Genomic DNA, 144,179 nt, shown 5'->3' on the forward strand with positions numbered 1-144,179 from the left:
TATTAAAGCTCAAAGCACACATTGCACCTAACACAATAATTGTGGGTGACTTCAACACTGCACTTTCCTTAATGGACCGATCAGGAAAACAGAAACTAAAAAGGGACACAATGAAACTAATTGAAGCTTTGGACCAATTAGAGTTAACAGATATATATAGAACATTCTATCCTAAAGCAAAAGAATATACCTTTTTCACAGCACCTCATGGTACCTTCTCCAAAATCGACCATATAATTGCTCACAAGACAGACCTCAACAAATATAAGAAGATCGAACTAATCCCATGCCTCCTAGCAGATCACTATGGAGTAAAAGTGGTCTTCAATAGCAACAAAAACAACAGAAAATGGACATACACGTGGAAACTGAACAATATTCTACTCAATGATACTTTGGTCAAGGAAAAAATAAAGAAAGAAATTAAAGACTTTTTAGAACACAATGAAAATGAAGACACAACATACCCAAATCTATGGGACACAATGAAAGCAGTGCTAAGAGGAAAACTCATAGCCCTGAGTGCCTCCACAAAGAAAATGGAGAGAGCATACATTACCAGCTTAATGACACACCTGAAAGCCCTGGAACAAAAAGAAGCTATTTCACCCAGGAGGAATAGAAGGCAGGAAATCATCAAACTCAGGGCTGAAATCAATCAAGTAGAAACAAAGAGAACCATACAAAGAATCAACAAAACCAGGAGCTGGTTCTTTGAGAAAATCAACAAGATAGATAAACCCTTAGCCAGACTGACCAAAGGGCACAGAGACAGTATCCAAATTAACAAACTTAGAAATGAAAAGGCAGATATAACAACGGAAACTGAGGAAATCCAAAAAATCATCAGATCCTACTACAAGAGCCTGTACTCAACACTACTGGAGAATCTGGAGGAAAAGGACAATTTCCTTAATAGATACCAAATACCAAAATTAAATCAGGACCAAATAGATTATCTAAACAGTCCCATAACGCCTAAAGAAATAGAAGGAGTCATAGAAAGTCTTCCAACCAAAAAAAGCACAGTACCAGATGGTTTCGGTGCAGAATTCTATCAGACCTTCAAAGAAGAGTTAACACCAATACTCTTCAAACTATTCCACAAAATGGAAACAGAAGGAACACTACCCAATTGTTCTACGAAGCCACAATTACGTTGATACCAAAACCACACAAAGATCCAACAAAGAAAGAGAACTTCAGACCAATTTCTCTTATGAACATTGATGCAAAAATACTCAATAAAATTCTTGCCAACCCAATTCAAGAACACATCAAAACGATCATCCACCATGATCAAGTAGGCTTTATCCCGGGAATGCAGGGTTGGTTCAATATACGGAAATCCATCAATGCAGTCCACTACATAAACAAACTCAAAGAAAAAAAGACATGGTCATTTGATTGGATGCTGAAAAAGCATTTGACAAAATTCAGCATCCTTTCATGTCTTGGAAAGAACAGGAATTCAAGGCCCATACCTAAACATAGTAAAAGCAATATACAGCAAACCGGTAGCCAGCATCAAACTAAATGGAGAGAAACTTGAAGCAATCCCACTAAAATCAGGGACTAGACAGGGCTGCCCCCTTTCTCCTTATCTTTTCAATATTGTACTTGAGGTACTAGCTCGGGCAATTCGACAACATAAGGAGGTCAAAGGGATACAAATTGGAAAGGAAAAAGTCAAACTATCATTATTTGCAGATGACATGAGTGACCTAAAAACTCCACTAGAGAACTCCTACAGCTGATAAACAACTTCAGCAAAGTGGCAGGTTATAAAGTCAACTCAAGCAAATCAGTGGCCTTCCTATACTCAAAGGATAAGCAGGCTGAGAAAGAAATTAGTGAAATGACCCCCTTCACAATAGCCACAAACAGTATAAAGTATCTTGGGGTGACTCTTACCAAACATGTGAAAGATCTGTATGACAAGAACTTCAAGACTCTGAAGAAAGAAATGGAAGAAGACCTCAAAAAATGGGAAAACCTCCCATGCTCATGGATCGGTAGAATCAATATAGTTACAATGGCCCTTTTGCCAAAAGCAATATACAGATTCAATGCAATACCCATCAAAATCCCAACTCAATTCTTCACAGAGTTAGAAAGAGCAATTATCAAATTCATCTGGAATGACAAAAACTCAGGATAGCTAAAACTATTCTCAGCAACAAAAGTAGTCTGGGGGAATCAGTATCCCTGACCTCAAGCAATACTACAGAGCAATAGGGTTAAAAACTGCAAGGTATTGGTACAGTGACAGGCAGGAGGATCAATGGAATAGGACTGAAGACCCAGAAATGAACCCACACACTTATGGCCACTTGATCCTCGACAAAGAGGCTGAAAACATCCAATGGAAAAAAGATAGCCTTTTCAACAAATGGTGCTGGTTCAACTGGAGGTCAGCATGCAGAAGAATGTGAATTCATCCATCCTTGTCTCCTTGTACTAAACTCAAATCCAAATGGATCAAGGACCTCCACATAAAGCCAGACACTCTGAAGCTAATAGAAAAGAAACTGGGGAAGACCCTTGAGGACATTGGTACAGGGAGAGAGTTTCTGAACAGAACACCAATAGCGTATGTTCTAAGATCAAGAATTGACAAATGGGACCTCATAAAATTACAAAGTTTCTGTACGGCAAAGGACACCATGAAGAGGACAAATCGGCAACCAACAAATTGGGAAAAGATCTTCACCAATCCTACAACAGATAGAGGGCTAATATCCAATATATATAACGAGCTCAAGAAGTTAGCCTCCAGAAAACCAAACAACCCTATTAAAAAATGGGGTACAGAGTTAAACAAAGAATTCTCACCTGAAGAACTTCTTAAAAAATGCTCAACTTCATTAGTCATTAGGGAAATGCAAATGAAAACAACCCTGAGATTTCACCTTACACCAGTCAGACTGGCTAAGATTAAAAATTCAGGAGACAGCAGGTGTTGGAGAGGGTGTGGAGAAAGAGGAACACTCCTCCACTGCTGGTGGGGTTGCAAATTGGTACAACCACTCTGGAAATCAGTCTGGTGGTTCCTCCGAAAACTGGGCACCTCACTTCCCGAAGATCCTGCTATACCACTCCTGGGCATATACCCAGAGGATTCCCCACCATGTAATAATGATACATGCTCTACTATGTTCAAAGCAGCCCTATTTATAATTGCCAGATTCTGGAAAGAACCCAGGTATCCCTCAACAGAAGAGTGGATGCAAAAAATGTGGTATATATACACAATGGAGTACTATTCAGCCATTAGAAACAATGAATTCATGAAATTCTTAGGCAAATGGATGGAGCTAGAGAACATCATACTAAGTGAGGTAACCCAGACTCAAAGGGTGAATCATGGTATGCACTCACTAATAAGTGGATATTAACCTAGAAAACTGGAATACCCCAAACATAATCCACACATCAAATGAGGTACAAGAAGAAAGGAGGAGTGGCCCCTTGTTCTGGAAAGACTCAGTGAAGCAGTATTCGGCAAAACCAAAACGGGGAAGTGGGAAGGGGTGGGTGGGAGGACAGGGGGAGAGAACGGGGCTTACGGGACTTTCGGGGAGTGGGTGCTAGAAAAGGGGAAATCATTTGAAATGTAAATAAAAAATATATCGAATAAAAAAAAACTCAGGTGACAGCAGGTTTTGGCAAGGATATGGAGAAAGAGGAACACTCCTCCACTGCTGGTGGGGTTGCAAATTGGTACAACCACTCTGGCAGTTCTTCAGAAAACTGGGCACCTCACTTCCCGAAGATCCTGCTATACCACTCCTGGGCATATACCCAAAAGATTCCCCAGCATGTAATAAGGATACATGTTCCACTATGTTCATAGCAGCCCTATTTATAATTGCCAGAAGCTGGAAAGAACCCAGGTATCCCTCAACAGAAGAGTGGATGCAAAAAATGTGGTATATCTACACAATGGAGTACTATTCAGCCATTAGAAACAATGAATTCATGAAATTCTTAGGCAAATGGATGGAGCTGGAGAACATCATACTAAGTGAGGTAACCCAGACTCAGAAGATGAATCATGGTATGTACTCACTAATAAGTGGATATTAACCTAGAAAACTGGAATACCCAAAACATAATCCACACATCAAATGAGGTACAAGAAGAAAGGAGGAGTGGCCCCTTGTTCTGGAAAGACTCAGTGAAGCAGTATAGGGCAAAACCAGAATGGGGAAGTGGGAAGGGGTGGGTGGGAGGGCAGGGGGAGAGAAGTGGGCTTATGGGACTTTCAGGGAGTGGGGGCTAGAAAAGGGGTAATCATTTTGCATTTTGCATTTTCTTCGACTGTTGAATCAATGCTTCCTATATTATCTTCAGCACCTGATATTCTTTCTTCTATTTTGTTGTTGTTTGCATCTATGACTCCTGATATCTTTCCAAGGTTTTCTATCTCCAAATTTGTCTCCCTTTGTGATTTCTTAGTTGTTTTACCTCCATTTTTAGATCCTGGATGGTTTTTTTCAGTTCCTTCACTTGTTTGCATTTTCCTGTAATTCTTTAAGGGATTTTTGTGTTTCCTCTTTAAGGGCTTCTGCCTGTTGACCTGTGCTCTCCTGTATTTCTTTAAGTGTTTTTTTGTGTTTCCTCTTTATGGGCGTCTATCTGTTGTCCCATGCTCTCCTGTTTTTTTTTTTTTTTTTTTTTTTTTTTTTTTTTTTAAGGGATTTTTGTGTTTCCTTTTGAAGGGCTTCTACCTGTTGACTCATGTTCTCCTGTATTTCTTTAAGGGAGTTATTTATGTCCTTCTTTAAATCCTCTAACAGCATCATGACATGTGATTCTAAGTCCAGGTTTTGCTTTTCTGGTGTGTTGCGGTATCCAGGACTTGCTGTTGCTGAAATTGGTTCAGATGAAGCCATGTTGACTTGGTTTCTGTTGATGTTATTGCGTTTGCCTTTTACCAACTGGTTATCATCTGGTGTTGCTGTCTCTGTGGCTTCTCTGTGGTCCTGGGAGACCCATTCTCTTTGTGTATGCTGGTATATAAGCACTTCTGCGAGACCTGCTCTCTTGTAATTGTATTTGGCTATGTAGCTCTGTGGCTCCGATCAACTCTGGGTGCAAGTGGTAATTGGGAGGCTCCTGACCCAGGCTGTTCCTAGGCTATTGTGTCTTCACGGTTTCTGCCTGTTTCCTCTGAGCAACAGAGGTGGTTCTATTATACTGCCAGGCTTCTCTGCATTCCTGAGTGGTTAGCTACCTCCGTGTGTCACCTGGATATGGTACAGGGTGGCAGAGGGTGGTCCCAAGCTTGAAAATGATATTGGTTTCTGCTACAGGGTTCAGGACAGGATCCTCTGAGCTGCAGGGCAGGTCTCATTTGTGCTGTCTGCTCTGCTCTGCTGGCTGGGTGGATAGCTCGCTTCGTGCTCCACTTGGAGATGGAGCATTGTGGCAGAGGATGGCCCCAAGCTCTGAACACGGACCTCCCTCTAACCACAGGACTCCCTGCAGTTCAGATGTTCCCTGGCAGGATAGGTGCCCAGACAGCTGTGGGGCTGCCCAGCTCCTGGGTTCAGGTGGAGCCCTGGTGGGCAGTGTTGTGAGCGATTTTTCACTCTGGTGTCCCCTGCCTACCTAGCTGACCTGGCTGCTTGGTTACAGGAGCAAAGATGGTGGTGGACTCACCTCTGAACGGGGGATTCCCTCTAACCGCGGGACTCCCTGCAAGTCAAATGTTCCCTGGCAGCACAGGTGCCCAGATAGCTGTGGAACTGCCCAGCTCCTGGGTTCAGGTGAAGTCCTGGTGGGCAGTGTTGTGAGCAATCTTTCACTCTGGTGTTCCCTGCCAACTGGCTGACCTGTCTGCTTCATCACAGGAGCAAAGATCTGGAGACAACTTTCTCAACAGAAGTCTGATATCACAGGCACCTAAGATCAACCATTAATAAATGGTACTTTGTGAAACTGAAGTTTCCGTAAGGCAAAGGATGCTGGTAATGAAGAAGTAGCCTATGGAGTGGCATTTTTCTTTTAAATCAAGTCTACATCCAAAAGAGGTGTAATATAAAAATATGGGGGAAAAACTAAAAAAAAAAAAAAAAACCAAATAATTCAATTAAAAAATGGGGAACAGAGCTAAACAGAGAATATTCAACAGACGAGTCTCAAGTAGCTAAGAAATGTACGAACACAGAACTAAAGCCACAGGATCTCCAAGACATAGGGCAACAGAATATCCAGCAGGAGTACTGGTGAGCATACAGTATTGATAATGTAGTCAAAGCCAGAATCCTCCAACCAGACCAATGACTCATTGCAATGAACAATGGACAAAAGAGGTATATAATGTGTGACACACCACAACTTCCATAGAGATGCAAATTACATTTCAATGAAATGATCACTACAAAAAGCAGAATCTAGTTGATGTGCATTATTCCTGTTTAATATTTTGCCTTATGATTTTCCCTTCTTGTTCCTACAGTTTTCTGGATCGAACTTCTAGGTAATTTTCTTTTTTTACACTCCATATTTTATCCCTCCCTCGCCCCTGTTAACCTGCCTGCTCCACACCCCATACCTCCTCCCCACCTACCCCAACCCCTGTCTCCACGTGGATGTCCCCACCCACCACCCTACCTGACCTATAGACTCCTTGGTGCCTCCAGTCTCTTGAGAATTAGGTGCGTCATCTCTGAATGAACACAGACCTGGCAGTCCTCTACTGTGTGTTGGGGGGCTCCTATCTATCAGCTGCTGTATGCTACCTGTTTGGTTGTCCAGTGTTTGAGGGATCTCATGGGTCCAAATTGAAAGTGCTGGTCCTCCTACAGGGTCACCCTTCTTCGCTTCTTTCAGCCTTCCCTTGTTCAACAACAGGGGTCAGCTGCTTCTGTCCATTGGTTGCGGGCAAATATCTGCATTTGACTCTTTGAGCTTCTTGTTGGGTCTTTTGAAGTGTGGTCACGCTAGGTCCCTTTTTCTGAGCCCTCCATAGCTTCAGTAATAGTGTCAGGCCATGGACCTCCCCTTGAGCTGGATCCCACTTTGGGCCTGTGGCTGGATCTTCTTTTCCTCAGGCTCCCCTCCATTTCCATCGCTGTAATTCTTTCAGACAGGAACAATTATGGGTCAGAGTTGTGACTGTTGAATGGTCCTCCTCTCCCTCATTTGATGCCCTGACAGGAAAGGGAACTTACCTGCAGTAGGAAAATAGGCTATTTCTTAATAGTTTAACTTGATATTCTTGCCAGTCAGTTCCAGCTGTTCACTAGACTCTCAGACTATCCCAAATCAAAGATTAACCATAGAAAATGGATGCTTTTAAAGAAAAAAAACATAGTTTGAGAAGTCATACATGTGACTACAGTCCAGATTTACCTTTCTGGTAATCTATGCAACACATGTATGTACATATACCATAAAAAGTAAAGAAGCTGCTAAGTAACATAGAAAATATAATGAGCAGCGTGAAGGAAGTATTGGTGTGAAATAGAGGCTCACTTGTTGTTTAAGATTTCTTCTCTTTAAGAGGAACACTCCTCCACTGCTGGTGGGGTTGCAAATTGGTACAACCACTCTGGAAAGCAGTCTGGCGGTTCCTCCGAAAACTGGGCACCTCACTTCCAGAAGATCCTGCTATACCACTCCTGGGCATATACCCAGAGGATTCCCCACCATGTAATAAGGATACATGCTCTACTATGTTCATAGCAGCCCTATTTATAATTGCCAGATGCTGGAAAGAACCCAGGTATCCCTCAACAGAAGAGTGGATACAAAAAATGTGGTATATCTACACAATGGAGTACTATTCAGCCATTAGAAACAATGAATTCATGAAATTCTTAGGCAAATGGATGGAGCTAGAGAACATCATACTAAGTGAGGTAACCCAGACTCAAAAGGTGAATCATGGTATGCACTCACTAATAAGTGGTTATTAACCTAGAAAACTGGAATACCCAAAACATAATCCACACATCAAATGAGATACAAGAAGAAAGCAGGAGTGGTCCCTGGTTCTGGAAAGACTCAGTGAAACAGTATTTGGCAAAACCAGAACGGGGAACTGGGAAGGGGTGGGAGGGAGGACAGGGGAAGAGAAGGGGGCTTACGGGACTTTCGGGGAGTGGGGGGGGCTAGAAAAGGGGAAATCATTTGAAATGTAAATAAATTATATCAAATAAAAAAAAAGACAAAAAAAAAAAAAAAAAAAAAAAAAGATTTCTTCTCTTTTGTGGTGTATGTGCATGTGTGTAGTGCTGTACCTGTACAGGTTAGAGTCTCGAGTATTTGTGCTCATCTATGCATTTTAATTTATCAGGAGTTACCTATTTCTCGGATATAATTTAAAAATAGTGTATGTGTGTGAGAGAGGAGAGAGGAGAAAGGAGAGAGGAGAGAGGAGAGAGGAGAGGGGAAGAGGGGGAGAGGGGGAGAGGGAGAGAGGGGGAGAGGGGGAGAGGGGGAGAGGGGGAGAGAGAGAGAGAGAGAGAGAGAGAGAGAGAGAGAGAGAGAGAGAGAGAGAGAGAGAGAGAGAGAACCATATGTATGTAGATGCTAGAGGTTAGAAGGCAGCATTTGGTCTTCTGGAGTCCTAGTTACAGGTGTTTATGAGGTACCACATGTGGGGGCTGATAACTGAACTCAGGTGTTCTGGAAAAACTGCAAGTGCTCTTAACTGCTGAGTAATATCTCCATAAATTACATCCTTGTAAGACAATTTGTAAGCCAAAAATAAAGAAATATCACCAAATAGCCTAAATTTCAAAACTTTCATTAGGAATACAATATTGTAGACATGCAAAAAATATGCCTGTCACATTGAAAAATATTTGAATACATTTATTATAATAGATTTTATTGAAGAAATAAAAATAACAATATCAAAGAGATCATATCGTTTTTATGGGTAAGAAGACCAAGACAGTCCACATATAAACTCAATGGTAAAGTTATGCTTCTAGTTAACTTCGTATCTTGGATTGCAGAATTTTAGTACACAATATTCTTAGGGTAAGACCTGAGGAATTTAGTTGAAAACTAACAGAAACCTTGTACAAAATGCTCAAATTTGGAGAATTACATTTCACAGAAAAATACCCAAACTTTTCTTCCAAAACAAGTAAGTCAAAATACTTCATGTAGGTTACTGACAAGTCATGACTCAATCCTTTTTGGAACTCAAGTTTCAAATACAAAGACACTTTCAGAGTGTCTTTACAAGTAACAGAGTAGTCCTTTATAATTTGCAGTTGCTTTTGTTATTAGTTTCCCATCATACACAGCTAAGTATAGATGAGAAACGCCAGAGCGAATGAATTTGTAACCTTTAAATTATCTTTCTGAGTAGCGTGACAATTTCAGTGTTCTGTTGAAGATGCCAATTATCCTCTTCATTCAGTATATTTATAGTGAATATAACTTGCCTGTTATTTATCTAAGTAGACGTTTAGTTGTTAACAAGTGTCATGACTTTACAGTGGTGTTATACAAGATTTGGTATTATCTCCAGTTTCAGGCATCCACTGGGGATCCATGACAGGTAGGAGGGAACTACTGTAGTAATATTAAGTCTTTAACCCATAGACATTTTATTGTTTTTGGTGCATCTTCTTACGCAATTCTTCAAGAGCTGCTTCTTTTTCTCTTAGAATTTGCTTAAGTCTTCTTATTTTTTCATCTCTGATGGTTTCTTCTAGTTCTGGTGGTGTCACTGGAAAAATATCTTCAGTATAATTTGTATTAAAATAAGTACTTTGTTCAAAAGATGTGCTTGAACTTAATATGCCTTTTTCCTGTTTCTCATGAGAACACTGTTCTGTCTCATTTCTCTTGTCTTCCCTGGTTGTATTATGGCTTGTGACAATATTATGTTGTGATATGTCTGATGTTGGTAAAATACTATTAAGGAGCTGGGAACTAGCAACATCAGTTCCATTCATGACTGTGTCATCAGCATTCTCAATTTTTCTCCTTTTTGTGTAATCCATCTTCTTCATGGCTGTTGCTTTTCTTTTCTTAGAGAAACTCTGTTACAATGTGAATAAGGAAAAAATATGTTATTACTATGCCATATGCTCCCCAAAGTTTGCATACAATAGCAATTATATTTGACTCCACAAATATCAGTGGGGACAACTATAGTAAAAACTGAATTCTACTGAATGGTAGCAAAAATGAGTAGGTACAGTCATAGTCCTGGAGAACAAGCTGGTTTATTTACACTTTCTGGCTTAAATTGGGTATTAGAAGCCATGCTGACCCATCATTGAAATGAAACTAAGGAGTACCAAGATTTATTTCATTTGCAAAGTAGGCACATAAGAACGTTTACCTGGAAAGGATGAAGATCAGAATACTAGATTATACTGTTTATAGGCATAACTATAGTGATGCACATTAATGACTATATATGCTGCTTAAAATGTGTTAATACTCTAATGTATCAACATGCTGAATCTTTTCCCCTATACTTAATCTCCTTTAAGTAATTCTTTAAAATAGGATAACTATTTGTAAGGCTTTTAACTATTTTCTTACATTACAAACAGAAAAAAAAAGTGACATTATTAGAACTCAAATAAACCAGGAATATGTTTTAATCTGTGCATAAGATTTGCCATTATTTAATGTGAGATCTGAAAATTTGGCAAAAATCATGGGTCAGCATGGCTTCTAATACCCAATTTAAGCCAGAAAGTGTAAAAAAAATCATCACTCAACGCAAAGTACATTGAAAACCAAATAAAAGATAATTATACTTGTATGTTTGTCACACCTAGAAAAATGCCATATACTTTAAAAACTGTTACCTCTTTTTTTTCTTCTTCCTTCACCACAACGTTTGCATCTTTGTAAGAACTACTTTCCACCAAACTGTTAAAGGAATCAAAACCTTTTTGAGAGCCCAGATGGTGAGGAATTCGAGTAAGACATACTCTCAAATCTTTAGTGAGACCAAATATCTTTTTAAATTCAGCATCATTCTTCAGATATGATGCCTTAGTATGACTTCCTTGAGAATATTTCTTGTCACTTCTTTCTTGAATTTCTTTTTTTATTATTGATGCCATCTCATACTGGGTCTGAAAACGAGAAAAAGAGACCACAATATTGCTAATTCCTTGGGTTACTTTATAGGACTAGCAAATAAGCAATTTTCTACTCTTCCACAAGAGACCAGTTCATGCTTTAAACAATTGCATTACAATTATATTTACCATGCATTCAAATAACTGAATTTAAATACAAACTTAAAATATACACAAAATTAATCTTTAATTTATTGTACAGATTAGTAACAAAAGATCTTTTCTCAAGTAAATGAGGTGCTGCTATGTATGACAATAACTTCAAAATAATCTCGGCCAGGCATGGTACCCTGTAAACAAGGCACTGTAAACATAGGCAGATGCAGGATGCTGGTAAATTCAAGGACAGCCTCAGCTACACATTGAGACACTAAAAAAACAAATGTAAAGCAAAAGAAAACAAAACAAAATTACAGTAAAATCTGTACAGAAAGACTGTAGTTTTCTGGAAAAGTCTGCTGTCTTCAACCCATCTTGGTTGTATTACAATTTACCTCCTTGTATTTAAAATTCAATAATTCCTGTACTGAAGACGACAGCCACTAACATTAAGTTGTTATTTAAGTAAGCAAGGGCAGTGGCTACACATGTATTTTAAGAAGAGAATGGTAGCTGATACATGTTATTCAATTAGAGTCAACAGAAAGAAAGGTTGAAAGAAACACACTTATCTTAAACAAAACTCCTGCTACGTCTTAGGTTTAAGGCACAGATACTCAAAGTTATGGATAAAATCTTATTTGACTTTTATAGGTTCTGATGTCTTCTACTTCACCCTTTTCATGGCACTTAGAAAAATTGATTTTTTCTCATGACCATCACCAAAAACAAAGCAAGAACATATTTTGAACCTTGTCTCTTATATACATAAAACTACATATTTTCATATACAAATATGTGTATATACAGTATACACATGTACTCATAGTCACATAATTTTACTCATCTTTGAAGACCTATCACTCTCCAAATCTTCTGAACTTTGCTCTGTGATTGACTTTGTCTTATGGATTTGGCGAGCTAAATAATGAAAGAGAAAGATATTGCTTAGGCTCTACCACGTGTATTCCTCAAATATTTATTCAGATGAAAATTTTAAGCAAGTATGTGTGATGAGATGTGTGTGTAGGAGACAGGTATCAGATAATTTCGAGAATTATAGTTTCCACACATATATATAAAAAGAGCACCCTGACATGGGAAAATTACCTGTGATTCTTGGTCTCTGAAAACACACTGTTGAGAAGTAACAGTTGCTGCATCAACAGAGGAACATATTTTCTCTATGTTCTGGACGAGATTTCCTTTTCTGGGGGCATTTTGTCCTGTCCTAAATCCATCTGGAAAAACTGGGTTTGTAAATACAGTCTTACTCTGTTTAAGGCAGTGAGTGGACTGGTTCATAGTATGTGGATTTGTGACAAAAAAAGATGGTCTCTCCACTTTTTCATTCTTCTCTGCTCTTAGATTGGCCATAGAAGCAAGCTGGGAATTTGAAAGCGATTTTGTCTTCAACTGAAAAGATTTACTTTTAACCAAAACACTATTTAAAACCTCTCTGGATACATCTGTGACCAGACTTGAACTTACTACCTGTGATGAATCTTTTAGTGGAATATCAGAAGAAACAGAATTCTGCTGGTCAACTTTTGATGGCAGACCATATGTCCCCTTTTCATTCAACCAGACTTTCCCATTAAACATTATCAAAGCATTATCGTTACTAGGCACACTTATGGACTGTGTCCTGCTAGAATTGTTGGTACTCAACAGAGGAGTATCTATTGTATTATCTCCCAGATTTTTCCTACCTACAAAAGTGTTTAAAACCTTTGTAGCCACATTATTTGAAGACTTAACAGGAACAAGACATGGAATTCGAGGCTGTAGATACTCTTCAAAAATCGAGTTCACTGGAGCGGCTTGAGGATGCTTACCACCTTTTAGCTGTGTTTCTGTAGCAACATTTGGTGGAATTTGCGAGGTATTGAATGTCATCGGTTTGGGGTAAATATTTTGAGTTTTCTTGTCAACAATAATTTTCACTGAATTTACAGGAGGCACATAAATAACTGTTGGCATTTGGGAGGCCTCAACTGTTCCTGAGGTATTTGTGGTTGCAGTTCCAAGTATCTTTTGCTGAACCAAAGGAGGCAAGGATGACGCAAGTACAGATTTCACTTCAGCATGGGCTGGAATCTTTAGTTGATTCCCAGAAGCCAAAATTGAAGAATTTGCTGGGAGACTTGGGGGATTGACTATAAAACAAGGTGAATTATTTTGTGTTGAGGAAGGAATAGTAAATGCTTGCCTGGCAAGTTTATGAATTTTCACACCATGATTCTGAATGTTAGAAATTGGTGGTGTAAAATTTCCAGTGCCCACAGAAGTAACTCTATCTTTTTCTGATGTATCTACTGCTCCTGTAAGAAAATATTTTGTAGTATTGGCTGGCTGAAAAACAGGCAATTGAACCGATCCACTTGTGGAAGAGCTGGAAATCTGAGTTTGAAAAGTAACTTGAACTGGATTTTCAGTATTCCCTTTCAAACCATGAGACATGACTGGAGATTTAACTCCCGGGATAAGATTTCCAGAAGATTTAGGAATTGGAAGTAATTGCAGAAGTTTTTTTCCATCGGTGCCAATCGTAGAAACTACTTGGTACATGTACCCTGAAATACTTAAAAGAACATTTTAAGTAAATAAACACAACATACTACAAGTTCTATACATTTTATTTTAAAACAAGTATTTTCAATTATTTTAGATAGTAACATTTAATAACAGTATGTATAAGATACCATGGAATAGACTTTGAAGGGAAGAGAAAATTATAACTTTAATTCAGATCTTACAAGAAGGTTATGAAATCTTAACATTTATTCGAAAATGAAAAGGTTTCTAACTTTTTTATTCAAACACAATGCTATTAAAAAAGACTCTGTATACTATAATCATTCTTCTCCTTTAATTCTTTCTATTCTGTTCCTTTGCTTTTAATGAGGACTTTGATTCCAACTCTAATTATGCTACTTCTATTACTCTCCCCACCAATTTGTTCTATTTTCTTTCCTTGACAAATTTTTTTGCCAACTTCTTTCTCCTGTTTGAGATCTCTCATGTGGTGATACTTCAATTTCCCATATTTTTATATTGTAGACCTAAGGGACACATTCATGTATCAAAAATTTCCTTTTTATTACTTCCATGTACATTAGCTTTCATGTTTAACATTGACTATAGCAATTGTTTCTAATAATTTACTATCAAGCAATTCATACTTAATACAAAGGAAATTTTAGTTGAGAGGTTTTTCCATAAAGGTGGAGCATACTGGAGAGAGAGTTTAAAACTAGTCCACTGCAATGGCCATTATATGCACTATGTTTTAAATATGAATTGTCAGTTTTATAAAAAAATTATATAAATTTCTGCATAATACACTTTTAGTATCTTACTTTGTAGAAACTTACCAAATTGTTTATAGTTAAAACCACTTTTCAGATCCTAAAAATATAGTGCCCTCAAGGAATGCAAGACAGTCACATCACTCTACCTGTGTGTTCCTCTCCTATACAACTCTATGTGGAGCTTCAGTCTCAACATAAATGATACTTCATAAGAGATATATTTTCTAGCCAATGTAACTATTTTTGTCCTTCAGAATAAAATGCCATTTATTTCCTCCACGCCAAATATTATTATTATATATCGATATTTACGTGTCTCTAGACTCTTTCATGCTAATGGCTAAAACTATAACTGTGGAGTACATATTCAGACTAATCCTTAGATGATGAAGAATAAATGAAGAAATACTCAAAAAGACAAATATTAATTTTCAAAAGGGTAGAGTTCTGTTTTAAAACCTACAGGTATGATTTTATTTTTGTTTGTTTGATTTTTGTTTTTTGTTTTTGTTTTCGAGACAGGGTTTTTCTGTGTAGCCCTGGCTGTCCTGGAACTCACTCTGTAGACCAGGCTTGCCTCGAACTCAGAAATCCACCTGCCTCTGCCTCCCTAGTGCTGGGATTAAAGGTGTGTGCCACCACTGCCCGGTTCAGGTGTGATTTTAAAATCAAGTATAAGTGAAAAAAATCCATACCCAACATTCTATGCATCCTCACTACAACCCAAATAACATGGTATCTTCAGAAAGTTTTGAAATAGCCATCTATGTATAAAAATGCATACTAATTTTTAGTAATGTTAAAGAGAAATATGGGGGGGGGGGGAGAGTCTTAATTCTTGATTGTGGAGTTTGAAGACCTGCCTGCATTAACCTCTGCACAAAGTACACTGTAAACTCAATGTCAATTTATTCAGCAATAAGTGAAAACATACTCAGTGTGTGTCAAGCATGGTGGCTCATGCTTGTAATCTTAGCACTTGGGGATAGAAGCAACTGGAGTTGAACCTGAGCAACAGTACAATACCAAGTCTTGAAACTTAGTATTCAACCAACCAACCAACCAACCAAACTGAGTTTTATGGTTCTAACACTAAGCTCTGTTAGGGGAAAGGGTCAATGAACTATATAACCTGTATGCTAAACCTAAGCTATTCTGGTTTTATGTTAACACACACCTTTGTATAGTTTTCATATTTTAAAAGGATGAAAAACATTTCAAAAAGGAATTCTATACCATAAAAAGTCATGAGATTAAATTACAGTATCCAAAACTAAAATTTTATTATTATATACAGTGGCTGCTAGCTATAGCAACAGAGTTGAATATTTACAAGAGAAAGAATGGCTATCAAAGTCCAAATATTTGCTATCAGAATCCATAAATAATATACTTGCTAAATTGTTCACTAAAACTAGGTACATAAACACAAAAAAGTTAATTATCATGAAGATAAATGATGTATTTGAAGAGATAGTTACAACTGCACCTTTTCCTTAAATATACTCATTCCAAGACTTTTTTTAACTATTTTGACAACTGGTCCTAGCTAAAATAAGAGATATTTTTATTCTGTATTTTTCATCAAATTGTCTCAAGTATTAATTGATTTTATTTCATCAATAAACTACTTCTGTATCTTTTTTGGGATACAAGATGTATATGCAACCTCTCCTTTGCCATTTTATTCAAATATTGTGAGCTCTTAAAACTCAACATGGCCAGAATGTCTTCCCTTCCATACTCTCAAAATTCCTTGGAATTTCATCTTAGGTGCCTGTACCAGAGTATATGAATTCTGTTTTCTTACCTTGCTATTTTAACCTATTCAAAATATCCTGTGGACCTTACCTAAATTTTTTTCCACATTGCTTTTCACCTTTCTGGTTCAAGGAAAACATTATCTTTGTCTTAGCCTACAGTAGTACTTTATAATTGATCTTTTCTTCCCCTTTAGGGGTGTGTGTGTGTGTGTGTGTGTGTGTGTGTGTGTGTATTCTTTGCCTTTCAGTTGTCTTACTGAAAGGGTATACTAGTCTTAATATGTCTAAGCCATTTCAGTGATTTCTAACTATTCTTTAAACAACTGAAAGAAAATAATTATTTTTGATGCAATGGAAGCCAAACAAAGGGTTTGAACAAAATTATATTTAAAGTTTATTGAAGTCAAACTAGATTAAGACTAAACATCTACAGTAGAAATAATGGTATCGGTTAAACCAAAACCATTTTAGTTACATATTTTTTTACTCCTAACCCCACATTTAATCCCCACTTTATATATTTGGGATCTTTTGACAAATAGTCTAATTTAAATACCATGATTTAAAATTCAACAAGTTAAAATTAATCTTTATTAAAACTAGTACTATACTCTACTTTCCAATCATGTAATGGCATTGATTTCTAGCTCACATAGATTAATCACTCAATTAGCTTTGACTTATACTTATTTTTGAATTCATTTACAGAGCAAAAAAGTCATGCCCATAAAAGGTACACAGCTAAGAAATATAAGTGAACAAATAAGAGACTTTTTAATACCTTATATGCTATATGTGAAAAGGTTTCCCTATTTTTGCTTGACAAAAAAAATACTATACATAGTACAATCTCTCTCTCTTTTCCTCTCTCTCTCTAAAACTGCCACTTACCCACCAAATGTGGCTTTCTCAAGCCTACATATTATTAGAGATTCCTCAAGCCTACATATTATTAGAGATTCATATAATCTATGACAGACCATACATCCTTTAAGGTTAGCGTATTCTATTCATATCTCCTGTGTTTCTAATAGAGCAAATTAAATGGAGTTCCAAAGAGAAAAATGATAAAATCAGAATAAAATTCATACATACTCTTTCAACCAATATACACATTTTCCAGATTTAGAAGGAATCTTTTGACTTAACAATTTAACCAAAACCAAAAAAACTTACTAAATGATTCCACTTTCTTCAAGATATTCCTTTTTCTTAGAAATCACATGCTGTACTCTAATGTCATCAATAGGTCACTTAGAATTATTAGCCAGTTTGGTCACTTAGAATGATTAGCTCACTAATTATTCATTAAGCTATTTGTCTTGAGAAATGACACTTAAAAAGAAAAAAACCCTAAATTTTAAGACTTAAAAAGAGAAAGAGGGAAATATAGAGATTCCAGGCTTCTAATTCTGGCTCTTAGACATACTGGCTAACTAACTTTGGAACCTACTTAACCACAGTGGCATATATTTATAGTTCCAGGTACTTAGAAATTCAAATAGGAGTGGGAGGATCACTGAGTCTCAGTTCAAGATAGCTTGATCAATGCAGTCATAGCACAGCTCAAAGTTAAATGTCCTGATAAATGTGCTAACAAAACTATAATTTCTGAGGTTTCTGGTTTTGTTTTTTTTTTTACTACTTTTTATGGATATTCATCACTCATGCATTAGAAATGAAATAATGAACATGCTGAAAGATAATGAAATTTTATAGTTTTGAAAATAATGTATTTTCATCCATTATGAGAACAAACTTTCCCTTTTTACTATTTATAAACATAAGAAAAAAGTTGTATGTTATAATCCATAGAATAAATACTATACATTATTTATATAATATTGCCATTAATTATAATCTAGCTGAAAAGAAATACATGGGTTTAAAATATTTTCAATACCTTATACAGAATTACATGCTTTCCTTAAGGACTCTTACTCATACTTTATGCACAAAGCAAGGTTCAACAATTCAATTGCATATGCAAGTAAATTAGTGACAGAGTCCAGTTACCAGGTTATATGGTGTTAATGTCTGTCCTAGTCTACTCTGAAGTTGTGAAGATAAAACTTCATAACCAAAGACTTCAACCAGTCATGGAACATTTTCTTCCCAAGTAAATGAAGCCACATGCTGAGAACAGTAAATTTAACTGGACATTTTTATTTGTCTCATTTAATTTACAAATATTGACAAGAAAAGTGGCATAACAAAGTAATTTCCTAAACAGGTATGTGTATTTTTCATTCCATTTCTTTAAATCTAATCCATATTCTCTACCATCTCATCCAAGCCCTCAGATTTCTGAAGTCATCTGAATCATTTACAATCCTCATTCTAAATCAGCACTGACATTAGTTATTCAAACTATACACCTAATGTTGTTGATCCTAGTCCAAAAATTTTCAGAGCAATCAATCTCCAATAGCTGAATAGTTACCTGACTAAAGTAACCTTTAGAGCTATTATGCTACCTGTGGTATACAAGTGAGTGAGAATTCAATGCAAATCTTAATAAATTAAACAAATACTATACTACAAATACAGATTTTTGCACTGCTCCTATAAAACTGAGTTTCCTATTTTTATGCCTGATTAAAACAGATAAATTTAGTAATAAATATTCTTTATCACAATACTGCTCTATGTTATGATATCAGAACATTTAAGAAAAAAACCATGAAAGTATAACAAGGCACCAAAACATAAACCAATGAATCAATGATGTTCAAAGTTCTTATGACAGTAACCAAAACATAACTGAATTTAAAATATTTTTTCAGAAATTCAAAATTTGTCCAAATTGTTAGAAAGTGTTTAAAAGAGAGTCTAAGGGCACAATATACAAACTTTAATGTATCACTTAAATCTTCTAGGATTGGAAATGAATAGGATCTTAAACACAAAAGTTATTTCATCTATAATATACCATAAATATACAGATAAAATATATAAAATAATTTATTAATAAGCATTTCTTCTACTTTAGCTTCTCTGTATAGGATACAATTTGTTTTTAAATCTCCACAAAATACATACTACCAAAGAGCTTTCTCTAATGATACAGGATATAATGGTATCAACAGTTCACTATTTATGGTTAATGACTTTTTTTTAATGGTACTTGCATAGTAGCAGCTTCCTATCCAGCTACTGGGAAGGCTGACACAGGATAGATGTTTTTGTTAGAGCAGGGTTTTAAGGGAAAATGTATTTTTAAAAGAATCACCCCCCCTTTTTTTTTTATTGCAATTAGGGTTTGAATATACTTGTAACTAAAAGAAACCTACTTCGGCTAAAAACAAGACACAAATTTGTGTTCTTAAACTTGGTGCAAATATTTAAATAATCCTTTCTTAAATCATTTCTTTTCTGTTGTTATAAAAATACTCCCAGGTACCATTATTTTAATCAGAAAGTAAAGCATTAGTCTTATAAATAGTAACAAAGCTACGATAAATACCAGGTAGATTTTCTTTTTTTCAACCACAATCCCCCTTTCACGAGGTTTGCTCTTAAATTTCATGCTGTTCATTTGTCTTCTACTGACTTACTAATCTTTGCATCTAAGCAAACATACTCATTAACTTTGGGAAGCATAATTTAATGAATATTAATTTCCTTAATGAATATTTTGTTGTTCTTGCTTTTATTTCATCTGGATTAACACAAAATTAAAAATGCTACTGGTGATACATTTTCTAACGAAAGAAGACTCACAACCCTTTATAATCTTAATACTAGGTAAACCCAGGCTGGATTGTGGGCAGCCTTGGCTATATAGTAAGTTTCCCATCCAGCCAGAGCCATAGTGTTCAAACTGTTCCTTTGTAAAGACAACCAATGAGATGTACTCTCTTTAGACTCGTTTCAAATGTGCTACCTGGAAAAACTCACTTCACATTTCAAGTTTTTACTTTTCTCCGTATTAGTTGAAATTTTCAAATACTAAATTCCCTGGTTCTAGAACACATTTTCTTAGTACATTAAAATGGGACTATTTTCACTTGAAGGTCTGGCGCCAGGACTACACTTGCTAATCCACGGTGGGAGTTTTGGGAAGTGTTTGCGATTCTTGGAGCATCACCAAGTTGATTTTTCTTCCATGGGTATCTACTTGGTCCGCCTATGAAATTTGAGCGGATGTCCTCAGACACACTGGGGCCAGGAGATGCTAACTGCGTTGTTTGTAATCGCGGGATGTTTTATATTTCGGGGAAGACTGGGAGGCAGGAACTTTGGAGCCCGCGGCGTGGGGAGGGGTAGGAGGGGTGGGTGGGAGGTGTGCCGTGATGGCGGCGAGCTCCCACATCCCCGCGGCTAGCTCCTGGAGCGCGGCTGAACGTCAGCTGACGAGGCCAGGACAACCTAAGTCACAGGGTGTGGGCGGGCGCCTGAAGGACTGGGAACTGGTACTTACCAGTGCGAGCCTGACTTTTCCTCTGCGGTTTTCAGAAAGGCGCTCGGGAGACTATTAGACATTTTGGATAGGTGAGAGGGGACAGGGCAGTGAGTAGCACGGGGACAGGGTCCCCAGGTAGGCAAGAACCAGAGCGCGGGTGTGGAGCAGAAGTGACTGAGGGGAGCGAACAGAAGTATGTGACGGAAGATAGTCGAGAGGGCGGATTCCCCGGCTTCCGTGGGAAGTGGCTGTAGAAGCCGGAAGATGCAAGACCGCGACCATACCCTCCAAACTCAGACAAGCTCACTGTTTTCCGGTGAGTCTGTGGCTACGTGACGCATCACAGCCAGCCAGTCAGAAAGATGTGGGGCGTGGCATCAATGGCACCGCCCTCAACAGGGCCTGATCAGGGACCACTAAAAAACGAGGTCCTAGAGCCAGCAAGCCTACTTACAGCTACTTCACGTACACATATGGTTACCAAGGCGAATGGAATGCCGTGGCCCCGCCCTTATGACGTGGTCCAATCTACAGCGAAGGTTGGTGTCTCTTCTTCCGGATCAAAGGAGGAACCAAAAGAGAAAGTGCTTTCACTGCCTACACGAAGTGAAATACTTCCGGTGTCAGGTTTAAATTGTTTGCACTTGTACATAAGCTTTTACAAGCCAATGTAATAATGTCTTTTTTTTAGCACTTTGATTCAGTAGACACGGGCAGACTTTTGGTAGTTGCCATAAATTGTTGAAAACCTTTATATCCCTTCTTGTGGCTATAACTGATTTTTTTCTGTTTCTTGAAGTTTTGCCTCTACATTAATCGATGAACCATTTTCTCCATTCCCACACTAATACCTCAGTTAAAACTATATCCTATTGTTATGTATTCAATTCCTTGTGTCTCTGACCATTAAATCCCCTGTATAAACTTTTTGATACTCTTTAAATTTCCAGAAACCAGCTCTCAGAATTCTCTAGACTCCTGCAGTTAAGTGATTATTTGAGAATTGGGATTATACTGTTTAATGGGTAGAAGGAATTCTAGTTTAATTAGGTGTAGAATATTATGAAAGTGGTTTCAAAGATACAATTTTATTTAGCATAGGCAATCTTGTATGCTCCACTGTTTAAATTCAGAACACTGATAAGGTAGACAATTTGAAGGTTTACATGGTTATTTAAAAATGGAATTACTTACCAGGCTTGGTGACACACATATGTAATCCTAGCACTTGGAAAACACAAGCAGGAGGATGGGGACTTTTAAGGTCACCCTTGGCTACACAAGTAGAAGGCCACCAAGTACTCTATGAAAACTTGTCTCACAAAAAGGAAGAAAAGGTTTACTCATCCCCTAACTGCTAAACATAAAAGATTTTTAAGAACTTAAGGTCTTGATATGTTAAGAGAAAGTGACTTTTTTATTTCTGTAGAACACATTTTTAAATAAAGTCTCTCTCTCTCTCTCTCTCTCTCTCTCTCTCTCTCTCACACACACACATACACACACGCACACCATACTAATGACATCAGGGAAAATAGGCAGCCCTGAACGCTTTCAAGCTTTCTGGTATCTTTTGTTATGAAGTCAAAGTTACTAGGGAAAAAAAAAAAAAACCAAAACCAAAATAAAGAACCAAATGCCTTTAGCCACACCTTGTGGTGCTTGCCTTTTATTGCAGAACTCCAGAAGAGGCAGGTGAGTTCCAGGTTAGCCAGGGTAATACAATGAGATCCTGTGTGTGTGTGTGTGTGTGTGTGAGTGTGTGACAGTTGGGAGGCTACCTACCTTGTTTGCTATCTTATCAATTGCCATTTATTGATTATATTTTCAAGACTGGCTTTTCTTATTCATCAGGACTAAGGCTTCAAGACTAATTGTCACAGGTTGGGTTATTCAGATGTTGGGAGGAAGTTTATTAGATATCAGCTTCTGTGAAAGGAAAGGGAGAAAATTTGGCAGAGAGAGAAGTTAGCCTGAGATACTACATTTAAAAAAAAATCTTCTCTGCCTCAGTCCAATTCTGCAATAACCTTCAAAGTTTTTCCTGTAGAGGAAAAATACATGAGGGTTTATGCTTAATAATAGTCACTGCATCCATGCTCTGACTAAAAGAAAAATGGAGTTTCATGTCCATGTTTAAGAATTCTATAGTCAAGGCAATTATGGAAAGAGGCTGATATCTGAGGCATGTCTGCTGGCAAGAGTCCAAGTGCTATAATAATAAGACCATGGCCACATCAGAAGAAAATCCTGGGAGCTGGATCACAGCATCCTACATGCTCATAAACAACTCATGCAGCTCTATATTATAATTAATGCAGTTTATCTCACACTTAAAGTATGTAGTCACAACACCATTAGTCTCTCACTCTTAAAGAAATGGCAATATACTTTACTGCATTCTTAACTTTTGATCTACTTGGTGTGCTCTAAGAGTCCATTTCTCTTTATAAATAAATGAGTTTTCATTCCTTGTTCTCTTATTTTCTCATACCATTTCTCTCCAGCTGATTATATCCTTGCCCGTGATTTTAATTACTACCTCTTACCTATTATTACTTTACAAAATGTATACATGAAAGCATATTCTAGGCACCAATAAGTTGTTTATAAATAGACCCTCATTTGCTACAAAAAAAAATAGTGAAATCATTATACAGAAATTAAGAAACTAGCCACAGAAAAAGCAAATAACTCTCTGGAAGTCACATAGTTGGTCATTGGTGGAGCTAACCTCTAAATTTAGGTTGTTTGAAGATTCTATGTATCTCACTCTCAATTCATAGATATATCTTCAGCAATTCTTAATAGATTTGTATGTACTGGGTTTTCATGTGCATTGTTGAGATCTATTGAGTGTTTTACAAATAATTTTCAAATGAAATATGTTCAAAAATAGCCAGAAGCTATCCCATATGTCCCTCAACCAGTGAATGGATAGAGAAAAATGTGGTTCATTTACACAATGTAATACTATTCAGCTTTTAAAAAATTAAGACATCATGAATTTTTTTAGGCAAATGGATATAACTAGAAAACATTACCATGAGTGAGATAACTCAGACCAAAAGGATATGTATTCTATGTACTAACTGATAAGTGGATAGTAGCCAAAAAGTACAGAATACCTAGGATACAAATTACAGACCATAAGAAGTGTAGCAAGCAGAAATGCCCAAGTGAGGAGGCTTCAACACCACTTTAAAAGGGAAGGGATCTGGGTGGGAAATGGGAGGGGGAAAAGGGGAACATAATTAGATATTGAGGGGGAAGGGGACAGGAGAGAAGCCCAGAGGGCCAAGAGAATAAATGGAAATAAGTGACCTCAGGGAGTGGGAGGTGGTGGACCCTCTAGAGAGTACCTGTACCACAGACCTGGGGAGGTGAAACAGTCTCAGGACTCATTGGGGGTGACCTCAAACAAAATGCCCAACATTGGGGAAAGGAAACTTGAAGAACCTACCTCAAATAGAGAGACACAGCCTCAAGTGGAGGGACAGGTTCACTAATAATAACTAACCCACAGTCAAAATTCCTGACCCAGAATTGTTCCTGTCTAAAATAACTGCAGGGACCAAAATGAAGAGTAAAGTAGGTCCAATGACCAGCCCAACTTGGGATCCATCTCATTGGGTGTGTGTGTGGTGGGGGAACCAAGGCCTGACATTACTATGCTATGATGTACTTACAGACAGAAACCTAGCATGGCTGCCCTCAGAGAAGTCCTACCAGCAGCTGACTGAGACAGAAGCAGATACTTACACTCAACCATTGGACTGAAGTCAGAGACTCATATGGTTGAAATAGGGGAAAGATTGAAGAAGCTGAAATGTAAAGTGACCCCATAGGAAGACAAGCAGTCTCAACTAACCCTGACCCCTGGGAGCTTCCAGAGACTGAACCACCACCAGGAGCATACACTGGCTGGTTCAAGGCCCTGGCACATATGTAGCAGAGGACTACCTGGTCTGACTTTAGCCAGAGAAGATCCACTTAATCCTGGAGAGCTCTGAGGCCCCAAGGAAGGGGGAGGCCTCATGGGTGGGGTGCCTCTTAGAGGCAAGGGGGAGGAGGAATGGGATGAGGAACTGTGGGAGGGGGACTGAGGGTAGCAACATTGGAATGTAAATAAATAAAATAATTTAAATTAAAAAAGGAAATAACACAAGGAATGAAACATGTTTTACTAAATTTTCCATTTTTTTGTGTCATCTTAGAAGAAATAACTGAAAAACAGTGAAATAAAATATAATAATGTTTAATATTTGAATATAGCACACATACTTCTGTATCTAAGAATCACAACTTAACATCAAGGATAGATGGAAAAAAGATATTCCAAGCAAATGGACCCAAGAAGCAAGCTGGTGTAGCCATTTTTAATACCTTACACAACAACTTTAAACCAAAATTAATCAGAAGAGATAGGGAAAAAGAAAAAAATCCACCAAGAAGATACTGCAATTCTAAACAATTATGCACCAAACACAAGAGCACCCGAGTACATAAAAGAAATACCACTATAGCTAAAATCATTTATTGGTCCTTACACAGTGTCAGGGATGATTTAATAATGCACTTATACCAACAGACAGGTCATCCAGACAAAAACTAAACAAAGAAATACTGAAGCTAAATGAGATCATTAATCAAATGGACCTAATAGTTATACAACATTTCACCTAAACACAAAGACACCTTCTCCTCAGTAGTTCAGGGAACTTTGTTTGAAATTTAAACACATATTTGGACACAATTCAAGTCTAAACAAATATAAGATTGAAATAATCAACTACATCCTATCTGACTACAACAAATTAAATTAAATTACATTAAATAACAAACTCACAGAAACAGAAAATTCACTACTGAATTTAAAAAACGGATTAAGACAGAAGAAAGAAATTTAAAAAGCATTAGAACTGAATGAAAATGAAAACACAACATGCACAAGCCTATGGGACACAATGAAAGTGGTTCTAAAAGCACAATGTCTACATAAAACAAAAATTCTGGAGAGATCTCAATAAGTAAATTAACAGCACAGCTGAAAGTGCTAGAACAACAAGAACCAAACCAAACCCAAAAAAAAAAAAAAAAAAAAAAAAGCCCCACAAAAATCAACTAACCAAACAAACTAACAAACAAGGAAGAAAGGAAGAAAGAAATTACATCCAAAATGAATAGCTAGCAAGAAATAACCCAATTTGTATTGGAATCAGTAAACTAGGTACACACAAACAAAACTACAAAGAATTAATCGAATTAAAAGATATCTTTGACAAAAATTAGTAAGATTGGTAAACTCTTAGCCAAACTTAAAAGACACAGAAAGAAGATCCAAATTAATAAAAATGAAGACAAACTGGGAAACATCACAACAGACACCAAGAAAATATACAGAATCATAAGAAACATTTAAAAAATCTGCACTCCATCAAATATAAATCAAGATCAAATAAACATGAAAAGATGTAGAACTCTGCCTAAACTTGGCTGTCCTGGAACATGCTCTATAGATTGACCTTGAACTCAGAGATTTGCAATGTTGGGGTTAAAGACGTGTACCAACCATGCCTGGATTTAAGCTATTTGTTTGTTTGTTTGTTTGTTTTTAAGCAAGTACCTAGGCTGGCCTTGCACTAAGAGATCTGTTTGGCTTTGTCTCTTAGGATAAAAGCTTGTATTATCATGCCTGGACGCAAATTTAGTTGGGTAGCATCTTGCCCCAAGACCATTACTCCCTTAATTCAATTTAATATCCATGAACACAGGATATAAAATTAAATGGAGTATATATCAGCTCCATTTCACTTCCTGGTGCCCCTTTTATACTCAAACTGTATGTCTTATATTTCCCCTTTCTCATCTTGTTATGCTTGTTTAAAATGATCTTCATGAGGCTTAACTAGAGAACAAAGTCTATGATGGGCATTTCTGATACTTCCTTTGTCAATGTAATTAATCTAAGTATCTTCACATAGCCTCAGGAAGACTCTTTAGACAAGGACAAAAACTAGCTATGTTCTTCACCAAAATACCACAAAAAATCTCTAAGCCACATATTGAAATTCTCCACTGAAACCTCTTGGGCCAGGTCCTCACAATTCAAATCACTCTCAGTAACAAAGACTTCCATATTCCTACTAGGATAGCCCATTAAGCCCATTTAAAGGTTTCCATGGCTTTCCAAATCCAAAGTCCAAAAATCCACATTTTTCCAAATAAAAGCATTGTCAGGCCTATCACAGCAATATCCCAGTCCCTGGTATCAACTTCTGTCTTAGGGTGTTTTACTGTTGTGAACAGACATTATGACCAGGGCAAGTCTTATAAAAGACAACATTTAATTGGGGCTGGCTTACAGGTTCAGAGGTTCAATCTGTTATTATCAAAGCAGGAACATAGCAGCATCCAGACAGGCATGGTGCAAGAGAAGCTGAGAGTTCTATATCTTCATCAGAAGGCTGCTAGTGGAAGACTTGACTTCAAGGCAGCTAGGGTGAGGCTCTTAAGCCCTCACCCACAGTGATACCCCTACTCCAACAAAGCCATACTTCCTATTAGTGCTACTCCCTGGGCCAAGCATATACAAACTATTATAGCTATCATCATCATTGATCTCAAATTGTATTATAGAGCAAGGTATAGATATTAAAACAGATATATTAATAAACAAAATTGAACTGAAAAGCAAAACACAAGTCCACATATATTTGAACACCTGCTTTGTGTGTGTGTGTGTGCATGTGTGTGTAATTACACACTTATTGTATACAAATATACATATACATATACAAATATACACATGTGTATATATGTATATACATATGCAAATATAATATGCATATATATGAATATAATACAGTGTTGATATATATATTGACAAATAATGCTAGTAAAACTTGATGGCTTCATGTAGAAGAATGCAAAAAGAACCAGATTTATCAAACAAAAATAACTGTTGAAAAAAGATCTATACTTTCAAGCCTGAGGCTTTTGCCTGGGCAGACCATCAGCATGTATGGTCTTTGGAAGATCCCACAGTCTGGAGGTACCCAAGGACCAGGGCCACAGGTAAGAGATTTTCCCAAATGACTTCAGCAGATTGCAACCCTGAAGAGCATAGCAGACTCAGGACTCATCTCCACCCCATTCCCACCCCCTGCACAAACTCTGCCAGTGTCTTCCACCTGGGAAGACCATCAGTGAGTCTGCTCCTCTTAAGATTCGACAGTCTGAAAGCCTCCTAGGAAGTCTACTACAGCGAGGGCCACAAGCCTCCCAGAAGTCTTGCAGCAATTTAGGGGACACAGGAGGCAGGTTTTAGACAGAGACACCCAGACCAGTTAACACCAGATGGCAAGAGGCAAGCACAGAACCATAAAAAAGAGAAGCCAATATATTCTGGCACCACCAGAATCCAGTTTTCCTAACTAAGCAATCCCTGGATACACTAACCCACCTGAAAATCAGGATGCTGACCTAAAATGCTATGTCATGAAGGTAAGAGAATTCTCTAAGGAGAATATAAATAACTCACTGAAAGAAACTCAGGAAAAAAATAGGCAAACAGGTAGAAGCCCTTAAAGAGGAAACACATAAACCCCTTGAAGAAATAAAGGAAAACACAAACAGTTGAAGGAATTGAACAGAGAAGTCCAAGACCTAAAAATGGAAGTAGAAACAATAAAGTAAACACAAATGGAGGCAACCCTAGAGATGGAAAACCTAGGAAAGATATCAGGAAATACAGATGCAAACATCAACAACAGAAAACAAGACATAGAAGAGAGAATCTCAGGCATAGAAGATACCTTAATATCATAATTACACCAGACTTCTCAACAGATATACTAAAACTCAGAAATGCCTAGACAAAGATCATGCAGAGCCTTAGAGATCACAAATGCTAGCCCCAGCTACTAAACCCTGCAAAACTCTCAATCATCATAGATGGAGAAAACAAAATATTCCATGACAAAACCAAATTTAAACAATATCTATCTACCAATCCAGGCCTACAGAGGATTCTACAAGAAAAATTCCAATACAAGGAAGGTACCTACACAAAGGAAAAACAAGATATTAATCAACTCACAATAAAATCAAAAGGAGAGGATCACATGCACATAATTCCACTTACAACAACAAAGATTACAGGAACTAACAACCATCTGTCTCTAGCATCTCTCAATATAAATGAACGAAATTCCCAAATAAAAAGACATATGTTAGACTGGATATGCAAGCAGGATTTGGTATTTTGCTGCATACAAGAAACACACCTCAATGACAAAAACAGACATTACCTCAGTGTTAAACACTGGAAAAAAGTCTTCCAAGCAAATGGTCTCAAGAACCAAGCTGGTGTTGCCATCCCAATAACCAATAAAATAGACTTTCACCCAAAAGTTGTCAAGTTATTGGGGAAGAACACTTCATATTCACCAAAGAAAATTTCCACCAAGAGAAAGTCTCAATTCTGAACCTCTATGAGCCAAATGCAAGAGTAACCACATTCATAAAAGAAACATTACCAAAGCTCAAAACACACATTGAACCTCACACAATAATAGTGGGAGACTTCAACACACCATTTTTACCAATGGATGGGTCATTGAAACAGAACCTAAACAGAGAAACAGTGAAACTAATAGAAGTTATAAACCATATGGATTCAGCAGATACACACAGAACATTTCACCGTAAAACAAAAGAATATACCTTTTCAGCACCTCATGGTACCTCTTCCAAAATTGATTGCATAACAGGACAAAACAGACGCCTCAGCAGATACAAGAAGATAGAAATAATCTTATGCATCCTACCAGATCACCATGGATTAAGGATAGACTTTAACAACAACAACAGCAGCAGCAACAACAACAACCAAACCCCCACATACCCATGGAAACTGAAAAACTCTTTACTCAATGATAATTGGGCCAGGGAAGAAATAAAGCAAGAAATTAAAGACTTCCTGGAATTCAGTACAAATGATAACAGCATACCTAAACTTATGGGACACAATGAAAGCGGTGCTAAGGGTTACCTCACTCAGGATTAATATAGCAAAAGTGGCCATTTTGCCAATAGCAATCTACAGATTCAATTCAATCCCCATCAAAATTCCAATTCAATTCTTCATAGAGTTAGAAAAAACAATTTTCAAATTCATTTGGAATAACAAAAAACCCAGGATAGTTAAAACTATTCTCAATAATAAAAGAACTTATAGGGGAATCAGTATTCTGGACCTCAAGCAGTACTACTGAGCAACAGTGATAAAAATTGCATGGTATTGGTACAGAGACAGGGAGGTAGATCAATGGAATAGAATTGAAGACCCAGAAATGAACCTATAGACCTATGGTTACTTGATCTTTGACAAAGGAGCGAAAAACATCCAGTGGGGTAAAAAGATAACCTTTTCAACAAATAGTTGAAACTGCTGGTTCAACTGGCAGTTAGCATGCAGAAGAATCAAATAGATTCATTATCATCTTGTGCAAAGTTCAAGTTCAAGTGGATCAAGGACCTCCACATAAAACCAGACACACTGAAACTAATAGAAAAGAAACTGGGGAAGAGCCCGGAGCATATGGGCACAGGGGAAATTTTTCTGAATAGAACACCAATAGTTTATGCTCTAAGATCAAGAATTGACAAATGGGACCTCATAAAATTACAAAGTTTCTGTAAGGCAAAGGACACTGTCAGTAGGACAAAATGGCAACCAACAAATTGGAAAAAGATCTTTACCAATCCAACATCAGATAGAGGGCTAATATCCAATGTATGCAAAGAACTCAAGAAGTTAGACTCCAGAGAACCAAATAACCCTATAAAAATGGAGTACAGAGATAAACAGAATTCTGAACTGAGGAATACCAAATAGCTAAGAAGCACCTAAAGAGGCTTGCAGCTCTGTAGGAGGAACAATAATATGTACCAACCAGTACCCCAAGAGGTCCCATCAACCAAGGAGTACACATGGAGGGACCCATGGCTCCAGCTACATATGTAGCAAAAGATGACCATTTCAAACAGCAATGAGAGGAGAGGCCACTGGTCCTGTGAAGGCTTGATTCCCCAGAATAGGGGAGTACAAGTCAGTAAATTGGGGGAGGGGGTAAACAGGGGAAGGGGGATAGGATAGGGGGCTTTGGAGCAGTAACAAGGAAAGGGGATACCATTTGAAATGTAAATAATGCAAATATAGCAACAACAACAACAACAATAATAAATAGTAAATGTTCAACATCCTTAGTCATCAGGGACTTGCAAATAAAAACAACCCTGAGATCCCATCTCACACCAGTCAGAATGTTACGGATCAAAAACTCAGGTGACAGCAGATACTGGCGAGGATGTAGAGAAAGATGAACACTTCTCCACTGCTGGTGTGATTGTAGGCTTGTATAACCAGTCTGGAAATCTGTTTGGTGGTTCCTCAGAAAATTGGACATAGTACTATCGGATGACCCAGCTATACCACTCCTGGGCATAAATTCACAGAAGATTGTCTAACATGTAATGAGGACACATGCTCCACTATGTTCACAGCAGCCTTATTTATAATAGCTAGAAGCTGGAAAGAACCCAGACTTTCTTCAACAGAGGAATGGACACAGAAAATGTAAGACATCTACGCAATGGAGTACTGCTCAGCTTAATAAAAACAATGACTTTATTAAATTCTTAGGCAAAATGGATAGAACTAAAAAATATGATCCAGAGTGAGATAATCCAATCACAAATGAACACACATGGTTTGTACTCACTGATAAGTGGATATTAGCCCAAAGGTTGAGAATACCCAAGATACAACTCACAGATCACATGAAGCACAAGAAGGAAGTCTAAAGTGTTGATGCTTCAATCCTTCTAAGAAGGGGAAAAAAGCCACAGGAGGAGATACATAGACAAAGTACGGAGCAGAGATTGAAGGAAAGGCCATCCAGAGACTACCCCACCTGGGGATCCACCCCTTATACTGTCACCAAACCCAGACACAAATGTGGATGACAACTGGGCGTTGCTAACAGGAGCCTGATATAGCTGTCTCCTGAGAGGTTCTGCCAGTACCTGGCAAATACAGAAGTGGGTGCTCCCAGGCAACCATTTGGACTGGGCACAAGTTCCTCAATTGAGAAGAAAGAGAAAGGACTCAAAGAGCTGAAGGACATGTCAGTCCCATAGGAGGAACAACATTATGAACCAAGCAGTACCAGCAGAGCTCCCAGGGACTAAACTACCAACCAAAGAGTACATATGGAGGGATCCATGGCTCCAGCTAGATATGTAGCAGAGGATGGCCTTGTTGGACATCAAAGGGAGGAGAGCCCCTTGGTCCTGAGAAGGCTGGATGCCCCAGTATAGGGAAATACTGGGATAGGGAAGCAGGAGTGGGTGGGCTGGTGGGAAGATGAGATAGGGTGTATTTGGAGGGGAAATCAGAAAAGGGATAACATTTGAAATGTAAATAAAGAAAATAGCTAATAAAAATGACATCATGAATTTTGCAGGCAAATGAATGGAACTAGTAAATATCCTGAGTGAAGTAACAAATACCCAAAAGGACATGCATGGTATGTACTCACTGATAAGTGGATATTAGCCAAAAAGTACAGAATACAAATGACCATAAGAAGTTTAACAAGAAGTAAGTCCCATGTGAGGAAGCTTCAATCCCAGTTAGAAGGGGGAACACAATATTCGTGGTGCTAGAGAGAGTGAGGAACCTGGTTGGGAAAGGGGAATAAGAGGGGGAGGGGAAAAGAGGTACAGGTTCACTTATGGAGGAAGACAGGAGAGAATGAAAAGAACTATCCGACTGCTGGAGATGGGGAATGAGGGTGGAGCAACCTCTAAAAAGTCCCAGAGATCTGAGAAGTGAGAGGTTCCCAGGACTAAATGGGGGTGACCACATCCAAAATGTCCAGCATTGGAGAGATAGAACCTGAAGAGATCACCTCCAGTAGTATCATTGTGTCCCTAGTGGAGGGATGGGAATCACCAAACTAACTTCAAAATTTTTGACACATAATTATTTCTGTCTGAAAGAAATGTGTGAAGAAAAATAGAGAAGAGACTGAAGGAACGGCAGTCCAGTGAGTAGTCAAACTTAGGATCCATTCCATGGGCAGGCAGTAAATGCTGACACTATTATTAATATTATGCGGTACTTGCATAGAGGATGACTGCCTTGTTTGGCTTGAGTGAGAGATGTGCTTAATCCTATAAAGACTTGATGTCCCAGGGAACAGGGATGTTGGGGGTGGGCATCCTCTTAGTGTTGAAGGGGAGGGAGGATGGAGTAGAGAACTTGGGAGGCAAGACTAGACTGTAAGGGGGCAACATTTTGGAATGTATATAAATATAGTTAATTTTTAAAAGGGAGATGTGGAAGGATACTTCATACTCATCAAAGAAAAATCCACCAAGATGACATCTCCATTCTGAATATATATGCCCCAAACACAAGCCGCTTACATTCATAAAACATTACTAAAGCTTAAACTGTACATTGAATCCCATATATTATTAGTGGGTGACTTCAACATCCAATTCTCAAGAGCTGACAGGTCATCAAGACAGAAACCTTTAAAAAATGAAACTAACAGAGGTTGTGAATCAAATGGACCTAACATATATCTACAGAACATTTCACCCCAAAACAAAAGAACATAATTTATCAGCACCTTATGGAATGGAACTTTCTTCAAATTTGAACATATACTCAGTCAAAAAGGAAGTCTCAACAGATATAAGAAAACTTAAGGCGGCGGCGGCAGCAGCAACAGCAGCAGCAGCAGCGGCTGGTCCAGAGGAAGGGCCATCAGCAGTAGAACCAAGCTGACAGGGTCCAGGCAGATCCTGCGCCCACGACCACTGGCCATCGCTGGCCAGCCAGGCTGCAAGCAGCGGCGGATTTACAGTGCCTTTCACCATGCAGAAGCCACCTCAGAACTCTGCCTCCGGCCAGTCAGTTAAGAGAGACTGGCCTCCATCTTGGTTCTCGGACGCCAGAGAGATCAGACAGACTGAGGTACGCAAATACAACCCGAGACCAACATTGTGGGGGTCTGAGCCCGACGGGCATTGGCCTGCACCCAGACCATGGGCTGGTTGGGGGTGGGGTGGGGTGGGGGAGGCACCGGTGTGCAAACCCGGCAAGGAGGTTGTTTGCCTGGCCAGCGCGCCCGCCCATGCTGGCGCCACCGCCATTTTGCCTATGGGAAGCCAGAGAGTTCTGGCAGGCAAAACCTGCTAAAAGGCTAGCCCGAGGCTGACATAGCTGGGGTCTAAGACAGTCAGGCCCTGGACTGCCCCCAGGCCCTGGGCTGCTCAGTGGGCCATCTGTGTGCCAACCCGGCCAGGAGGTTGTTAGCCCAGCAGACTCTCCCAGCACTCTCAGGGAGCACGCACACGCTGCAATCCTGGCCACCTGACAGACCCAATTAACACTCACAGCTGAAGGGAACTTTGCTCGGACATTGGCCTGCCAGGCTTTTGCCTAGACTCAGGGCCTGAGCAGCGAGGCTAGCCTTGTGTGCACCAACCCGGTTGGGAGTTCCGCTGGCCAGCAGAGTGATCAGCACGCAGAAAAGGTCCCTGCAGCATACACCCTCAGCACTCCCTGAAGGAGCAAACAGGCACCATCTGGTTCACAGACACAATCTGGGGCAAAGCACAATAGGGCTGCAAGGGCACCAAAGAGGAGGACAGCACATCAGCAATCTGCGACAGGGGAAACCCTGGCATCCCGTGTTGCAGAAATAGCCCTAGAGCCTGTCAGGAGGCTGAAACACCAGCCAGAGACAAGACCAACTAGCTCCAGAGAACAAGATGGCAAAGGGCAAATGCAGGAACACTACTAGCAGAAATCTAGGCAATATGGCAGCATCTGAACCAAACTCTCCAACATCAGCAAGTCCTGGTTATGCCAACACACCAGAGAAAAAAGATATGGAATTAAAATCACTGTTCATGATGCTGCTAGAAGAACACAAAAAGGACATAAATGAATCTCTTAAAGAAATACAGGGGAACATGAATAAGCTAGAAACCCTAATAATGGAAACACAAAAATCACTTAAAGAAATGCAGGAGAATAAGGCCCAAGAGATAGAAGCCAATAAAGAAGAAAGGCAAAAAAACCTTAAAGAAATGCAGGAGAACTTGCGTCAACAAGCAGAAGTCATGAAAGTAGAAACACAAAAATCTCTTAAAGAATTACAGGAAAACACAAACAAACAAATGATGGAACTGAGCAAAACCATCCTGGATCTAAAAACAGAAGTAGAAACAACTAAGAAATCACAAAGGGAGACAATGTTGATAGAGGGCTAATATCCAATATATATAAAGAACTCAAGAAGTTAGACTCCAGAAAACCAAACAACCCTATTAAAAAATGGGGTACAGAGTTAAACAAAGAATTCTCACCTGAAGAACTTCAGATGGCGGAGAAGCATCTTAAAAAATGCTCAACTTCATTAGTCATTAGGGAAATGCAAATCAAAACAACCCTAAGATTTCATCTTACACCAGTCAGAATGGCTAAGATTAAAAATTCAGGAGACAGCAGGTGTTGGAGAGGGTGCGGAGAAAGAGGAACACTCCTCCACTGCTGGTGGGGTTGCAAATTGGTACAACCACTCTGGAAATCAGTCTGGCGGTTCCTCAGAAAACTGGGCACCTCACTTCCAGAAGATCCTGCTATACCACTCCTGGGCATATACCCAGAGGATTCCCCACCATGTAATAAGGATACATGCTCTACTATGTTCATAGCAGCCCTATTTATAATTGCCAGATGCTGGAAAGAACCCAGGTATCCCTCAACAGAAGAGTGGATACAAAAAATGTGGTATATCTACACAATGGAGTACTATTCAGCCATTAGAAACAATGAATTCATGAAATTCTTAGGCAAATGGATGGAGCTAGAGAACATCATACTAAGTGAGGTAACCCAGACTCAAAAGGTGAATCATGGTATGCACTCACTAATAAGTGGTTATTAACCTAGAAAACTGGAATACCCAAAACATAATCCACACATCAAATGAGATACAAGAAGAAAGCAGGAGTGGTCCCTGGTTCTGGAAAGACTCAGTGAAACAGTATTTGGCAAAACCAGAACGGGGAAGTGGGAAGGGGTGGGAGGGAGGACAGGGGAAGAGAAGGGGGCTTACGGGACTTTCGGCGAGTGGGGGGGGCTAGAAAAGGGGAAATCATTTGAAATGTAAATAAAGTATATCGAATAAAAAAAAAAGAATGAAGAAAAAAAAAAAGGGAGACAATGTTGGAGATAGAAAACCTTGAGAAGAAATCAGGGGCCATAGATGCAAATATAAACAACAGAATACAAGAGATGGAAGAAAGAATCTCAGATGCTGAAGATACCATAGAAACCATTGACTCAACTGTCAAAGAAAATGCAAAATGCAAAAAGCTTGTATCCCAGAACATCCATGAAATCCAGGATACAATGAGAAAACCAAACCTAAGGATTATAGGTATAGACGAGAGTGAAGATTTACAACAGAAAGGGCCAGCAAATATCTTCAACAAAATTATGGAAGAAAACTTTCCCAACTTAAAGAGAGAGATGCCTATGAATATACAAGAAGCCTACAGAACTCCAAACAGACTGGACCTGAGCAGAAATACCTCCCGTCACGTAATAATCAAAACCCCAAATGCACTAAACAAAGAAAGAATATTAAAGGCAGTAAGAGAAAAAGGCCAAGTAACATATAAAGGAAGACCTATCAGAATCATACCAGAGGGCTGGAGAGATGGCTCAGTGGTTAAGAGCACTGACTTAACCACTCTGAAGGTCTTGAGTTCAAATCCTAGCAACCACATGGTGGCTCACAACCATCCCTAATGAAATCTGACTCCCTCTTCTGGAGTGTCTGAAGACAGCTACAGTGTACTTACATATAATAAATAAATCTTAAAAAAAAAAAAAAAGAATCATACCAGACTTCTCACCAGAGACCATGAAAGCTAGAAGATCCTGGGCAGATCTCATGCAGACTCTAAGAGAACACAAATGTCAGCCAAGACTACTATACCCAGCAAAACTCTCATTCACCATAGATGGAGAAACCAAGATATTCCATGACAAAACCAAATTTACACAATATCTTTCCACAAACCCAGCTCTTCAAAGAATAATAGGAGGAAAACTCCAATACAAGAAGGTAAACTACACCCTGGAAAAAGCATGATAGTTACCTTCCTTCATCAAACCAAAAAGAAGATAACCACTCAAACATAAAAAGAACATCAAAAATGACAGGAAGTAATAATCACTATTCCTTAATATCTCTTAACATCAATGGTCTCAATCCCCCAATAAAAAGACATAGACTAACAGACTGGATAAGGAAACAGGACCCTACAATTTGCTGCATACAGGAGACACACCTCAGTGTCAAAGATAAAAACTACCTTAGAGTAAAAGGCTGGAAGACAATCTTACAAGCGAATGGACATAGGAGACGAGCAGGAGTAGCCATTCTAATATCAGATAAAATTGACTTTCAACCTAAAGTCATCAAAAGAGACACAGAAGGACACTTCTTGCTGGTCAAAGAAAAAATCCACCAAGAAGAACTTTCACTTCTGAACATCTATGCTCCAAATGCAAGGGCACCCTCATTCGTAAAAGAAACTTTACTAAAGCTCAAAGCACACATTGCACCTAACACAATAATTGTGGGGGACTTCAACACTCCACTCTCCTCAATGGACCAATCGGGAAAACAGAAACTAAACAGGGACACAGTAGAACTAATTGAAGCTTTGGACCAATTGGATTTGACTGATATTTACAGAACATTTCACCCTAAAGCAAAAGAATATACCTTTTTCTCAGGACCTCATGGCACCTTCTCCAAAATCGAACATATAATTGGACACAAGGCAGAACTCAACAAATATAAGACGATCAAACTAATCCCATGCCTCCTATCAGATCACTATGGTGTAAGAGTGGTTTTCAATAGCAACAAAAACAACAGAAAGCCCACATACACATGGAGGCTGAATACTACTCTACTCAATGACACCTTGGCCAAAGAAGAAATAAAGAAAGAAATCAGAGACTTTTTAGAATTTAATGAAAATGAAGGCACAACATACCCAAATCTTTGGGACACAATGAAAGCAGTGCTAAGAGGAAAACTCATAGCCCTGAGTGCCTCCAAAAAGAAAATGGAGAGAGCATACACTAACAGCTTAATGACACACCTGAAAGTCCTGGAGCAAAAAGAAGCCAATTCACCCAGGAGGGGTAGAAGACAGGAGATCATCAAACTCAGGGCTGAAATCAATCAATTGGAAACAAAGAGAACCGTACAAAGAATCAACGAATCCAGAAGCTGGTTCTTTGAGAAAAACAACAAGATAGATAAACCCTTAGCCAGACTGACCAAATGGCACAGAGAAGTATCCAAATTAACAAACTTAGAAATAAAAAGGGGGATATAACAACAGAAACTGAGGAAATCAAAAAATTATCAGATCCTACTACAAGAGCCTATACTCAACACAACTGGAAATCTGGAGGAAAAGGACAATTTCCTTGACAGATACCAAATACCAAAACTAAATCAGGACCAAATAGGTCATCTAAATAGTCCCATAACCCCTAAAGAAATAGAAGGAGTCATAGAAAGTCTTCCAACCAAAAAAAGCACAGGACCAGATGTTTTCAGTGCAGAATTCTATCACACCTTCAAAGAAGACCTAACACCAATACTCATCAAACTATTCCACAAAACACTTCCAGAAACAGAAGGAACACTACCCAATTCCTTCTATGAAGCCACAATTACGCTGACACCAAAACCACACAAAGATCCAACAAAGAAAGAGAACTTCAGACCAATTTCCCTTATGAACATCGATGCAAAAATACTCAATAAAATTCTTGCCAACCGAATCCAAGAACACATCAAAATGATCATCCACCATGATCAAGTAGGCTTTATCCCAGGAATGCAGGGTTGGTTCAGTATACGGAAATCCATCAATGCAATCCACTACATAAACAAACTCAAAGAAGAAAAACCACATGGTCATTTCATTGGATGCTGAAAAAGCATTTGCCAAAATTCAGCATCCTTTCATCCTTAAAGTCTTGGAAAGAACAGGAATTCAAGGCCCATACCTAAACATAGTAAAAGCAATATACAGCAAACCGGTAGCCAGCATCAAACTAAATGGAGAGAAACTTGAAGCAATCCCACTAAAATCAGGGACTAGACAGGGCTGCCCCCTTTCTCCTTATCTTTTCAATATTGTACTTGAGGTACTAGGCCGGGCAATTCGACAACATAAGGAGGTCAAAGGGATACAAATAGGAAAGACAGAAGTCAAACTATCATTATTTGCAGATGACATGATAGTCTACCTAAGTGACCAAAAAAACTCCACTAGAGAACTCCTACAGCTGATAAACAACTTCAGCAAAGTGGCAGGTTATAAAATCAACTCAAGCAAATCAGTGGCCTTCCTATACTCAAAGGATAAGCAGGCTGAGAAAGAAATTAGGGAAATGACCCCATTCACAATAGCCACAAACAGTATAAAGTACCTTGGGGTGACTCTTACCAAACATGTGAAAGATCTGTATGACAAGAACTTCAAGACTCTGAAGAAGGAAATGGAAGAAGACCTCAAAAAATGGGAAAACCTCCCATGCTCATGGATCAGTAGAATCAATATAGTTAAAATGGCCATTTTGCCAAAAGCAATCTACAGATTCAATGCAATACCCATCAAAATCCCAACTCAATTCTTCACAGAGTTAGAAAAAGCAATTATCAAATCCATCTGGAATAACAAAAAACTCAGGATAGCTAAAACTATTCTCAGCAACAAAAGTAGTCTGGGGGAATCAGTATCCCTGACCTCAAGCAATACTACAGAGCAATAGTGTTAAAAACTACATGGTATTGGTACAGTGACAGGCAGGAGGATCAAAGGAACAGGATTGAAGATCCAGAAATGAACCCACACACCTATGGCCACTTGATCCTCGACAAAGGGGCTGAAAACATCCAATGGAAAAAAGATAGCCTTTTCAACAAATGGTGCTGGTTCAACTGGAGGTCAGCATGCAGAAGAATGCGAATTGATCCATCCTTGTCTCCTTGTACTAAGTTCAAATCCAAATGGATCAAGGACCTCCACATAAAGCCAGACACTCTGAAGCTAATAGAAAAGAAACTGGGGAAGACCCTTGAGGACATCGGTACAGGGAGAAAGTTTCTGAACAGAACACCAATAGCGTATGCTCTAAGATCAAGAATTGACAAATGGGACCTCATAAAATTACAAAGTTTCTGTAAGGCAAAGGACACCATCAAAAGGACAAATCGGCAACCAACAAATTGGGCAAAGATCTTCACTAATCCTACATCAGATAGAGGGCTAATATCCAATATATATAAAGAACTCAAGAAGTTAGACTCCAGAAAACCAAACACCCCTATTAAAAAATGGGGTACAGAGTTAAACAAAGAATTCTCACCTGAAGAACTTCGGATGGTGGAGAAGCATCTTAAAAAAATGCTCAACTCCATTAGTCATTAGGGAAATGCAAATAAAAACAACCCTGAGATTTCACCTTACACCAGTCAGAATGGATAAGATTAAAAATTCGGGAGACAGCAGGTGTTGGCGTGGATGTGGAGAAAGAGGAACACTCCTCCACTGCTGGTGGGGTTGCAAATTGGTACATCCACTCTGGAAATCAGTCTGGCTGTTCCTCCGAAAACTGGGCAACTCACTTCCAGAAGATCCTGCTATACCACTCCTGGGCATATACCCAAAAGATTCCCCAGCATGTAATAAGGATACATGCTCCACTATGTTTATAGCAGCCCTATTTATAATTGCCAGAAGCTGGAAATAACCCAGGTATCCCTCAACAGAAGAGTGGATGCAAAAAATGTGGTATATCTACACAATGGAGTACTATTCAGCCATTAGAAACAATGAATTCATGAAATTCTTAGGCAAATGGATGGAGCTAGAGAACATCATACTAAGTGAGGTAACCCAGACTCAAAAGGTGAATCATGGTATGCACTCACTAATAAGTGGATATTAACCTAGAAAACTGGAATACCCAAAACATAATCCACACATCAAATGAGGTACAAGAAGAATGGAGGAGTGGCTCCTTGTTCTGGAAAGACTCAGTGAAATAGTATAGGGCAAAACCAGAACGGGGAAGTGGGAAGGGGTGGGTGGGAGGACAGGGGGAGAGAAGGGGGCTTATGGGACTTTCGGGGAGTTGGGGGCTAGAAAAGGGGAAAGCATTGGAAATGTAAATAAAAAATATATTGAATTTAAAAAAAAGAAACAAAAGAAAAAGAAAAAAACTAGAAAAAAAAAGAAAACTTAAATAACACCGTGTAGCCTATAAGACCCCCATGGATGGATTTCAACAACAAAAACAGAAAGCGTACGTATTCACAGGAACTGAACTGTTCTCTACTCCCTTTCAATGAAGATGAAGGCACAGCATACCCAACCTTATAGGAAACGATGAAAGCAGTACTAAGAGGAAAGATCATGGCACTAAATTAATTCTCATACTAACAGTTTAAAAGTACACCTAAAAGTTATAGGTAAAAAGAGGTAAACTCACCTAGTAGACAAGAGGAAATAAAATAAGGGCTGAAATTAATCAATTAGAAATAAACACAAAATACATCAAATTAACAAAATGAAAAGCTGGTTCTTTGAGAAAATCAACAAGATATACACACACTTAAGACAAACTGACTAAAAGCAGAGAGAAAATACCAAATTTAACAGTCATAGCAATAGACACTGAGGAAATTCAAAGAATAGTTAGGTCTTGCTTCAAAAGCCTGTACACCACAAAACTGGAAAGCCTAAAAGAAATGTATGATTTTCTCAACAGATATCACTTACAAAAGTTAAAAGAAGATCAGGTAAACTAAATAATCTAATAACCCTTAACTAAATAGTAGCAATTAAAAATCTCCAACCAAAAAAACCTGAGGGTTTGACAGTTTTAGCTTAGAATTCTACAAGACATTCAAAGAAGAGCTAAAACAAATACTCCTCAAATTACTTCACAAAATAGAAGCAGAAGGAACATTGCCAAACTCATTCTATGAGGCCACAGTCACCCTGATAGCTAAATCATGTAAAGACTCAATGAAGAAAGAGAATTTCAGAATGCTATGCCACTGATGCAAAAATACTTACTCTCAAACTGAATCCAAGAACACATCAAAGACATCATCAGACATGAGCAAGTCAATGCAGGGATGTTTCAGTATATGAAAATCCATCAATATAATTAACAATATAAGCAAATGGAAAGGAAAAAAATCTCATTATTTGCTGAAAAAGGCTTTGATAAAATACTTCATGTCTCTGAAGAAAGAAAACAAAGAAGCTATCAGAAGATGAAAAGATTCTCCATGCTCATGAACATAGTGATAAATGGCCATGTTACCAAAAGCAATCTACAGATTCAATGCAATCCCCATCAAAATTCCTACATATTTCTTTTTTAAACATTTTTTAAATTTTTTTATTCGATATATTCTTTATTTACATTTGAAATGATTTCCCCTTTTCTGGCTCCCCACTCCCGAAAGTCGATAAGCCCTCTTTCCTCCCCCTGATCCTCCATCTACTCCTTCCCACTTCGCTGTTCTGGTATTCCCCTATACTGCTGCACTGAGTCTTTCCAGAACCAGGGGTCACTCCTTCATTCTTCTTGGACAACATTTAATATGTGGATTATGTCTTGGGTATTCAAAGTTTCTAGGCTAATATTCACTTATCAGCGAGTGCCTTCCATGATTAATCTTTTGAGATTGGGTTAACTCATTTAGTATGGTGTTCTCCAGCTCCATCCATTTGTCTAAGAATTTCATGAATTCATTGTTTCTAATGGCTGAATAGTACTCCATTGTGTAAATATACCACATTTTTGTATCCATTCCTCCGTTGAGAGACGCCTGGGTTCTTTCCAGCTTCTGGCTACTACAAATAGGGCAGCTATAAACATAGTGGAGCATGTGTCCTTATTGCATGCCGGGGAATCCTCTGGGTATATGCCCAGGAGTGGTATATCAGGGTCCTCCGGAAGTGTCATGGCCAGATTTCTGAGGAACCGCCATACTGATTTCCAAAGTGGTTGCACCATCTTTCAATCCCACCAGCAGTGGAGAAGTGTTCCTCTTTCTCCACATCCTCGCCAACACCTGCTGTCGCCTGATTTTTTGACCTTAGCCATTCTGACTGGTGTAAGGTGAAATCTCAGGGTTGTTTTGATTTGCATTTGCCTAATGATTAATGATGTTGGACATTTCTTAAGGTGCTTCTCAGCTCTCCAAAGTTCTTCATGTGAAAATTCTTTGCTTAGTTCTGTACCCCACTTTTTAATGGGGTTATTTGGTTCTCTGGGTTCTACCTTCTTAAGTTCTTCGTATATATTTGATATTAGCTCTTTGTCGGATTTAGGGTTGGTGAAGATCCTTTCCCAATCTGTTGGTTGATGCTTTGTCCCTTTGACAGTGTCCTTTGCCTTACAGAAACTTTGTAGTTTTATGAGGTTCCATTTGTCAATTCTTGATCTAAGAGCATAAGCTATTGGTGTTCTATTCAGGAACTTTTCCCCTGTACCCATGTCCTCAAGAGTCTTCTCCAGTTTCTTTTCTATTAGTTTCAGTGTGTCAGGTTTTACGTGGAGGTCCTTCATCCATTTGGAGTTGAGCTTAGTACAAGGAGATAAGAATGGATTGATTCGCATTCTTCTGCATGCTGACCTCCAATTGAAACCAGCAGCATTTGTTGAAAAGGCTATCTTTTTTCCACTGGATGCTTTCAGCTCCTTTGTCGAAGATCAAATGACCATAGGTGTGTGGGTTCATTACTGGGTCTTCAATCCTATTCCATTGATATGTTTGCCTGACATTGTACCAATACCATGCAGTTTTTATCACTATTTTCTCTGTAGTAAAGTTTGAGGTCTGGGATACTGAATCCCCTAGAAGTTCTTTTACTGTTGAGAATAGTTTTAGGTATCCTGGTTTTTTTGTTATTCCAGATGAATTTGAGAATTGTTCTTTCTAGCTCTATGAAGAACTGAGTTGGGATTTTGATGGGGATTGCATTGAATCTGTAGATTGCCTTTGGCAAGATGGCCATTTTAACTATCCCGCCAATCCACGAGCATGTAAGATTTTTCCATTTTCTGAGATCTTCTTCGATTTCCTTCCTTAGAGATCTGAAGTTTTTGTCATATAGGTCTTTCACTTGTTTGGGTTAGAGTCACCCCAAGATACTTTATGCTGTTTGTGGCTATGGTGAAGGGTGTCATTTCCCTAATTTCTCAGTCTGCTTATCCTTTGAGTATATAAAGGCTACTGATTTCCTTGAGTTGATTTTGTAGCCAGCCACTTTGCTGAAGTTGTTTATCAGCTGTAGGAGTCTCTAGTAAAGTTTTTTGGGTCACTTAAGTATACTATCATATCATCTGCAAATAGTGATAGTTTGACGTCTTCCTTTCCAATTTGTATCCCTTTGACCTCCTTATGTTGACTAATTGCTCTAACTAGGACTTCAAGTACTATATTGAAAAGATATGGAGAGAGGGGGCAGCTTTGTCTAGTCCCTGATTTTTGTGGGATTGCTTCAAGTTTCTCTCCATTTAGTTTGATGTTGGCTACTGGTTTGCTGTATATTGCTTTTACTATGTTTAGATATGGGCCTTGAATTCCTGTCTTTTCCAAGACTTTTAGCATGAAAGGATGCTGAATTTTGTCAAATGCTTTTTTCAGCATCTAATGAAATGATCATGTATTTTTTTTTCTTTGAGTTTGTTTATGTAGTGGATAGCATTGATGGATTTCCATATATTGAACCATACCTGCATCCCTGGAATGAAGCCTACTTGATCATGGTGGATGATCGTTTTGATGTGTTCTTGGATTCGGTGGCAAGAATTTTATTGAGTATTTTTGCATCGATATTCATAAAGAAAATTGGCCTGAAATTCTCTTAGTTGAATCTTTGTGTGGTTTTGGTATCAGTGTAGTTGTAGAAGGAGTTTGCGGTAGTGTTACTTCTGATTTCTATTTGGTGGAATTGTTTGAAGAGTATTGGTGTTAATTTAAGTCTTTTTTGAAGGTCTGATAGAATTCTGCACTAAAACCATCTGGTCCTGTGCTTTTTTTTTTTTTTTTTTTTTTTTTTTTTTTTTGGTAGGAAGGCTATCTATGACCCCTTCTATTTCTTTTTTTTTTTTTTTAATTCGATATATTTTTTATTTACATTTCAAATGATTTCCCCTTTTCTAGCCCCCAACTCCCAGATAGTCCCGTAAATCCCCTTCTCTCCCCCTGTCCTCCCACCCACCCCTTCCCACTTCCCCGTTCTGGTTTTGCCAAATACTGCTTCACTGAGTCTTTCCAGAACAAGGGGCCACTCTTCCTTTCTTCTTGTACCTCACTTGATGTGTAGATTATGTTTTGGGTATTCCAGTTTTTCTAGGTTAATATCCACTTATTAGTGAGTGCACACCATGATTCACCTTTTGAGTCTGGGTTACCTCACTTAGTATGATGTTCTCTAGCTCCATCCATTTGCCTAAGAATTTCATGAATTCATTGTTTCTAATGGCTGAATAGTACTCCATTGTGTAGATATACCACATTTTTTGCATCCTCTCTTCTGTTGAGGGATACCTGGGTTCTTTCCAGCATCTGGCAATTATAAATAGGGGCTGCTATGAACATAGTAGAGCATGTATCCTTATTACATGGTGGGGAATCCTCTGGGTATATGCCCAGGAGTGGTATAGCAGGATCTTCTGGAAGTGAGGTGCCCAGTTTTCTGAGGAACCGCCAGACTGATTTCCAGAGTGGTTGTACCAATTTGCAATCCCACCAGCAGTGGAGGAGTGTTCCTCTTTCTCCACACCCTCTCCAACACCTGTTGTCTCCTGAATTTTTAATCTTATCCATTCTGACTGGTGTAAGGTGAAATCTCAGGGTTGTTTTGATTTGCATTTCCCTAATGACTAATGAAGTTGAGCATTTTTTTAAGATGCTTCTCTGCCATCCGAAGTTCTTCAGGTGAGAATTCTTTGTTTAACTCTGTACCCCATTTTTAATAGGGTTGTTTGGTTTTCTGGAGTCTAACTTCTTGAGTTCTTTATATATATTGGATATTAGCCCTCTATCTGATGTAGGATTGGTGAAGATCTTTTCCCAGTTTGTTGGTTGCCGATTTGTCCTCTTGATGGTATCCTTTGCCTTACAGAAACTTTGTAATTTTATGAGGTCCCATTTGTCACTTCTTGCTCTTACAGCATACGCTATTGGTGTTCTGTTCAGAAACTTTCTCCCTGTACCGATGTCCTCAAGGGACTTCCCCAGTTTCTTTTCTATTAGTTTCAGAGTGTCTGGCTTTATGTGGAGGTCCTTGATCCATTTGGATTTGAGCTTAGTACAAGGAGACAAGGATGGATCAATTCGCATTCTTCTGCATGCTGACCTCCAGTTGAACCAGCACCATTTGTTGAAAGGCTATCTTTTTTCCATTGGATGTTTTCAGCCCCTTTGTCGAGGATCAAGTGGCCATAGGTGTGTGGTTCATTTCTGGATCTTCAACCCTGTTCCATTGATCCTCCTGCCTGTCACTGTACCCAATGCCATGCAGTTTTTAACACTATTGCTCTGTAGTATTGCTTGAGGTCAGGGATACTGATTCCCCCAGACTTTCTTTTGTTCTTGCCAACCGAATCCAAGAACACATCAAAACGATCATCCACCATGATCAAGTAGGCTTTATCCCGGGAATGCACGGTTGGTTCAATATATGGAAATCCATCAATGTAATCCACTACATAAACAAACTCAAAGAAAAAAACCACATGGTCATTTCATTGGATGCCGAAAAAGCATTTGACAAAATTCAGCATCCTTTCATGCTTAAAGTCTTGGAAAGAACAGGAATTCAAGGCCCATACCTAAACACAGTAAAAGCAATATACAGCAAACCGGTAGCCAGCATCAAACTAAATGGAGAGAAACTTGAAGCAATTCCAGTAAAATCAGGTACTAGACAGGGCTGCCCCCATTCTCCTTATCTTTTCAATATTGTACTTGAGGTACTAGAGCTCGGGCAATTCGACAACATAAGGAGGTCAAAGGGATACAAATGGGAAAGGAAGAAGTCAAACTATCATTATTTGCAGATGACATGATAGTTTACCTAAGTGACCCAAAATCTCCACTAGAGAACTACTACAGCTGATAAACAACTTCAGCAAAGTGGCAGGTTATAAAATCAACTCAAGCAAATCAGTGGCCTTCCTATACTCAAAGGATAAGCAGGCTGAGAAAGAAATTAGGGAAATGACCCCCTTCACAATAGCCACAAACAGTATAAAGTATCTTGGGGTGACTCTTACCAAACACGTGAAAGATCTGTATGACAAGAACTTCAAGACTCTGAAGAAGGAAATGAAAGAAGACCTCAAAAAATGGGAAAACCTCCCATGCTCATTGGATCGGTAGAAACAATATAGTTAAAATGGCCATTTTGCCAAAAGTAATCTACAGATTCAATGCAATACCCATCAAAATCCCAGCTCAATTCTTCACAGAGTTAGAAAGAGCAATTATCAAATTCATCTGGAATAACAAAAAACCCAGGATAGCTTAAACTATTCTCAGCAACCCCTTCTATTTCTTTAGGGGTTATGGGTCTGTTTAGATGATCTATTTGATCCTCATTTAATTTTGCTATTTGGTATCTGTCTAAGAAATTGTCCATTTCTTCCAGATTCTCCATTTGTGTTGAGTACAGGCTTTTGTAGTAGGATCTGATGATTTTTGAATTTCCTCAGTTTCTGTTGTTATATCTCCCTATCCATTTCCAATTTTGTTAATTTGGATACTGTGTCTGTGCCCTTTGGTTAGTCTGGCTAAGGGTTTATCTATGTTGTTGATTTTTTTCCAAGAACCAACTCCTGGTTTTGTTGATTTTTTGTATGGTTCTCTTAGTTTCTACTTGATTTATTTCAGCCCTGAGTTTGATGATTTCCTGTCTTCTCCTTCTCCTGGGTGAATTAGCTTCTTTTTTGTTCCAGTGCTTTCAGTTGTTCCGTTAATCTTCTAGTGTATGCTCTCTCCAATTTCTTTTTGGAGGCACTCAAAGCTATGAGTTTTCCTCTTAGCACTACTTTTATTGTGCCCCATAGATTTGGGTATGTTGTGCCTTCATTTTCATTAAATTCTAAAAAATTTTGATTTCTTTATATCTTCCTTGACCAAGGTATCATTAAGTAGAGTATTGTTCAGTTTCCATGTGTATATGGGCTTTCTGTTGTTTTTATTGTTATTAAAGACCACTTTTACTCCATAGTGATCTGATAGGAGGCATGGGATTATTTCAATCTTTTTATATTTGTTGAGGTCTGTCTTGTGACCATCTCTATGATCGATTTTGGAGAAGGTACCATGAGGTGCTGAGAAAAAGGTATATTTTTTTGTTTTGGGATGAAAAGTTCTATATATATATATCTGTTAAATCCAGTTGGTACAAAGCTTCAATTAGTTTCACTGTCTCCCTGTTTAGTTTTTGTTTTCCTGATCGATCCATTAATGAGAATGGATTGTTGAAGTCACCCACAATTATTGTGTTAGGTGCAATGTGTTCTTTGAGCTTTAGTAAAGTTTCTTTTATGAATGAAGGCACCCTTGTATTTGGAGCATAGATGTTCAGGATTGAGAGTCCTTCCTGTTGGATTTTTCCTTTGACCAGCAAGAAGTGTCCTTCCATGTCTCTTTTGATGACAGTCAAAAGGTTGAAAGTCAATTTTATCTCCTATTAGAATGGCAACTCTGGCTTGTTTCCTGAGACCATTTGCTTGTAGAATTGTCTTCCAGCCTTTTACTCTAAGGTAGTTTTTGTCTTTGACACTGAGGTGTTTCTTGTATGCAGCAAAATGTAGGGTCCTGTTTACTTAACCAGTCTTTTAGTCTATGTCTTTTTATTGGGGGAATTGAGTCCACTGATGTTAAGAGACATTAAGTAGTAGTGGTTAATGCTTCCTATCATTTTTGATGTTAATTTTATACTTGTGTGGTTATCTTCTTTTGGGTTTGATGAAAGAAGTTTAATATCCTGCTCTTTCCAGGGTATAGTTTGCCTCATTGTAATGGAGTTTTCCCCTATTATCCTTTGTAGGGCTGGGTTTGTGGAAAGATATTGTGTAAATTTGGTTTTGTCATAGAATATCTTGGTTTCTCCATCTATAGTGATTGAGAGTTTCACTGGTCTTGGCTGGCATTTGTGTTCTCTTAGAGACTGCATGAGCTCCACCCAGGATCTTCTAGCTTTCATGGTCTCTGGTGAGACGTCTGGTGTAATTCTGATAGGTCTTTCTTTATATGTTACTTGACCTTTTTCTCTTACTGCCCTAAGTATTCTTTCTTTGTTTAGTACATTTGGGGTTTTGATTATTGTGTGATGGGAGGTATTTCTGTTCTGGTACAGTCTGTTTGGAGTTTTATAGGCTTCTTGTATATTCATGGGCATCTCTCTCTTTAGGTTAGGGAAGGTTTCTTCCATAATTTTGTTGAAGATATTTGCTGGCCCTTTAAGTTGTAAATCTTCACTCTCATCAATGCCTGTAATCCTTAGGTTCGGCTTTATCATTGTGTCCTGGATTTCCTGGATATTTTGGGTTACAAGCTTTTTGCATTTTGCATTTTCTTTAACTGTTGAGTTCATGGTTTCTGTGGTAGCTTCGGCATCTGAGATTCTTTCTTCTATATCTTGTATTCTGTTGTTGATATTTGCATCTATGGCCCCTGATTTCTTCCCAAGGTTTTCTATCTCCAAAGTTGTCTCCCTTTGTGCCTTCTTAGTTGTTTCTACTTCTGTTTTTAGATCCTGGAAGTTTTTGCTCAGTTCCATCACTTGCTTGTTTGTGTGTTTTCCTGTAATTCTTTGAGAGATTTTTGTGTTTCCTCTTTCATGACTTCTGCCTGTTGATCAAAGTTCTCCTGTATTTCTTTAAGTGATTTTTGCATTTCTTCCTTATTGGCTACTAACTTCTGACCCATATTCTCCTGAATTTCTTTAAGTGATTTTTGTGTTTCCCTTGTAAGGGCTTCTAGCTTTTGATCATTTTTCTCCTGAATTTCTTTAAGAGATTTATTTATGTCCTTCATGTGTTCCTCTAACAGCATCCTTACCAGGGATTTTAAATCTAACTCTTGTTTTTCTGGTGTTTTGGGGGTATCCAGGACTTGCTGTTGTTGGAGAGTTGGGTCCAGATACTGCCATAATTCCTTGGTTTCTGTTAGTAACGTTCCTACGTTTGCCTTTAGCCATCTAGTTCTCACTGGTGCTAGACGGTCTTATTGTCACAGGCTGGTGCTTCAACCTACTGTGGACCTATAAGGCTATTTCTGCTACACTGGATGACTGGGTTTCCTCTGGCACAGACTGCTGATATGCTGCCTTCCTCTTTTGTGCCTTTGTAGCCCTGCTTAGTCTTGCCTCAAGCAATGCTATACTTGGTTTGTCATGGTGAACCAGGTGTTCCCGGACTGCTCTGTCATGGAGCGAAGATGGTGGCGGTGGGGGGGGGGTGGCGGGGTGGGGGGGGGTGGGGGGTGTGTCACTCCCTCTGTTGATTTTCATGTAGGACACGGGCCCCATGACAGACTGGCTGGAAGATGAACCACCTATGTGCTCAGGTCCTGTGCACAGGCGGACCCCTGGCAGTTTGCACCCCCAGAGATCTTAAGCTCGGGGTAATACAGTACCTAGTGATGCTTTTCTGCCCTGGCAGGCAGCAAATATGGCCGAGGGGAGTCTCTCCCTCTGTTGTTCTCCAAGCATCACTGGCAGGCTGGCAGATGAACCACCTATGTGCTCAGGTCCTGGGCGCAGGCAGATCCCTGGCAGTTTGCACCCCCAGAGATCTTAAGCTCGGGATAATACAGTATCTAGTGATGCTTTTCTGCCCCGGCAGGCAGTGAAGATGGCTGCGGGGAGTTGCTCCCTCTGCTGCTCTCTGCACAGGACACAGGCCCCCACGCCCGACAGGCTGGCAGATGAACTGCCTATGTGCTCAGGTCCTAGGTGCAGGCGGACCCCTGGTGGTTTGCACTCCCAGAGATCTTAAGCTCAGGGTAATACAGTACCTAATGATGCTTTTCTGCCCCTGCAGGCAGCAAATATGACCGTAGGAAGTCTCTCCCTCTGCTGTCCTACATATTATCTTACAGATATTAAAACAGCAATGCTGCCAGGCGGCGTGCGCACCTTTAATCCCAGCACTTGGGAGGCAGAGGCAGGTGGATTTCTGAGTTCGAGACCAGCCTGGCCTACAGAGTGAGTTCCAGGACAGCTGGAGCTACAGAGAGAGACCCTGTCTCAAAAAAATAATTGAAACAGCAATGTTCAACTTTATATATAAAAAAAAAAAACATTCAGGATAACTAAAATAATCCTATACAATAAAAGAAATTCTGGAGGTGCGACAGAGTAATAGTAATAAAAAGTACATGGTATTGGATAGAAACAGACAAGTTAATCAATGAAGTAGTATTGAAGACATAGAAATAAATACATAAACCTACCGACACTTGATTTTTGGCAAAGAAGCCCAAGTCATTCAATGTAAAAGGAAAGACTTCTTCAACAAGTGGTGCTGCTCTAGCTGGACGTCTGCATGTACAAGAATGGAAATAAATCAATATTTATCACCTTGTACAAAACTCAAGGACAAGTGGATTAAAGATCTCAACATAAAACCTGACACACATTCAGCCATTAGAAACAATGAATTCATGAAATTCTTAGGCAAATGGATGGAGCTTGAGAACATCATACTAAGTGAGGTAACCCAGACTCAAAAGGTGAATCATGGTATGCACTCACTAATAAGTGGATATTAACCTAGAAAGCTGGAATACCCAAAACATAATCCACACATCAAATGAGGTACAAGAAGAAAGGAGGAGTGGCCCCTTGTTCTGGAAAGACTCAGTGAAGCAGTATTCGGCAAAACCAGAACAGGGAAGTGGGAAGGGGTGGGTGGGAGGACAGGGGAAGAGAAGGGGGCTTACGGGACTTTCGGGGAGTGGGGGGCTAGAAAAGGGGAAATCATTTGAAATGTAAATAAATTATATTGAATAAAAAAAAATTAAAAAAAAACCTGACACACTAAATTTCATAGAACAAAAAGTGGGGAATAGCTGTGAATTTATTGGTATTGGAGACAACTTCCTGAACAGAGAACCCATAGCTCAGGCAGAAAAATTAATATTTAATAAATGGGACCTCATGAAACTGAAAACTTGTGTAAGGCAAAGGATTTCATGAACAGAACAAAGCAGCTTCCAGATTAGGAAAGACAAAGAGCTAATATCTAAAATACATAAAGAACTCAAAAAGTTAGATGCCAACAACCCAAATAACCCAATTAAAAACTGGATTCGGGTTGGGGATTCAGCTCAGTAGTAGAGCACTTGCCTAGCAAGCATAGGGCCCTGAAAAAAATCCAGTGTTTTGGGCTGGAGAGATGGGTTAAGAGCACTAATTGCTCTTCCAGAGGTCCTGAGTTCAATTCCCAGCAACCAGATGGTGGCTCATAATCATCTGTCATGAGATCTGATGCCCTCTTCTGGTGTGTCTGAAGATAGCTACAGTGTACTTATATACATAAAGTAAATAATTATTTTTAAAATTGGGTTCAGAGCTAAGCAGAATTTTCAACAAAAGAATATTTAATGGATGAGAAACACAGAAATGTTCAACATCCTTAGTCATCAGGGATAAGCAAATCAAAACCACTCTGAGATTTCACCTTACAACTATTAGAATGGCTAAGATCAAAAACTGAAGGGATAGCAAAAGTTACAGAGGATGTGGACCAAGGGGAACCCTTCTTCATTGCTGGTGGGAGTACAAACTTGTAGAACCTCTCTGGATATCAATTTGATGGTTTCTCAGAAAACTGGGAATAGTTATCTCACTACCCAGCTATACCACTCCTGGGCATATACCCAAAAGTTCCTCCACCATATTACTAGGATACTTAAGTATGTTTGTGGCAGCTTTATTCATAATAGCCAGAAACTGGAAACAACACTGATGTCCCTCAACTAAAGAAGGGCTAAAGAAAATGTGGTTCATTCACACAATGGAACACTACTTAGCTATTACAAAACAGGACACTATGAAATTTGCAGGCAAATGGATGAAACTAGAAAATATCATCCTGAGTGAGGTAACCCAGAACCAAAAGGACATGCATGATATCTACTAACTAATAAGTAGATATTAGCCATAAAGTATAGGACAACCAGGCCATAATCCACAGTCCCAAAGAAGCCACATTACAAGGAGGGCCCAAGGTAGGATGCTTGAGTCTTTCTCAGAAGCAGAAATAAAATAGATATAGGAGGTGGATGGAGGGGAGGAAGTGGGTAGGAGTGGGGATGGGAAGGCAAACAGGGTGGTAGGATCAGGTATAGAGAAAGCAGGAAAGAATGGAAATTGGGGGTGGGAATACATCTCTAGGATGTGCCAGAGACCTGGGACAGGGGTGGTCACAGAGCGTCTATGGGTGTGACTCTAGCTGAGACTCCTAGTGGTGGGGGATGTAGAGCCTGAAGTGGACACCTCCTAGAGCCAGGCAGGACTCCCAGTGGAGGGATAAGGACAGCAACCCACCCACAAACCTTTGGCCCTAGCCTACTAGATATGCAAGGACAAACATGGAGCAGAGATGGAGGGAATGGCCAACCAATGACTGCTACAAATTGAGACCCATCCCATGGCCAAAAACCAATCCCTGACACTATTAATGATACTCTGTTATGCTTTTAGGCAGCATCCTAGCATAACTATCAGTTGAGAGGCATCACCTAAAAGCCAAAGGAAGTGATGCAGAGACTCACAGCTAACTATTAGATGGAGCTCAGGGAGTGTTATGGAAGATTTAGGGCAAGGATTGAGGAACCTAAGAAGGATAGGAACTCCACAGGAAGACCTACAGAGTCAACTAATCTTGATACTTGGGGACTCACAGAAAATGAACCACAAACCAAAGAGTGAGCATGGCCTTGACCTAGGCTCTGAGAATATATGTAGCACACGTGCAGCTTGGTCTTCATGTAGGTACCTCAACAACTGGAGCAGGGCTGTCCCTGAACTGGTTGCCTGCCTGTTCATCCTGGTTTCCTAACTGTGCTGCCTTGTCTTGTCTCCAGAGGCTGCAACAAATCCATAATCCTTGATACCTCATCTCATCTCCAGTGCCTTACAGCCCACAATACCTTGATTCTTTGTGGACCTCAAGTCTATTATTGCCTATATCCTAGTTGGTCAAGAGTTTTATGCTAGTGTTGGGGGTGAGCCCTTACTGATTCCAGTTCTGGACTCAATAGCTACCTGACACAACAAAAGGGCAATTCAGATATTACCCCTCCTGGCTGTCACTGGAATAACTGCAGGTGCGGCCACTGGGACAGCATTGTTGATCATTTCCCTGCCTTATATCATCACTTTTCTTCCCAGTTTATCCATGACCCATACAGGTGGCCTAAACTGAGTCCTTGGCTGCAGTGGTACTCCAAAATACACAAGGACTATGTCTTCTTTCAGATGAAAAAGGTGGCCTTTGCCTCTTCCTCCAAGAGGAATGTGCTTTTATGTCAACCAATCAGGTATATTAAAAAACAAAATCCAACAACTTCAAACAGACCCCCCCCCCAAAAAAAAACCCATAAGGAACAACTCAATGCTTCCAACCCCTGAGCTTTTAAAAACCTCATATGGAAGTGGATATTACCCTTATCAATTTCTTCTCTGCATTAATAAAAGAAGTAATCAGTCATTGTTACATGCCACTGGAGATGAAATATAGCAGTCTGGCTCATGTGTTCTGACTCCTCACCCCCCACTCATTCTACCTGCCCAGCTTCCCACCTGCCTGCAGATCAGGATGTAGCCTTTAGCTCCTGTTTCATTGCCAGGTATTCTGCTATGTTCCCTGCAGTGATGATAATGGACTAACCCTCTGAAAGCCCCAATTAAATGTTTTCTGTCATAAGAGTTGCCTTGGTCGTGGTGTCTCTTCACAGAGCTAGAATAATGAAAAAGAAAATGGCAAATATAAAGAATTGAAGAGGTTTGGGGAAAAGAGATTCCTCATTCACTGTTGGTAGAATTGAAAAATGTTCATCAAGGATATCATTGTGGAGAATTCTCAAAATTCTAAAAGTAAATCTATTAAGTGACCCAGTTATACTACTTCTTGGCTTATATACACTAAGGAGTGGACATATGACTCCATGGATACTTGCTCAGCCATGTTCATTGCAGCTCTAGTTGTAATAGCTAGGAAATGGAAACAACCTAAATGTTTTTCAACTGAAGAACAGGTAATGTAAATGTAGTATACATACACAATAGAATATTACAGTAAAGCTATAAAAAATGGAATAGTAACTTCAAAGATAAACTGATAGAACTAAAAAAGATTATATTTAGTGAAGTAAACTAGACACAGAAAAACAAATTCCATATGTTCTCTTCCATCTTCAGATGTGAGTGCATATCCTTGAGTAACTTCAGAACAAGGAAATAAAAAATGGACTATGCTGAGTGGGAGGGAAGAGAAGCAACTGCGAGGAAATTGTAGGATACAGTAATCTGATAAGGGAAATAGAAAACAAACAGGAGGGGCTTTAATTGGGGATGGGAGATGAAGATAAATACAAGAGAGAAGAGTCAAATAACAGTAAGAATGTCTGAAGGAGTTATAAGGAATCCTACTATTAAACCCCACACACTTTATAATACATATGTGTCCTATATATAAACACACATATATAGTTTAAGTGAGTTTTATTTATCTGGGTTGACAATACTACCTTGAAGAGCCAAGGATCATTTAAAAAAATCCCCAACACTGGGAATAAGAAATCTTCTATCGAGTTATTGCTATTGCCCTTGATTTCTCCACAGGGTTTGGAGGTAACTCTATGCATTACAGACAGAGGACCCACGGGCTCCTGATTTAGATGTGACAGAATAGCTTCCTCTTTGAGGATTAGTTTTCATAGTATAAAAGGTGCAATGAAAACTTTCAAGGAAGGGAATCAATCAATAGTCTTGCCCATCTCTGACCATAGCTATGACCAGCATGACAAGACAAGCCTAAGAGATCAGTAGCAGCATGCATACTTTGATGGTAACCAACAACTCTCTAATTGGATTTTAAAAGCACTCAATAAGAGATAAATCATGTCTTGTACTTGAAACCTAGACACATTTCAGGCTTGTAAAGTCATAGGTTTTCGAAAGAAACCTATAGTCACCACTTTACTAAACTAGTATAATTCCTAACTACAATCTATAGATATTGTTGCATATCCACAGATAATGTAGTATTTACCCTATCACCAAGGAAATTTCTCTTTTCAACAGATAGAGTCACAACCAACTAGTATATAGTGTTGCAGAGTCCAGTCCTAATGAATACATCTACAAAACACTCCTCACCAAAGTAAAGGTCAGAGCACACTGCAGTAACATCAGAGAATTTGCTTTGAGAATGTGTCTTCCAGGAATGTCCAAGTTACATGAATAAAGCATAACCTATAACACTAAGTAAACATGAACGGAACCTGAACAACAATAACAGACATGCTAAAGCTGATGGGAGAAATCCTAGAGGCTTCAACCCTACACAAAACTACAGGTAACTAATGAATTACAAGGATGGAAAAATTAGTGTTCCACAGGGAGGAGTATACCAATGTGCTATCTAGTACCAAATGATCAGGACTGAAAAAGTATCTGAATTGTACAGGATGTATTCATCCATTTATAAACATATATGTATATAAATACTGCTGAGGGTCATGCAGGAGGAATGACAAAAGGCTTTAGAATCTATGGAATTCAGCCCTCCAGTTACCACAGTCACACTGGGTGTACCTTGGTGTGGCACAACCCAGAAGACTTCATATTGTTATCTAGTTCTGCTCTGTTTGCTGTCCTCACATCCCTCTAGATCTAAGAATTGTATGAAAACTCTAAGTGGGTTTCTAGACACTCACTGGAGAGTATCTCTGGCACTCACAGTATGGTGCTTGATCTCTTTTAGGAATTGCGGCTGGAATAGATTATTCAATCACTACTCTACAGAAGAAATCAAGAGATTTAGATTGTCAGCAATGACCACCACACTTAGAAAATATTTGGAAAAATAAAATTGTTAGTGCAGCTAGACTGAGATGTTTTTGCTATTGACTCTGATGTAGAAAATTTTAGGGAACAATCTGAAGTTCAGAAAGGCACTCTATTATTAAACTAGGGACCTTTTGTTGTCAGGAAACAAGAACAATGGGAACACTGTGTGATGTGATTCTCACTGATGCTGGACTGGTGATGACTGATTTCTTATACCCATTTTTTGTCCTCAGGTTCTTGATAATGATTTAATGAGAATTGCTGATGAGTAGATACGCATTCTGACGATTTAAATCAGATATGACTGATTTTTATATAAATGTTTAGATTTGTGATTAAGATTAACACAAGATTACTTTTAAAGATAAATAATAAAATAATTAATTTTTTCTTTATAACCACTTGCTGCCTGCCAGTAAGAGAAACTGGCTGAGAAAACTACCTTGCCTGCTTATACTTTGTCAATCTACAGCAAGTTGCTTAGTTATGAAAGTACCTGGGTTTTTGGGATTAATTTGTTTTCTTTACCTGTACTATGTGTCTTAAGGTTTCTATTCCTGCACAAACATCATGACCAAGAAGCAAGTTGGGAAGGAAAGGGTTCATTCAACTTACAGTTCCAAATTGCTGTTTATCACCAAAGGAACTGAAGCAGGACTAAAACTGAAGCAGGTCAGAAAGTAGGAGTTGATGCAGAGGTCATGGAGGGATGTTTCTTACTGGTTTGCTTCTCCTGGCTTGCTCAGCCTGCTCTCTTACAGAACCCAAGACTGTCAGCCCAGAGATGGTACCACCCACAAGGTACCCTTGATCACTAATTGAGAAAATGCCCCACAGCTGGATCACATGGAAGCACTTTCCTAACTGAAGCTCCTTTCTCTGTGATAACTCCAGCCGGTGCCAAGTTGACACACAAAACCAGCCAGTACACTATGAAATGTTACTTTTTTTTGTAAAGGTATCGGTCACCATATTAGTTTTTTTTTTTAGTCATTCACTAGAAGAAAACTAAAACAATCACAATGTAAGTTTATACTGCTTGAAAGATTTTTCAGGGATATATAAGCTACAGAAGAAAAAATAAAAGTGTGGGGCTTGGAACATTGTTTCTTCCACCCATCAAACTTGCATGTGTGCATGCATGTGTGCACATGGTGTGTGTGTGTAAAGTTTGACTGAGCATGTATTGAAACACTCTTCTTTCCATCCATCAACAATCTGTATGTATGTGTATATGTAAATCTTGTCTGGGTGTTTGCTGGAGCTTCCTCCATCTATAAATTGCATGTATATATGTAAGTATGTGTACTAGTGAAATGCTTGGAGTCTACTTGCTGGACTTTGATCCATCCATTCTGTGTGAATGTGTATGTATGAAGTCATTGGCCTCTGCCTATTGCTTCATCCACTTTGTGTGTTTATGTGAACTTTTTCTTTTTCTTTATCACCAGCCCCAAGGAAATAAAAGAGCTCAAACTTTTTTTAATGGCCTTAGGGAGTGCTAACTTCAGTAAATTAAGCTTTGTTCCCTCAGAGAAAAGATTGCTAAATAATTTCTCTAATAGCTGGCTGCCATTGACAGCATCCCTTGTTAATATCTGCACTGACCCTGCCAACTGCAGCTCTAAGCACTGAACCCATTGGCTGCCTGCCACAGTTTACATACTCCAATGGATGCCAAAGTTGGCAATTGGCAAAATATATATTTCTAACAACAATTAAAGAAAAGAGATGTCATACATTTGAAAGTTGGAATAAATACATTGGAGGCTTTAGAGAGAGGAAAGGGGAAATGTGGGATGTAATTACAGTATAATCTCAAAAAAAATGATAAAAAGAAATACTAAGAGTAAAATGAGTGGCTACCAGAAAACATAGGTACATCTAAATATACCAAATAAACTAATGATAAATATCGATGTCTTTTAAAATAGAAAACAAAAGAAATCCCAAAATGAAAAAAACAAGCAGAAGCATAAGGACTAGAGATAAAATAATGATACAAACAATTAAGCAAACTAGAGATAATTTTTAAAGGTGTAAATTCTTAAATCATTAATGCAAAGTAATCAAAAAATAAAACCATAGGTAAAAATAAAAGATATCATGACAGATACTGTGCATAAATCAAATAGTAATTAGGAAATAATTTGAAGTACATATCAATAAACTTGAAAGTCTAGAAAAAATGTACCAATTATTTAATATATATGACTTACCAAAAACAAGCAACCAACCAACCAAATAAACAAACAAAAAGCAAAACCAAAAAGCAAACCAAAACAATAAATTGTAGAAAACCTAAACAGATAATCATGAGCAATGAGGCTTAATAAAGGATAGTGTTTCAACAAAGTCACAACATACTTAGGTTTTAATACACCTTTAAAGAACTAACATCAGGGCTGGGGCAAATCATCAGCTTGTTAGATCCTCTGAAGACCCCACAGTCTGAAGGCCTCCCAGGATATCTGCTGCATGTAGATAGGTAAGGGACCCTCATAACCAACCACAGCATCTAGGAACTCCTAGGAGCTCAGAGGACTGAGGACCTATTTCTACCCTTCCCCCTGCTCAAACTACAACTCCTTTCGACCCTGATCCTTCCACTGTGGCAGATTATCAGCTTGTCTGCTACTCTGAAGTCCCCAAAGTCTGAAGGACTTCTAGAAGATCTGCTGTAACCAGCACAACAGATCACTTTTGTGTATGCCTCTCTGAAAATTCCACAGTCTGAAAGCTGCCCAAAAGATTTGCTACAGTCAGAGACACAGAACTCCATGGAGACCTGCAGCAAACCAGGTGCACAGGAGGCAGGCTCCAACAGAGACACTCAGGCCAGCTAACAACAAAGATAACCAGATGGTGAGGCAAGTACAAAAACATAAGCAACAGAAGCAGATGTAATTTGGCACCAGCAGAACCCAGATCTCCCACCACAGCAAGTCCTGGATACCCCAACACACCTGAAGATCAGGATGCTGACCTAAAATTCTATCTCATGAAGAGAGACCTTTAAGGAGAATATAAATAACCAGCTGAAAGAAATACAGGAAATCACAGGCAAACAGGTGGAAGTCTTTAAAGAGGAAACAAATAAATTCCTTAAAGAATGTAGGAAAACATCTGGAACAGAAGCAGCCTGGGCCACCCGCCCCATCCACAAGCAGTGCAGAGGGCCAGTGGTGCATCTGGAGGCTGGCCAAGGGGAGGCATCTTCCAAGGGTGAGTTCTGCATTGACAACAAGACCAACTAACTAACACCAGTGAGATCTAAATGGCAAAAGGCAAACGTAGGAACGTTACTAACAGAAATCAAGGCCATATGGCATCATCTGAACCCAATTCTCCTTTAATAGCAAGTCCTGAATACCCCAACACCCCAGAAAAGCAAGATTTGGATGTAAAATCACTGGCCGTGATGCTGTTACAAGAACACATGAAGGACATAAATAAATCTCTTAAAGAAATTCAGGAGAAAAATGATCAAAAGCTAGAAGCCCTTACAAGGGAAACACAAAAATCACTTAAAGAAATTCAGGAGAATATGGGTCAAACAATAGTAGCCAATAAGGAGGAAATGAAAAAATCACTTTAAAAAGTACAGGAGAAATTTGATCAACAGGCAGAAGTCATGAAAGAAGAAACACTCTAGTTAGAGCAATTAGACAACATAAGGAGGGCAAGGGGATACAAATTGGAAAGGAAGAAGTCAAATTATCACTATTTGCAGATGACATGATAGTATACTTAAGTGACCCAAAAAGCTCCACCGGAGAACTCCTACAGCTGATAAACAACTTCAGCAATGTGGCAGGTTATAAAATCAACTCAAGCAAATCAGTTGCCTTTCTATACTCAAAGGATAAGCAGGCTGAGAAAGAAGTTAGGGAAATGACACCCTTCGCAATAGCCACAAACAATATAAAGTATCTTGGTGTGACTAACCAAACAAGTGAAAGATCTATATGAAAAGAACTGCAGGTCTCTGAAGAAGGAAATCGAAGAAGACCTCAGAAAATGCAAAGATCTGCCATGCTCGTGGATTGGCAGGATTAATATAGTTAAAATGGCCATCTTGCCAAAAGCGATCTACAGATTCAGCGCAGTCCCCATCAAAATCCCAACTCAGTTCTTCACAGAGTTGGAAAAGGCAATTCTCAAATTTATCTGGAATAACAAAAAACCCAGGATAGCTAAAACTGTTCTCAACAACAAAAGAAATTATGGGGGAATCAGTATCCCTGACTTCAAGCAATACTACAGAGCAATAGTGTTAAAAACTGCATGGTATTGGCACAGTGACAGACAAGTGGACCAATGGAATAGAATTGAAGATCCAGAAATGAATCCACAGACGTATGGTCACTTGATCTTCGACAAAGAAGCTGAAAACATCCAGTGGAAAAAAGATAGCCTTTTCAACAAATGGTGCTAGTTCAATTGGAGGTCAGCATGCAGAAGAATGTGAATTGATCCATTCTTATCTCCATGTACTAAACTTCACTCCAAGTGGATCAAGGACCTCCATGTAAAACCAGATACACTGAAACTAACAGAAAAGAAACTGGGGAAGACCCTTGAGGACATGGGCACAGAGGAAAAGTTCCTGAACAGATCACCAATAGCTTATGCTCTAATATAAAGAATTGACAAATGGGACCTCATAAAATTACAAAGTTTCTGTAACGCAAAGGACACTGTTAGAAGGACAAAACGGCAACCACCAAATTGGGAAAGGATATTCACCAACCCTACATCTGATAGAGGGCTAATATCCAATATATAAAAAGCACTCAAGAAGTTAGACCCCAGTGAACCAAATAACCCTATTAAAAATGGGGTACAGATCTAAACAAAGAATTTTCACCTGAAGAAATTTGGATGGCCGAGAGGCACCTTAAGAAGTGCTCAACATCATTAGTCATTAGGGAAATGCAAATCAAAACAACCCTGAGATTTCACCTTACAACAGTCAGAATGGCTAAGGTCAAAAACTCAGGAGACAGCAGATGTTGGTGAGGTTGTGGAAAAAGAGGAACACTCCTCCACTGCTGGAGGGGCTGTAAGATGGTACAACCACTTTGGAAATCAGTCTGGCGGTTCCTCAGAAAACTGGACATGACACTTCTAGAGGACCCTGCTATACCTCTCCTGAGCATAAACCCAAAGGATTCCCCGGCATGCAATAAGGACACATGCTCCATTATGGTCATAGCAGCCTTATTTATAATAGCTAGAAGCTGGAAAGAACCCAGATGTCCCTCAAAGGAGGAATGGATACAGAAAATGTGGTATATTTACACAATGGAATACTACTCAGCAATTAGAAACAATGAATTCACAAAATTTTTAGGCAAATGGTTTGATCTGGAAAATATCATCCTAAGTGAGGTAACCCAATCACAAAAGAATACACATGGAATGCAATCTCTGATAAGTGGATATTCACTAGCCCAGAAGCCCTGAATACCTAAGGCACAAATCACATAACAAATGACTCCCATGAAGAAGTATGGAGAGGGTCCTGATCCTGGAAAGGATTGATCTAGCGTCAGACGGTAATGTAATATAAGGACAGAGAAAGAGGAGGGAGGTGATTGGAGAATGGATGGAGAGAAGAAGGTTTATGGGACATATGGGGATGGGGCATCTGGGAAAGGGGAAATCATTTGGAATGTAAACAAAGAATATAGAAAATAAAAATATTAAAAAAAAAAAGAAGAAACACCAAAATCTCTCAAAGAATTACAGGAAAACACAAACAAGCAAGTGAAGGAACTGAGCAAAAACATCCAGGATCTAAAAACAGAAGTAGAAACAACTAGGAAATCTCAAAGGGAGACAACTTTGGAGATAGAAAACCTTGGGAAGAAATCAGGGACCATAGATGCAAATATCAACAACAGAATACAAGAGATAGAAGAAAGAATCTCAGATGCCGAAGATACCATAGAAACCATGGACTCAACGGCCAAAGAAAATGCAAAATGCAAAAAGCTTGTAACCCAAAACATCCAGGAAATCCAGGACACATTGAGAAGGCCAAACCTAAGGATTATAGGCATAGATGAGAGGGAAGATTTACAACTTAAAGGGCCAGCAAATAAAATTATGGAAAAAAACTTCCCTAATCTAAAGAGAGAGATGGCCATGAATATACAAGGAGCCCACAGAACTCCAAACAGACTGGACCCAAACAGAAATACATACAGAAATACGTCACATAATAATCAAAACCCAAATGTACTAAACTAGGAAAGAATATTAAAGGCAGTAAGAGAAAGAGGCCAAGTAACATATAAACGAAGACCTATTAGAATCACACCAGACTTCTCACCAGAGACTATGAAAGCTAGATGATCCTGGGTAGGTCTCATGCAGACTCTAAGAGAACACAAATGCCAGCCAAAACTTTTATACACAGAAAACTCTCAATCACCATAGATGAGGAAACCAAGATATTCCATGACAAAACCAACTTCACCCAATATCTTACCACAAACCCAGCCCTACAAAGGATAATAGGAGGAAAACACCAATACAATGAGGGAAACTTCACCCTGGAAAATGCAAGATAGTAACTTTCTTTCATCAAACCCAAAAGAAGATAACCAATGAAATATAAAAGATAAAATCAAAAATGACAGGAAGTAATAATCACTATTCCTTAATATCTCTTAATATCAATGGACTCAATTCCCCAATAAAAAGACATATACCAACAGACTGGATACGTAATAGGATCCCACATTTTGCTGCATACAGGAAACACACCTCAGTGTCAAAGACAAACACTACCTTAGAGTAAAAGGCTGTAAGACAATTTTACAAGCAAATGGTCTCAGGAAACAAGCCGGAGTAGCCATTCTAATATCAGATAAAATTGACTTTCAACCTAAAGTCATCAAAAGAGACACTGAGGGACACTTCTTTCTGGTCAAAGGAAAAATACAACAAGAAGAACTCTCAATCCTAAAAATCTATGCTCCAAATGCAAAGGCACCCTCATTCATAAAAGAAACTTTACTAAAACTCAAAGCACACATTGCACCTAACACAATAATTGTGCGTGACTTCAACACTGCACTTTCCTCAATGGACTGATCAGGAAAACAGAAACTAAAAATGGACACAATGAAACTAATTGAAGCTTTGGACCAATTAGAGTTAACAGATATATGTAGACCATTTCATCCTAATGTAAAGCAAAAGAATATACCTTTTTCTCAGCACCTCATGGTACCTCCAAAATTGACCATATAATTGGTCACAAGACAGACCTCAACAAATATAAGAAGATCGAACTAATCCCATGCCTCCTATCAGATCACTATGGAGTAAAAGTGGTCTTCAATAGCAACAAAAACAACAGAAAGCCCACATACACATGGAAACAGAGCAATACTCTATTCAATGATAACTCGGTCAAGGAAGAAATAAAGAAAGAAATCAAAGACTTTTTAGAATTTAATGAAAATGAAGACACAACATACTCAAATCCATGGGACACAATGAAAGCAGTGCTAAGAGGAAACCTCATAGCCCTGAGTGCCTCCAAAAAGAAAATGGAAAGAGCATACACTAGCAGCTTAATGACACACCTGAAAGCCCTCGAGCAAAAAGAAGCAAATTCACCCAGGAGGAGTAGAAGGCAGGAAATCATCAAACTCAGGGCTGAAATCAATCATGTAGAAACTAAGAGAACCATACAAAAAAAAATCAACAAAACCAGGAGCTGGTTCTTTGAGCAAATCAACAAGATAGATAAACCTTTAGCCAGACTAACCAAAGGGCACCGAGACAGTATCCAGATTAACAAAATTAGAAATGAAAAGGGAGATATAACAACAGAAATTGAGGAAATTCAAAAAAATCATCAGATCTTTCTACCAAAGCCTATAATCAACACAACTGGAGAATCTGGAGGAAATGGACAATTTCTTTGACAGATACCAAACACCAAAATTAATTCAGGATCAAAAAGATCCTCTAAACAGTCCCATAACCCCTAAAGAAATAAAAGGGGTCATAGAAAGTCTCCCAACCAAAAAAAGCACAGGACCTGATGGTTTCAGTGCAGAATTCTATCAGACCTTCAAAGAAGAGCTAACACCAATACTCTTCAAACTGTTACACAAAATAGAAACAGAAGGAACAATACCCAACTCGTTTTATGAAGCCACAGTTACACTGACACCAAAACCACACCAAGATCCAACAAAGAAAGAGAACTTCAGGCCAATTTCCCTTATGAATATCGATGCAAAAATACTCAATAAAATTCTTGCCAACTGAAACCAAAAACACATCAAAACGATCATCCACCATGATCAAGTGGGGTTCATCTCAGGGATGCAGGGATAGTTCAATATACGGAAATCCATCAATGCAATCCACTACATAAACAAACTCAAAGAAAAAAAAAACCATATGATCATTTCATTAGATGCTGAAAAGGTATTTGACAAAATTCAGCATCCTTTCATGCTAAAAGTCTTGGAAAGAACAGAAAATCAAGGCCCATACCTAAACATAATTAAAGCAATATACAGCAAACCAGTAGCCAACATCAAATTAAATGGAGAGAAACTTGAAGCAATCCCACTAAAATCAGGGACTAGACAAGGCTTCCCTCTCTCTCCATATTTATTCAATATGGTACTTGAAGTTCTAGCTAGAGCAATTAGACAACATAAGGAGGTCAAAAGTATACAAACTGGAAAGGAAGAAGTAAAACTATCACTATTTGCAGATGACATGATAGTATACTTAAGTGACCCGAAAACCTTCCCCAGAGAACTCCTACAGCTGATAAACAACTTCAGCAATGTGGCAGGTTATAAAATCAACTCAAGCAAATCAGTTGCCTTCCTATACTCAAAGGATAATCAGGCTGAGAAAGAAGTTAGGGAAATGACACCCTTCACAATAGCCACAAACAATATAAAGAATCTTGGTGTGACTCTAACCAAACAAGTGAAAGATCTATATGAAAAGAACTTCATGTCTCTGAAGAAGGAAATCGAGGAAGACCTCAGAAAATGGAAAAATCTGCCATGCTCGTGAATTGGCAGGATTAATATAGTTAATATGGTCATCTTGCCAAAGGCGATCTACAGATTCAATGCAGTCCACATCAAAATCCCAACTCAGTTCTTCACAGAGTTGGAAAAAACAATTCTCAAATTTATCTAGAATAACTAAAAACCTAGGATAGCTAAAACTATTCTCAACAACTAAAGAAATTATGGGGGAATCAGTATCCCCGACTGCAAGCAATACTACAGAGCAATAGTGTTAAAAACTGCACAGTATTGGCACAGTGACAGACAAGTGGACCAATGGAATAGAACTGAAGACCCAGAAATGAATCCACAGACCTATGGTCACTTGATCTTCGACAAAGGAGCTGAAAACATCCAGTGGAAAAAAGATAGTCTTTTCAACAAATGGTGCTGGCTCAACTCGAGGTCAGCATGCAGGAGAATGTGAGTTGATCCATTCTTATCTAATTGTACTAAGCTCAACTCCAAGTGAATCAAGGACCTCCACATAAAACCAGACACACTGAAACTAATAGAAAAGAAACTGGGGAAGACCCTTGAATACATAGGCACAGGGGAAAAGTTCCTGAACAGAACACCAATAGCTTATGTTCTAAGATCAAGAATTGACAAAATGGCATCTCATAAAATTACAAAGTTCCTGTAAGGCAAAGGACACCGTCAAAAGGACAAAACGGCAACCAACAAATTGCGAAAAGATCTTCACCAACCCTACATCTGATAAAGGGCTAATATCCAACATATACAAAGAACTCAAGAAGTTAGACCCCAGGGAAACAAATAACCCTATTAAAAATGGGGTACAGCCCTAAACAAAGAATTTTCACCTGAAGAAATTCGATGGCCGAAAAGCACCTTAAATGCTCAACATCATTAGCCATTAGGGAAATGCAGATCAAAACAACCCTGAGATTTCACCTCACACTAGTCAGAGTGGCTAAGGTTAAAAACTCAGGAGACAGCAGGTGTTGGTGAGGATGTGGAGAAAGAGGAAAACTCCTTCACTTCTGGTGGGATTGTAAGATGGTACAACCACTCTGGAAATCAGTCTGGCAGTTCCTAAGAAAAGTGGGCATTACACTTCAGGAGGACCCTGCTATACCTCTCCTGGGCTTATACCCAGAGGATTCCCGAGCATGCAATAAGGACACATGTTCCACTATGTTTGTAGCAGCCTTATTTATAATAGCCAAAAGCTGGAAAGAACCCAGATATCCCTCAATGGAGAAATGGATACAGAAAATGTGGTATATATACACAATGGAGTACTATTCAGCAATTAAAAACAATGAATTCATGAATTTTTTAGGCAAATGGATGGAACTGGAAAATATCACCTTAAGCGATGTAACACAAACACCTTAAGAAATGTTCAACATCATTAATTATTAGGGAAATGCAAATCAAAACAACCCTGAGATTTCACCTCACACCAGTCAGAATGGCTAAGGTCAAAAATTCAGGAGACAGTAGGTGTTGGCGAGGATGTGGAGAAAGAGGAACACTCCTCCACTGCTGGTGGGATTGCAAGATGGTGCAACCACTTTGGAAATCAGTCTGGCGGTTCCTCAGAAAACTGGGCATGTCACTTCCTGAGGACCCTGTTATACCACTACTGGGCATATATCCAGAGGATTCTTCAGCATGCAATAAGGACACATGCTCCACTATGTTCGTAGCAGCCCTATTTGTAATAGCCAGAAGCTTGAAAGAACCTAGATGTCCTTCAACGGAGGAATGGATACAAAAATTGTGGTATATTTATACAATGGAGTACTATTCAGCCATTAGAAACAATGAATTCATGAAACTCTTAGACAAATGGATGGAGCTGGAGAACATCATACTAAGTGAGGTAACCCAGTCTCAAAAGATCAATCATGGTATGCACTCACTGATAAGTGGATATTAGCCTAGAAACTTTGAATACCTAGGACATAATCCACAAATTAAATGATGTCCAAAAAGAATGGAGGAGTGGGTCTTGGTTCTGGAAAGACTCAGTGCAAGAGTATAGGGGAATTCCAGAACAGAGAAGTGGGAAGGGGTAGATGGAAGAATAGGGGGACGGAAGAGGGTTTATGGGACTTGCGGGGAGTGGGGACCCAGAAAAGGGGAGATCATTTGCAATGTAAATAAAAATAAACAAACAAACAAACAAACAAACAAATAAATAAATAAAAGAGGCGGGAGAAGGGAGAATATTAAAAAAAGAAAAAAAGAATACACATGGAATGCAATCATTGATACGTGGATATTAATTGGCCCTGAAGCTATGAATACTGAAGATACAATTAACATTATCAAAGGATTCCCATGAAGGAAGAAGAGGGCTGTAATCCTGAAAAGGCTTGATCCAGCATTGTAGGGGAGTACCAGGACAGAGAAAAGGGAGGAGGAAAGACAGGAGAATGGATGGCGAGAAGAGGACTTATCGAACATATGTGGCGGGGGGGGGGGGGGGGGGGAGGGGGAGGGGGCCTAGGAAAGGGGAAGGCTTCTAGAATGTAAACAAAGAATATAGAAAATAAATAAAAAAATTTTATAAAAACAATGTAGGAAAACACAAACAGGTGAAGGAATTGAACAATGATCCATGACCTAAAAATGGAAGTAGAAATAAGAAAACACAAATGGAGGCAACCCTGGAGATGGAAGACCTAAAAATGGAAGTACAAATAAGAAAACACAAGTGGAGGCAACCCTGGAGATGGAAAACCTAGGAACAAGATCAGAAACTAAAGACATGAGCATCAACAACAGAAAACAAGAAATAGAAGAGAGAATCTCAGGTTTAGAAGATACTGACACAATGGTCAAAGAAAATCCCAAACATAAAAAACTCCTAACCCCAAACATCCTGGAAATCCAGGACACAATAAAAACACCAAACCTAAGAAAATAGTAATACAAGAGAGTGAAGATTCCCAGAAAAAAAGGTCCAGAAAACGTCAACAAAATAATAGAAGAAAATTTCCCCAACCTAAAGAAAACGATGGCCATAAATGTACAAGAAGCCTAAGAAGACCAAATAAATTGAACTAGAAAAGAAAATCATCTTGTCACATAATAATCAAAACATTAAAAGCACAGAACAAAGAAACAATATAAAAAGCTGTAAGAGAAAGAGGCCAGGTAATATATAAAGGCAGACCTAACATAATTACACCAGACTTCTCAACAGATATACTAAAACCCAGAAGAGCCTGGACAGAGGTCATGCAGAGACTTAAGAGATCACAAATGCCAGCCCCAGCTACTAAACCCTGCAAAACTTTCAATCATCATAGATGGAGAAAACAAAATATTTCATGACAAAACTAAATGTAAATAATATCTATCTCATTTTTATTTTAAAATAGGGTTATTTGATTCTCTGGAGTCTAACTTCCTTGAATATATATATATTTCATCTCACACCAGTCAGAATGGTTAAAATAAAAAACTCAGGTAACAGCAGATGCTGGTAAGGAAACTGAGAAAGAGAAACAGAGACACCCAGGCCAGCTAACAACAAAGATAACCAGATGGTGAGGCAAGTACAAAACTATAAGCAACAGAAGTAGATGCTGGTGGGATTTCAAGCTGGTTCAACCACTCTGGGAATCACTTTGGTGATTCCTATAAAAACTGGAAATAGTTCTACCTGAGGACCCAACTATACCACTCTTAGGCATATGCCCAGAAGATGCTCCAACATGTAATAAGGACACATGCTCCATGATGTTCATAGGAGCCTTATTTATAACAGCCAGATTCTGGAAAGAACCCAGATGTCCTTCAACAGAGGAATGGATATGGAAAATGTGGTATATTTACATAATGCAGTACTACTTAGTTATTAAAAATGATGAATTCTTAGGCAAATGGGTGGAACTAGAAAATATCATCCTTATTGAGATAACCCAATCACAAAAGAACACACATAGTATGCACTCACTGATAAGTGGATATTAGTCCAAAAGCTCTGAATATCCAAGATACAATACACAGAACACATGAAGCTCAAGAAGGAAGAAAGACAGAAGTGTGGGGGCGTCAGTTCCTCTGAGAAGGGGAACAAAATACACACAGGAGCAAAAATGGAGATAAAGTGTGGAGCAGAGACTGAAGGAAAGGCCATCCAGAGACTATCCTATCTGGGCATTTATCCTATAAATAGTCACAAAACCCTGACACTATTATGGATACTAAGAAATGTTTGCCGAAAGCAGCCTGATATGGCTGTCTCCTGAGAATCTCTGCCAGAGCCTTACAAATACAGAAGCTTATCAAATGAGATGGGGAAGGGCACTTCATATTCATCAAAGGAAAAACTCACCCAGAGAACATCTCAATTCTAAATATCTATGCCTCAAACGAAAGGGTATCCACATTCATAAAAGAAGCTTTTCTAAAGCTCAAAACACACATGGAGCCCCCATCAACCAGAGAGTTCACATGGAGTTACCCATGGCTCCAGACACAAAGGCAGCAGAGGATGGTCTTGTTAGACACCAAAGGGAGGAAAGACTTGATGGAATGGTACAGAGGAATACCAGGACAGGGAAGCAGGAGAGGGTTGATTGTGGAACAGGGTGAAGGGAGATGGGTTATGAGACTTTTGGGGCAGGGGGGAAATAGGAAAGGGGACAACATTTGAAATGTAGATGAAGAATATACCTAATAAAAAATTAAATAATAATAGTGGGAGACTTCAACACCTGCTCTCATCAAAGGACAGGTCATTGAAACAATCTAAAGAGAGACACAATGAAACTAAAAAAAGTTATGAGCCAAATGGATTTAACAGAAATATAAAGAACATTTCACACTAAAGCAAAAGAAAATATACCTTCTTTTCAATAATTCGTGGTACCTTTTCCAAAACTGACTGTATTAAAGGACAAAACAGAAGCCTCAACAGATACAAGAAGATTGAAATAATCCCATGCATTCCATCAGATCACCATGGACTAAGGATGGACTTCAATAACAACAAAAACAACAGAAAACCCACATACCCATGGAAACTACACAACTTTTTACACAATAATAACTAGGTTAGGAAAGAATTAAAGAAAGAAATTAAAGACTTCCTGGAATTCAATACACATGGTAAAAGAAGCATACCCAAACTTATGGAACACTATGAAAGCAGAGCTAAGAGCATAATTCATAGCAGTAAGTGTCCCTGTAAAGAATTTGGAAAGACCCTAAACTAGCAAAGTAAGAGCACATTAGAAAGCCCTAGAAAAAATGCAGGCACACCCAAGAGGAGAAGAAGACAGGAATTAGTCAAACTCAGGGCAGAAATCAACCACATAGAAACAAGGAGAAATATACAAAGAATCATTAAAACCAAAAAGCTGGTTCTTTGAGAAACTAACAAGGCAGAGAAAAGCTTAGCCAAACTAACTAAAGAGCACAGAGGCAATATCCAAATTAACAAAATCATAAATGAAATGGGAGACAGAAACAGAAACAGGAAATTCAAAAAATCATCAGATCCTACTACAAATGTCAATATTCAAAAAAACCTGGAAAAATCTAGATGAAATGGATGACTTTCTAGACATATACCACATACCACAGTTAAATCAAGAGCAGGTATATTACCTAAATAGGCCCACATACCCTAAGGAAATAGAAGATATCATTAAAAACTTTCCAAGTTTTTTTTTTTTTAAAAAACCAACCCAGGGCCAGATGGCTTTAGTGTAGAATTCTACCTGACCTTCAAAGAAGAGCTAATACCAACACTCCTCAAAATTTCCCTAAAATGGAAACAGAAGGAATACTACCAAAACTCAGGGGCCAGCTGATGCTGGTGAGGATGTGGAGAAAGAGGAACACTTCTCCACTGCTGATAGGAATGCAGGCTGGTTCAATCACTCTGGAAATCAGTGAGGCAGTTCCTTAGAAAATTGAACATAGTACTACCAGAAGCCCCATCTATACCATTCCTGGATATATAGCCAGAAGATTCATTTAATAAGGACATAAGCTCCAGTATGTTCATAGCAGCCTTATTTATAACAGCCAGAAGCTGGAAAGAACCTAGTTGTCCCTTAACAGAGGAATGGATACAGAATACGTGGTACATTTACACAATGGAATACTACTCAGCTATTAAAAACAATGACTTCATGAAATTCTTAGGCAAATAAGTGGAACTAGAAAAATCATGCTGTGGTAAAATATCATGAGTGAGGTAACCCAATCACAACTTAACACACATGGTATGCACTCACTGATAAGTGGATATGAACCCAGAAGCTAGGAATACCCAAGATACAATTCACAGACCAAAAAAAGCTCAAGAAGAAGAAAGATCAAAGTATGGATACTTTGGTTCTTCTTAGAAGGGGAAACAAAATACCAATGGGAGGAGATATAGAGACAAAATTGTGGAACAGAGACTGAAGGGAAAACCATTCAGAGACTGCCCCACCTGGAGATCCATCCCATATATAGTCATCAAACCTAGCTGCTATTGTGGATGCCAACAAGCACTTGCTGACAGGCACCTGATAGAGCTGTCTTCTGAGAGTCTCTGCCAGTGCCTGACAAATGCAGAGGGGGATGCTCTCAGCCAACTATTGTACTGAGCACAGGGTTCCCAGTGGAGGAACTAGAGAAAGGATCCAAGGAGCTGAAGGTGTTTGCAGCTCCATATGAGAAACAATAATATGAACCAACCAGTACCACCAGAGCTGCTAGGGATTAAACCATCAACCAAAGAGTACACATGGAGGAACCCGTAGGACCAGCAGCCTATATAGGAGAGGATGGCCTTGTCAGACATCAGTAGGAGGTGAGGCCCTTAGTCATGTGAAGGAAAGATGCCCGAGTGAAGGAGAATTTCAGGACAGAGAAGTGGGAGTGTATGGGTGGGTGAGCAGGGAGAGAGGGGAAGAGATAGGGGGTTTTCATAGGGGAAACCATGAAAGGGCATACTATTTGAAATGCAAATAAAGAAAATATCTAAGAAAAAAAGAAATTCAAGTCTCTGAAGAAAGAAGTTGAAGAAAATCTCAGAAGTTGGAATGATCTCCCATGCTCATGGACTGGGAGGATTAATATAGTAAAAATTGCCATGTTGCAAAAATCAATCTACAGTTTCAAAGCAATCCCCATCAAAATGCCAACTCAATTCTTCATAGAGTTAGAAAGAGCTGTTTGCAAATTCATTTGTAATAGCAACAACAACAACAAAAACCAGGACAGTGTAAACTATTCTCAATAATAAAATAACTCCTGTGGTAATCACCATCCCTGATCTCAAGATATATTACAGAACAATTGTGATTAAAACTTGCATGGTATTGGTACAGTGAAAGGCATGTAGATCAATGGAACAGAACTGAAGACCAAGAAATGAAACCAAACACTTATGGTCACTTGATCCTTGACAAAGAAGTTAAAAACACATCCAGTGACAAAAAGACAAAATTTCAACAAATGGTGCTGGGTTAACTGTTGGTCATCCATTCCTTTTGTTTTTTTTCTATATTCTTAGTTTACATTCTGAATGCTTTCCCCTTTCCAGGTTTTCCATACCGAATCGATCTCATAAGCCCTCTTACCTCCACCCATTTCCCAATCACCACCTCCCATTTCTTTGTCCTGGTACTAACCTACAATGATGGATCAAGTCTTTTCAGAACAAAGGCCCCCTTCTTCCTTCTTCTTGGGAATCATTTGATATGCTAATTGTGTCTTGAGAATTAAAGAGCTTCTGGACTAATTAATATCCACTTATCAGTGATTGCATTCCATGTATATTCTTTTGTGATTGCGTTGCCTCACTTAGGATGATATTTTCCAGTTCCAACATTTTGCCTAAGAATTTCAAGAATTCATTATTTTTAATTGCTGAGTAGTATCCCATTGTGTGAATATATGATATTTTCTGTATCCATTCCTCCATTGAGGGGCATCTGGATTCTTTCCAGCTTCTGGCTATTATAAATAAGGCTGCTATGAACATAGTGGAGCATGTGTCCTTATTGCATGCCGGGGAATCCTTTGGGTATATGCCCAGGAGAGGTATAGCAGGGTCCTCCAGAAGTGCCATGTTCAGTTTTCTGAGAAACCGACAGACTGATTTTCATAGTGGTTGCACCATCTTGCAATCCCACCAGCAATAGAGGAGTATTCCTCTTTCTCCACATCCTCACCAACACCTCCTGTCTCCTGAATTTTTAACCATAGCCATTCTGATGGGTGTGAGGTGAAATTTCAGGGTTGTTTTCATTTGCATTTCCCTAATGATTAATGATGTTAAACATTTCTTAAGGTGCTTCTCAGACATCTGAAGTTCTTCAGGTGAAAGTTTTTGGTTTAGCTCTGCACCCCAGTTTTTAATAGGGTTATTTGGTTCTCTGGGGTCTAACTTCTTGAGTTCTTTGTATATATTGGATATTAGCCCTCTGTCGGATTTAGGGTTGGTGAAGATCCTTTCCCAATTTGTTGGTTGCTGTTTTATCCTTTTGACAGTGTCCTTTGCCTTACAGAAACTTTGTAATTTTATGAGGTCCCATTTGTCAATTCTTGATCTTAGAGTGTAAGCTATTGGTGTTCTTTTCAGGAGCTTTTGTCCTGTGCCCAAGTCCTCAAGGGTCTTTCCCAATTAATTTTCTATTACTTTCAGTGTGTCAGGTTGTGAGTATGTGGTATGTGGAGGTCCTTAATCCACTTGGAGTTGAGCTTAGTACGAGGAGATAAGAACGATTAATTCGCATTTTTCTGCATGCTGACATCCAATAGAACCAGTACCATTTGTTGAAAAGCCTATCTTTTTTCTACTGGTTGTTTTCAGCTCCTTTGTCGAAGATCAAGTGAACATAGGTGTGCGGGTTCATTTCAGGGTCTTCAATCCTATTCCATTGATACACTTTCCTGACATTGAACCAATAGCATGCAGTTTTTATCATTATTGCTCTGTAGTACTGCTTGAGGTCTGGGATACTGATTCCCCCAGAAGTTCTTTTACTGTTGAGAATAGTTTTAGCTATCCTGGGCTTTTTGTTATTCTGGATGAATTTGAGAATTGCTCTTTCTAACTCTATGAAGAATTGAGTTGGGATTTTGCTGGGGATTGCATTGAATCTGTAGGTTGCTTTTAGCAAGATAGCCATTTTAACTATATTAATCCCGCCAATCCACAAGCATGGAAGATTTTTCCATTTTCTGATATCTTCTTTGATTTCCTTCTTCAGAGACTTGAAGTTCTTGTCATACAGATCTTTCACTTGTTTGGTTAGAATCACACCAAGATACTTTATATTGTTTGTGGCTATTGTGAAGGGTATCATTTCCCTAATTTCTTTCTCAGCCTGTTTATCCTTTGAGTATAGGAAGGCTACTGATTTGCTTGAGTTGATTTTGTAACCAGCTACTTTGCTGAAGTTGTTTATCAGCTGTAGGAGTTCTCTGGTGGAGTTTTTTGGGTCACTTAAGTATACTATCATATCATCTGCAAATAGTAATAATTTGACTTCTTCCTTTCCAATTTGTATCCCTTTGACCTCCTTATGTTGTCTAATTGCTCTAGCTAGGACTTCAAGTACTATATTGAAAAGATATGGAGAGAGGGGACAGCTTTGTCTAGTGCCTGATTTTTGTGGAATTGCATCAAGTTTCTCTCCATTTAGTTTGATGTTGGCTACTTGTTTGCTGTATATTGCTTTTACTATGTTTAGGTATAGGCCTTGAATTCCTGTTCTTTCCAAGACTTTTAGCATGAAAGGATAATGAATTCTGTCAAATGCTTTTTCAGCATCTAATGAAATGACCATGTGGTTTTTTTTTGAGTTTGTTTATGTAGTGGATAGCATTGATGGATTTCCATATATTGAATTGTCCCTGCATCCCTGGGATGAAGCCTACTTGATCGTGGTGGATGATGTTTTGATGTGTTCTTGGATTCGGTTGGCAAGAATTTTTTTGAGTATTTTTGCATCGATATTCATAAGGGAAATTGGCCTGAAGTTCTCTTTCTTTGTTGGATCTTTTTGTGGTTTTGGTATCAGTGTAATAGTGGCTTCGTAGAATGAGTTGGGTAGTGTCCCTTCTGTTTCTATTTTGTGGAATAGTTTGGAGAGTATTGGTGTTAAGTCTTCTTTGAAGGCCTGATAGAATTCTGCACTAAAACCAGAATGTGGTCCTGTGCTGTTTTTGGTTGGAAGGCTTTCTATGACCCCTTCTATTTCTTTAGAGGTTATGGGACTGTTTAGATGATCTATTTGATCCTGATTTAATTTTGGTATTTGGTATCTGTCTAAGAAATTGTCCATTTCCTCCAGACTCTCCAGTTGTGTCGAGTATAGGCTTTTGTAGTGGGATCTGATGATTGTTTGAATTTCCTCAGTTTCTGTTGTTATATCTCCCTTTTCATTTCCAATTTTGTTAATTTGGATACTGTCTCTGTGCCCTTTGGTTAGTCTGGCTAAGGGTTTATCTATCTTGTTGATTTTTTTCCCCAAGAACCAGCTCCTGGTTTTGTTGATTCTTTGTATGGTTCTCTTTGTTTGTATTTGATTGATTTCAGCCCTGAGTTTGATGTTTTCCTCTCTTCTCCTCCTCCTGGGTGAATTAGCTTCTTTTTGTTCCAGGGCTTTCAGTTGTGCTATTAAGCTTCTAGTGTATGCCCTCTCCAGTTTCTTTTTAGAGACACTCAGTGCTATGAATTTTCCTCTTAGCACTGCTTTCATTGTGCCCCTTAGATTTGGGTATGTTGTGCCTTCATTTTTATTAAATTCTAAAAAATCTTTGATTTCTTTATTTCTTCCTTGACCAAGGTATCATTGAGTACTTGTTCAGTTTCCATGTGTATGTGGGCTTTCTGTTCCTTTTGTTGCTATTGAAGCTCTATAGTGATCTGATAGGATGCATGGTATTATTTCAATCTTCATATATTTGTTGAGGTATGTCTTGTGACCAACTATATGATCGATTTTGGAGACAGTACCATGAGGTGCTGAGAAAAAAGGTATATTCTTTTGCTTTAGGATGAAATGTTCTATATATATCTGTCAAATCCAATTGGTCCAAAGCTTCAATTAGTTTCGCTATTTCCGTTTAGTTTCTGTTTTCCTGATCAGTCCATTGAGGAGAGTAGGGTGTTGGGTGCCCTTGCATTTGGAGCATAGATGTTCAGAACTGAGAGTTCTTCTTGGTGTATTTTTCTTTTGACCAGCAAGAAATTTCCTTCCGTGTCTCTTTTGATGACTTTAGGTTAAAAGTCAATTTTATCTGATATTAAAATGGCTACTCCGGCTTGTTTCCTGAGACCATTTGCTTGTAAAATTGTCTTCCAGCCTTTTACTCTAAGTTAGGGTTTGTCTTTGATACTGAGGTGTGTTTCCTGTATGCAGCAAAATGTAGGGCCCTGTTTATGTATACAGTCTTTTAGTCTATATCTTTTTATTGGGGAATTGAGTCCATGGATGTTAAGAGATATTAGGAAATAGTGATTATTGCTTCCAGTCATTTATGGTGTTTATTTTATATTTGAGTGGTTATTATCATTTGGGTTTGATGAAAGAAGGCTACTATCTTGCTTTTTCCAAGGTATAGTTTCCCTCCTTGTATTGGTGTTTTCCCCCTATTATCCTTTGTAGGGCTGGGTTTGTGGAAAAATATTGTGTAAATTTGGTTTTGTCATGGAATATCTTGGTTTCTCCATCTATACTGATTGAGAGTTTTGCTGGGTATAGTAGTTTTGGCTGGCATTTGTGTTCTTTTAGAATCCGCATGAGATCTGCCCAGGATCTTCTACCTTTCATGGTCTCTGTTGAGCAGTCTTATGTAATTCTGATAGGTCTGCCTTTATATGTTACTTGACCTTTTTCCTCTTACTGCTTTTAATATTCTTTCTTTGTTTAGTACATTTAGGGTTTTGATTATTATGTGATGGGAGGTACTTCTGTTCTGGTCCAGTCTGTTTGGAGTTCTGTAGGCTTCTTGTATATTCATGGGCATCTCTCTCTTTAGGTTAGGGAAGTTTTCTTCCATAATTTTGTTGATGATATTTGCTGACCCTTTAAGTTGTAAATCTTCACTCTCATCTATACCTATGATCCTTAGGTTTGGTCTTCTCATTGTGTCCTGGATTTCCTGGATGTTTGGGATACAAGCTTTTTGCATTTTGCATTTATTTTGACTATTGAGTCAATGGTTTCTATGGTATCTTCAGCATCTGAGATTCTTTCTTCTATCTCTTGTATTCTGTTGTTGATATTTACATCTATAGCCCCTGATCTCTTTCCAAGGTTTTCTATCTCCAAAGTTGTCTCCCTTTGTGATTTCTTAGTTGTTTCTACTTCTGTTGTTAGATCCTGGATGGTTTTGCTCAGTTCCTTCACTTGTTTGCATTTTCCTGTATTCCTTTAATAGATTTTTGTGTTACCTCTTTCATGACTTCTGCCTGTTGACTCAATTTCTCCTACATTTCTTTAAGTGATTTTTGTGTTTCCTCTTTATTGGCTTCTATCTGTTGACCTGTATTCTCCTGAATTTCTTTAAGTGATTTTTGTGTTTCCATTGTAAGGGCTTCTAACTTATTCATGTTCCCCTGTATTTCTTTAAGAGATTTATTTATGTTCTTTTTGTGTGGGGAGGCCTAGCATAGGTATGATGGGGTAGGTTAGGGACATCCTCTTGGAGACATTATTGAGGAGGAAAGGGATGAGGAATTGTAGGATGGTGGACCGGGAGGGGGACAGCAAAAAAAAAAAGATTTAAGATAAAAAAGAAGTTATATCAGTACTCTCTACACCATTCTATAGATCAGAAATAAAATCTGTATTTTTAAACTCATTAAAAATGGCCAGTAGTACCTGGATATCAAAACCTTATAAACACACAACAACAACAACAACAACAACAAGAAACCCGAGTTCAATATAAATGGTTAATATATGTCTAAGTTTTTCAATAAATTACTTGCAAACCACATTAGAAAGATCGTATATCATAGTCATATTGTTTGCATGCAAGAAATGTAAAGAAAGTTTGAATTATTCAAATCAATAAACAAATGTGGTACAAGTTTGATGAAAGACAACACGATCATATCAATAGTTATAGAAGAAATCTTTGAAAAAATTAAAAATTCATTCATATTTAGAACTCAAACTAGCCTAGTGGTGGTGGCGCATGCCTTAATCCCAGCACTTGGGAGGCAGAGGCAGGTGGATTTCTGAGTTCGAGGCCAGCCTGGTCTACAGAGTGAGTTCCAGGACAGCCAGGGCTACACAGAGAAACCCTGTCTCAAAAAACAAACAAACAAACAAAAAACCCCCAAAAAACCCAAAAACAAACAAAAAACAAAAAACAAAAAAACAAAAAACAAAAAAAAACCCAACCAATAAATAAATAAATAAATAAAACTCAAACTAAACTAATAATGAAATGATCATACTTTAATGTAATAACAAATGGTCTATATGACAAATAATGTCATATTAAATGAAGAAGTTTTCTTTAAAATCACCATCCTTCATCTCAAATTGTAAAATAGTTACAGTAATAAGAGCACCATGATATTGGCATAAAAGCAGATGTGTTCATCAATGGAACTACATTGAAGACCCAGAGATAAATTCACTCACATAAGGACACCCATTATTTTACAATGAAGGCAAAAACATAAACTGGAAAAAGCAACTTCAATAAATGGTGTTGGTCAAACTAAATAAATTCATATAGAAAATTCAACTATAAATAGAACCCAGATCTCACCATAAGATCAGAAAGCACATAGCTGATAGAAGATAATATGGGGAATAGTTGAACTAATTGACACAGGAAAAGACTTTCTAAACAGAATGCCAATAGCTCAATCACTGAGACCAACAATTAATATATGGGACCTCATGAACTACCAAGTTTTTATATGGCAAAAAATATCATTGTTCAGAACAAAGTAGCAAGCTACATTTTTCACCACATGGTGAAACCACTAGTGCCTGTAATGCATTACATCTAATTGAGTTGTTGTCCAAAGGGGCCACATGGGTTGTTGCCAAGGTTATTAGTTGTTCTCCACAAACTTATGGGAAGCCCCTATTGCTGAAGACAACATTTACATATCTCATTAAACATGGAGAAGTTAAGCTAGTGTCTACCAGATTACTTACCGCTACTGACTAGTGTTCATAATACTGGAAGGTATTCCCACTCCTACCTGAAAAGGTAACTACCTAGCTACAAACCTTTTAATCTACAATCATGACCATCTTGAACTATATTGGTCCAATAGAGGCATAAAAGTTGTAAAAGTAACTACTAATTGGTTGGATTTTATGTCCACTCTATGAGATGGAACTCATGCCTGACATTGCCTGGGTGGTCAAAAATCTAAGCCATGGATTTAACAGAAAACAAAATAATATTGTTCTGCTAAAGGAACATATCAATAAAAGGATGCCTTAAGACATTCTACTATACCCATAGATCAGTGTCTTGATCAACTATCAACAGAAAAGAAAAGCTTTTTCCTTACACTAGAGATCCATAACAAGACAATGTGCATAAAGTTAGAGACTTGGAAAACAAAGTCCTAAATTGAATGTCTTTAGCAAACTCCTCCCATCAGGGCTCAGAGAGCTGTGCAAAAGAAGAGGCAGAAAGATTCTAATAACTAGAATAGGTAGATGACACTAAGAATACAGTCTTTCAGGCACAACATGACTGAGAGACTTATGAATTCACAGATAATGTGGCAACATACACAGAGCCTGTACAGGTCCAAGCCAGATGGGGTCTAAGCACTGAGAGAGGTAGTAGACAGGAGCTCCCATCTTTAATCAGGAAGATATGGCCAAGTAACAAGAGCTTGTGAGGGAAAAATTGGTTTCCTCCAATGGAGTCTCACTGGGTATATATACCTTTTAAGGTAAGCCCCAGACCCAACTGTAGATGCCAACATAAAATGTACTCAGTGATAGTTTGTAGATTTTTTTTGTCTCAACATTCATTTGGGAATTTTAAAAACAGTTTATTGGTAGATCAAAGAGATCCAAATTGGAAAGGATGAAGATAAAATATCATGATTTACAGATAATAAGAGAGTATGCTTAAGTCACCCCAAAAATTCCACCAAAGAATTCCTAAACCTGATTAACAACTTCAAGACAGTGGCTGGATATAAAATTAACTCAAACAAATCAGTAGCCTTCCACTACTGAAAGGATAAATGGGCTGAGAAAGAAACTAGGGAAATGAGACCCTTCACAATAGTCCAAAACAATAGAAAATACCTTGGTGTGACTCAAACCAAACACATGCAAGATCTGTACAAAAAGAACTTCAAATCTCTGAAGAAAGGAAAAGCAATTCTCAAATTCACTTGGAATAACAAAAAACCCAGGATAGCAAAAAATATTCTCAACAATAAGAGAACTACTGGGGGAATTACCATCACTGACACCAAGCTGTACTACAGAGCAAGAGTGATAAAACTTGCATGGTATTGTACAGTGAAAGGCAGGTAGATCAATGGAATAGAATTGAAGATCTGGAAATGAACCCACACATCTATGGTCACTTGATCTTCAACAAAGGAGCCAATACCATCCAATGGAAAAAAGACAGCATTTTCAACAAATGGTGCTGGTTCAACTGGTGGTTATCAGGTAGGAGAATGCAAATTGATTTATTCTCATCTCTCTGTACAAGACTCAAGTCCAAGTGGATCAAGGACCTCCACATAAAAGCAGATACACTGAATCTAATAGAAGAGAAAGTGGGGAAAAGATTCAAACACATGGGAACACGAGAAAATTTCCTGAAGAGAACACAAATGGTTTATGCTCTAAGATCAAGAATGGACACATGGGACCTTATAAAACTGCAAAGCTTCTATAAAGCAAAGGGCACAGGACAAAAGGGCAACCAACAGATTGGGAAAAGATCTTTACCAATCTTACATCTGATAGAGGGGCTAATATCTGATATATACAAAGAACTCAAAAAGTTAGACTCCAGAGAACCAAATAACCCTATTAAAAATGGGGTACAGAGCTAAGCATAGAATTCTCAACTGAGGAATACCGAATGGCTGAGAAGCACCTAAAGAAATGTTCAACATCCTTAGTCATCAGGGAAATGCATATCAAAACAGCCCTGAGATTTTACCTCACACCAGTCAGAATGACTAAGATGAAAATCTCAGGTGATAGCAGATGTTGGTGAGGATGTGGAGAAATCAGAACACTCCTCAACTGCTGGTGGGATTGTAAGCTGGTAAACTCTGGAAATCAGTCTGACAGTTCCTCCAAAATTAGACATAGTACTATCTGAGGACCCTGCTATACCACTCCTGGGCATATACCCAGAAGATGTTCCAACATGTAATAAGGACATATGCTCCACTAGGTTCATTGCAGTCATATTTATAATAGCCAGAAGCTAGAAAGAACACAGATGTCCTTCAACAGAGGAATGGATACAGAAAATTTAAATTTACACAATGGAATACTACTCAGCTATTAAAAACAATGACCTCATGAAATTTGCACGCAAATTGATGGATCTAGAAAATATCATCCTGAATGAGGTATCCCAATCACAAAAGAAGACATATGGTTTATAGTCACTGATAAGTGGATATTAGGTAAAGAGCTTGGAATGCCCACGATACAACTTATGGACCACATGAAGCTCAAGAGTAAGGAAGACCAAAGAGTGGATCCTTCAATAACCAAGGGAAGTACAGGGTGGGAGTGACTTGGGAGCAAGAGAAGAGGGGGAGGGGAAAAAGAGGGGAAGGATCGGGTATTGAAGGAAATGGAGATGTAAAGAGGATCAGGAAATTGAACAGAGGTATATGGCAATGGGACATGGGGAACTGGGGGTAGCAACCAGAAAGTCCCAGATGTCAGGAAAGCAAGAGCCTCTCAGGACCCCACCAGGATGACATTAGCTGAAATACCCCACAAAGAGGAAGAACAGTCAAGACCATATCCAGATGTTAGGCATGGCCCTCTTTTTGAGGGATAGTGCCACCCATACATCTCAAACATTTTAACCCAGAATTGCTCCTGCCTAAAGGAAATACAGGGACAAAGAGTGGAGCAGAGACTGAAGGAAAGACCATCCAGTGATTGCCCCACCTGGGGGGATTCATTGCACATGCAGACACCAAGCCCAGACACTATTGTGGATGCCAAGAAGTGCTTGCTGATTGGGGCCTGATACAGCTGTCTCCTGAGAGGCTTTTCCAGATCCTGACAAATACAGATATAGATACAACCAACTACCAGACTGAGCACAGGAACCCCAATGGAGGAGTTAGGGGAAGGACAGAAGGAACTGAAGTGGACTTATCTGTCATCAATAGGAGGGGAGGCCCTTAGTCCTGTGAAGGCTTGAAGCCACAGTGTAGTGGAATGCTAGAGTGGTGAGGTGGGAGTGGGTAGGTGGGTAGGGGAGCATGGAAGGACCTTCATAGAAGCCTCACAGAAGCAGAGTAAGGGGGTATGGCATAGGTATGCCATAGATTTGTAGAGGGGAACGTGGGAATGGGGTTAACATTTGAAAAGTAAATAATTAAAAATCCAATTAAAAAAGATTTACTGGTCCTTTGCTTATATGGTTTCTGGTTTTGTGATTGTGGGTGTATATAATTCTTATGAATTTTCTTTGTCTTATTTTCACTTTTGTTTGTTTTGGGGGGCTTGTTTATTTGCTTTTCCTTGTTTGTTTTTAAAGAAAAAGGAAGAAGGCAAGGCATAATGTTAGATGGGTGGAGTAGATGGGAGAAGAATGAGGTAAAACTGTGAGCAGAATGTATAAAACGAAATATATCTACTTATACCACTTTCATTCAACATGGTACTGGAAAATTAATTAATAAGTCAAAAAAGAGATAATAAACGTTCAAATTTGAAAGAGAAAAATAAAAATCATCACTTTTTAACAGATAGCACATACTCAGAAGACTTTGAAAGTCTACTGAAACAATCTTGTGGTTGACAAGTTCTTCGAATTAACACAATAAGAAATTAATGTAAAAATTAGGTTTTCTGTGTACCAGTGAAAAGAAAGTAAACCATCCCAACAATAATACTATGAACATTAAGCAATATACTTAGAAATAAATCTAATAATTGAGTGGAAATAAATCTATAATGAAAATAAGAAAAGGCTGGAAAATATACTGAAGTTACTAAATCATGAAGTCCTCCAATACCCAATGACCATTGCTCTCCAGACTATTGTGGTTTAAAGGGGCATTATGTTGAAAGTGATTTATAAATTCACTACAACCTCACTAACACAGTAATTGCATTCTTCATTACAAGTGAAAAATAATCTTAAAATTCATATGGAAGTACAAAAGATCTTGAACAACCAAAATAATTCTGGGCAAAATGAGCAATGCTGGCATTATCACAACTAAATTAAGAATATAACATGGCACTATATGAACAAAAACATCATGGACTAGCATAAATTCAGACATTAAAACAATGAAGTAGAATATAAAACTCAGCAAAACCCAGAAACATCTACACTCAATGAATATTGGCAAAGTTGCAAAACCTACACCTTGGAGAAAAGAAAGTCTCTCCGAAGAATGGTGCAACAAACACTGGATGTCTATGTGTAGAAAATTATAACCAAAAAAGACTCAGCCGCCACTGTGGAGGAGCGAGCCAGCATAGCCTGCATTGAGAGTTGATGGGGCCACAGAGCTACATAACCAAATACAACTACAAGAGAGTGGGTCTCAGCCACCATCTTTGCTCCTGTGACTGTGTAACAGATTGGGAGGTAGGGTTCATGGTGGTGGTGCATGCCTTTAATCCCAGCACTTGGGAGGCAGAGGCAAGTGGATTTCTGAGTTCACGAGGCCAGCCTGGTCTACAGAGTGAGTTCCAGGACAGCTAGGGCTACACAGAGAAACCCTGTCTTGAAAAAACAGCAACAAAAACAAAAAACAAAACAAAACAAAAAACAGAAGAGGATTGCTTGGGATACACCCCAACAGGACTCCACCTGCACCCAGGAACTCCGCAGCACCACAGCAATTTGTGCCAGGGGAAAGCAGGTCACCCAGGGTTGCTGACATAGGCCTGCAGGCACACAGAAGGGGCAAGCTCCAGTCAGTGACAGCAGGCCCAACTAACACCAGAGATGACCAGAGGGCAAAGGACAAACATGGGAACATTGCTAACAGAAATCAAGGCAATATGGCATCATTTGAACCCAATTCTCCCAAAACAGCAAGTCCTGGATACCCCAACACACCAGAAAAGCAAGATTTGGATTTAAAATCACAGATCATGATGCTGATGGAGGGCTTCAAGAAGGACATAAATAACTCCCTTAAAGAAATACTGGAGAACACAAGTAAACAGGAAGAAGCCCTTAAAGGACTAAGGGAAAACATAACAAAGCAGATGAAGGAATTAAACAAAGCCATCCAGGATCTAATGAAGGAGGTAGAAGTAATAATGAAATCACAAAGGGAGACAACTCGGGACATAGAAAACCTAGAAAAGAAGTCAGTAGTCATGGATCCAAGCTTCAACAACAGAATACAAGAGCTAGAAGAGAGAATCTCAGATGCAGAAGATACCATAGAAAACATTGATACAACAAAGAAAATGAAAAATGCAAAAAGCTCCTGATGTAAAGTATCCAGGAAATCCAGGACAAATTGAAAAGACTAAACCTAAGAATTATAGGTATAGAAGAAAGTGAAGACTTCAAACTTAAAGGGCCAGTAAATGTCTTCAACAAAATTATAGAAGAAAACTTCACTAACTTAAAGAAAGAGATGCCCATGAACATACAAGAAGCGTACAGAACTCCAAATAGATATGACCAGAAAAGAAATTCCTCCTGTCACATAATAACTAAAACACCAAATGTACTAAATAAAGAAAGAATATTAAAAGCAGTAATGGGAAAAAGGTCAAGTAACATATAAAGGTAGACCTATCAAAATTACACTGGATTTCTCACTGGAGTCTAAGAAAGCCAAAAGAGCCTGGGCAGATGTCATGCAGACCCTAAGGGAACACAAATGCCAACCCAAACTGCTATATCCTGCAAATCTCTCAATTACCATAAATGGAGAAACCAAGGGTTTTCATGACAAAAACAGGTTTACACAGTATCTTTCCACAAATGCAGCCCTTCAAATGATAATGAATGGAAAACACCAAAAAAGGAGGGAAACAACACACAAGAAAAAGCAAGAAAGTAATCTTTCAACAAACCCAAAAGAAGATAAAAATTACATCAAAGATAGCAGGAAGCAACAATCACTATTCCTTAATATCTCTTTTTTTTATCACTGTTTTTTTTTATTCGATATAATTTATTTACATGTCAAATGATTTCCCTTTTCTAGCCTCCCCACTCCCCAAAAGTCCCGTAAGCCCCCTTCTCTTCCCCTGTCCTACCACCCACCCCTTCCCACTTTCCCGTTCTTGTTTTGCCGAATACTGTTTCACTGAGTCTTCCTTAATATCTCTTAACATCAATGGACTCGATTCCCCAATAAAAAAGACATAGTCTAACAGACTGGATTCGTAAACAAGACCCAACATTTTGCTGTATACATGAAATGCATCTAAGTGTCAAAGACAAACACTACCTCAGAGTAAAAGGCTGGAAAACAGTTCTCCAAGCAAATGGTAACAGGAAACAAACTGGAGTAGCCATTCTAATATCCGATAGTAGACTTTCAACTAAAAGTCATCAAAAAAGACACAGAAGGACACTTTATACTCATCAAAGGAAAAATCTACCAGGAAGAACTCTCAATTTTGAACATCTATGTTCCAAATACAAGGGCATGGCATTCGTAAAGGAAACCTTACTAAAGCTTAAAGCATACATCGCAGCCCACACAATAATTGTGGGGGAATTAAACACCCCACTCTCTTCAATGGACAGATCAGGGAAACACAAACTAAACAGAGTCACAGTGAAACTAACAGAAGTTTTGAACCAAATGGATTTAATAGATATCTATAGAACATTTCATCCTAAATCAAAAGAATATACCTTCTTAGCACCTCATGGTACCTTCTCCAAAATTGACCATATAATGGGTCACAAAACAGATCTCAACAGATATAAGACTATGGAACTAATCCCATGCCTCCCATCAGATCACTATGGAATAAGGGTCGTCTTCAATAGCAACAAAAACAACAGAAAGCCCACATACACATGGAAGCTGAAAAATTCTCTACTCAATGATACCTTGGTCAAGGAGAAAATAAGGAAATAAATCAAAAAGACTTTTTATAATTTAATGAAAATGAACCAAATTTATGGGACACAATGAAAGCAGTGCTTAGAGGAAAACTCACAGCTATGAGTGCCCCCCAAAAGATGCTGGAGAGAGCATACACAAGCAGCTTAGCAGCACACCTGAAAGTTTTAGAACAAAAAGAAGCTAATACACCCAAGAGGAGTAGAAGGTAGGAAATCATCAAACTCAGGGCTGAAATCAATCAAGTTGAAACAAAAAGAACTATACAGAGAATCAAGAAAAGCAGGAGGTGGTTTGAGAAAATCAACAAGATAAATAAACCTTTAGCCAGACTAACCAGAGAGCACAGAGAGAGTATCCAAATTAACAAAATCAGAAATGAAAAAGGATGAAATAACAACAGAAACTGAAGAAATTTAAAAAATTATCATATCCTACTACAGCACAACTGGAAAATCACTATACTCAACACAACTGGAAAATTTCCTAGACATATACCAACTGCTAAAATTTAATCAGGATCAGGTAGACCATCTAAATGGTTCCATAACCCCTAAAGAAAGAGAAGTGATCATTGACAGTGTCCCAACCAAAAAAAAGCACAGGACCAGATGGCTTTAGTGCAGAATTCTATCAGAAATTCAAAGGAGACCTAATACCAATACTCTTCAAACTATTCCACAAAATAGAAACAGAAGGAACACTATCCAACTCGTTCTACAAAGCCACACTTACGCTGATACCAAAACCACACAAAGATCCAACAAAGAATGATAACTTCATGCCAACTTCCCTTATTAATATCGATGCAAAAATACTCAATAAAAATTCTTGCCCACAGAATCCAAGAACACATCAAAACAATCATTTACCCCGATCAAGTAGGCTTCATCACAGGGATGCAGGTATGGTTCAGTATATGTAAATCCATCCATGTAATCCACTACATAAACAAACTCAAAGAAAAAACCACATGGTCATTTCATTAGATGCTGAAAAAGCATTTGATAAAATCCAGCATCCTTTCATGTTAAAGGTCTTGGAAAGAACAGGAATTCAAGGCCCATACATAAATATAATAAAAGCAATATACAGCAAACCAGTAGCCAACATCAAACTAAATGGAGAGAAAATTGAAGCAATCCCACCAAAATCAGGGACTAGACAAGGCTGCCCTCTCTCTCCATATTTATTCAATATTGTACTTGAAATTCTATCCAGAGTAATTAGACAACATAAGGAGGTCAAAGGGATACAAATTGGAAAGGAAGAAGTAAAACTATCACTATTTGAGATGATATGATAGTATACTTAAGCGACTCAAAAAACTCCACCAGAGAACTCCTACAGCTGATAAACAACTTCAGCAAAGTGGCTGGATATAAAATTAACTCAAGCAAATCAATAGCCTTCTTATACCCAAAGAATAAACAGGCTGAGAAAGAAATTAGGGAAACGACACCCTTCACAATAGCCACAAACAATATAAAGTATCTTGGTGTGACTCTAACCAAACAATTGAAAGATCTCTATGACAGGAACTTCAAGTCTTTGAAGAAAGAAATCGAAGAAGGCCTCAGAAAATGGAAAAATCTTCCTTGCTCTTGGATTGGCAGGATTAATATATTAAAAATGGCCATCTTGCCAAAAGCAATCTACAGATTCAATTTAATCCCCATCACAATCCCAACTCAATTCCTCATAGACTTACAAAGAGCAATTCTCAAATTCATCTGGAATAACAAAAAAATCTAGAATAGCTAAAACTATTCTCAAGAGTAAAAGAACTTCTGGGGGAATCAGTATCCCAGACCTCAAGCAGTACTACAGAGCAATAGTGATAAAAACTGCATGGTATTGTTACAGTGACAGGCAAGTAGATCAATGGAATAGAATTGAATTCCCAGAAATGAACCCACAGAATTATGGTCACTTGATCTTTGACAAAGGAGCTAAAACCATCCAGTGGAAAAAGGTAGCCTTTTCAACAAGTGGTGCTGGTTCACCTGAGGGTCAGAATGCAAAAGAATGCAAATTGATATATCCTTATCTCCTTGTACTAAGCTCAACTCCAAGTGGATCAAGGACCTGAACATAAAACCAGACACACTGAAACTAATAGAAAAGAAACTGGGGAAGATATTTGAGGACATGGGCACAGGGGAAAGTTTCCTCAACAGAACACCAATAGATTATGCTCTAAGATCAAGAATTGACAAATGGGATCTCATAAAATTACAAAGTTTCTGTAAGGCAAAGGACATTGTCAAAAGAACAAAATGGCAATCAACAAATTGGGAAAAGATCTTACCAACCCTACATCCAACAGACGGATTATATCCAAGATATACAAAGAACTCAAGAAGGTAGACTCCAGAGAGCCAAATAACCCCCTTAAAAATTGGGTACAGAGCTAAAAGAATTTTCACCTGATGAATATGGAATGGTTTAGAAGCACCTTAAGAAATGTTCAACATCCTTAGTCATCAAGAAATGCAAGTCAAAACAACCCTGAGATTTCACCTCACACCAGTTAGAATGGCTAAGATCAAAAACTCAGGAGAAAACGGGTGCTGGAGAGGATGTGGAGAAAGAGGAACACTCCTCCACTGCCCTCCACTGCTAGTGGGGTTGCAAGCTGTTACTACCACCCTGGAGATCAATCTGGCAGTTCCTCAGAAAACTGGGAATGTTACTTCTAGAGGACTCCGCTATACCACTCCTGAGCATATACCCAACATGTAAGAAGGATACATGTTCCACTATGTTCATGGTAGCTCTATTTATAATAGCCAGAAGCTGGAAAGAACCCAGATGTCCTTCAACGGAGGAATGGATACTGAAAATGTGGTATATAGACACAATGGAATACTATTCAGCCATTAGAAACAATGAATCCATGAAATTCTTAGGCAAATGGATGGAGCTAGAAAATATCATCCTAAGTGAGGTAACCCAGTCTCAGAATAACACTCATGGTATGCACTCAATGGTAAGCGGATATTAGCCTAGAAGCTTGGAATACCCAAGACACAATTCACATATCAAATGATGCCCAAGAAGGAAGGAAGGAGTGGCCCCTGGTCCTGGAAGACTCAATGCTGCAGTGTAGGGAAATACCAGGACAGGGAATGGGGAACGGGTGGATTGGGGAACAGGAGGAGGGAAGAGGGCTTATGGGACTTTCGGGGAGGGGGGCTCCAGGAAAGGGGAAATCATTTGAAATGTAAATAATGAATATATTGAATAAAAAAAGAAATAAAAAAAGGAAATTAAAACCAATACAATATATCTCATCCTGTATGATTATTAACTTAAACGGATCCAAGACCTTAATACAATGCACAAACCTCTTAGATTACTAGGGGAAAATAGAGAAAGCACTTCAAGATATTTTCACAGAAATAAATCCATAGTATGTCTCCAAAGTACAGAAAATATAAGTAAAAATGTACCCATTGATAACAAAATTGAACAACATCTTTAGAGAAAAAGAAAAACTGAATCATCAAGTGGGGATGGAAAGATATCTCAGATGCTATCTAATCTTCCAAGTAACCTGAGTTTATTTCTCAGCACCAACATCAGGTGGCTTATAATCACTTTAATGCAAGTTCCAGGGCAAAACACACACACACACACACACACACACACACACACACACACACACACACACACACACACCCTTTCTACCATGACCAAAAACAAAATAAGAGGGATTAACAATCATTTGTCATTAACATCTCTCAATATTGACGGATTCAATTTCCCCAATAGAGACATCTAACAGATGGATGTGAAAACAGGATCAGCTCTTCTGCTGCATATAAGAAACACACATCAACATCAAAGACAGACATCACCTTGGAGTAAATGGCTGGAAAAAGATTTTCCACGTTAATAGATTAAAGAAGCAAACTGATATAGCTATTCTAATAACTAACAAAATAGGTTTCAAACAAAAAATTAATCAGAAGATATGGAGAAGGACACCACATACTAATCAAAGGAAAAATTCACCAACATGAAGTTTCAGTCCTTAACATCTATGCCCCAAACTCAAGGTCACCCACATATGTAAAAGAAATATGAACACTTAAATCACACATCAACTGCACATAGTACTAGTGGGGGATGAAAATATTACACTCTCACCAATGGACAGGTCATCCAGACAAAAACAAAACAGAAATCCTAGAGTTAAAAGGCATTATAAACCAAAGAGATCTAATAGATACCTACAGAATATTTTACAAGTAAAAAAGAAAGAAAGAAAAAAGAACACACCTTTTCTTATCACCTCAAGGGACATTCTCTAAAATTGTCACAAAGCAAGTCTCAAGAGATAAAAGAAATATGAATAACCTCTTGTACCTTATTATACCACCATAGATTAAAGCTGAATTTCAATAACAATGGAAACAACAGAAAGCCTGAAAACTCATAGAAACAGAATAACTTTCTACTAAATGACTACTGAATCAAGAAAGAAGTAAAGAAATTGAAGACTTCTTAGAATTCAATAAAAATGAATTCACAACATACCCAAACATATGGGACACAATAAAACCTACAGGAAAATTAATAACACTAATTGCCTTCATAAAGAAATTAGAGTGATCTCATACTAACAACTTAACAGAACACCTCTAAGTCCTAGAACAACAAAAAAACCAAGTGCACACAAGAGGAGTAGTGGCAGGAAATAAGCAAACTGTAGGCTGAAATCAATAAAATAGAAACAATGCAATGAATCAATGAATCAATGAAACAATGGGTTGGATCTTGATTTTCTCAAACTATTATCCAAACTAAAAGAGAGAATTTCCAAATTAACAAAACCAGAAACAAAAAAGGAACATAAAAATATAGACTGAGAAATTCCAAAAAATCATTAAGTCATGATTTGAAAACATATTTTACAAAATTGGAAAATCTAAAAGAAATGGAAAATTTTCTCAAAATATACCACTTACCAAAGTCAAATCAAGGTAAGATAAACAATTTTAATAGACTTATAACACCTGTGGAAATAGAAGCAGCCAGTCACCCAATCAAAAAAAAAAAAAAAAAGTACAGGGCCAGAAGCTGTTAGGGAGGAATTCTACCAGACTTTTGAAAAAGAGCTAATGCTAATGTTCCTCAAGTTATTCGACAAAATAGAACACAAAGAACTTTGCCAAATTCATTTTATGAGGCCAGAGTCACCCTAATATTCCAACCACACAAAGATTCATCAAAGAAAAATAATTATACACCAATTTCCATCATGAACATTAATGGAAAAATACACAATGAAGTATTTACAAATTGAACCTAAGAGCACATTAAGACGATCATGCACCATGATCAAGGAAGCTTCAACCCAGAAATGTAGGGATGGTTCAATATATGAAATCAGTCAATATGATGTACTATATACATAAACTAAAAGAAAAACCCCCACAGGATCATCTCATTAGATGCTGAAAGGGCTTTTGACAAAATCCAACAGCCCTATGTGATAAAAGTTTTGGAAAAATCAGGGACACGAGGGACATACCTAAACATAATAAAGGCAAATAACAGCAAGCCTACAGCCAACATCAAATTAAATGGAAACTCAAAGCAACTGCTTATCTTACAAGTCTTTCACCTGCTTAGTTAGTTACCCCAAGATATTTTGTATTATTTGTGGTTATTGTAAAGGGTGTCGTTTCCCTGATTTCTTTCTCATCCTATCTGCCATTTTTATAGTTGAGATATTGATTTTTTGAATTAATCTTATACCCAGACACTTTGCTGAAGATGTTTATCAAGTGTAATAGTTCCCTGGTAGAATGTTTGCAGTCACTTATGCATATACTATCATACCATCTGTGAATAGTGATATGTCGATTTTTTTCCTATCCAATTTGTATCCCCTTGATCTCTTTCAGCTATTCCTTGTAGCTTATTCCTCCAGCCAGAACTTCAAAAACTTTATTGAATAGATATGCAGGAAGTGGACATCCTTGTTTTGTATAGCCACTTTGGACATAATATGGCAGTTTCTAAGATTATTGAGAATCAAGCTACTTCAAGTTACAGCTATAAAACTCATAGGGATATATCCAGAGGACACTCCACCCTACCACAAGCACACTTAATCAATTATGTTCATAGCAGCTTGATTCATAATCAGCAGAAACTGAAAACAACCTAGATATCCTTCAACTGAATGGATAAAGGATATGTGGTTTGTTTACACAATGGAGTATTATTCAGCTGTTAAAACAAGTGACATTATGAAATTTGCAGACAAGTGGATGGAATTAGAAAAATAACCCCTAGTGAGGTAACCCACACCCAGAAAGGCATAATATATACTCACTTATAAGTGAATATTAACTATAAAGTAAATGACAATCATACTCAACCCACAGACCTAGAGAGGGTAAGGTACAAAGAGGGCTTGAGGTACAATGCAAGGATCTCCCTGGGAAGAGGAAATAAAATAGTTTCCAAGGGTGAACTGGGACACCAACACAAGCACAAAACCTTTCATCTAAAGTTTGTCCCCCCTGCAGAGTATTCTGAGACCAGAACCTAGCAAAACTGTCATCATACAGACTCATCTAGCAACTAATGGGAGCAGAGTGACACAGCCAAACATTACATACAGCTTGGGGAGTCCTAAGGCAGAGGGGAAGGTTGGATTGGAGGAACCAGAGGTGTCAAGGACACCACAAGAACAAAATCAACTCATGGAGGACTCATGGAGGTTCCCAGAGATCAGGAAGCCTGTATAGGTCTGACCTAGGCCCTCTGCATATATGTTTATGATTGTGTAGTTTGGTGTTCTTATGGGATTACTAAAGTGCAGAGTGCTGTCTCTCTTCTGCCTGCATATGAGTCCCTTTTCCTCCTACTGGGTTGTGTTATCCAGCCCTTGATGTTATTGTAACTTGTTATACAGGGTTCAGTTGATATCCTTGGGAGGCCTGCCTTTTTCTGAAGAAAGGGGAGGAAAGATATATCTGGGGCAGAAGTGGGATTGGCCGTAGCACTAAGGGAAGGAGAAGGAAGGGAAAATGCAGTCGGGATATACTATATGAAAGAAAAATAAGATTTAATAAAGGAAAGAGACATTTTGCTAATTTCATAAGAAAATCTTCTGTTAGTGGACAATGCCCTTCTTTACCTCTAGCAGCATGGCTTCTTTCAAATCTCTGCTGTATGGAATAACCACAGGCTTAGTTGATTGCCAGTTGCATGGGGCCATTTTCAGATCTTTACCTTTAAATATGTTTGTGCTATTGACTATAAAACATATCACTATACATAGCATATAGTAGTTGGGTCTTTTTAATAGCATGGAATTTTGTCTTTAAATTGCTTGCTAGCCATTCACATTCAATGTTAGTAGCTATCTGGTAGGTTTTGCACCTACTGTTTTCCTTGTTTTCTATGTGCTTTAGGCTTTTTGTTCTCCATCTCTCCACCACTGCTTTCTTTTACATGGCACAGATTTTTCTTAGTACATATGTGTAAGGTGTACATTGAATTTTAGTCTCAACTCTTTAGAAAACAGAACATTCAGCTTCTCTGTGGCATATCAAAACACCAGCATCACCATCTTTTCATTTTAGGGCCATGATTGAATAAAAGTTTATTTCAACACAACCACAAGAATACTAAAATTACTCTGATAATCAATAAGCATAGGCAAGCCTGGCTTTTCTTAGCTTCTTTAATGCCAAAGTTCTATGTGTGGTGCCATACCCTCAAGTAGAAGACTATGTTCTTTTGCTGCATTCACCTCTCTAGCTTCTCACATTTTATTTCATACATTTTGTTGCAACTAATGACTTTGTGTGTGCATGTGTTGCATACACACATGAGTGAAAAATTTTGACTGTATTGTGTTTTGTAGAAGGTATAATTTATGACTGATAGCATTTTACCCTCATATCTCAGCAAGCTTTGAATGTCAGAACTAATCTCTTCAATTTACAGCAAAGTATGAGCAGGGAGAAAAAATAAAAACATATTAGGAAAAAATAACCAGGACTTAAAAGATTTTAAAAAACCTTCAATGCTTTTTATATTGTAAGAATGTTAAAAAAAAAAAAGTATGTTCTTTCAAGAATAGTCTGATTCTGGGCAAAAATTGCATCTGTTCAGAGATTATCTATGGACTGGATCAGTCATCTCAGCTGGAGCCAAGTATATACATGGGATTACATTAGCAGAAATGATGCTTTGGAGAAAAAAATAATCATACATACAAGGAGTTTTAGACTTCTGGGATTATACAAGATTTTAAAATCGAAATAGCTAGCTGCATATTTCATAGCTGGGACGAGTCAACATAAAGGCAATTTAAGGACCTTCAGGTCTTCCACTCCTACCACAAACCCTGTGTGTGGCCTTAGAACATAAGATTGTTAACTGAGTTTAGGAGACTGGAGCCATCTCTTCTGTGTCAGCAGACAAGGCTACTTTCTACAATGACCCAGAGAGGAAGAGTACCTGTAAAGATTCACAAAGGTGGATTAGTGTAGACCGTGCTGGCTGGTTCTTTGTCAACTGGACACAAGCTAGAGTCAATGGAGAGGAGGGAGCCTCACTTGAGAAAAATGCCTCAATAAGATCAGGCTATATGAAGGCCTTTAGAGTCATTTCTTAATTGATGTGGGAGGACCCAGGCCATTGTTGGTAGAAGGTTCTGGGTTCTATAAGAAGCAAACTGAACAAGCCATGGGGGTTATTCTGGTAGGCAGCACCCCTCCATGGCCTCTGCATCAGGTCCTGAGTCTACGTTTCTGACCATTTGGAATTCCTATCCTGACTACTTTTAATGATGAACTGTGATATGAAAGCCTAAGCCAAATAAAGCCTTTCCTGCCCAAGTTGCTTTGGACATGGTGTTTCATTATAGCAATAGTAACACAAACTAAGGCATGTTGCCACCACCCAGTCTCAGCTATAGGACACTGCCATCTCACTAGGTTAAGGGATAGAAGAGCAATCCAAAGACTTTCATAGTCTTAAGTTCTAATAGAATTTGTTTTTCTCAGTTCAGGATTGTTTCGTATACAGCATACATTTCTTCTTTCCAATTTTTCTCTTTTGGAATGGGAACATCTATGTTATATATGCTCCAACACTGTATTGTGAGAGTATGCACAGGTTACTTGTTTTAGGTATAAACTTATACCTAGAGATTGCCCCAATGTTAATAGGACCTTATTTTAGGTTGTTAACATTTGTTTTATTGCCTAAAAAAATGTGTACTCAATATAATGCTAGCTAGATTTTGTCAACTTGAGCCATACTTGAGGTACCTGGGAAGAGTGAACTTCAACTGCATCCATCATATTGGCCTATGGGTATGCTTGTGAGGGCATTTTATTGTCACTTGATATAGGTGGGCCAAGCCCACTCTGGGTGGTGCCATCCCTAGGCATTGTGCCTGAATTGTACAAGGTTAAACAAGTCCTGGAGTCTGAGGTATAAGCAGCTGTCTACCTCAGTCCCTGGCCCAGGTTTTTGCCTTGAGTTTCCCCAGTAGTGGATCATTAGTCAGTACAAGATGAAACAAACCTTTTCCTACCACAAGTTGATTTTGGTCAGTGTTTTTTCACAGGAACAAAATGCAAACTGGAACACAAGCTATATATGTGTGTGGTTTCTGTTATTATGCATTGTTAAATTCTGAAGTACTTGGTATTTTTTTTTACTTGATATATTATTGATTAGAATGGGATATTGAATTTTCTGGCTATGTGTTTAGACCATTCTAACCCTTTATGTCTAGTAGTGTTATTTTTAAAATTGAATACACTGATATTCAGTGAATACATATTTATATCTTATTGGGAGACTGTTTCTTTATTAGTATATAGTAGCTTTGTCTTATCTGCTTAACTTGTTTTAAGTATACTATAGGACATATCAATTATGTTAGTTTTCTCACTGCTGAGATAAAAGACTCATAAGAAGCAATTTAAAGGTAGAATAATTAACTTGAAACTAGTCTATTGTGGTAGGGAAGTCATAGTAGAAGAGAAAAGTTGTGTTTGTAGCAGCAGAGCATGAGGCTAGTTCTTATTTTACTGGACAAGGAAGCAGAGACAGAAGAAAAACAAAAGAATGCTGGTACTCATCTGGCTTTCTTTCCTTTTTATTCAGTGTGGACTATGAGCCCACAGGATAGTTCCACTCACATACAGGGTGGTTCTTCCTGGATCCTCTGTTAATGTATGCTATTAATGGTCTCACAGTCAAGCCTACAAATGTATCTCCTTGGTAATTCTGGAATCCAGTCAAGTTGACAAAGAAGATTAACCATTATAAAAGTGTATCTACTCCAAAGTTTGCCAAAATGTTTCTTTATATTTTGTTTTTCAAGGTTTCTTGAATCTCTGTGTCTTTGCCAATGACGTGATTTTTTTTTTTTTTTTGTAGATAGCAAACAGTTGAATCTTGTATTTTAATCTAGCTAGCCAGTTTGTGTCTTTTAGTTGGAAAGCAAGACCAATTTACATTTAGTGGTATAATTGAGAATTATGTGTTAATTCATGATATTTTTTTTAAAAAAATTTCTTTATCCTTTTTGCTTATTGATTCAAGTACTCTGTTCTATTCTTTCTTTCCTATTCACCCAAGAGTTTGGCTAGTTTGCTGAGTTGAATATGTTTGATTCTTTCCTAATTCTTATTAGTTCTATTAATTTCATGAATTTTTCTTGTGATCATTTAAACTTAGCTTCCTGTACCAATCTATTCATAGAATTAGTTGTTTCAGGTTCTTCTGCAGTGTTGGTTTAGTGGTAATGTCTTTAGTGCTTATAGTTTGGAAACAGTGTATGCCTCCCTTAGTTTTAAAAGCAGATTTTGCTGGATATAACAATCCTGTCTGGCAGTCAGTTACCTTAGTGCACTGAAATAACTTACCCAATATATTGTGACTTTTGAAGGTTTTGCTGAGAGATCTGATGAGTTTGCCTTTGTTGGTAACTAGACTTTTTTTGTTGTTTGTTTGTTTTTTTTTTTCCCCAGACAGGTTTTCTCTGTATAGCCCTGGCTGTCTAGAACTCACTCTGCAGACCAGGCTGGCCTCGAACTCAGAAATCCGCCTACCTCTGCCTCCTGAGTGCTGAGATTAAAAGTGTGTGCCACCACTGCCCATCGTAACTAGACATCTTTGTCTTACAGATTTCAATATTATTTCTTAGCTTTGTTTTATGGTATTTTAACTACAGTTTGATTTGGACAAGTTATTTTCTAGTCATCTCTAGTTGGTGATATAATTGATTTATGTGCTTAGGTGTTCATATAGCTCTCCAGACTTGGTGAATTTTCTTCTATGGGTTCATTGAGTTGATTTCTCCAGGTCTTCACTGCCTTTTTCTGCAATTGACACTTTTTCCTGATTTAGTATATTAATGATGAGTAATTTATTCACCTTTTCATTTTTAAGATGTCTGTTTGAGTAGTCTTTTTCTCTTCTTTTTCATAATCTTGATCTCTGATGAGTTTTTCATGCAAACTCTGTATTGACATCTTTTGTTTTATTCAATTACTTGAATCCTGCTTGAGGACATTGATCATTTTCAAATTGAACCTTTGAATTCTTTGTCCAAAATTCAAATATATTAATACCTTTTCATTCAGTTACAGAGGAAGTATAAAATTTTGGAAGAGTCAAATGCTTTTCTTTCTTTTTTGTTTGTTTTTGGCATTTCCATATTATTTATGCATTTGTTAGGATGAATGCCTCTCTTCCTTCACTTTATATGAAGGTCTTCTCAGTGGCATTTTTTTTTTCTCTTGAAGTCTCAGTCCCCACCATTAAGGGGAGAAAAAAAAAGCATACGATCCAAACATTAAAAATATTTTAATCAGATATCTCAATGTAATAAACAGAACACAGAAAATGGAGCCAACAGTTAATCCAATAAAAATTAAAGAGGCTAGGGAACTTATAAACTAAAAAGGGGTTTTTTTTTTAACTTAGGGAATATAAGATGTTAATAAGTAAAATGAAGTGGGTCAGAAAATTAGAGAGAGAGAGAAGAGGCAAGCTCAGTGGGATGAAGGTACAAGATATGATAGAAAAGAGGAAATAAACAATTTAATAATTTCAAAGCAAGACAGGTAAAAAAAAAAAAGGACCAGTAATATTTCTTTCTTGCTGAATAAAAGGATGGAAGTGTACTTTTTTCAGGTCTGTGTGGACCAAATGAGAGTTAAGTCATTTTCTCTCTTCTGTGAAGTCCAAACATGTTAGTGTAGAAAGATCTATTTGCAAGCTGTTCTCTATCCTACCTTTCCCATGGATGTAAATACACTATTATGACTACTAGTGGACTGAACTCCCGCTAATGTTCTTCATATACAGGCCCATCAATACAGTAGTCTCAAAGATGCCTTAATGCTGCTCCCAACAGTTGAACCCAAGCCCCAGTAGTTATCTGTCCTCTAATGGCAGAGTCACTCTGCCAGTGTTTGTAAAGGTATAAAGAATGTCCAAGTAATAACTGTTTCCACCAAAAGTATCTGTAGGCATCTTAGAGTGTAGAAAGCAAGTAAACAAAAAGACAATCTGGGGTGAGATATGAGTCATGAACTATACAAAGTACCCTGGCCATTCCAGTCTCTCTCTTATTCATCCACTTGCATCCATGCACAGCTGGTCTCACATAGATGAAACCTTGGCTGAGCTGCAAATACCAAATGCCCATGTCACCTGCTTTCCTATAAAGTGAAGCCAGTACTCTATACCATGTGGATCTGTGTCCCTGAGATTGTTTCCAAGTCATGGGCCACTCCCTGGCCCCACACTGATACTCAACATAGCCATTCAAGCAGCAGAGAGAAGAGAGATCTTTAGTGGTTGGAGACACACACAAAAAGCAGAAGCTTGTGCTATACTCAGTTCAAAACGTTAACTAATACTTCTCTTAATGTAGTTAAGAGTATTAGTGAATAAACTTTGAAGTATAAATGGATAAGTTGGTTTTCTCTGGGATCTTCTTGCTGTACAGATTAAAAATTGTTTACTTTAAATAACATGTTCACAGTGTCAAAGGATGTGCCTATCCAATGTGGCAAGGCTATACTTTCTTCTGATAGATTTGCATTATTTAGTATTTTGCTTTGTTCTCAATACTATTGTTCATTATTTCTATCATAAAAGTACAGATGAATATTTCTAGTCTGTTTACTTAACTTTTTTACTGTACCTTTCTAGACATCCCCCCCCCCCATCTTTCCCTTCAATCATATAGCCGATGCTTAATTTCAGACTCAGGCTGATTCACAGAAGTTCTGAAGGTTTCTAATCTATACATTCCTGAAAGGTACTAATAATTCCTGAAGACCTATTCATTTCTCACTCAGTTCTCCACCACTGGACGATTAATCACCTCTCTAACCAACACACTGAAGTGATCAGGTTTCTTGCACATAACCTTTGCAGAACAAACTACACAAAACCATATCAAAAGATATAACATTTTATAGATGACATTTAATAACATACTTGGATTATATAAACACACATTCACAACTATAAAGATAATGAGGCAAAACTATGATTATGTTAGAAAGATTGGCATAATCCTTTTGGTAACTTTTAGGTGCCAGCTTGATTGGGTAAAGGAATTTCCAGATAGATGGCAGGACATTTCTGGAAGTGTTTGTAAGATTATTTCAGAGAGAAATGAACATATGAATTTGAAGATTGAAAACTAATACCGTTCTGACTTAGGAAAATAGCACCACTCAATTCATTTAGGGTCCAAATTGGAAAAACAAAAGATACACGAGAGGCAATTTATCTTTCCAAGTCCAGCTGTAGTTCTCTTGCTCCTGGTTTCCGTCTTTTGGACTCAGAGGATCATACTACTGACTTTTCTGCTAAACAACATATAGTAGGAATTTGTAAATACCCACAACAGCTTGAGTCCATCTTAGAGATGGAGAGTTTTATAGATGTAAAAATTTATACAACTACTCATTTGCTCTCTAGATTTTTGTCAGAAGAAACTATTTCTCCTAAACTTGGTTCTACCATTATATTGCTATCAACCACAAAGTAAGTACACATCAGACAATCCTGGCACATTGTCCTCGAGTCTCCAAAGCTCAAAGGTTAAATAAACTTTGACTTTTACAAAGTTGGTAGTATACTTCAAGTATTTTGTGACATAGTGCAAAACAGATTTAACACACCTTCGACTTCAAAGCATTTACAGAAGTCATTTTCTGTGAATGGAAAGACATTTCTGAAAACTGCCATTTTCCTCATTCCTGTCCATAATACTCACCAGAAGAAATTTTCATTTAGATAACAACAACAGCAATATATTTTCACTGTTCTTCAGCCCTATGTTACAATTTAGTTTGGTGAGATTTAAATTTTTTTAAAACTGCATATCTCTCTCTCTCTCTCTCTCTCTCTCTCCATCCACCCACCCATCCATCCACCCATCCATCCATCCACCCACCCATCCATCCACCCACCCACCCATCCATCCATCCACCCATCCATCCACCTACACATCCACCCACCCATCCATCCACCCATCCATCCATCCACCCATCCATCCACCTACCCATCCATCCATCCATCCATCCACCCACCCATCCATCCACCCACCCACCCATCCATCCATCCACCCATCCATCCACCTACACATCTACCCACCCATCCATCCATCCATCCATCCATTCACCCACCCATCCACCCATCCATCCACCTACCCATCCATCCATCCACCCATCCATCCACCCATACATCCATCCACCCATCCATCCACCTACCCATCCATCCATCCATCCATCCATCCATCCATCCATCCACCCACCCATCCATCCACCTACCCATCCATCCATCCATCCATCCACCCATCCATCCACCCATACATCCATCCACCCATCCATCCACCTACCCATCCATCCATCCATCCATCCATCCATCCATCCATCCATCCATCCACCCACCCATCCATCCATCCATCCATCCATCCATCCATCCATCCATCCATCCATCCATCTATCCGTCCAGCCAGCCAGCTATCTATGTATGGGAGGTGGTGATATGAACACGCCTTAGCAGTGCATATGTGGAGCTCAGCAGGCAACATTTTAGAGCCAGTTCTCTCCTTCGACTATGTGAGTCCCAGAGGTTGAACACGGGTTCTAAGGCTTGGTGACAGCTATGTTTATCTGCTCAGCTTTTGTTGAAAAGAGGTCCATGAATTTGAAGGAGAATAGGGAGGGGTTTATGGAAGGGTTTGGAGAAAGTAAAGGGTACAATGTTGTAATTATACTATAGTCTCAAAAATAAAAATAAATGAAAAGAAAAACAAGCAAAAAGAAAAAAAACATGTTTTCATGTCTCTGGAACTGCTGGGTCAAAAATGGTAATTTTTTCATTTTAGTTTTTGCAAAACTGCTAACCTGTTTTTAATAGTAGATATATCATTTATAATCTCAGCCAAAACATGTAACTTTTCAAATTCTTCCTCATACTGGTTGTTATGCAATATTTTAAATCACAGCCATCTTAGAGAATAAGCTGGTCTCCATGTGTGGTACTGATTTGCATTTTCCTATGACTAAGGGTTTGTTTTCATCTTTTACTATTTATGTAATTTCTGAGGAGAAATATCCACAAACATTCTTTGTCAACTTATGAGTTGGCATTTAAATTTTATGTAGTTATTCACGTCCTATTGTTTTGTAAATATATTTCAACTGGCACAGTAATTGTTTCTGGGGCAGTGTGACATTTCAATACATTATGCAATATGCACTGATCAGAGTAACTGGCATATCTTCACTTCAGACATTCTTCGTTTCTTTATAGTAAAAAAATTAGGTTTATTCTTTTGCCTTGGCGATAGATTAGAGTACACGCTTTTCCACAGGAGGTTCTCTTGACCAGTGAAGATCCGAGAGCCTCTGCCGCTCACTCAAGCTGCACAGTCAGCTGGTCCTTCAGCGCCAGCGGTACTCACCGGCCTCGCCTTGTTTGCCCTGCTCCTTGCGCGGGTCCCGCCAGCCATGACAGCCAAGCGATACAAAGGGCTCTGGGGAGTGAGCTCCGGATCTAATGACCTAGGAACGCTCCTGTACGGAGTTCCCAAGTCAAAGTCCTTGGGCTGGTACCTGCGCCAGCTACAGAGGCTTCGGTTGTGACGTCAGGCCCGGAAACTGCGGTTCCCGCGAGATAGCCGCCAAAGTCGGTTGCCTAGGAAACACGCATAAGTAGTAGAGCGGTTAGGCTTGTAGGCGGAGACATCCTTGAGGTCTCTGCTGCCAAACCCTTCAGCCTCAGAGCTGGAGCAAGATCTAAGCTGCTGTTGCTGCTGCTGCAGACTGCTTTAAGTCAAGGAGGTGGGGCAGTTTTGAGATGGGATCACAGAACAAGCATTTAAATTTGCAAAGCAGAGTAATATAGTGTTTTTCAACTTAAGTTGGAAAAGGTAACAAAATACAAAGTAGCTTTTCTTTTAGACATCTACCAATCATATTTTAAACAATTTATCTACATGGTCCTTATGAAGATTAGGTTTTATTTCTCCACATATGTACCTCAAAGACTTCTCAAAATCAAAAGGATGAAACATCTTATGTAGCTCAGGTTGGTCAGTAACTGGATGAAACTGAGGATTATTCAACTCACTATTCTGGTTTAGTCAGTTTGGAGAACCCATGGCTTCTTCAGGTTAGGCCAGCAACCAGCAAAATACCAACTGAAGAATAATATAAAGTAACTTTTATAACCTGTCCAATTTCATCAAATATGAAGAGGCTCCTTGTAATGTGCTTGATCAGGAACAATATATTTAACCCACAGGTATTATTTAAAATTATATCCATACTTATGAATTTACACTTTTCTTTTTTATTGGTTCTTTTCATTTCAAATATTATCCTATTTCCTATTTCCCCCTCCCTCTCCTCTCTGCTTCTATAAGGGTGCTCCACCACCCACCCACTCCCACCTCACCGCCCTAGCATTCCCATATGTTGGGGCATCGAGCCTCTACAAGAACAAGAGCTTCCCCTCCCACTGATGCCAGATAAGGCCATCCTCTGCTACATATGCAGCTGGAGCCATGGGTCCCTCCATGTCTACTCTCTGGTTGGTGGTTTAGTCTCTGGGAGATCTGTAGTTCTGGTTGGTTGATATTGTTGTTCTTGGGTTGCAAACTGCTTCAGCTCCTTCCCCTAACTTCTCCATTGGGGTCCCCATGATCAGTCCAATGATTGGCGGCAAGCATCTGCATCTGTATTGGTCAGGCTCTGAGAGTCTCTCACCAGGTTCCTGTCAGCAAGCGCTTCTTGGCATCAGCAATAGTGTCTGGCTTTGGTGCCTGTAGATGAAATGGATCCGTGGGTGGAGCAGCCTCTGGATGGCTTTTCCTTCCATCTCTGCTCTAATCTTTGTCCCTATGTTTCCTTTAAATAGGGGGCAATTCTGGGTTAATATTTTTTTGAGATGGGTTAGAGACCACATCCCTCAACAGTGGCTGTGCATAACTACTTGTCTCTACAAGTTCTCTTGCCCCTTTGTTGGGTATTTTGGCTAATGTCATCCCCATTGGGTCCTGGAATCCTTTTGCATCCCTGGCATCTGGAACTTTCTAGTGACAACTCTCAGTTCCCCATCCCCACTGCTACACACCTCTGTTCTCCTGAAGCTCTGTACTTCTCACAGTGGTCTTCTCCCACAATTGATCCTGCATCCCCTTTCCCTCCTCCTCTCTCCCTCCCAGGTCCCTACCTTTCTCTACTTCCCATGATTATTTTGCTCCATACCCCCTTCTAAGTGAGGCTGAAACATTCACACTGGTCTTTCTTCTTCTTGAGCATCATATTATCTGTGAGTTGTATCATGAGTATTCCGAGATTTTTGCCTAATACCCACTTACCAATGAGTGCATACCATGTGTGTTCTTTTCTGATTGCATAACCTCACTCAGGATATTTCCTACTTCCATCCATTTGCCTAAGAATTTCATGAAGTCATTGTTTTTAATAGCCAAGTAGTACTCCATTTTATAGATGTACCATATTTTCTGTATCCATTCCTCTATTGAAGGCCATCTAGGTTCTTTCCAGCTTCTGGCTATCAAGCTATTAAAGCTACTATGAACATAGTGGAGCATGTGTCCTTGTTATATATTGGAGAATCTTTTGGGTATATGCCCAGGAGTAGTATAGCTGGGTCCTCATGTAATACTTTGTCAATTTTTCTGAGGAACCACCAGATTGATTTCCAGAGTGGTTGTACCACTTGCAATCCCACCAACAATGGAGGAGTGCTCCTCTTTCTCCACATTCTCCCCAGCAGGTCCTGTCACCTGAGTTTTTGATCATAGTCATCCGACCTGGAGTGAAGAAGAATCTCAGACTTGTTTTGATTTGCATTTCCCTGATGACTAAGGATGCTGAACATTTCTTTAGGTGCTTCTTAGCCATTCTATATCCCTCAGTTGAGAATTCTTTCTCTAGATCTGTACCCCATTTTTAATAGGGTTATTTGATTTTCTGGAGTCTAACTTCTTGAGCAATAGAACAGTAATTAAGATAGGTACATTGAGTGGAAATTCTCAATTTAATATGGACATTCAAAGAGCTAAAATAGATTATCTAATTAGTTGTTAGATTGGTTGGCAAAAGCATTTGTCATAAAATATTATTGAAAATAGGAGCTAGTTATTTGATTCTTTTAGTATAATTTCTTGAGTTATTTGTATATATTGGATATTATCCCTCTATCAGATGTAGGATTTGTAAAGACATTTTCTCAATCTGTTGGTTGACATTTTGCCCCATTGACTGTGTCCTTTGCCTTACAGAAGATTTTCGATTTTATGAGGTCCCATTTGTGGATTCTTGGTCTTAGAGCATAAGCCATTTGTGTTCTATTCAGGAAAAATTCCCCTGTATCCATGTGTTCAAGGCTCTTCCCTACTTTCTCTTCTATTAGATTCAGTGTATCTGTTTTTATGTGGAGGTCCTTGATCCACTTGGACTTGAGCTTTGTACAGGGAGATAAGAGTAGATCTATTTGCATTCTTCTACATGCTGACCCCCAGTTGAACCAGCACCGTTTGTTAAAACTGCTGTTTTTTCCCCCACTGGATGGTTTTAGCTTCTTTGTCAAAGATCAAGTGACCAGAGATGTGTGGGTTCATTTCTGGATCTTCAATTCTATTCCATTGATTTATCTTCCTGTTACTATACAAATAGCATGCAAATTTTAATCACTATTGTTCTATAATACAATTATAGGTCATGGATGTTGATTCCTCCAGAAGTTTTTTATTGTTAAGAATAGTTTTCACTATCCTGGGTTTTTTTGTTTTTCCAAATGAATTTGAGAATTGCTTTTTCTAACTCTATGAAGAACTGAGTTGGAATTTTGACAGAGATTGCAATGAATCTGTAGATTACTTTTAGCAAGATGGACATTTTTACTGTATTAATCCTGCCAATCCATCAGCATGAGAGATCTTTCCATCTTCTGAGGTCTTATTTGAATTTTTTCTTCAAAGACTTGAAGTTCTTGTCATATAGAACTTCCACTTGTTTGGTTAGTGCTAGGGACAGCATACCATGACAGGACTGCCCGCAATAGGCCGGGATGGGAATATCTCAGTAGTGTTTGGTAGCTCTTTGTAAAACAAACAAACAAACAAACAAACAAACAAACAAAACAGTTGTTTCCATTTCTCTTAACCTTAGCCCTGGACAATGGCTGTATAGATTTCATTTGTGCATGACTACTTTTCAGTTGACCTTGGTGCGCATAATTATTCTATTATATCTGACTTTCCTACTTCTTTCTCCTGCTCTGGTGAATTCTGTGAAACTAGATGTTCCTTGATGTAAGGATTCTTAAACAACTAAAGGGACAAATCACAGTACAGTTTTAATGGTCCAGGTACATGTTGTGTGTTCTCATATTGGAAATAATGCAATAACTGCACCATTGTAGTTCTAGATTGACGCTTGACTTGCAAAGAAAGGTTGAAGAAATTATTTAAAAAAAAAAAAGAAATAGAGCCAACTTGGGAATCCCAAGAAAGGAAAAAAAATATTGCAGTTATGAGATATTTTGTACAACATTTAAGAGTCGTTTCTGGATAAGCAAGTATAGAACACATAAAATTATATACTAGTAAAGCTAAGTCAAAACACTAGGACTTTGAGGAGAGTCATTGTGTGCAATGTGCAGAAGCAGAACTACTGAGTTATGGATTAACTTTGTTCTTTCTGGCCACTGCTTGGAAGCTTTGCCCATGCCATTGATCATTAGAGCTTCACAAGAAAATGCAAGTAACTGACCTTGGAGCTCTGAGCTCTGAAGTATAATATGTTAAAAGATAAAGTTTAAATGATGATAAGTTTGCAATCATTATTATTTTGGCTACAGGCCAGGGAATAGGGAAACTTGAAACTTTGGGGAAAATTGTAATTCTTAATTCCTTGTGGGATTTGGTTATTCTTTTGATTTTATTTGGCAATGATTATACAATGTCTTATTTTCTACCTGTTTTTGAAGTTTCAATAACAGACTTGGACAAGAAAAAGGCAAGAACATGTGAAGAGTGAGGAGCAAATGTGAGGTGTGTATGTAGAGTATGAGTGTGAGTGAAAGGAGAGTCCATGTGTTGTGTGTGATGTGTGTAGGAGTGTGAGAGTTCAAGAAAAGAAAAGCACAAGGAAAAAAGCAGAGTGCATAGGATAATGCAGAGTGTGTGCAGCCTTGGGCTGCAAGTGAGCTAGAGAGAAGGAGAGCAGAGTGAGAGAGAAGAGAGAGAAAAACTTTAAGCTTTGAAAAATTTCCTGTCAGCTTGTACCCAAAAAGTAGCTTGTGTATATTTATTGTGTACCTTCCAAATATCCCTGCTTCTAGTTGAGAACTCCTATCCTGTGTCAAGGCTGGACCCTGATAGGTTAAAGTCACAGTAAGATATTTTATATTGTTTGTGACTATTGTGAAGGGTGTCATTTCACTAAAGGGTGTCATTTCACTAATTTCTTTCTCAGCCTCTTTATCCTTTGAATATACAAAAGCTACTGATTTGTTTGAGTTAATTTTGTATCCAGCCACTTTGCTGAAGTTGTTTATCTGCTGTAGTTCTCTGGTAAAATTTTTGGGGTCATTTAATCATACCATCATATCATCTGAAAATAGTGATATTTTGACTTTTTCCTTTCCAATTTGTATCCCTTGACCTCCTTTTGTTGTCTAATTGCTCTAGCTAGGAATTCAAGTACTATATTGAGAGTATAGGGAGAGAGTTCACAGCCTTGTCTAATCCCTGATTTTACTAGGATTGCTTCAAGTTTCTTTCCATTTAATTTGATGTTGGCTACTAGTTTTCTGTATATTGCTTTTACTATGTTTAGATATGGGCCTTAAATTCCTGATCTTTCCAAGACTTTTAATATGAAGGGATGTTAAATTTTGTCAAATGCTTTTTCAGCATCTAATGAAATGATCATGTGTTTTTTTTTCCTTTGAGTTTGTTTATGTAGTGGATTACATTGATGAATTTTTATATATTGAACCATCCTTACATACCTGGGGTAAAACCTACTTGATCGTGGTGAATGATCATTTTGATGTGTTTTTGGATTCAGTTTGCAAGAATTTTATTGAGTATTTTTGCATTGATATTCATAAGGGAAATTGGTCTAAAGTTCTCTTTGTTTGTTGGGTCTTTGTGTGCTTTTAGTATCAGAATAACTGTGGTTTCATAGAATGAACTTGGTAGAGTTTCTACTGTTTCTATTTTGTGAAATAGTTTGAAGAGTATTGGTATTAAATCTTCTTTGATGGTCTGATATAATTCTCCACCAAATCCATTTGGTCTTGAGCATTTTTTGGTTAGAAGACATTTAATGACTGCTTTTATTTCTTTAGGGGTTATGGGACAGTTTAGATCTTATATCTGATCCTGATTTAACTTTGGTACCTGGTATCTGTCTAGAAAATTGCCTATTTCATCCAGATTTTCCAGTTTTGTTGAGTATAGGCTTTTAGAGTAGAATCTAATGATTCTTTTGAATTTCCTCACTTTCTGTTGTTATATGTTCCTTTTCATTTCTGGTTTTGTTAATTTGGATGTCTCTGTGCCCTCTTGTTAGTCTGCTAAGAGTTTATCAGGTTGATTTTTCTCAAAGAACCAGCTCCTTCTTTTGTTGATTCTCTGTATAGTTTTGTTTCTAATTGGTTCATTTCAGTCATGAGTTTGATTATTTCCTGCTGTCTACTCCTCTTGGGTATATTTGCTTCTTATGGTTCTGGAGCCTTCAGATGTGCTGTCAAGCTGCTTATGTATGCTCTTTCCAGTTTTGTTTTGGAGGCACTCGGCTATGAGTTTTCCTCTTAGCTCTGTTTTCATTGTGTCCCTTAAGTTTGGGTATATTGTGCCTACATTTTCATTAAATTCTAAAAAGTCTTTGATTCCATTATTTCTTCCTTTACCAAGTTATTTTTGAGTAGAGCGTTGTTCAGCTTCCATGTATATATGGGCTTATTCTTGTTTTTGTTGTTATTGAAGACCAGCCTTAGACCATGGTTATCTGATAGGATGCATGGTATTATTTCTATCTTCTTTTATCTGTTGAGGCCTGTTTTGTGACCAGTTATATGGTCAGTTCTGGAAAAGATACCATGAGATACTGAGAATGTATATTCTTTTCTTTTAGGATGAAATGTCCTATAGATATCTTTTAAATCCATTTGTTTAATAACTTCTTGTAGTTTTTTATTTTATTTATTGAATATAATCTTCATTTACATTTCCAATGGTAAAACCTTTCCCGATTTCCCCCTCCCCAACGACCCCCAGCCTCTCCTCCTACTCCCTGCCTCCACATATATGACCCTTCACCCCACCCACTCCCACCTCCCCCCCCCCACCTCAATTTCCCTTTGTTGGGGCATCTATTGAGCCTTCACCTGGCCAAGGACCACTCCTCCCACTGATGCCTGATGAGGTATTCCTCTGCTACATTTTTGGCTGTAACCATGTGTACCCCTTGGTTGATGGTTTAGTTCCTGGGAGCTCTGGGGCATCTAGGTGGTCAGCTTCTTTGTTCTTCCCATGGGGCTGCAAACCCCTTCAGCTCATTCAGACCACCCTCCAGTTCCTCCATTGGGAACCCCAAGCCCAGACCAATGGTTGGCTGCTAGCATCTGCCTCTGTATTTGTAAGGCTCTGGCATGGTCCCTCCAAAGACAACCATGGCATGCTCCTTTTGATATACACTTCTTGTCGACTATAGTAGTGCCCAGGTTTGGTGACTGTTTATAGGATGAATCCCCAGGTATTGCAGTCTCTGGGTGGCCTTTACTTCAGTCTCTGCTCCATACTTTGTTGTCCTTTATTGTTCCTGTATTTTGTTTCCTTTCTCAGAGGAAACAAATCACCCTTACTTATGTCCTCCTTCTTCTTGAGCTTCCTGTGCTGGGTGATTGTAACTTGTTTATTTTGAGCTTTTGGGCTAATATGCACTTAAACTTAACAGTGAATGCATACATACCATGTTTGTTCTTTTGTGATTGGGTTACCTTACTCAGGATGACACTTTCTAGTTCCATCCATTTGCCTAAGAATTTCATGTGTTCGTTGTTTTTAATAGCTGATTAGTATTCCGTTGTGTATATATACCACAGTTTCTGTATGCATTCCTATGTTGAAGGACATCTGGGTTCTTTCCAGCTTCTGGCTATTATAAATAAGGCAGCTATGAACATAGTGGAGCATGTGTCTTTATTACATGTAGGAGCACCTTCTGGGTATATGCCCAGGAGCGGTATAGCTGGGTCCTCAGGTAGTACTATGTCTGATTTTCTGAGGAATCGCCAAACTGATTTCCAGAGTGGTTTTACCAGCTTGCAATCCCACCAACAATGGAGAAGTGTTCCTTTTTCCCCCCATATCCTCTCCAGCATCTGCTGTCCCCAGTTTTTCTTTTTTTTATTCGATATATTCTTTATTTACATTTCAAATGATTTCCCCTTTCCTTGATTCCCCCTCCCTGAAAGTCCCATAAGCAAGCCCTCTTCCCTCCCCTTGTTCCCCCATCCCTTCCCATCTTAGCCATTCTGACCAGTGTGAGGTGGAATCTCAATGTTGTTTTGATTTGCATTTCAATGATGACTAAGGATGTTGGACATTCTTTAGGTGTTTCTCAGCCATCTGGTATTCCTCAGCTGAGAATTCTTTGCTTAGTTCTGTACCTGATTTGTTTTTGTTTGTTTGTTTTTTTCAAGACAGGGTATGTCTGTGTAGCCCTGGCTGTCCAGGAACTCACTCTGTAGACCAGGCTGGCCTCGAACTCAGAAATCCACCTGCCTCTGCCTCCCAAGTGCTGGGATTAAAGACTTGTGCCACCACAGCCCAGCTGTACCCCATTTTTAATAGGGCCTTTTCGTTCTCTGCAGTCTAACTTCTTGAGTTCTTTGTATATATTGGATATTAGCCCTCTATCAGAGGTAGGGTTGGTAAAGATCTTTTTCCAATTTTTTGTTAGACATTTTGTCCTATGGACAGTTTCCTCTGCCTTACATAAACTTTGCAATTTTATGAGATTCCATTTGTCAATTCTTTTTTTTTTTCCCCTTTTCTGGGTCCCCACTCCCCGCAAGTCCCATAAGTCCTCTTCCGCCCCCCTATTCTTCCATCTACCCCTTCCCACTTCCCTGTTCTGGAATTCCCCTATACTCCTGCACTGAGTCTTTCCAGAACCAGGGCCCACTCCTCCATTCTTTTTGGACATCATTTAATTTGTGGATTATGTCCTGGGTATTCAAAGTTTCTAGGCTAATATCCACTTATCAGTGAGTGCATACCATGATTGATCTTTTGAGACTGGGTTACCTCACTTAGTATGATGTTCTCCAGCTTCATCCATTTGTCTAAGAATTTCATGAATTCATTGTTTCTAATGGCTGAATAGTACTCCATTGTGTAAATATACCACATTTTTTGTATCCATTCCTCCATTGAAGGACATCTAGGTTCTTTCCAGCTTCTGGCTACTACAAATAGGGCTGCTATGAACATAGTGGAGCATGTGTCCTTATTGCATGCTGAAGAATCCTCTGGATATATGCCCAGTAGTGGTATAACAGGGTCCTCAGGAAGTGACATGCCCAGTTTTCTGAGGAACTGCCAGACTGATTTCCAAAGTGGTTGCACCATCTTGCAATCCCACCAGCAGTGGAGGAGTGTTCCTCTTTCTCCCCATCCTTGCCAACACCTGCTGTCTCCTGAGTTTTTGATCTTAGCCATTCTGACTGGTGTGAGGTGAAATCTCAGGGTTGTTTTGATTTGCATTTCCCTAATGATTAATGATGTTGAACATTTCTTTTTTTATTTTTTTTATTTTTTTTTGGTTTTTTTTCAAGACAGGCTTTCTCTGTGTAGCCCTGGCTGTCCTGGAACTCACTCTGTAGACCAGGCTGGCCTCGAACTCAGAAATCCGCCTGCCTCTGCCTCCCAAGTGCTGGGATTACAGGTGTGCGCCACCACTGCCCGGCTTGAACATTTCTGAAGGTGTTTCTCAGCTCTCCGAATTTCTTCATGTGAAAATTCTTTGTTTAGCTCCGTACCCCACTTTTTAATGGGGTTATTTGGATCTCTGGGTTCTACTTTCTTGAGTTCTTTGTATATATTAGATATTAGCCCTCTGTCGGATTTAGGGTTGGTGAAGATTCTTTCCTAGTCTGTTGGTTGACGTTTTGTCCTTTTGCCATTTATCAATTCTTTATCTTAGAGCATCAGCTATGGTATTCTATTCAGGAATTTTTCCCCTGTGCCCATGTGTTCCAGGTTCTTCCCCATTTTCTCTTTTATTAGATTCAGTGTATCCGGTTTTATGGGGAGGTCCTTGATCTACTTGGACTTGAGCTTCATATAAGGAGATAAGAATGAATCAATTTGTATCCTTCTACATGTTGACTGCCAGTAGATCCAGCACAATTTGTTGAAAATTCTGTCTTTTTTCCACTGGATGGTTTTAGCACCTTTGTCAAAGATCAAGTGACCAAAGGTGTGTGGGTTCATTTCTGGGTCTTTAGTTCTATTCCATTAATCTACCTGCCTGTTATTGTACGAATACCCTGCAATTTTTATCTCAGTTGCTCTGTTGTATAGATTGATTCCACCAGGGGTTCTTTTATTGTTGAGAATAGTTTTCACTGTCCTGTATTTTTTTTTTTGTTATTTCAGATAAATTTGGAAATTGCTCTTCCTAACTCAATGAACAATTGTGTTGGAATTTTCATGGGGATTTGCATAGAATCTGTAGATTGCTTTATGCAAGGTGGTTATTTTTACTATATTAACTCTGCCAATCTATGAGCATGGGAAATCTTTCCAACTTCTGAGATATTCTTCAAATTTTTTCTTCAGAGACTTGAAGTTCTTATCATACAGATCTTTCACTTGCTTGGTTATAGTCATACAAAGGTATTTTATATTATTTGTGATATTGTGAAGGGTGACCTTTCCCTAATTTCTTTCTTGGCCCCTTTGTCCTTTGAGTATAGGAAGGCTACTAATTTGTTTGAGTTAATTTTATATCTAGTCACTTTGCTGAACTTGTTTATCAGCTTTAGGGGTTCTCTGGTGAAATTTTTGGGGTCACTTAAGTATACTATTATATCATCTGAAAATAGTGATACTTTGACTTCATCCTTTCCAATTTGTGTTCCTTTGATCTCCTTTTCTTGTCTAATTGCTCTGGCTAGGAATTTGAGTGCTATATTAAACAGGTAGGAAGAGAGTGTGCAGCTTTTTTTTAGTCCCTGATTTCAGTGGGATTGCTTCAAGTTTATCTCCATTTAGTTTGATGTTGTCTAGTGGTTTCCCTTATATTGCTTTTACTATGTTGAGTTCCTGATCTTTCCAAGACTTTTATCATAAAGGAGTGTTGGATTTTGTCAAATGGTTTCTCAACATTTAATAAAATGATCATGTGGTTTTTTTCTTTGAGTTTGATTATATTATGGATTACATTGATGATTTTCCATATATTGAAACATCCCTGCATCCCTGGGATGAAGCCTACTTGATCATAGTGGATGATGGTTTTGATGTGTTCTTGGATTTGGTTGGCAAGTGTTTTATTGAGTATTTTTGCATCAATATAAGGGAAATTTGTCTAAAGTTCTTTTTTTGTTGGGTCTTTGTGTGGTTTAGGCATCAGAGTAATTGTAGCTTCATAGAACAAATTTGATAGTATTCCTTCTGTTTCTATTTTGTGGAATAATTTGAAGAATATTGGTATTAGGTCTTCTAATTGGTATTAGAACTCTGCATTAAATCCATCTAGTCCTGGGTGGTTTTTTTTGGTTGAGAGACTATTAATGACTGCTTTTATTTCCTTGGGCATTATGGGATTGCTTAGGTCATTTATCTGATCTTGATTTAACTTTTGTACCTGGTATCTGTCTATCTGTCTACGAAATTATCCATTTCATCTAGATTTTCCAGGTTCTTTGAGTATAGACTTTTGTAGTAGGATCTGATGATTTTTTTTTTTTTTGGATTTCCTCAGTATCTGTTGTTCTGTCTCCCTTTTGATTTCTGACTTTGTTGATTTGGATATTGTCTCTGTGCCTTCTGGTTAGTTTGGCTAGGGGTATGTCTATGTTGGTTTTTTCAAAGGACCATCTCCTGGTGTGGTTCATACTTTGTATAGTTCTATTTGTTTCTAATTGGTTGATTTCAGCCCTGAGTTTGATTATTTCCTGCCTTCTACTCCTCTTAGGTGTGTTAGCTTTTTTTTTGTTCTACAGCCTTCAGATATGCTCTTTTCAGTCTCTTTTTGGAGGCATTCACAGCTATAAGTTTTCCTCTTAGCACTGCTTTCATTGTCTCCCATAAGTTTGAATATGTTGTCCCTTCATATTAGTTAAATTCTAAAAAGTCTTTAATTTCTTTATTTTTTCCTTGTCCAAGTCATCATTGAGTAGAATGTTGTTCAGTTTCAATGTGTATGTGGGCTTTCTGTTGTTTTTGTTGTTATTGAAAACCAGCCTTTGTAGATCAGTATTAGATCAGTTGCGATCTGATAGGGTACATGGGATTATTTTATTGTTCTTCCATCTGTTGTGGTCTATTTTGTTACCAAGTATAAGGTCACTTTTGGGGAAGGTGCTGTGAGGTGCTGAGAACATGGTATATTCTTTTGTTTAGAATAAAATGTTTTATAGGTATCTGTTAAATCTATTTTGTTCATAACTTCTGTTAGTGTCAGTGTGTCTCTGTTTATTTTCTGTTTCCATGATCTGACCATTGAGGAAAGAAGGTGTTGAAGTTTCCCACTATTATTGTGTGAGGTACAATGTGGGCTTTCATCTTTAGTAACGTTTCTTTTATGAATGTCAGTGCTCTTGCATTTGGAGCATAGATGTTTAGAATTGAGAGTTCATCTTGGTAGATTTTTCCTTTGGTGAATATGAAGTGTCATTCCTAATATTTTTTGATTACTTGAGGTTGAAAGTCAATTTTATTCTATATTAAAAATGGTCACACCAGCTTGTTTATTGTGACCATTCTCTTGGAATGGAAAATTGTTTTCCAGCATTTGAGGAAACTTACCTGAGGTGAGTTTCCTCAAGGCAAAGACTTGAAGGCAGGATCTAACAGACTCCATGGAAGACTGCTCATATACCTTGCTTAGCCTGTTTATTTATTTATCCCAGAATAACCAGCTTGGCGGTCACACCACTGACAATGGCCTGGTTCTGCCATATCAATCATGAAAAAGAAATTGCACCATATTCTTGACTTGGGGATAATCTGATGGGCACATTTCTACTGTTAAGGTTGTTAATAACTTATGTCAAGTTGATATAAATAGTTACTGTAACTGATCTTTTGCCAACTTGACAGAGAAGCACATTACTGATAAGCCATAATCCTTCTTTTCTTGTTCATCTCCTAAAATTTCAGTTAATAACAATATCACATTGTAAACATTCTAACATTTAAAAATCTAGAGCATTAGAAGAAAAGTTGGAGGGGAACACACATATTTCACTAAGAGGGGAAAATAAGATAGATTTGTATGGCTGTACAAAGTTCAGGGTCCCAGAAACCAGAAGATAGGATTGGGAGGGCACTCCAGGTTGAGGGAGATAATGCAGGGAGAGAGAAATCTAAAAGTGAGGGGCATATGAAGTGCTGTAAGAAAACTTAGAGCAGTAGAAACTTCAAATATGAAGGCAATCCTAATGAATTCTCCACACAATGAGGGAAATGTAACCCAACTGAAGATCTCTTGCCACCAAAGTTTTCCATTACTAGGACTGGATTACTTACAGTTGTTGACCAAAAGGGTGCCATGTAAATCCCTAAACAACCCAGGCTATTGCCAGATTATATACTGCTCTCTAACATTTGACAGTAAGACTCTATTGCTGCAGACAAGAGCCACACAATTCATTGAGCATGGAGGTAGACCTGGTTTCTCCATAAAATCCTTCCCCCTTCCCCCATGTTCTAGTGTCTTTGATCTAGTAAAGTAGTCTGCAGGCTATGAAAAAGAGAAATATAAACAAGATTCAGCCTCAAAATATTTGATCTATAATCTTTACTACCTGCAAATTATGCTAGGGCAATGGTGGCTCAAAGGTTGTTGGGAGTAATGAACAAATGCATGATTTGAATTAAGGGTACCCTCATATAAGACTTATACACAACAGTACTTGGGTAACTAAGAACTAGAGATTACATAGTCCATAGACCTAGGATAAAACCAAACACTACTGCTATAAAAAATTAAAATGACCCTTATTGATATTATTCTATGTTATTAGATCAACGCCTTGTTTAGCCATCATCGGCGAAGTTTCCTCCTAAAACAGAGAGATCTTAGAATACATATCTCTAAATGAGATGTCTCCATCAAATCCCTCCTCTCAGAGCTCAGGGAACCCTGCAGAAAAAGAAGCAGAGGATTATGGAAGTCAGAGGGGATAAGGGAAAGCAAGAAAACAAAGCCTTCTAGATCAAATGAGTGGAGCAAATATGAACTTACAAAGACTGAAGCAGCAGGCACAGGGACTCCATGGATCTGTACCAAATCTTCTGTGTAATATACATAGAAAAATATACAAGTCCAAGTGGATCAAGGACTTCCACATAAAACCAAACACACTGAAACTAATAGAAAAGAAAGTGGGGAAGAGCCTCAAGCACATGTGTATAGGGGGAAAAAAATCCCTGAATAGACCACCATAGCTTATGCTTTGGTCAAGAACTGACAAATGGGACCTCATAAAATTACAAAGTTTCTGTAAGGGAAAAGACACTGTCAATAGGACAAAATGGCAACCAACAAATTGGGAAAAGATCTTTAGCAACCCTACATCTGACAGAGGGCTAATATCCAATATATACAAAGAACTCAAGAAGTTCAACTTCAGAGAACCAAATAACCATATTTAAAAATGAGGTACAGAGCAAAACAAAGAATTCTCAACTGAGGAATACTGAATGGCTAAGAAGCTTCTAAAGAAATGTTCAACATCCTTAATCATTAGGGAAATGCAAATCAAAACAACCCTGATATTCCACCTCATACCAGTCAGAATGGATAAGATAAAAAAAAAAAAAAAAAAAAAAACCTCAGGCAATAGTAGGTGCTGGCAAGGATGTGGAGAAAGAGGAACACTTCTCTACTGTTGGTGGGATGGCAAGCTGGTACAACCACTCTGGAAATCAGTGTGGCTGTTCCTCAGAAAACTGGACATAGTACTGTACTATTTGAGGACCCAGCTATACCACTCCTGAGCATATACTCAAAAAATTCTCCAACCTGTATTAAAGGCACATGCTCCACTATGTTCATAGCAGCTTTATTTATAATAGCCAGAAGATGGAAAGAACCCAGATGTCCCTCAACAGAGAAATGGATATAGAAAATATTGTATATTTACACAATGGAATACTACTCAGTTATTAAAAAACAATGAATCCATGAAATTCTTAGGCAAAATGGTGGAACTAGAAAATATCATCTGGAGTGAGGCAATCCAAACCCAAAAGAACACAGATGATATGCCCTCACTGATAAGTGGATATTAAAATCCAGATGCTTGGAATACCCAAGATACAATTCACAGACCAAAATGAAATTCAAGCAGAGGATGGCCTTGTTGGTCATCAGAGGGAGGAGCGGCCCTTGCTTCTGAGAAGGCTGGATGCCCCAGTACAGGGGAATGCCAGGACAGGGAAGAGAGAGTGGGTGGGTTTGTGAGTAGGGGGAGGGGGTATAGGATAGGGTGGTTTTGGATGGGAAACCATGTGTACCTCTTGGTTGATGGTTCAGTCCCTGGGAGTCTTGGGGTGTCTGGGTGTCCAAAGGCATTGTTCTTGCCATGGGGCTGTAAACCCCTTCAGATCCTCAGGACCACCATCCAGATCCTCCCTTGGGGACCCTAAACCCAGTCTAATAGTTGGTTGCTAGTTTCTGCCTCTGTATTTGTAGGGCTTTGGCAGGGCCCCTCTGGAGACAGCCATGGCATGCTCCTTTTGGTACACGCTTCTTGTCGTGGTGTCAGGGTTTGGTGACTGTTTATAGGATGACTCCCCAGGTAGGGCAGTCTCTGGGTAGCCTTTACTTTAGACTCTGCTCCACACATTGCCTCCCTTATAGCTCCTGTGAGTATTTTGTTCCTTTTCTCAGAGGAACCATATAGCACTGTTACTTAAATCCTCCTCCTTCTTGAGCTTCCTGTGCTGGGTGAATTGTAAATTGTTTATTTTGAGCTTTTGGACTAGCATCTGCTTATTAGTGAGTGCATACCATGTGCATTCTTTTATGACTGGGTTACCTCATTCAGGATGACACTTTCTAGTTCCATCCTTTTGCCTAAGAATTTCATGTGTTCATTGATTTTAATAGCTGAATAGTACTCCATTGTGTATATATATACCATAGTTTCTGTATCCATTCCTCTGTTGAGGGACATCTGAACCATTGACCAAGGGGTACACATGGTTCTAGCCAAAAATGTAGCAGAGGAATGCCTTGTTGGGCATCAGTGTGAGGAGTCTTTGGTCAGATAAAGGATCAATAGAGGCCCCAACAAAGGGAAACAGACAGGGTGGGGGTGGGGGAGGTGGGAGTTTGTTGGGTAGAGGGGCATATACATGGAGGTAGGGCGTGGGAGGAGGGGTTGGGAATCTGGGAATCTTTGGGTAGGGAGGCTTTTGGGAGGGGGGAAATTGGGAAAGGTTTTACCTTTGGCGATGTAAATGAAGAAGATACTCAATAAAAAAAATAAATAAAGGAAGGGAAACCAGGAAAGGGGATAACATTTGAAATGTAAATGTAAATTAAGAAAATATCTAATAAAAATAAAATAAATAAAATAATAAAAAAGAAGTATATATGTATATTCATATTATAGTATAGCTTTTTAAAAGATTATATATATATATATATATATATATATATATATATATATATATATATATATATATATATATATGAGTACACTGTAGCTGTCTTCAGATACACCAGAAGAGGGCATCAGATCTCATTATAAATGGTTGTGAGCCACCATGTGGTTGCTGGGAATTAAACTCAGGACCTCTGGAAAAGCAGTCAGTGCTCTTAACCACTGAGCCATCTCTCCAGTCCATATTAAATCTTTCAGCTTACTTAATTTACAGAAATAATTTGTGTGAATAAGTCGGTGTCTAATTCTCGTGTCTTCTCTTGTTGACTTTTTCTCTTGTTTGTTTGCCTCTTCCAACTTTGATGTAATGGTTTTGTTTTATCTTATATTTTATTTTGTTTAAAAACTAACAATTTTAAAAAGTCTCACAGTCTTACAAAACAAACACAGTAAAGGTTCAGGCTCCTTCACACATCCAAATTATTTTTTAATACTTCAAGACTCTCTAATACATCCAGATGTTTTACTGAGGGTTTCTATTTCTATGAAGAGACACCATGACTACAGCAACTCTTATAAAGAAAACATTTTATTGGACCTTGCTTGCAGTTCAGAGGTTAGTCTGTTGTCATCACGGCAGGAAGTATAAGTTTGTGCATGAAAATATAATACTAGAGAGGTAGCTGAGAGTTCTAAATCTGGATCAGCAGACATCAGGAAGAGTAAATAAGCCACTGGGCCTGGACTGAGTTTCTGAACCTACCCCCAGTGACACACTTCCTCCAACAAGGCTGCATCTATTCCAACAAGGTCACATTTTGTAGTGCTAGTCTCTATGAAGCAATAGGGGTCATTTTTAGTCAAATCACATTCAACTTTATGACTGCCATAGACTTGTAGCTATATCTTAATGCAAAACTGCATTCGATCCAACTTCAAAATTCCTCATCCATAATCTATTATAGCCTCTACACTACTTATGTCCAAAGTCTCTTCTGAGATTCATGGCAATGTCTTAATTGTGAACTCCTATAAAATTAAAATGAAATGCAGATCACATACTTCCAACATACAGTGGCACATATGAAGCTCAAGAAGAAGGAAGATCAAAATGTGAATGCTTCATTCCTTCTTAAACTGGGGGAACAGAATTTGATCTTAGCCATCCTGATTCATATAAGGTAGAATATTAGGGTAATTTTGATTTGTATTCCCCTCGTGACATCACAGGATACAGAGGGTGGGAGGAAGAAAGGAGGAGGATGGGAAAGTGGGGACAAGATCAGATATGGAAGGAGATGGGGATGGTATACAAGAAGGTCAGGAATTTGAACAGAGGTGTGAATCAATGGGGGATGGGGAACTGGGGGTAGCCACCAGCAAGTTCCAAATGCCAGGAAAGCAAGAGGCTCCAAGGATCCAATAGGGATGACATTAACTGAAATGCCCCACAAAGGGAGTGGAGAACTGGCCAGAGGGCCAGAGGTTATGCCAGGCCCCTGGTTGGGTGATGGGACTACCCACTCATCTTTAAATTTTTAATCCAGAATTGCTCCTCTCTAAAGGAAATACAGGGGCAAAGTGTGGAGCAGAGATTGAAGAAAAGACCATCAAAAGACTGCCCCACCTGAGGATCTATCCCATATACAGATACCAAACATGAATAGCCAAGAAACACTTAAAGAAAGGTCAACATCCTTGGTCATGAGGGGAATACAAATCAAAATTACCCTAATATTCCACCTTATATGAATCAGGATGGCTAAGATCAAATACTCAAGAGACAGCACATGCTGGCAAGGATGAGGAGAAAGAGGAACACTCCTCCATTACTGGTGGGAATGCAAGCTGGTACAACCACTCTGGAAATCTGGAGGTTCCTCAGGAAAGTGGAAATAGATCAACCTCAAGACCCAGCTATATCACTCTTTGGGATATAACCAAATTATATCCCACCATGTCACAGGAGTACATTCTCCACTATGTTGTTTTTATAGCAGCCTTATTTGTGATAGACAGGAGCTGAAAACAATCCAGATGTCCCATAACGGCAGAATGGATACAGAAAATGTTGTTCCCACAATGTTCCCACAATGAAATACTATTCAGCTATTAATGACTTTTGCAGGCAAATGGATGGAACTAGAAAATATCATCCTGGGTAAGCTAACTTGGACCCTAAAGGACATGCATGGTATGTACTCACTAACAAGTGAATATTAGCCAAAAATGTAAAGAATATTCAGAATACAATCTACAGAAATCACGAAAGTTAAGCTGAAGGGCCCAAGTGAGGATGCTTTCATCTCACTTGGGGGAAGAAAGCCATCACTGGAGGCAAAGGGTGGAGGAACTTGGGTGGGAGAGGGTAGGGGAAGGAGAAAAGGGGAATACGATAGATATGAAGTGAGTAGAAGCAGTAGAGATGCCCTGAGGGTCAGCAGAATGAATTGAAATATGCAAGCTCACGAAGGTAGAAGGTATAAGGGAGCCTCTAGAAAGTACCATAGACCTGGGAGGTGAAGATTCTCAGCATTCAAAGGCAAGGACGTTAGATGAAATGCCCAACAGTGGGGAGACAACTTCTAGAGTGCATCTCCTTTAGAAAGTCAGAGCATCAAGTAGAGGGATTGGGTTGCTATCTCACAGTCAAAAGCTCTGACCCAGAATTGTTCCTATTTAAAAGAATTGCAGGGACAAAAATGGAGAAGAGATTGATGGAAAGAAGGTCCAGTGACTGGTCCATCTTGGGATCTATCTCAAAGGAAGGTTCCAAGGCCTGACATTATTATTGATGCTATGGTGTGCTTACAGACAGGAACCTAGGATGGCCACCCTCCAAGAGGACCAACAAGTAGCTGACTGAGACAGAAGCAGAGGCTTACATCTAACCAATTGACTGAAGTTAGGGATTCCTGTGGTTGAATTAGAGGAAGTTGAGGAGGGGTGACCGTTTTTGGAAGACTAGCACTCTCATCCAACCCAGACCCCTGAGATCTCTCAGACATTGAACCACCAACCAGGCAGTAGACAAGAGCTGGTCTGAGGCCCCATGAACATATACAGCAGATGACTGCCTGGTCTGCCCTCAGTAGAAGAAAACTTGCCTAATTGCCAAGAGACTTGAGGCCCCAGGGAGTGGGTAGTTCTGGCAGAAGTGGTGGGGTAGAGTGGGGACATCATTTTGGAGAAAGGGGAGGGGAGGGGAGATGAAATGGGATGAGAAACTGTGGAAGGGCAGATAAGGACATGGATTAAAGAGTGGACTGTAAAAAAAAAGCAATAAAATATAGTGGAAGACTTCAACATCCCACTCTCATGAATTGATAAGACATCCAGACAAAAACTAGAGAAATAATGAAACAGACATTATGAATCAAATGGAAACCTATAGAATATTTCACCCAAACATGAACTAATATACCTTCTTCTCAGTAACTCATGGTACCTTCTCCAAAATTGACCACGTAGTCTGCATAAAGCAAACCTCAGCAGATAGAAGAAATTTGAAATAATGCCTTGTATCTTATCAGAATATCATGGATTAAAATTGGACTTTAAAAACAACAGAAGCATTGGCAAGGTTCCACAATCACTGATATTGAACAACTCAGTGATGTCTGGGTCATAGAGAGAAAGAAAATGACTTTCTAAAATTCAATGAAAATGAAGGAACAGTATGCTCAAATTTATGGGAGGCAATGCTAGTGCTAAGAGGAAAGGTCTTAGTACTTAGTGCCTCCATAAATTGGAAACTTCTCATATAAGCAATTTAGGAATAGTTCTGAAAGCTCTAGAGGAAAAAAAGCAAACACATTTGTTGCTCCCAAACACCCCTCCCTTGGTACCCCCACCCAAGATGAGCCTGATACTTGGCAAGGGAACTTGGGAGAGGGGATCAAGGGGGATCAGGTATAAGAGAGCAGGAGTGAGAGAATGAAAATCAGTGGTGGTTGCGAGGCATATCTAGGATATGTCAGAAACCTGAGATCAAAGGAGGGGTGTGTCTCAGGTTGTATATTCAGATGACTCTAGCTGAATCTTTCAACAGTGGGCAATATGAATCCTGGTATGGCCACTTCCTTTAACCAGGCAGGACTCTCAGTAGAGAAATAAATACAGAAACCCACCCATAAAAACCCTCGACCTAAAGGGTACCTTGCCTATAAGATGTGCAGGGCCAAAAGTAGAGCTGAGATAAAGGGAATGGACAATAAATAACTGACTCAAATTGAGACCCATCCCATGAGAATGAACCAATCAATCCCTGACACTACTAATGGTCTCTGTTGTGCTTTGCAGATAGGATCCTAGCATAACTGTCCTCTGAGAAGCTCCACCAAACAGCTGACCCAAACAGATGCAGAGACCCACAGCCAAACATTAGATGGAGCTTGGGGAGTCTTGTGGAAGAATCAGGGAAAGTATTGAGGGACCAGAAGAGTATAGGAACTCCACAGAATACCAACATAGTCAAATAATGTAGACCCTTGGTGCTACCCAGAGACTTAACCACCAATCAAAGACCAAGCATGGACTGGACCTAGAAGCCCTGCAGATGTACAGCTTAGACTTCATGCAGGTTCTCTTAACGACTGGAGCCGAGGATGTCCCTGAATTTGTTGCTTGCCCATGGACCTCATTCCCCTAACTAGGCTACCTTGTCTAGCCTCAGAGAGAGATGATGTACCTAGTCATGTAGCAAAGTGAGTGATATGCTATGGTGTGGTGTGGTGTGGTGTGGTGTGGTGTAGTGTGGTGTGGTGTGGTGTGGTGTGGTGTGGTGTGGTGTGTGTGTGTGTGTGTGTGTGTGTGTTTGTGTGTTTGATAGGAGGTCAGAGAAGAAGGGGAATGGGGAATTGAGGGAGGATCTGTGAGGGGGTACTTGCAGGAGAGGTGAGCTGATATTGAGATATAAAGTGAATGAATGAATGAATAAATAAATAAATAAATAAATAAGAATTATCATGATCATGGTGTCTCTTTACATCAATATATCACTGAAGAGGACAGTTGTAATACATTCTCATTGTCTACTTGTCATTTGAAGGACACTTAGGTTGTTTACATTTCCTAGCTATTATAAGTATGGCTGCAATGAACAGGACTGAGAAAGTATATGTGGAGTGTGATGTTTAGTCCTTTAAACACATGCCAAGGAGCTGAGTTTTAAGGTAGCCTTACTTTTAGTTTTTTTGGAGAATTCCTCATCCTGACTTCTTTACTAGCTTCTCTAGTTTGTTTTCCTTTCCCCACTTCCTCACTAGTAGTTGTTAGCTGTTTTGTTGATTTTAGCCATGACTAGGGTAAGATGAAGTCTCAAATCCATTTTAATTTATAGTCTCATAATGGCTAACAATATCTGATTGAATTCTAAATATATAACCTTTTGAAAATTAAACAATCAGGATCGAGAGTTCTGGAGTACTATTCAGCCATCAGAAACAATGAATTTATCAAATTTTTAGTCAAATGGATTTTTGAGTTCGAGGCCAGCCTGGTCTACAGAGTGAGTTCCAGGACAGCCTCGGCTATACAGAGAAACCCTGTCTCAAAAAAAACCAAATTCAAAAAAACCAAAAAAAAAAATATTTGTAGCTCTCATCCCTCATTAAAGAATTGCAGCAGAGTGAGGCTTCTATAATGATCCACAACAGTAAAATTGTAAAGAGTGAGTGTCCACAGAATGAGTCCTCAACCACAAATGATAAATCTATAATACAATCTCTATAAATAAGATTCAGAGAAAATCATAAAAGAAGATATAGAAATATTGTAAGTCTGAGGACTAGGGTACTTGCTGGTAGATAGTGTCTTCTAGATATCAAAGGAAAGCTGTGCTTGTGAAATCTCAGCAATAATGTTGCCTAAAGAAGACCCATGTAATGATAACATTATATAGCAGGCCAACATGAATGGGGTAAATTTCATAAGGTCCCACACCTACTACAGGCAATCGGTAGGTTCTGAGAGAGGGAGAATCAGTTTTCTTCCAGGAGGAGCTCCCTCAGCCCTAAACACATGCACTTACAAGTTACACTAAATGGACTCAGTGGGATATATGAAGAGATTGTAAATTTGAGTGAGTAGGGGTACATATAAGGGATGGAAGGGGGAGAATATGGGGTTGAAATAATGTAAGAAAGCGATGTAACTATACTAATTTTGTGTGAAATTCTAAAAAATAAAAGTTAAAAATTAAAACAATGTTGGGGGACCCTAGCAAAAATGCTCAACAGTGGAGAGATGGAACCTGAAGAGACCACATCCAGTAATTAGTCAGGGCCCCACATAGAGGAATGGGGACACTAACCCACCTTCAAAATGTTTCGACCCATAATTGTTCTTGTCTAAATAAATTCAGGGACAAAAATGGAGCAGAGACTGAAGGAAAGACAGTCCAGAGACCAGTCTAAATTGGAATCCATCCCATGGGTGGGCACCAAACCCTAACCCTATTACTGATGCTATAGTGTACTTGCAGATACAAGTCTAGTATAGCTGTCCTCTGAGAGGCCCTACCAGCAACTGACTAAAACAGATGCAGATACTTACAGCCAATCTCTGGACTGAGGCCTGGGACTCATATGAAAGAGTTAGGGGAAGAATTGAAGGAGCTGAAGGGGATGGCAAAGTCATAGTAACACCAAGAATGTCAATTAATTTGGTCTCCTGGGAGTTCCCAGAGACTACACTATTAACCAGAGAGCATACATGGGATGGTCCAAGGCCCTTGCCACATATTTAGCAGAGGACTGCCTTTTCTGACTTCAGTGGGAGAAGATGTGCCTGATCTTGTAGAGATTTGATACCTCAGAGAATGGGGATGCCCAGGGTGAGCATGCTATAAGCAAAGAGGAGAAAGGATGGGGGTGAAGAACTCTGGGAGGGGAATTTTGAAGGGGCAACATTTGGGATGTAAATAAATAAAATTAATTAAAACATGACATAAAGGAGACAATACAAAGGAGACAATACAAGGAGAGACAGTAAGTACTTACTGAGCATGATATAATTCTATACATGAGACCCTAAAATGTTCAGTAATGTAATTCTATACGTGAGACTGTTGGAGTATACTGTGTGGAGGCATGTCTCTCTATATTCAATTGTTAATTTAGAGACCTAGGTAGGATCTTGGTATTGTTATTTCTATGGTCCATCATCAGTCTCATATTTTGTAAGTATTAGGTTTTCCTCACCTGCCTAAGACAATCTAGATTTGTATCTGATGGGCTATAATAAAGAGTTGATGGCCAATATCTGGGTAGGAAGTTGAAGGCAGAACTTCCAGAGAGATAGAAGGATGATGGGAGGAGATGAAGATATGGGAGATTCAGCCAGTGGACTAGATGACCTGATGGACCAAAGTAGAGCAGAGTGGTATAAGTGACCATATAGCAGGACATCCTGCCAGGATTAGTCAAGTTAAATTAGATGAGCCAGCTTGAAGATTGCTCAAGATGAAAGGACTAAATTTTAAAATGTTAAAAAGCCTCTGTGTCATTATATTGCTGGCAGGCAGGTCTGAGATAGTTCCTCTATATGAGACTCTAAATGCTCAATATGATATGATTCTATACATGAGACCCTAAAGCTCTAATAATAGAACTCTATACACAAGACCTTAAATGTTCAGTAAAAGATTCTGTACATGTCAGGGGCTGGGGAGATGGCTCAGTGGTTAAGAGCACCCATTGCTATTCCAGAGGTCCTGAGTTCAATTCCTGGCAACCACATGGTGACGGCTCACAACCATCTATAAAAAGATCTGATGTTTTCTTCTGGTGTGTCTAAAGACAGCTGTACTCATATACATAAAATAAATAAATCTTTAAAAAAAGGTCCAAATAAAAAAAAGATTCTGTACATGTGATCCTAAATGTTCAAATATATAATACTATATATGAAATCCTAGATATTCAATTATATGGCCTTATACAAGAGATCCTAAATGTACAATATATTTTATAATAAGACACTAAATGGTCAATGATATTATTCTATACACAAGACCCTTAATACTCTTCCAGAAAATATATTTTTTATTCGATATATTCTTTATTTACATTTCAAGTGATTTTCCCTTTCCTGGATGCTCCCTCCCCGAAAGTCCCATAAGCCCTCTTCCCTCCTCCTGTTCCCCAATCCAACCCTTCCCACTTCCCTGTTCTGGTATTCCCTTACACTGCTGCACTGAGCTTTTCCAGGACCAGGGGCCACTCCTTTCTTCTTCTTGGGCATCATTTGATATGTGCATTGTGTCATGGGTATTCCAAGTTTCTAGGCTAATATCCATTTATCAGTGAGTGCATGCCATGAGTGTTCTTTGGAGACTGGGATACCTCACTTAGGATGATGTTCTCCAGTTCCATCCTTCAGCATCCATTCATGTTAAAGATTTTGGAAAGAACAGGAATTCAAGGCCCATACCTAAACATAATAAAAGCAATATACAGAAAACCAGTAGCCAACATCAAACTACATGGATAGAAATTTGAAGCAATCCCACTAAAATCAGGGACTAGACAAGGCTGCCCTCTCTCTCCATATTTATTCAATATGGTCCTTGAAGTTCTAGCTAGAGCAATTAGACAACACAAGGAGGTCAAAGGGATACAAATTGGAAAGGAAGTAGTCAAATGATCACTATTTGCAGATGATATGATAGTATATTTAAGTGACCCAAAAAAACTCCACCAGAGAATTCCTACAGCTGATGAACAACTTCAGCAAAGTGACTGTATATAAAATTAACTCAAGCAAATCAGTAGCCTTCCTATACTCAAAGGATAAACAGGCTGAGAAAGAAATTAGGGAAATGACACCCTTCACAATAGCCACAAACAATATAAAGTATCTTGGTGTGACTCTAACCAAATAAGTGAAAGATCTCTATGGCAGGAACTTCAAGTCTTTGAAGAAAGAAGTTGAAGAAGACCTCAGAAGATGGAAAAATCTTTCTTGGTCTTGGATTGGCAGGATTAATATAGTAAAAATGGCCATCTTACCAAAAGCAATCTACAGATTCAATTTAATCCCCATCAAAATCCCAACTCAATTCTTCATAGACTTAGAAAGAGCAATTCTCAAATTCATCTGGAATAACAAAAAAATCCAGGATAGCTAAAACTGTTCTCAACAGTAAAGGAACTTCTGGGGGAATCAGTATCCCAGACCTCAAGCAATACTACAGAGCAATTGTGTTCAAAACTGCATGGTATTGGTACAGAAAATATTTTAACTGATAAATATTTTCAGTAAAGGTTTTGGAAACAACATTTACCCCCTTCCTCCAAAAAGCCAAGTATGTACTGATACTTGGCAGACAGAAAATTAAACCAGGAAAGCAACTCTATTTATAATTGCTTCAAGAAATACCCCATAATAAGATGAGAAAATCAAAGGTGTGTACAAAGAAAAGTTTAAAATATTCAAAATGGAAACTCCAATGCTTATAACAATTCATGTTATAAAAATGCTCTCATATGAAAATTAATCAGATCCACCCAGAAGCCAGTGATGAGAAGGCAGCTAACACAGATGAGACCTGCCCTGCAGTTCAGAGGATCCTGTCCGGAGGCTCCTGGCAGGAACATTTCAGTTTCTGCCTCTGGCTTGGGAACATCCCCTGCCACAGCACGCCATCTCCAAGTGGCACAGGAAGCTCGATATCCACCCAGCAGCCAGCACAGGTGAGACCTGCTCTGCAGCTCAGATGATCCTGTCTGGAGGCCCCTGGCAGGAACATTCCAGTTTCTGCCTCCAGCTTGGGAGCATCCCCTGCCATGGTATGCCATCTCCAAGTGGCACAGGAAGCCAGATAAACACCCAGCAGCCAGCACAGGTGAGATCTGCCTTGCATCTCAGAGGATCCTATCCAGAGGCCTCTGGCAGGAGGTTTCCAGTTTCTGCCTCCTGATCAGGAACATCCCCTGCCATAGTGTGCCATCTCCAAGTGGCAAAGGAATCCAGCTATACACCCAGCTGCACTGAGGAGACAGCTAACACAGCCTGCAATCAGAGATGATCAGGGCCACAGAGCTACATATTCAAATACGACTGCAAGAGAGTGGGTCTGGCAGAAGTATGTATATACCAGTGTACACAGAGAGAACAGGCCTCCCAGAAGCATAGAGAAGCCACAGTCAGAGACAGAAATACCAGCTAACACCAGAGAAAACCAGATGGCAAAAGGCAAACACAAGAACATCACCAACAGAAACCAAGGCGACATGGCTCCATCTAAACCAAGTTCTCCAACAACAGCAAGTCCTGGATACCTCAACACACCAGAAAAAAAAGACCTGGACTTAAAATCACACATCATGATGCTGTTAGAGGACTTCAAGAAGGACATTAATGACTCCCTTAAAGAAATACAGGAGAACATGAGTCAACAGGAAGAAGCCCTTCAAAAGCAAATACAAAAATCGTTTGAAGAAATACAGTAGAACATGGTGTCGTTGTCAGGTTTTCTATTCCTGTACAAACATCATGACCAAGAAGCAAGTTGGGGAGGAAATGGTTTATTGGGCTTACACTTCCACACAGTTGTTCATTACCAAAGGAAGTCATAACTGGAACTCAAGCAGGGCAGGAAGCAGAAGCTGATGCAGAGGCCATGGAGGGATGTTTCTTACTGGCTTGCTTACCTTGGCTTGCTCAGCCTGCTCTCTAATAAAACCCAAGAATACTAGCCCAGCGATGGGACCACCCACAAGGTACCCTTGATTACTAATTGAGAAAATGCCCCACATATGGATCATGGTGCATGGCAGTTGACTATCGAAAATTAAACCAGGTAGTAACTCCAATTGCAGCTGCTGTACCAGATGTAGTTTCATTATTTGAGCAAATTGACATATCTCCTAGAACCTGGTATGCAGCTATTGACCTGGAAAATGCCTTCTTCTTAGTACTTGTCCATAAGGACCACCAGAAGCAATTTGCTTTCAGTTGGCTAGGCTAGCAGTATACCTTTACAGTTTTGCCTCAAGGATATATTAACTCTCTTGCCTTGCATCATATCTTAGAAGGGATCTTGATCATTTGTATCTTCCACAAAATATCATATTGGTGTACTATATTGATTACATTATCCTGATTGGACCAAGTGATCAGGAAGTAGCAACCGCTTTGTTCATTGGTGACACATATGCGTATCCAAGGATGGGAAATAAATCCAACCAAAATTCAAGGACCATTTACCTCAGTGAAATTCTTAGGAGTTCAGTGGTGTGGGGCATGAAGAGATATTCCTTCTAAGGTAAAAGACAAGTTATTGCACCTGGCCCCTCCCACCACCAAGAAAGAAGCACAACATTTAGTGGATCTTTTTGAATTCTGGAGACAGAACATTCCTCACTTAGGTGTGTTATTCAGGCCTATTTACTGCATGACTCAGAAAGCTGCTAGCTTTGTGTGGGGCCTGAAACAGGATAAGGCTTTTCAACAGGTCCAGGCTGCTGTGCAGGCTGCACTACCTCTTGGACCATATGAGCCAGCAGATCCAATGGTACTTGAGGTGTTAGTGGCAGATAGAGATTCTGTTTGAAGCTTCAGGCAGGCCCCTGTAGGTGAATCACAGAAGAGACCTTTGGGATTTTGGAGCAAAGCTCTACCATCATCTGCAGACAACTACTCTCCCTTTGAAAAACAGCTCTTGGCCTGCTATTGAGCCTTAGTGGAAACTGAACGTTTGACAATAGGACACTTAAGTTACTATGCAACCTGAACTGCCCATCATGAGCTGGGTGTTGCCAGATCCTCCAAGTCATAAATTAGGATGTGCACAGCAGCAGTTTATTATCAAAAGGAAGTGGTATATATGTGATCAGTCCAGAGCAGGTCCTGAAGGCACAAGCAAGTTACATGAAGATGTTGCTTGGATGCCTATGGTTTCTAATCCTATTACAATGCCATCTGCTGCCAAGCATGCACCTATAGCCTCATGGGGTGTTCCCTATGACTGGCTGACTGAAGAGAAGACTAGGACCTGGTTTACTGATAGCTCTGCACGTTATGTAGGCACCACCCAGAAGTAGACAGCTGGAACGTTACAACCCCTTTCTGGGACAACCTTGAAAGATACAGGTGAAGGAATATCTTCACAGTAGGCAGAACTTCGGGCAGTTCACATGGTTTTATATTTTGTTTGGAAGAAGAAATGGCCAGATGTATGATTGTTCACTGACTCATGGGCTGTAGCCAATGGATTGGCTGGATGATCAGGGATGTGGAAAGATCACAATTGGAAAATTCGTGAGAAAGACATCTGGGGAAGTATGTGGATAGATCTCTCCAAAATGGGCAAAGGATGTGAAGATATTTGTGTCCCATGTAAATAGTCACCAAAAGGTGGCTTCAGCTGAGGAGGAGTTCAGTAATCAAGTGGATAAGATGACCTGTGGATAAGGTGAACAAAGTGGCCATGGTGGCCGAGACAGAGGTTATGCTTGGGCTCACCAACATGGTCTTTCACTCACCAAGGCTGACTTGGATATAGCTGCTGCTGAATGCCAGATCTCCCAACAGCAGAAACTAACACTGAGCCCCAGATATGGCACCATTCTGCGAGGTGACCAGCCAGCAAACTGGTGGCAGGTTGACTACATTTGACCACTTCCCCCATTGAAAGGACAATGTTGGTGGTTAGACAGAGTTCTGGTCCAAGGTCTCCACTATCTTGGATCCAGAGAAAAAGTAGTCAGCTCAGCCAGGGAAGCGTCTGACCTACAGGGAGTCCCTCAGTTGGATGGGCCAAGATTACCACTGTCTTGGATCCAGTGGCAAAGCAACCAGCTCAGTCAGGTATGCAGAGGACACCAGAGTGAAGGATTGCTTAGGACACAGCCTGCCTGGGTTGCTTCTGCACTAGGGACGAGGGCAGCTCTACAGCTGCCTGGGCACGTATCCTGTGGGGAAACATCTGACCTGCAGGGAGTCCTGTGGTTAGATGGAGCCCTGTTCTGAGGTCCCCAACATCTTGGCTCCTGTGTCCAAGCAGCCAACTCAGCCAGAGACCTGTGCCAATGTCTTGTTCTTACTGGAGTAGATACTTATTTTGGTTATGGATTTACATTTCCTGCACATAAAGCTTCTTCCAAGACCACCATCTGTGGACTCACAGGATGCCTTATCTATTGTCATGGTATTCCACAAATTATTGCTTCTGACCAAGGAACTCATTTCCCAGCCAGAGAAGTGTGGCAGTGGGCATACGATCATGGAATTCACTGGTCTTACCATGTTCCCCATCATCCTGAAGCAGCTGGTCTGATAGAAAAATGGAATGGCCTTTTGAAGACACAGTTACAGTGTCAATTAGGCGACAACAGCATGGAGAGCTAGGGTATCAGAAGGCACTGCATGCTTTGAATCAGCATTCAATATATGGTACAGTTTCTCCCATAGCCAGGATCCATGGGTCCAGAAAGCAAGGGGTAGAAAATCAAGGGCTCCACTCATTGTCACTCCTAGTGACCCTCTACGAAAATTTTTGCTTCCTGTCCCACAACTTTAGGTTCTGCTGGCCTACAAGTTTTGGTTCCAGAGGGGGAGTGCTCCTACCAGGAGCCACAACAAACATTCCATTGAACTGGAAGCTCAAATTTCCCCCTGGCCATTTTGGGCTTCTAATGCCCTTAAACCAACAGACTAAGAAAGGAATAACAGTGTTAGGAGGGGCGATAGATCCAGATTACCATGGGGAAATTGGATTGCCTCTCCACAATGGAGGTAAGCAGGATTATGTCTGGAGTGCCTCAGATCCCTTAGGGCATCTCTTAGTACTAAGATGTCCTGTGATTAAAGTCAATGGGAAACTAAAACAGCCTAATCCAATCAGGATGACAAAGGATGCAGACCCATCAGGAATGAAGGTATGGGTCAATCCTCCAGGAAAAAAGCCAAGACCTGCTGAGGTGCTTGCCAAAGGTGAAGGAAATACAGAATGGGTAGCAGAGGAAGGTAGTTAGTTATAAATACCAGCTAGGGTCATGTAACCAGTTGCAGAAATGAGTATTCAAGAGGAACACTGCTCCAGTGCTGGTGACGTTGTAAGCTGGTACAACCACTCTGGAAATCAGTCTGTAGGTTCCTCAGAAAACTGGGCATGATACTACCAGAGGATCCTCCTATACCACTCCTAGGCATATACCCAGATGATTCCCCAGCATGTAATAAGGATACATGCCCAACTATGTTCACAGCAGCCCTATTTATAATAGCCAGAAGCTGGAAAGAACCCAGATGTCCCTCAATGGAGGAATAGATACAGAAAAGGTGGTATAATACATTATGGATTATGAGTATGGAATACTCAGCTATTAAAAACAATTAATTCATGAAATTCTTAGGCAAGTGGGTAGAACTGGAGAATGTTATCTTGAGTGAGGTGACCCAATCACAAAAGAACACAGATGGTATGCACTCAACTGATAAGCAGATATTAGCCCAGAAGCTCAGAATACCTAAGAAACAATTCACATATCAAACCATGCCCAAGAAGAAGGAAAGAGAGACCCCTGGTCCTGGAAAAGCTCAGTGCAGCAGTATAGGGGAATACCAGGACAGGGAAGCAGAAAGAGGTTGATTGGGGAACAGGGGGAGGGAAGAGGGTTTATGGGACTTTCAGGGAGGGGGGATCCAATAAAAGAGGAAATCATTTGAAATGTAAATAAGGAATATATCCAATAAAAAATAAAATTAAAAAGTATACTATCATATCATCTGAAATTAAAAAATAGACAAAATAAGAAATGAAAAGGGAGATATAACAACAGAAACTGAGGAAACTGAAAAAATCATCAGATCCTACTAGAGAAGCCTATAAGCCTATACTCAACACAACTGGAAAATCTGCAGGAAATGGACAATTTCCTAGACAGATATCAAATACCTAAATTAAATTTGATCAGGATCAAATAGACCATCTAAACAGTCCCATAACCCCTAAAGAAATATAAGTGGTCATTGAAAGTCTTCCAACCAGAAAAAGAACAGGACCAGATGGCTTTAGTGCAGAATTCTATCAGACCTTCAAAGAAGACCTAATACCAATATTCTCCAAACTATTCCACAAAATAGAAACAGAAGGAATACTACCCAAGTCGTTCTATGAATCCACAACTACACTGATACCAAAGCCACACAAAGATCCAACAAAGAAAGAGAACTTCAGACCAATTTCCCTTATGAATGTTGATGTAAAAATATTCAGTAAAGTGCTTGCTAACCAAATCCAAGAACACATCAAAACTATCATTCACCACAATCAAGTAAGCTTCATCCCAGGGATGCAGGGATGTTTCAATATATGCTAATCCATCAATGTAATCAACGTCATAAACTCAAAGAAAAAAAACACATGGTCATTTCATTAGATGCTGAAAAAGCATTTGACAAAATTCAGCATCCTTGGAAACGTCTTGGAAAGACTGGGAATCCAAGGCCCATATCTAAACATGGTAAAAGCAATATACAGCAAACTGGAAGCCAACATCCAACTAAATGAAGAGAAACTTGAAGCATTCCCATGAAAATCAGGGACCAAACAAGGCTGCCCTCTTTCTCCATATCTATTCAATATAGTACTTGAAGTTCTAGCTAGAGCAATTAGACAACAAAATAGGGTCAAAGGGATACAAAGGAAAGGAGAAAATCAAGTTGTCACTATTTGCAGATGATATGATAGTATACTTAAGTGAACAAAAAACTCCACTAGAGAACTCCTACAGCTGATAAACAACTTCAGCAAAGTGGCCAGAAATAAAATTAACTCAAGCAAATCAGTAGCCTTCCTATACTCAAAGAATAAACAGGCCGAGAAAGAAATTAGGAAATGACTCTCTTCAAAATATTCACAAACAATATAAAATATATGGGGGTGACTCTAACCAAATAAGTGAAATATCAGTATAACAAGAACTGCAAGCCTCTGAAGAAAGAAATCTAAGAAGACCTCAGAAAATGAAATGATCTTCCATGCTAGTGGATTGGCAGGATTAATATAGAAAAAAAATGGCCATCTTGCCAAAAGCAATATACAAATTCAGTGTAATCCCCATCAAAATCCCACCTCAATTTTTCACAGATCTAGAAATAGCAATTTGCAATATCATCTGGAATAACAAAAACCCAGGATAGCAAAAACTATTCTCAACAGTAAAATAACTTTTGGGGGAATCAGTATCCCAGATCTCAAGCAGTATTACAGAGCAATAGTGTTAAAAATTGCATGGTATTGGTACAGTGAAAGGCAGGTAGATCAGTGGAATAGAATTGAAGACCCAGAAATGAAATCACACACCAATGGTCACTGGATCTTTGACAAAGGAGCTAATTTCATCCAGTGGAAAAAAAGACTCTTCAACAAATGGTGCTGACTCAACTGGTGGCTAGCATGCAGAAGAATGCAAATTGATTCATTTTTATCCCCTTGTACTAAGCTCAAGTCCAAGTGAATTAAGGACCTCCACATAAAACCAGTCACACTGCAACTAATAGAAAAAATTGTGGAAGAGCCTTGAACACATAGGCACAGAGAAAATTTCCTGAACAGAACCCCAGTAGCCTATGCCCTCAGATCAAGAATTGACTAATAGGACGTCGTAAAATTACAAAGTTTTTGTAAAGCAAAGGACACTGTCAATAGGACGAAATGACAACCAACAAATTGGGAAAAGATCTTTACCAATTCTACATCTGACAGAGGGCTAATATCCAATATATACAAAGAACTCAAGAAGTTAGACTACAGAGAACCAAACAACCCTATTAAAAAAATGGGCTACAGAGCTAAACAAAGAATTTTCACCTGAGGAATATCAAATGGCTGAGAAGCACCTAAAGAAATGTTCAACATCCTTAGTCATCAGGGAAATGCAAATCAAAACAACCCTGAGATTTCACCTCACACCTGTCAGAATGGCTAAGATAAAGAATTCAGGAGATGGCAGGTGCTAGAGAGGATGTGGATAGAGAAACACTCCTCCACTGATGGTGGGATTGCCAGCTGGTAAAAACAACTTTGGAAATCAGTCTGGTGGTTCCTCAGAAAACTGGGCATAATACTACTGGAGGACCCTACTATACCACTCCTGGGCATTTTCCCAGGGGATTGTCCAGCATGGAATAAGGACACATGCTCCACTATGTTCATAGCAACCCTATTTATAATAACTAGAAGCTGGAAAGAACCCAGATGTCCCTCAATGGAGGAATGGATACAGAAAATGTGGTATATATACACAATAGAGTACTATTCAGGCATTAAAAAATAAATTTATGAAATTCTTAGACAAATGGATGGAACTGGAGAATATCATCCTGAGGTAACCCAATCACAAAATAACACTCATGGTGTGCACTCACTGATAAGTGGATATTAGCCTAGAAGCTTGGAATACCCAAGACACAATTCACATATCAAATGATGCCCAAGAAGGAGGATGAACAAAGTATGGATACTCTAGTCCTTCATAGAAAGAGGAACAAAATACCACAGAAATAGATAAAGAGAACAAGTGTGGAGCAGAGTATGAAGGAAAGACCATCCAGATACTACCATACCTAGGAATCCATTCCATATACAACTACAAAACCCAGACACTATTGTGGATGTCCACAAGTGCTTTCTGACAGGAGCTGGATATAGCTGTCACCTGGGAGGTGACAAATTCAGAGGGGGAGTCTCTCAGCCATCCATTCAACTGAGCACAAGGTTCCCAATGGATGAGATAGAGAAAGGACCAAAGGAGCTGAAGGGGTTTACAGTGCCACAGGAAGACCAACATTATGAGTCACCAAGTACTTCTGGAGCTCCCTGGGACAAAACCATCAACCAAAGAGTACACTTGGAGTTATGCATGATCCCCAGACACATCAGCAGCAGAGGATGATCTTGTTGGACACCGAATGGGGGAGAGGCCCTTCGTCCTGGAAAGACTTGATACCATAGTGTAGAGGAATACCAGGACAGGGAAGTGGGGGTGGGTAGATTGGGGAAGGGGAGATGACTTATGGGATTTTCGGGGGAGGGGGAACCAAGAAAGGGGACAACATTTGAAGTGTAAATAAAGAATATACCTAATAAAAGAAAAAAGAAAAAAAGAAAAATTAATTCACAGATTCAACACAATTATCATAAAAATATCCACATCATTTAACTTGGAAAAGCATGTCCACTGCTGTGTTAAACTGTTCCTGGAAAATAGGAAATTCCCTAATGTTGGTAGGATAGGAATCTGGATATAAAGTCTGACAGTGACTAATGTGGTCCTTGATCTCAGTACAATGGGAAGATACAATTTGGTATGAGTTACGGAGAAGTAGATGGTAGATTCTTTGTCCAAAGGCCACCAGGAGACAGTTTTGACCATTCTTACACAAATAGAAAGTGTGTATTGTGGGTAGCCAATGCTTCTATTTAAAATCAGATTCCTGTTGAAAAGAACTCTTAGTCTGTAGAAATAATCCAATTCCTTTTGCTGGGTTCCTCACAGTAGATGGTGATGAAAATGTGGTATATTTACACAATTGAATACTACTCAGCAACTAAAAACAATGAATTCATGAATTTTTTTAGGCAAATGGTTGGAACTGGAAAATATCATCCTAAGAGAGGTAACCCACTCACAAAAGAATATACATGGAATGCAATCATTGATAAGTGGGTATTAATTAGCCCAGAAGCTCTGAATACTGAAGACACAATTAGCATATCAAATGGTTCCCATGAAGAAGGAAGAAGAGGGCCCTGATCCTGGAAAGGTTTGATCCAGCATTGTAGGGGATTACCAGGACAGAGAAAAGGGAGGGGGGATGATTGGAGAATGGATGAAGAGGACTTATGGGACATATGGGGGGGAGGAGAACTGGGAAAGGGGAAAGCATTTGGAATGTAAACAAAGAATATAGAAAATAAAAAAATATATATACAAAAAAGTTCATATGGAAGAAAAGAAAAAAAAGAAATTGTAACTTTATACATAGGTTGAAGTAAAATGAAATTTGTTGCTGTACACTATTTTTTAAAAAGCTGTGTGTGGAAAGGCAGAACTGTAAATGCCAGTATTTAATTGTAGCTATTCAGCCAATTCTTACTAATTTAACTGATATTAATGGCTTTTTGACTTTGTGTATAACTATTTTTTCCCCATTTCTACTCTCAGTGTCATAATTTCTATAAGAATTGGCAAAGATGGGGAAAACTCTGATATTAAGATACCATCCGTAGATTTTCAGCAACAAGGCTTAGAAAAATTGTGTACATGTTCCAAAGTCATAGAACATAGGAAATTGTTAAGTTTCATAAATTACCCATGAGCTGTCTTGCCAGCATAAAATGGACCTAGAAGAGACAGGTCAACATGATGCACCAGGAAAAGGAATTTTGTGTCCCCAGCTATATGTATGAAGTTTGAGAAAGCACTTGTGTCCAGCCCTTCTCAGCAGTGGTCAGAAATAAGACTCACTGGCAGCTCTGTAACCCATAGGAACACATAGCTGGATTTCAAGCCTCAGTACTGCAGCAGAACCTGAAATGGCTCTAAGTTTTGAGCTTATTTCTTCTCAATAGTGGTCTAAAATCAGTCCCAACACTGGTCCTGAAACTCAGAAATAATTATGACTCCCTGAATCTTCTTAGCAGTTCTGTTCATCTTGATGCTGAAAAGGGCCCTATTAAAGCCCTGAAACTCAATTTCTTTCTCCTCAAAAACTGAACTGGAAGAACTGTCAGCCTAAAAAAATCTACCCAGTGACCTTGTAAGAATCTTCCACAGACTCAAAGGAAGCCACATTTACTCATACACTCAATAGTAGGCCTACTGTCTGCAGTTACTGAAGTGGATCCTCATCCCAGAACAGCTTCCAGAGACCCTGGTAATAGCTGTGTTGGTCACACTTTTCTTAACTGTGACTAAATACTAAAGCATTTTAAAAGAGGACATTTTGAATTTGTTTATAGTTTCAGAGGGTTTAGTCCATTGTAGTAGGAAGAACAGGGAAGAGCAGAGAAGCCTGGCATCATAGAAAGCAGAGGGAGAGAAGGCACTAGTACTCTTATTTTATCCAGTCTCACGGCCAATGGATTACACTACACATTTCAATTTTCCTGTTTGGAAATGACTTTGTACATGTCTACTTTACTAATCTTAGGTGCTTTTTATTCTAATTAAACTTAAAACCAAAGTCAATCATTTCTCACTCCCAAGAGGCTCATAAGCATCTGCTAATGTAAAATACTTTTAGTCAATCTCCAGTAGTCCCCAGTGTCTTAATAGATTCAGCAGAGCAGTTGAACTCACAGAATCACAGTTCATACAACAGATCCTCTGTGTGGTTTAATCTCAACAGTTGAATGGTTCTTGAATTTCAGACTACATTTACTCTGAAAACAAAGCAGCTTGCTTAGCTGCACCAGTTGAGATGTTTGCTTTCATTCCCTCCAGATTATTACATAAAATATTGGTGGTATATATCTTGGGCTACTGAATGTTTTGAATAATTGTATTCCTTTGCTGCTATGCTTTTTTTCTTGCCAAAGAATATGTAGACTGAGAGAAACATGAAAAGGGCCTTAGCTATAAATTGTAGCTGTGCCATTATAAATTCCTCAAGTATAACATATTAGTCTGTTGGTATAGGTTGAATGGTTACTTATCTGATAATATGGAATTTTGTGAGCAGTCTCTTAATTTCTAGGAGGGAAACTTGCATTTAGTATATGAATAAAGTGCCTTACCTACTCCAAATAGCCAGGAGTAAGTGCTTTCTTTTTTCTTTACTTTTTAATTTTGAGATTATGATAGAAAGAACATTTCTCTTTTTTAAAAAACATTTTTATTATTGGGCATTGGTGAATTTTACATTATGCACCCCAATCATCTGCCCATTCCCTCATATCTGCCTCTGAACTTGCAACCCATCCCCCAATAGAAAAAAAAATGTTGTGGAAGCCGTAGTGTGTCATAGTGTGTCCCTCAGTACAACCTGTTGTTCACACTTATTTTCATACAGATGTTCATTCCAATGAGTCATTGGTCTGGTTTGAGGCCTGAGGGTTCTGCTACACCAACAATACTGGGTCCTCACTGGGAATCTATCTCAGATATCCTATGTTGCTCTATGTCCTAGAAATTTGTAGGACTGGCCCCATTACGTGTACTCCTGCAATTCATCAATGAGGTAGATGTTGGAGTGGGCCAACTTGAAGCCCAGGACCTGGATCTGGAAAATACTGAGCTGGCCAGCCTGCTAGTTCTCCAACATGCATATTTCCAGGGCAAGCTCTCTAGGACTGTCCTGGCTAGGAGCTGTCAAGGAGCAGTTCCCTGACTTCATACCATTGGGGCTGGCCCACACACAATCCTTACAACCAGCTCTACTTTGTTACCCAGGTGAGGTACAGCCAATGAGGAACGGTGACAGCTCTCCTCTTATAACCCCAGGGCTAGCTATCCTGCATGCCACAGGTGATAAGGGCTGATGGAGGGGTGTAGAGAGAGGTCATCTCTTCCTTATCAGTGCAATTGCAGCAGAGAAATTGTAGGGCTAGGTCTCCCATGCTCATGTCCTCATGGCTGGCTGGCTTACCGACAATTTCTACCATGAGGGCCAGCTCTATTGTACTTCTCAGACAAGGTTCAGGACCAGATATCCCAAGTGCTGTAGTTATTGATGGGTAGGGGCAGTTCTACTATGACACCTAGTTAAGGGATAGAGACAGTTTTACAGACTGTCTGACATCAACTTTGGCCCAGTTTGCAGCCCTAAACAGAGACATCTGTTTGACCTTTGGTACTAACAGATGCCTGATGCTACAGGGACACAAACCTGGATATGACCATCAGTGACAGCACAGGCCAGCATATCACCAGGGTCTTTGGTGGCATTCACTGGTTATTCATATCAGGGTGTCCTACCTGTGCCATGTGACACTGGGCAGGGGTTGCTTCAGGTGTGGTCTGCACTCTGGCACCAATCAGGGTTCATTGACATTTCTTTTGCTTTCTTTCACCCAAACCCTCCCCGCTCTTGCTAGCTTTCAAATGTGTAATTTCGTTTGTCATAAATTTTTATTGTATGCATAGATATATATCCCTAAATATTACAATATTACCTGCTTATTTCATACAATATTACCTGTATATATGTTTTCAGGACTGAACATGTATCACTGAATAACCAATTGCTGTGCACTTCCCTGAGACAAACCACCCACCCAACTTTCAGCTTTATTTATTTGCCTATAGGTCTTTGTATAAAGTTGAGGTCTCATGAAGTTTCTCCTATCTACTTTGGTATGTCAACTGGTATCATCATTGTTCAGCTCATGTTTGCGTAGTCATGTTGGGGAGACTTTATGGATATAACTTCTGACATTACTAAGAGACACAATATCACAATATTAGTTCCTGTTATTTTGATGTTCGTAGTAATAGTCTCTCTCTCCCTCCCTCCCTCCCTCTCTCTCTCTCTCTCTCTCTCTCTCTCTCTCTCTCTCTCTCTCTCTCTCTCTCTCTCTCTCTCTCTCCTCACTTTTTCTGTCCCTCTGTCCCCCTCCCCCTCTCTGTCTCCCTTTCCCTCTCCCTCTCTCTGTCCCTACCCCCACTCTGTGTATGTTTCACTTCTTTTGGTTTTGCTGGTTTTGCTTATGTAGACGTATTCTTGTGTTTTCTTGGGTGTAGTTAACTTTGATCCTCTGTATCTTACAATCTTTCTGCCTTTTCTTCTGCAATGTCTCCTGAGCAATAGATAATGGGAATGTATTATAAATGTTTCCATTGGTACTAGGCTCCATAATGCTGCATATATGTTCTTGACCCCATAACAATCAAAACACTGAATGTATAGAACAAAGAAAGAATATTACAATCTGCAAGGGAAAAAGGCCAAGTAATATATGAAGGTAGGACTATCCAATAGCAGAATTATACCTGAATCATTAACAGAGACATTAAATGCCAGAAGGGCACAAGCAGATGTTTTACAGACCCTAAGAATTAAAGACATCAGCCCAGACTACTATGTTCAGCAAAGTTTTCAAACACTATAGAAGGAGAAAACAAGATATTCAGTAACAAAATCAAATTTAAACATCTATCCACAAAGCCAGCCCTACAGAAGGTATAAAGGGAATACTTCAACTAAAAGTTAACAACACCCATGGAAACACAAGAATAAGTCTACACAAGCAAAACCAAAAGAAGTGAAACATACACAGAATGCGGGTAAGGACAGAGAGAGGTAGGGGGAGTGAGAGACAGAGAGGGAGAGGGGAAAAGAGAGACAGAGAAAGGGAGGGGAGAGAGAGGGGAGAGAGAGATAAAGAGAGAGAGAGACAGAGACAGAGATGGAGACTATTACTACTAACATCAAAATAACAGGAACTAACAATCATTGGTCTTTAATAGGTCTCAAAATCAGACTCAATTCAATAATAAAAATACACAAGTTATCATAATGAATACAAAAACAGGGTCAATCATTCTGCCACATACAAAAACCACACTTTACCCACAAAGATAGATGTTACCTTAGAGTAAAGGGCTAGAAAAAGATTTTCCAACCAGTCCCAATAATCCAGCTGTAGTAGCAATTTTAGTATCTAATAAAATGTGTTACTGAATATCTTTAAACAAAAATTAATCAAAAGAGATGTGGAAGAACACTTCAAACTCATCAAAAGAAAAATTCATCATAATTACATCTCAATTCTGAATATCTATGCTTCAAATGAAAACGCACCCACATTTGTAAAAGAAACATTGCCAAAGCATAAGTCACACATCCAATCTTACACAGTAATAGTGGGAGACTTTAAATCCTAATTCTTACCAATGGACAGGTCTTAGAGAAAAAAATACTACACAGAAATAATGAAACTAATAGAGGTTATGAGTCAAATAGACTTACAAAATATTTCACCTAAACACAAAAAATACTTCTTTTTAGCACCTTATATAACTTTCTCTAAAATTTGCCATATAAACACATTCATTCTGATACCTGCTACACAAAACAAGTCTCAACAGATTCAAGAAAACTGAAATATGTTTACATATTGGCCTTGAATTTGTGATCCCTCCAATACTGTCAACATGAAGGAGTGTTGTATTTTGTCAAATGATTTTCAGCATCTAATGAGATGAACATCTGATATTTTTCTTTGGTTTTGCTTACATAGTAGATTAGGTTGATGGACTTTCATTTCTTAAACCAACCTTGCCTCCTTGGAAGGAAGCCTACTTGACCATGGTGAATGAGTATTTTGATGTATTCTTAGATTCAGTTTGTTAGAATTTTATTGAGTAGTTTTTCATTGATATTCATAAGTGAAATTGGTTTCAAGTTCTCTATTTTGTTGGAACTTTGTATGGTTTACGTATCAGAGTAATTGTGGTTTCATAGAATGAATTAGGTAGTGTTCTTTCTGTCTCTATTTTATGAAATAGTTTGAAGATTGTTGATATTGGCCCTTCTT

The 144,179-nt window shown here is 38.8% G+C and overlaps 1 protein-coding gene across 6 annotated transcripts; it reads right to left on the bottom strand.

The window, feature by feature from the left end:
- Window positions 1–8,814: 8,814 nt before the first annotated feature.
- Lrif1 (ligand dependent nuclear receptor interacting factor 1) lies at window positions 8,815–103,441 on the bottom strand. 6 transcript variants are annotated; one of them, XM_052179508.1, is made up of 4 exons: window positions 103,260–103,348; window positions 12,288–13,761; window positions 10,800–11,072; window positions 8,815–10,016 (listed from the first exon to the last, which is right to left on the bottom strand). In XM_052179508.1, exons 2-4 carry the CDS (start codon window positions 13,746–13,748, stop codon window positions 9,579–9,581), a joined length of 2,172 nt encoding a protein of 723 aa, XP_052035468.1. In that variant the 5' UTR covers window positions 13,749–13,761; window positions 103,260–103,348; the 3' UTR covers window positions 8,815–9,578. The 6 variants fall into 6 exon arrangements, with proteins under 6 accessions (XP_052035468.1, XP_052035471.1, XP_052035466.1 ...); XM_052179511.1 differs by lacking the exon at window positions 12,288–13,761 and adding an exon at window positions 51,349–51,436; XM_052179506.1 differs by lacking the exon at window positions 103,260–103,348 and adding an exon at window positions 20,678–20,945.
- Window positions 103,442–144,179: the final 40,738 nt, after the last annotated feature.

Source organism: Apodemus sylvaticus, chromosome 4, assembly GCF_947179515.1.
Source record: "Apodemus sylvaticus chromosome 4, mApoSyl1.1, whole genome shotgun sequence".
NCBI classification, from domain to species: domain Eukaryota; kingdom Metazoa; phylum Chordata; class Mammalia; order Rodentia; family Muridae; genus Apodemus; species Apodemus sylvaticus.

Bases quoted from the DNA above. Each gene is read 5' to 3' on its own strand.
- Lrif1 (XM_052179506.1), bottom strand. From the start codon at position 20,739: ATGTCTAATAGTCTCCCGAGCGCCTTTCTGAAAACCGCAGAGGAAAAG. The intron at 11,073-12,287 runs GTAATTTTCCCA...TCTCGTTTTCAG, and splicing joins TCAGAGACCAAGAATCACAG to ACCCAGTATGAGATGGCATC. The intron at 10,017-10,799 runs GTAACAGTTTTT...ACATTGTAACAG, and splicing joins AGGAAGAAGAAAAAAAAGAG to AGTTTCTCTAAGAAAAGAAA.